This window comes from Pholcus phalangioides, unplaced genomic scaffold (genome assembly GCF_987345545.1).
Source record: "Pholcus phalangioides strain wild (caught in Gottingen) unplaced genomic scaffold, Ppha-v1.0 ptg000031l_1, whole genome shotgun sequence".
Lineage (NCBI taxonomy): Eukaryota > Metazoa > Arthropoda > Arachnida > Araneae > Pholcidae > Pholcus > Pholcus phalangioides.
In genome coordinates this window covers 1,872,403-1,981,717 of record NW_028301621.1, presented here as the reverse complement: position 1 = coordinate 1,981,717, position 109,315 = coordinate 1,872,403, and the positions used below count along the sequence as shown (strand labels likewise).

General features: G+C 36.8%; 1 protein-coding gene across 1 annotated transcript; it reads right to left on the bottom strand.

Annotated features, from left to right (window-relative positions):
• Positions 1-300: 300 nt before the first annotated feature.
• LOC149066984 (centrosomal protein of 120 kDa-like) lies at positions 301-61,840 on the bottom strand. The gene is made up of 21 exons (XM_089253042.1): positions 61,733-61,840; positions 55,309-55,385; positions 50,020-50,291; positions 45,488-45,871; positions 41,727-41,918; positions 39,986-40,105; positions 34,873-34,956; positions 34,511-34,685; positions 33,690-33,993; positions 28,445-28,594; positions 27,006-27,126; positions 26,597-26,661; positions 26,400-26,511; positions 16,483-16,614; positions 11,401-11,490; positions 11,015-11,107; positions 10,352-10,464; positions 4,492-4,540; positions 4,264-4,386; positions 910-1,154; positions 301-803 (listed from the first exon to the last, which is right to left on the bottom strand). The coding sequence occupies exons 2-21, from the start codon at positions 55,346-55,348 to the stop codon at positions 530-532; spliced, it is 3,138 nt and encodes a 1,045-aa protein (XP_089109168.1). The 5' UTR covers positions 55,349-55,385; positions 61,733-61,840; the 3' UTR covers positions 301-529.
• Positions 61,841-109,315: the final 47,475 nt, after the last annotated feature.

Below are 109,315 nucleotides of genomic sequence, written 5' to 3'. Positions count from 1 at the left end.
CGGATTATTTACAGATCATTGAGCGACACAGTTCCAGAGCACTTAACCAGCTTGTGGTACAGTTCCACACTACATCTCCAGATCACACAAACACTGCACGTCACACTTCCAGATAACTTGAGTGGCCCGCGACATGTTTTCAAACCAATAAAGTGGCCGCCATCTCCAAAAGATGCGCATGTATGAATTACCCCGAGAGTACAAAAAACGCTGTATTTTCTTACTATGGGAAGATTCATGTGAACATTTGAAAAATGAATGATTGCGAAAAATGTCAATCAAAAAAAGGAAAAAAACCTGTTACTTACAAAAAACTGATTATTTCAAGTTTATTAAAATTTACATTTTTCCTCGCATCTGAAATAACTAAAATGGCTGACTAGAATTTTTGGCAATATTCACACACACGTTACGAGAGATTCATAAAACATGGAATGTGATGAACACAAGAGCTACGTCCTTTCTTTCTTCAAAATCGGGAAGACTATCGCAGCGCTAAAAGAAGGAATGAATGCTAGAATGAACGAAATCAGGCTGAAGAAAATTTGGCATTTTGAATATGGTTGTTCAGAGCCTTGATTAATTGGTCGTTTTCTGTGTACATGCCAGTCTTAAGCAACTGCTCCTTCTGAGCGATCAGTTGCTGCGCTCTGAGACAAAGTTCCTTCGTCTCGATGATTCTCATAGGTTTTTGTGGGAAACCTTCAGTTGAGGCAGGAGTTGTTACGGAGTCTGATGCACTCTGTGAAGAAGGGCTCTCTTGCTCTGCATCATTACTGGGTTGTTTGCCACTTGATGCAAGACTAGATCATTAAAAAAAAAGGTCATTTAGTGTATAAATAAAGAAGAATCGACAGTTGAATCTTGAATTTACTCTTGAAAAAATGTTAATTTTCATAAAAAATTTACCAGTTTCCTCGATTCTTTTCTTTCGACTGAGAATCATCATTTTGATGAGGACTGCCCGTTCCCTCTGCCGCAATCAATCGCCGCTGAAGGACAGCAAGTTCTTCATCCTTTTTTGCCAATTCGAGTCTCTCCATCAAATGAATTTTCTGTTGCATTGCGGACAACTGCCGAGAGGTCTGACCCCATTGTATTTTGTATCGTTGTTTTGATGACAATGCAGTTTCCAGTTTCTGTTGAAGCTCCGACTGAAAAAGTGAAACTATTAAAACTTGAAATTTTCTGTTCACATATCATTTTATAGCTCATATGAGCTCGAAAAATACAGTATTTTAATGTGTATAAGGAACCTCCTGATTTTTTGGGTTCAAAGTTTGGAGAAAAGTTGAAAAGATATATATAATACATGTACAGAGTTAAACTTGTATGAAATGGAACGTCAAAAGACTGAAATTGAACTTTGTGTAAAACAGAATACTGTTTTATAAAGGCGCAAATCAAACCACTAATCACTGAGAACAGATTATATTGTGATTCCATTTAAGACTGGTGTCCATCTCATACAGTGTCTGTCTTAGGTTTCACAGTATAAGAAACCACTCCCTACTATTTTTGGCAAGAAAAAGGATCCCCTATACACATTAAAACATGGCATACAGGGCGATTCAGAAAAGATGAAAAAATTTTAAGAGGTGATAGTAGACACCAATACAAACAATTGTCATAGAATGAATGCATGGATTTACGTACGGTTTCTTCTTTTCCAGGTTACATTTGCATGCATGGTGTTCTTTTTCTTAGATAAATTTCAACAGGAAACATTTGCAGAGTAGCCTTTCATGTCAAGACCATGCATTCTTTGATGACAATTGTTTGTATTGGTGTGTATTATCACCTTTTAAAGTTTTTCCCATCTTTTCTGATCACCCTGTATTTGACACACATCTGTGGAAGTGAATGAGATATTTGTTTCATGGTGACAAGAAATTAGTTAAAAATACTCGCTGCAGTATGCAATAGATTTATCTCATATGAAAGATAGCAAGAATACTTGCTGCGGAATGAATGTGTAACGACACAGACCCACTGGAAATTTGGAGAGGGACTACTCCATTTAAATAAATGATAGTTATTTTATATAATTCTAACGCCAATATTTTCACCTGAAATATCAAGTCCCTTTGTCTGGGGTCAACCAGAAGTCATCGAATGTGGTACCACACAGTTTTCGGGATATGCCAGGGTCATCATTGTTTACAATGAAACAACATGTCACCACCATCTGATGGCTTCAGAATGATAGACTATGAAAATGGCACGTGTGATTAGCATTGATTGGCCGCCTTGACAGCAGCCAACCATATATAAGGTGTTTGCTGAACTGTACACTGTGGTTGTCGTTAAGAGCATGCTCCGCCACCGCCGACTTTTCTGTTTGGTTCATTCTGCAGCATCGTTCATGCTCTTTTATTTTCATGGCCACAGATCTTTTTGTGGTTCCAATATATACCTGACCACAGGTGCATGGTATTCGGTAGATCCAGGTGTTGATATAGGGTCACAGTGGTCTTTTGCTGATCGCAGCATTTCACATATTTTTCTGGTTGGTTTGAAAATGGTGTTTATATGATGTTTTTTCATGACCTTGCTGATTCTTACCATCAATCCGGGGATAAAAGGCAGCACAGTTTTTCCAATTAATTGTGACTCCTCATTTTCCGCTGATGATTCCTTGATGAGGTGTAAGGCTTTTCCGATGTCATCTTTTGTGTACCCATTAGAGCAAAAAATTGATTTTAAGTGCTCAATCTCTTAACTTAGATCTTTTCCTTCACATAGTCTTCTTGCTCGATCAAGGTTTTCAGTACGCCTCGTTTTTGGTGAGGATGATGATTGGAGAGCTTATGAACATATCTGTTGGTGTGCGTAGGCTTGCGATAGATGCTGTGGCCTAATGTTGACCTTGACGGCTGACCAGAACGTCCAAGAGAATGGGAGCTGTCCTTCTTCCTCTATTTCCATAGTGAACTTGATGTTTTCATGAATTCCATTGAGATGGTCCAAGAATCTGTGAAGATTTTCTTTGCCATGCTCCGCAAACAACGAAAGTATCATCAACGTAGCGGAGCCAATTTGTTGGTTTGAGAGGCGCTGTTGTTACGTTGCCTGCTCCTCGAATTTTTCCATAAAGAAATTGGCAACTACTGGGCTGAAGGGGTTTCCCATAGCTACTCCATCCGTCTGTTCATAGATGTCGTTCCAGGTGAAATAGGTTGTAGTAAGGCAAAGCTGGAAAAGGCCTAATATATCTTTTTGGAATATTTCATCAAGTAGTGCTAATACATCCCTCAGTGGCACTTTGGTGAACAATGATACTATGTCGAAACTCACCAGTATGTCACAGGTTGCAAGTTGATATCTCTTATTTTTTCAACAAAGTGACCAGAATCTTTCACAAATGTGCTTGTTTTTCCTATGTGTGGCTGCAAGATGGTGGTTAAAACTTTGGCTAGGTTGTAGGTGGAAGATCCAATGGAACTCACAATCGGCCACAAAGGAACCAGTTCTTAATATATTTTCGGCAAACCATAAATGCGAGGAGAAAGTGCTTCTGTTCTACAGATACCTTTTTTCTCATTCTCAGGTAAAGACAAGGATTTTACTGAACTGCGCTGTGATTGAGCATAAACCACTGATTTTGGCACTTATCCATCACTTCTATCATGGATTGTAGATGGGAAGGCAGGCAAGCATTTCATGTGTGGTGCTGGGGATAGGAATGCTATGGAAGCCAAAAGGCTGAGAGAGTTTTCCAACAAGACGCATGCGAGATTGAAAAACTTTTGAGTGATTGTTCTAGTTTTCTTATGGCTACCCCCACATTCTTGGCATGTCTTTTATCCTGCTTGCCACTGACAAAAGAGGTGCCAATAATCTGGCACATGTCTTATCAAAAAACACTCCAGTTAGTCTTGGGGGCTTATTGAAACATTCCTGTTCACAGCACCATAAGTGAAATGCATGTCCACTCCTTCTGTAATTTATAATAGAAATGACCATTAGTGGCAAAACAAACTCTTTATGTATTTGATCACAGTGCCATCTAGCAGTTCAACACTTGAATTATAAACATGCATTGTTTAGATGTGTTATATTGCTCCTTGAAGTTTAATGCACGAGTTCTGAATCACCTCGTGTAACCTGATCTGACATGATTTTTAAATTACAATAAAGGACATTTGTTATTATCGTGAACAGTTTCTGTGGTGATATGAAAGCAGACAATACCTCAACACATTACAGAGATTATTTACCACATGACACAAAATAGTTTCGATCATTGGAGCAAGATCTCACCTTTTCCATTTTCAATATGTTGACTTCAGTTTTCAATTCCACATCAGGGTTCTTGTTCTGTTGAGAACGAAGTGAGTCAATGATATTTTTTTGCTCTCGAATCTCAGATTCTTGCTCATCGATCTGGCAGAAGAAATGTGCAAAAGTTTAAATATTCATTAAAAATTGTGCATCATAAAAATCAAAATTAATGAACCAGATAAAGAAGCATCATGCAGCAAACTTCACCTTTCTCTGCAGGTTAGAATTATTTTCTTCCAATTCCAAAAGGTTCAACCTAGGAAAAAAAAAAGGAAAGCATTCCTGCATGAGGATAGGCAAATATAAACATTTCGAGCCAAATAAAGTTGGAAGAATATTTCAATTAGGAATACAGTAGAGTCTCGATAACCTGAGATGAACCTACTGAAAAAGCAGGTTCCCCTCCCCCCCGTCAGCAAAATTTTGTCAGCTCTGCTCTCCTAAAGCATATTGGTGGGATCAGAGATGTACTTGGGGATGGCATAGGGTGACTCATACCCCACCCCATCCCAGACGATCAAAAAAAAATTTTGAATGAAAAAAATATATTTTTTAAAAATTTTGAAGGAAAATACTTTTATATGTTTTTATAATCAATTTCTATTAATTTCAATGCTATTTGAAAGCTAAGAACTCCCACCCCCCTAAGCTAAGGGTCTTCAATGCTTTATACTCGAGGGCCACATAAAAAATTTGTTGCATTCCGCGGGCCACTCATTAATGGCATGAGGAGGGCCCCAAACTAAATGTACTTCAAATTATTTTTTTAATATTTAAACATTCAATTCAATTAATTTTAACAAATATTAATTTTGAATGATTTAAAATATCTATAGCTTTATTAATCTGTTACTTGAAAATGCTTTTGAAAGTTGGTAAATCAAAATTTTCTCAATCAATCTGAGTGTGTCCCACCACCACCACCCCCCCCCCCCCCCTGCCAAAGGCTGATCCTACACACGCTCGGATATGACAAATTAAAATGTGATGCATACTACATATTTTGACTCCATTATGTAGCATTTTCGTTTTTAAAAATTAAGCTTAATTGGGGTACAACCATTTATTTTTGGTATTTTTCATATTGTATGAAACAGAATGAAAATGGATGATTTTTGTTTATATATGTATACGTTGAATTAATTACGTACCAAATCAAAAAAAGGGCGTTGGTTACTTACTAGTGGATGTAATTCCTAAATTAATGTGAAACTTGACAATGTTTTTGCTTGACTAAAGCTTCAATGTTAGGTAAAATTTGTATTGTTGCTATTCTTAAAGTATTCTCCAAATGCTGATCAGTCAGACGTGTTCTAGTTTTTCATTTTTTATTCTTCATTCGACTAAACAACCGTTCACATTTGTAAGTGCTGCCAAATATAGAAGACATGAACAATGCATGTTTCTGGATACTTTTCTTCGGACACATACTTGGAATAAAAATCAATTAATGAAGAAATTTCTAAAAACTTGCATTTAACTGCAGTCACATTAAATCTGTACTGGAATATTTTCGATATTGGCTGAGAATGGTGGGGAAAACATTTTCATAGAAATTTCGTTCTTACGGGAATCGGAAAATCTACTTCTTAGGTTTGAAGCAACTCCATAGTTTAGGAAAATGTATGCAGTTTATGTTTTGCAATTGACATTCCCAAAGGACTAATTTAGTTTCGAGCGCTTTCACATTGTCATGAAGATTATGAACAAGTAGATCTTTTCCCAGTAAGCGGTAGTTTAGACCATTCAGATGACCAGTGATATTGAAAATAAATGTGAAATCTCTCACCAACTTTTTATCTTGAAACTCTCCAATAAGTTTTCCTTTGGATTTCATGAACTTCCTCCTTCAAGGAAAATGGGCGCTGAAGCATCTTTGTCCTGCTCAACCAACATACTTCTGTTTAATAAATAATGTCACCATACTCAGATGCCAAATCCTCTAAGAATTTTTAAAACTGTCTATGGTTAAGTCCTTTGGATCGAATGAAATTAACTGCTTTCACTTCAACAGATATTACATGTTCAAAGTTGTAGAAAAACGTTTTGCACAAATTTTCCTGGTGTATGATGCAGTGGAAAGTCATCATCTTTGTATTTCCGCATTTTTCAGCATCTGACTTAATCAATGTGATTACCCCTCTATTCTGACCGGTCATAGAAGGTGCACCATCTGTAGTTATGGCAGATATGTTTCTTAAGTCCAACTCGCATTTGGCTAATTTTTCTGCCAAATTTGAATACAAGTCGAAACCTTGTGTTGTATTCTTATAAGTGCAACGACACTAGTGAACTCCTCAACAATTTTGAAGTTTTTGTCAATACCACAAATGAAAATGGCTGCTTGTGCGGGTATCTGTTGCATCCGTCGATTCATCCACAGCTACTGAGTAAAACAAAAATTCCTCACATTTTGATTTGAAGGTATTGAATATATCTGCTGACAGATCCTCCACACGTCTTGCTACTGTCACATTAGACAAACTAATGTTCGAAACAGCTTGAGCCTGTGATGGGCTAAGCACATTAACTGAAGACATTCTTCAATGAATTCTCCATCAACGAAGGGCTTCCTACATTTTGCAATTTTTTCTGCTATTATATAACTAACACAAACACAATTTTCAGACGGTTCATTTCATACAAAGAATAATGACTACTGACAGTTAGCTTTGGTTTCAGTTCATTGAATTTTTCCACTCAGGGTTATTCGATGTGGCCTATCCCCTCAAACCTAATTTTGTAAAAATGAGCTAAGCAGCACATTCACAGATCACTTAAGTGACCCGTGGCACAGTTCCAGAACACTTAAGCGATCCATTGCATATTTAGAAATCTCTTGAATGGCATGTGGCACAGTTTTAGAGCACAGCCCTCAGTGTGGTTCTATGTCACTCAAGTTACCAGCGGCACATTTCCAGATTACTTAAGTGATCTGTGGTATAATTACAGATCACTTGAGTGTTGGGTGGCACAGTTCCAGAGCATTTAAGCAGCCTGGACACATTTTTAGATCACTTGGATCTGTGAAACATTTAGAGATCACGAAAGTAGCTCTGTGGGGGGACTTATCAATAGGGAGATTTTTACTTCAGGTACTCACAAACTAGCGAAAGGTTTTTCTCATTTTTGGCGCAGAGTAAGATGCCATTAAGAATATTTCATCATATTTTTATAAAGGGTGATTGATAATGTTAACATCATTCCAAACCCCCCTTCCCATCAAAAGTCCGCAAATCTGAACCCCCCCCCCCCCCGATTGATGCTGACGTAATACTTGAATGACCCCTTATCACGAGTTGTTCTTACATTCATGAACTCACCTTTCAACACTTAATCTTACCTATCTTGTTCTCAATTCAACAGCTTAGTTCATTAAGATTAGGACTGCCAAAACCAATGGCCTCTTCATAAGCAAAGCTAACAAAGGTTAGCTTTGTATAGTATGAGCAAGTTGTATAACAATACTTGTTAGCTAGTATATATGAGAACCTTTGAACTGGGTATGTATGACCAGTATGTGTCCACAATTGACACATTTAAAAATAAATACGATAAACATGTTCGGACAAAACCAGAAGCAATCCATACTTAGAACAAGACAACGATAAGTATTCTTTATGGGCATTGTATAATATTTTATCATGTATATATATATTGTTTGTAATTACATTTTTAATTGGGTTGCTGTATTTTTGAAATATATGACATCCACATTTATTGTGGGCATCTTTTTTTTTTATCAGCCACCTCGTTGGGCACTTTGCCTGTTGTGGCGTTGTTTTTGTATAATTTTTTTACATAAGACCTATCTGTGCTGGATGTTGGTACAATTTTAACCATAAGCCCATTGGCATCTATAGTAGAAGCTACAATGGAAGAGTTCCAATGTTGAAATAACCACAGTTTAATCATCATCACATGGAGAAAAAAAAAGACCAAACAATACTAGTGTGTCCTACAAAGACCACATTTGGCTAGTGTTATTTGGCCCTACAAGGGTGGGGCTGACAGTGCTTTAATCCCGGAGCCCGGTAGAGTTGCCATAATTTTTTTGTGTTCTCTTGCTAAAAATTCACTACCAAAGGGCCCATGAAAAGTCTGGCTTGGAGGCACTGTTCCAGGATGTGGGATGGGAGCCATGAGCCAAAGACCGAACATGTATGAATTAGATCTTCGCAAGATATGAGGAAATTGAAATCAAATTTGAACCATATGTAAGATGCCATTAAGAATATTTCATCATATTTTTATAAAGGGTGATTGATAATGTTAACATCATTCCAAACCCCCCTTCCCATCAAAAGTCAGCAAATCTGAACCCCCCCCCCCCATTGATGCTGACGTAATACTTGAATGACCCCTTATCACGAGTTGTTCTTACATTCATGAACTCACCTTTCAACACTTAATCTTACCTATCTTGTTCTCAATTCAACAGCTTAGTTATCCACTCATATTATTGGTCATCAGCACTAACAAAGACTTACAGGCGCAGAAGAAAGTAAAATTTACAGTTGAAAATTTTGGCAACACAACAGCAGGGAAAAACTTTTAGCCAGTTTATGATAGCTGTTCTCTTCTGGATAACAAGAGTCAACTTGTACGTTCATGCAAATATATATAAATTTAATCATGCTCAGACATAACCCACTGGTTTTATGCCTGCGTATTTGTAGCATGTTCTACAGTGTGATCCAAAAGTCACACAACCCATTATAAAAAAATTAATTTCTCCAATTTTACTGATTGTAAATTAAAAGTTTTTTCACAGACAGCAGCACAACACTATACTGTTCAAGATGGAATTCCGTTGGAATGCATTTTCATAATGGAAAGTCGTTTTATTTTTTATTTTCCATGCTCACTGATAATCTCAGTGACTCTTTGTTTGTTGTATGATTGAGATATTTTTTTGCCAGAAGCAAAGAATTTTTATGATTAAACAATATTTTTCAACTCATTTGTTTGAGGCGATCAAAAATGAATTCCTAAATGTTTCTGTGCCTAATAAGACAACAATCTTCTGATTAGTTGATCATTTTTGTCGCACCACAGTCATTTTCTGCACACAAGGGCTAATTAGACCGGGACCTACAATTTATTGCCAATTCCAAATGGCAGGCTTGTTTTTTATACTCATCGAGAGGTTGGTGCGCTAACTCCTTGCTCTTCTGATTAGTGTCCCATTTTCAAGAAACTGGAAATATTGAATACCGCAGGTGAAGTGGGTGTCTGCGAACATGGAATATGTAAACGAAAGGACAAAACGTTGAAATGTTGTACTGTTCACAGAGCCCTAACGAAATTGGAGTTTAGCACCTGTCGTGTTTGGGTTGTTCTGAAGTTGAAAGCTCCAGATCAGATCAAACATCAGAATTTAGTGCATCGAAAATCAGCACATCTATCATGAAAAGCCACTGCATTTGATCAAAATCAGTGTGTGGTGCTTAATTTCATGCCTTAGGAAAGTGTGGGTCTTTTCTTTGAGAAATGGTGGATGGAAAACTGCACAAGGATATTATCTTGTAATTTACTGCACTGTTGGATGAAATGAAAGATTTTGGTTTTTGCAACAGAATGGAGCAACCTGCCATACATCTAGATGAGACAATAGATTACTCCACACCCTTTTTGATGATCACCTTATTTAAAAAGGATTGTGACCACCAAGATCACCGCACCTGTCATCCCCTGATTTTTTTCTTGTGGAAACACCTGAAGACAAATGCACAAGAATAATTCCCATTTCACTGATTAACTTAAAAAACATTCAACTGAAGATTGAAAAGGTGAGTGCCCTGAGAAAGGTGGCCAGAAACCTGGCAAAAAGAATGCGTGCTTGCATTCACGCAAAAGGCTCACAATTCGAATATACATTGTAACATTTTGAAACACTGTTTTTGTATCTTCAAATGTTGTCTTATTCGAACTATATAGTTTTTTGATTTACTTCTTGATAACATTTTAAAAATAAAATATTTTAGAATGAATTGCGAGACATAGGTATTTGTAGACTGTATTTACATAATGAACAATTAGAAATCCCACTTGATCTACTATCTACCTATCTATACGCAAAAGGTCTTCATATTCCATTTTCATTTTCTCAATCTGGATTTTTACTTCTTTTTCTTGCTGCTCCTGGTATTTCTCGAAATTCTGCAACCGAAGATTTAACTGGAAGGATAAAAACTTAAATAATTACAGTGCCACAGCGCATAATGTGATCACATCTCATCGAGACTCAAGATTTTTGTTTTCAATGATCAGGTTCAATCAGGCATTATAACCATTTATTAACCATTACATTATAATCACATTAAACCATTATTAACATGTTCCAACTAATGATAGTAATACGTTCTTATTTTTGCCTGATATTAAAGGTATATTCACAAGATATTTCTGCATTTTTAAATATGGTACAGGAAGAGTGATTTTAAATGCACAGGTGTATTTGAAATATAAGCTATAAATAAAGATGGAATTTCATAAAGGTCTGTGCATAAATAAAAATGTGTTAGATTGTTTTTTATTTCATCAGTGTTTTTCGTAATTTTGTTCCCCCCCCCCCCCCACCAAAAAAATAATTTAGCTCTTATATGACCAGCAGTAATGATCCAAGGTTGAATGTGACTCATGCCTAAAAATACCATGCACCAAGTATATAAGAAAATTAGTTGTACAAAGGAGAATGTCAAACAGGCAATTTCAAAAATGGACAAACCTCGGTTTCTTGAGCAGCAAGCTGTTTCTCTTTGATTTCGGCATCTTGCAACATTTGTTGCAATTTGTTCTCCAACTTCTGACACTCTTGTAACTAGATAAAAGATCAGAAGTGAGCAATGCATGAGATCAACTAGATTTTTATGATTTTTTATTACAATAAACTGTAGTATTAACTTTTGAACTGATGGTTAAATTATTTTTAGCTTTTGTATTTCCAGCCAATGACCAATTTTATCGATAGTGGCAAACTGATAAAATGTATGGTATTGGCAGGAAATCCAAAGCCAAAAATATAATCCATTGTCCAAAAGTTGCACCCCAGTCCAAAATTCATCCCATTTTACGGTATACAAAGCTCAACGAGCACATTGGTATTCAACTCACCCGTCGCTGCAACAGAGATTCACGGTCGGCATCCCTTTGCTTCCACTCTGTGACCAAAGCTTTAAGATGCTGCATCTCTTTCTCTTTCAGCTGGAATTTTCAAAATTTCAAATCTTAATAACCGTATATTTATAAAGCAAAAACAAAGTGCAACAACGGCAAATCAAAAACTGGACTCAATTGTTTCCGAGGAATATTTCAAAAGTTTGCAGACAACTATTAAAAAGCAATGTCATTAAGGGGTTTTGTGTGTGTTTTTGAAGTGAAACTTCTTTAGCCAGGGAGAAAGGAACTTTGTGAGGGAAAGGAAACTTATCACAAAAAGTGAACCACTTTCTTTTTCTTCAAAATTCGTTTTGTAGAAGCTGATTGTCTAATGAAGTTTCGAGAAACAAAACAGACAGGGTGGTGGTGGGGAAGGCATCAATAGACATTCTGCACCGTCTAAGAAAATAAAGTTGGGTGGTTTCTGTACACATGTTACTTCTTCCCCCCCCCCCCCCCCGGTCACACTAGAGAGTATATTTTGCATGTGAACGCAAGTTCTGTGATATCACAGTGCCAGCTCTTAATTGGCTGCGCTGTCATAACGCAGAATACATTCAGAGTGCTTCTTTTTACTGTTTCTTTTCACTATTCACTCCTGTACTGACGTCCCGGACCCCTCTGATTTAGTGCCAACCATAATTATCAAAAAAAAAAGTTTTAGTGAAAGTTTTAGTTTTTTTAGCCACACATGGGATTTACAGCAAGTTCAATTATGATTCCGATTCCATATGATGCCAAACTCGTTAGAATTTTACAGGGTGGATGGTGTCTTGGGGTTAAGGCAGGCCCGTCATTTAGGGGCGCGTCCCCCCTCCCCGGCTTTTGAAAATACACTACAAATGGTATATATATGCATACAAATATATATATATATATGTGTGTACCTTTAGTACACTGCTCAAAACAATTAGGGGAGCACATGCTTTTAACAAAATTACGCAAAGATGTACACCGATAAGTAACATAAAATGAGTCATCCATAATTTAAAGCCTAGCAGGAAACGGAAGAAGAAAACTTCATATGCAAATCAAAGTTCATGACGTCAAAAACCAGAAAAAGGAGATAACGGCAGAAATCGGGATGTTGCAGAAACGTCTGTTTTACTGCCGTAACTGTGAAATTCGATTGCGCAGTATTTTTTTTTTTTTTGAGACAAGGTGACTTAAGGATGTCTCAACGTGATTTACCAGAATCCATGGCATGGCGTGTTATAGGCAGACTGGAATCTGGGCAAACACAACGTAGTGTCGCGGACGCTGTTGGAGTCGCCAGAAGTGTTGTTGCAAGGCTGTGGAATCGATTCCATGAAACAGGAAATGTTAGACGTCGACCAGGGCAAGGTCGGCCACGCGCCACTACAGCAACTGATGACCGGTATATACTGTTAACAGCCTGTTGAAACAGAACAGAGAATGCTACGCAGCTGCAAAGTAGGTTGCTCTTGGCAACAGGACGAAGGGTGTCCAGCCAAACAGTACGTAATCGGATTCATGAGGGAGGGCTCTATGCACGTAGGCCAATGGTCTGCATTCCGTTGACCCCACACCACTGTGCGGCCCGAAGAAGATGGGCTGCTGAACATCGAGATTGGGAGCAAGATTGGAGCCAAGTGCTGTTTACAGACGAGTCCCGATTCAGTCTGGAGTGTAACACCCGACGTGTTCTGGTATGCAGGGACAAAGGCACTCGAAATAACCCCGCATTCGTTCGTGAAAGGTCACAATACAGACGAGCTGGTTCGATGGTATGGGGTGGAATCAGCATAGGCGGACGTACGGACCTGCATATCATTCGGAATGGCACTTTGACGGCCCGAAGGTATGCAGACGAGATACTGCGACCTCATGTCATCCCTTACGCTGGAGCCATTGGAGATTCCTTTGTTTTCCAGGATGATAATGCCCGACCGCATAGAGCTCGTCTGGTGGAGAACATGCTTGAAGCTGAAACAATACAGCGTATGGAATGGCCAGCGTGCATTCCTGACCTGAATCCAATCGAGCATGTTTGGGACATGCTCGACTTGGACGACGCATTGCTGCGCGACCAAGGCCGCCTGTTACTGTCCGAGACTTGCAGATTGCACTTCTTGAGGAGTGGAACAGTATTCCCCAAAGTCTGATCGATAACCTCATCGCAACCATGGCAAACAGGTGTGCAGCCGTCTTAGCTGTTCGAGGAGACCACACGCCCTATTAAAACTCATGCATCATGTCTAAACAGTACTTTTTTTTATCGTTTACATGTAACCAAATTGTTACCCTAAATCATCTTTTCATGTTTTTTCCATATTTTCAAAGAATTAAAGTCAGTCAATGGGAACAATTGTAAGTCAATGGGAAGAATTTAGTACGAAGCTGTCCTCTGTTTTGCACGACGTCATACCCTTTGTTCGAAAAAAGCGTGTTTGTACATCACACCCTCTATGGTTCACGGATAGCGTGCGGAACCTTTATCTTGAAAAGAGAAGAGCATTCAGAGAGTATAAAAGTGGACGTGGTGACCTATCATTGTTTACTGATAAAAGAAGACTGTTGAAGAAAGCGATAAGGGATAGTAAAAAGGAAGTTGAATCTAGGTTGGCAGATAACATTGGCTCTGACCCAAAATCATTTTTTCGATACGTCAATAATGGATGTAAGGGGACAGTTGGCCCCCTCTCGATAGGAGGCTCTAAGGTAGAGAGCAATGTAGGCATGTGTAGTGCTTTCAATGACTTTTTCGCGTCGGTTTTTAATGGAGATAATGATATTCGATATACGGGTGTTGCATGGGGTAATAAAACCCTCAACGATATTCAAGTAGAAGACGTGGAGGTCCTAAATCTTCTAAGAAATGTATGTGCAAGCAAAGCTCCAGGACCAGATGATATCTATCCCAGGGTTCTCAGGGAAGGTGCTAATGAATTGTTGGGGCCAGTCGCACAGATATTCAGGAGTAGTGTTGCTGAGGGTATCGTCCCGAGAGATTGGAAACTGGCTAACGTTGTTCCGATATTTAAGAAGGGTAGTAGAGAGGTGGTGTCTAATTATCGTCCAGTGAGTTTGACGAGCTCCCTCTCGAAAATTTTGGAAATTATCATCAAAAGGCAGTTTGTGAAGTGGATAGACGAGAATAATGTATTGTCGGATAATCAGCATGGGTTCAGGAAGGGGAAGTCATGTGTAACTAACCTCCTTTGCTTCTATGATTACGTGACTAAGGCTTTGGGTAAGAGCAAAAATGTCGACGTTGTTTACCTTGATTTCCAGAAGGCATTCGATCGGGTCCAACATGGCAAACTCTTGAAACGTTTACACGAGATTGGAATAGGGGGCAACTTGCTGAATTGGATAGAATCGTGGTTAAGAGATAGGTCGCAACGAGTTATGGTGAACGGGGAATTCTCTGGTTGGACAGACGTCACAAGTGGAGTTCCTCAGGGAAGTGTCCTTGGCCCCATACTTTTTTCACTTTTTATCGACAAACTCGATCAGGGTACCGATGGAATTACTAGCAAATTCGCAGATGATGTGAAGCTAATGGGGGTAATCGGGAAGGAAAGCGATAGGGAGTTGCTCCAGACCAACTTAAACAAGATTGCAGCATGGGCAAATGAATGGGGCATGACGTTTAGCGTAGATAAGTGCATGGTCGCTCATTTTGGTTTCGAACAACCCATGGTTATCTTACGAGTTGAATGGTGTCACTATCCCGGATGCAACTAGAGTCACCGATTTGGGAATTCTCATTGACGAGCGACTTAAGTTTTCTGAACATTGTTCAGCGGTTGTCAAAAAAGCGAATAGAATGCTTGGTCTCATTTTCAAAAAGGTCTCTTCGCGTTCTCCTAAAGTCATTCTTCCGCTTTTTCGAGGTTTAGTTCGTCCTGGACTGGAGTATGCTGTAAGGTTTTGGAGACCATACCTACAGAGGGACATAGACTTGATTGAAGGGGTGCAGAGAAGAGCTACGCGTGTCCTTATTGGCACACAGGGCTTGAGTTATGAAGAGAGACTTCATTTTTTGAATATGTTTACATTGGATGAACGCAGGTGTCGAGGAGATATGATCGAAGTGTTCAAAATTTTCAATGGGATGGATAGGATGGACCATGAACTTTTAGTACACCGCCAATCAACTGCTTTTACAAGGGGACACCAGTATCGATTGGTGAGGGACAATGCAAGGTTATGGTGTCGCAGGGAATTTTTCTCTAATAGGGTTGTTAATAAATGGAATAGCTTACCCCCGGAGGTAGTAAATTGTAACACAATTGACACGTTTAAAAAGAAATACGATAAACATGTTGGGGTAAATCGAGAAGCTATCCATTCTTAGAATAAGACAACCATAAGTATTCTTTATGGGCATTGTATGATATTTTATCATGTGTATATATTGTTTATAATTTGTGTTAATTGCATTTTTAATGGGGTTGCTGTATTTTTGAAACATATGACATCCATATTTTTATGGGCATCTTTTTATCAGCCACCTCGTTGGGCATTTTGCCTGTTGTGGCGTTGTATTTGTATTTGTATTGTATTTGTAAAGCTTAATTCCAAATTTTTTACGTCTTTTTTCTGTATTGCACATTGATACGCGTGTACTATCCATTGTATGCCAATACGTGGCTGTCTCGCACGGTTTTCTTCACTTTTTTGCTTGCTCCCCTAATTGTTTTGAGCAGTGTACATGCTCTTTGCCCCCCCCCCCCCGGAAAAAGTTGAAATGACGGCCCTGGGTTAAGGGGTCAATTAGATAAAGTGGGTCAAGTTTAAGGGGGAAGGTTTAAGAAAGATAAGGGGTCAACAAGATCAATCTTATTTAAAATTTCTAAATTCAATTTAAAATAATTAAAATAAAATTTAATTGAGGTGAATGTGATCATGTTAAACCTAAAAGTTTGACTTTTATCTCGCAAGATTCTCACGTTTATTTCTTTATTTTACTTTGGAAATAGTGACAATCACACTTCTATACAATTCTGACTTTCATACTCAAAACACCATTTCTAGCGATTCAATAGGTTCTCAGAATGCAAGACTTACCTCTGCTCTAAATATTTCCCTCTGCCTTTCTTTCCAGACTTCCAACTCAAATGCAGCTTGTATGAGTTCTTCTTGAGTAAACCCATTTTGCCTCATGGATGGAACATCAAAACTCGATAAGGAATTACGAAGCTTTAAATAAATAGCAATATGAGTTATAAATACAAAACAATGATGTAACAAATTCCTCTATCACAGCGTTTCCCAAACTTATTTGTCCAACCGCCCCCTTTCCAAATTAAATATTCCTCATCGCGCCCCCCCCCCCCTGGAAGCGACGTTGAAAAAACTGGAAAGATGCCGCTGCAAATTTCGATTTCTTTTGCATCAATATGTTTAGATAGCTTTTATTTTTTCATCCTGTAACTAATAAAAAAGGTTTATCGTTGAAAACAATTATAAAATTACAGTATTTCATTACAAAAAATAAAATTTTACCGAATGTTAAATTATTAAAAGATTTTATTATTAAAGATTTTCATATATACACTAATTACAGTCAGTGATGTTCGCATCAGCTTGAAAAATGTTAATAATTTTAAGATTTAAAAGAAAAAACTACAAATAACAACACTAATGAGAAGGGTGAGCCTGATGTGCCACCATTAGTTTACTAATGCTGGGCTGTATTTTAGTGAGCAGCATTCTTAAATCCCCACGGTTGCATATTTGCAGTTGATTTCTTTTTCTTGTCAACAAATTTGTGACTGCGCTGAACACTCTCTCTACTAAGTACGACGAAGGAAATGCAATTAAAAACTTTTGTACTATTTCCCACAATGCGGGAAAAAGTTCGGGTATTTGTTTCTGCAACCAGAATAATTGATAACAATCTTTAAACTTAAATTTCAATTCCTCGTTTAATCCTATTTCTATCAATTGTTCTTGCAAATGAGAGGATTCCTCTACTACTGTATATGAAAATGGATCCAAAATCCAAGCGGGTATTTTCATTTGAAGAATGTCTTCAAATCTTTTCTTGAAATTGTCATGGAGAGTATTCAAGTGCTGGCAATATACAATTAAATCCCCCGTTTTTTTTGTGACAGAAGATAAATTTGGAAAATGGTGAAATTCTCCTCTCCCCAAATTTTGCTTGAACAGATTTAATTTTGCCACAAAGGCAGAAATGATAGATTTTGTTTTAATCAAATTGAGTTCGTCACCTTGCAGCTGCAGATTTGTCTCATTAAATTTACTGAACAAGTCTTTCAGATAAGCAAGGTCACTTTTGGCATTGATTAAGTTGGCTCGTAAAGTGTCGTCCTTATTTTGAAAGAACTCCAGAACTGAGTCAAACAGCTTGTAGAATCTGTTTAAACAGGATCCTTTCGACAGCCAATGAATTTCAGTGTGAAGCAGCAAATGATTGAATTCTTCATTGTTTTCGATGCATAGCTGCCCAAACGATCTGTTGTTCAATGCATTACTTCTGATTTTTTTGATGGCTTGAATAGCATAATGCAAAGATATATGCAAATGTTCACTCAAATTTTTGGAAACTAAATATTGGAGATGAATGACGCAGTGCACAGCGAATACGTCTGGAACCACTTCTTTCAAATATGCGAGAAAGCCTCTGTAGCGTCCTATCATCGCTGGAGCACCATCAGTAGCTATTGATAGGATATTGCTCAAAGGGATTTCTTTTTCTTTGAAAAACGTTTCCAACACTTTAAATATGGACTGTCCCTTTGTATCAGTTTGCAAGTTTTTAGCAAACAGTAATTCCTGACAAATTTTTTCTTCCTTTATGATCGCACATACACAAGAAGCAAAGCTTCATTTCCTGGTAATGTGGATTCGTCGAGTTGTAAAGAGAACTACAATGATTTTAAATAATGGCATAACGAGTCTTCGACATCTTTAGCCATTTCGTCGATTCTTCTTTGAACTGTGTTATTGCTCAAAGGAATTTTCTTGATAATATCATAAGCTGGCTTATGTAGCACTGTACATATTACCTCACTTATTGCCGGTAGAATTAGTTCTTCACCAATAGTATGTGGTTTTCCCGATTTTGCAATAAGTAAAGCAATATTGTAAGAAGCTCGCAGCCCATCGTCATCTTGTTTGGATGCCGCTGAAAAAAGTTCCTCTAGCTTCGATTGTTTCAAAAATCTTTCTTCAAGTGCTTGAAAATAAGACAAACACTTATCTTTTTTATCCGCATGAACTCTAATCAAATGATCTTGAAGTCTCGAAGGCTTCATAGCTTCATTTGATAAAACTTTTTGGCCAATCAGGCACATTGGTAATGTATTGCTTGTTGGTGACTGAATAAAACCGTAGTTCAAATATTCGACATTATATTGCCTACATTTTTTCTTAGGTTTGGTTGCATTTTCTGCAAAAAATAAAAATAAATTAAATAAAAACATTTTTTTAGAGTAGAGAGAAATGTCACACTTCGGAACTATTCTAATAATCGCGTTCCCCCTTTTCAAAACCAGAATTTTTCGCATCAGTTATTTTATTAGAATATCAATCATATCATGTCATCTGCGCAATACATTTCATCTAAAACTGTGGATGTGCATCTGAATGTTGGCGATGAATGACGCAGTGCACAACGAATATACGTCTGGGACTAATTCTTTCAAATATGCGAGAAAGCCTCTGTAGCATGGTCCCTTTTGTGGTCCTGGAATATTCTAAGGATGCAAAAATTAAAATTTAGTGAAAAATGGGCTATAACAGGTAGTGAAGAGATCACAGAGAGCTGTGAAAAAATTTCGAGGTGACGAAACAAAGCTTTTAACTTAAATATGGTATGGAAAAAGTGTGACTATATTTTCAGAATCCAGCAGAACTGCCCATAGAACCTGTGTAATTTTAATGTGTAACTTACGTAATTTCAATGCATCGTTCCTGTGAACCCATGGCCTGCATGATGAGAACTGATCTATAATTTTTGAGGGAAAAAAAATGTAAGCTGTTATTTCCAGCAGCTATAAGTATCCCCCCAAGGACATCACTTTGCCCAGGGCTCACAATGTCAGACAATTCTGCGTAGAGCCAAGACAAAAGGGACGCTCACTAGGGTCCGGAGACTGACCTAATTTATAAAAAAAAATTTGTTCAATATAAATTTATTCTAATAATTAATTCAAGATCCCTTGGATGGATTTTCGTTTCAAGCATCATTGTTTATTATACGTGCTTTTACTTTCCTGACATGACAAGAACAATTATTTTTTTTAATTGGTCATTTATTTTGGTGCAGTTTGACCTAATTGGTCCTTGCGCCACAAAAATCAAAATCCAATCCAATCCTCGATTCTGGATGAGGGTGGGGTGCATGAGAGGAGGGGGTATTGTCATTAAGTGGGTTTATTCTCTACTCAACATCAACTTGCAAATCCGATATCAAACTGTCAAATTACCAAACTAAATTCTTCAAAAAATAATCAACAAAACTTTCTGTGCAATTAAAATTTGTTAATAATATAATTCAGTAAGTGGATAAAACTATATGTGATAAAATTTAATCAGTGATTTCTTATTAACGCTCAAGGCATTCACCAATCAATTTACGCATATATAAATTAGTTTCTTATAATGAACCGTGCACCCCTGATCATTTTTGTTGCACCGTGGCCATTTTCTGCACACGGGAACTAATTAGACCGGAATCTACAGTTTATTGCCGGTTCCAAACTAGGCATTCCATTTGTTTTGTACACATATGAAGACACAGGTTTCATTTCGCCGAAAGATAAGTGCATAAACTCCGGAGGGGGAAGGACTTCCTGTAACCATCTTATCGTCGTTGTTGCTCTTGTACCTACGTGTAAGGAAAGATTCTGACAAGGATATGGAACACTCGTGACACATCTGATAATCCTTTGATACAATACCCAAGTATCTGGGCTAAGTATCATCCTAAAACCGTGTTCATTCAATGTGTTATTTTTCTTTTTTAAATGATACGTACAAACATTTTACGATGAATATTTTTAATTTTACACTCTTGACAGTACATCTTTATTGACTAAAGATGACATACATAAGAAAATATTTTGCACCTGTGAAAAGAGGAGTCAAATGTTGTACACCTACTACGAGTATAATATTGCATATGCAAGGATGACGTCACTCCCCGCTTCCATACGAAGGATTTAACAACTGGCTGTTGCGAAGATATATTTTTGGAAAGAGGGAAAATTCAACTGCCCCTGCGGGAAATCGAACCCACGTCCTTTCACTTTCCGGGTGAACGCCCTAGACCACTAGATTACAGAGGCACAGAATCTCTCAATCATGAATTTTCCCTCTTTCCAAAATATATCTTCACAACAGCCAGTTGTTAAATCCTTCGTTAATATTGCATAAGTTATGGAATTACTGATTTCAGAATTTTTACATGCGTGTTCGTCAATAAAATAATTGAGTATTATATTGTACCGTATAAATTGCAATAGTTGAATGAATTTATGTACTTAACTACTGGAGAAGAAAATAACCAGTTATTCACGACAACATCGTGTTTAGAAATGAAGATAGAATTTTCCCTTGTGCTACGCAGGGCCGTCTTAAGAGCATCATGGGCCTCCGGGCTAAGTGATTTTTCAGAGGCCTCTACCTGACTAGAAATGCCTAACTCCCAATTACCATGCTTACTTTCGAAAATTTTAACTAGATCTAATTTTCACGAGGCCTTATCTGCACTTTAACACCCCCCCCCCTCCACCCATGCCCGGGAGGGCCCATGCACCAAGACGGCACTGGTACTACCATTGCATTACTAAAATAAGCTGAAAAAGACATAAATGTGCATAAGATTTACGTAAACTGTATAGAAATATTTGTAATAAATGTGTAAAAATTTGAGTTTTTACTAAAATACTAATATTCAATTACACACCTAGTTCGTAGTTTGCTTTGTATGTGATGGTAAGATCAATACGAAAGATTAAAAGAAGTAGCATTATAAATTTTTTCAATATTTTTATAACCCCCCCCCCCCCCATTATTAAATACTTCTCACAAAAATTCCAGAAACAATTTAAACTAGATTTTAAATATCTTACATGCTTAGTTTTTTACAATATCGTATATTAGGAAACATCATTTCTACTTCCTGTTCGACCTATAGGTTGAACATACTTCCATATGAAGCATAAAGTAAAAACTGGTGTTGATGAGTTCAATTTCGATTAATACAATAAATGCTTCATTGATAACAAAATTTAGTTAATAAGCAAATTAATTCAAATTAAATTACTTATTCATTTAAATTAAATTACTTATTACTCTTTTATTTTTCCTTCAAGTTCCACTACCACACTTGGCTTAAATTAATTTTGAAAAATGTTTTTAATTGTGATTGATGCAAATTAACTCTGTTAGTCCGATTACATAGCAGCTGTTTTACTTACAGATGTCGGTCAGGGGTGGCTCTTAAGTCATTCGGCTGTACGGGACACCAAATCCGGACTATCAAAGGGTGAAAAAAAGCTTTGTCGATCAAAAAGAATTTGGGTTGGGGTGTCAAAAATAGGTTACGCACGGGTAAAGATTTTTTCTCGAGCCGCCTCTAGGGTCGACCAAATTTACTGGGACATATGTTATTTTGTGGCTTTTTCGCTTATCAGAGATCGACTCTGATGAGGCAGAAGTCTCCGCTAAGTTGTATTTTTTACTGCCAGGAATACCACACTAAAATATTATTTTACTTTTGTTTTTATGGGATTATTGTCGCGCGTGATTTCGCAAGCATGTTTACAATATTTATGCTTTCTTAAATTTTAATTGTGAGGATTGCACCAAAGTAAAATCGTGAGAAAAATATAGTCTTTGGTCAACTGAAATAGAGTTCGCGAACTACTGCTCAATCACGATCGGCGGGTTGCCGACCGCTAAGAACTATACTACTTTTAAGAAGCGTATATTAATTACACTCAACCATGGACGTACCCTTAACTGGACGTACTTAAGTGAGTTGGGGAACAAAGCAATTTTTCCTTTCTCCATAGAAATTTTTTGGTTCTCAACTTTCAAAAAATGAAGCATTTCATATCAAAGAAAAAAGTTGTATCAGCATATCTTGAGAACTCTTAAGTCTTACGTTGTTTTCACAATTAACTTTCAAATTTTTATTTGTTTTGGGAGTGAGGGAGTAAGTGCTGTTAATTGCGTACAGCCCCGCTTTCAACTTTACTGAGACCACAGTACGGCATGTTCTTCTACAAAAGAGGATTTGAGAAAGTACACTGTCTCTGCAAATTAAGTAGATTATTGCCTCCCTTCTTTTTGCAGAAGTTTGCAAGATACATTAACATATATGAAACCACCTATATCAACCAAAAAACATTAAATCAACACCATAATATTGACAATACATTATTATGTTACAGAGCTTGACAAATAACTTGCAGATGGTCACGTTTTGCCTGAGAAGTCAGTATCACAAAATTTTTCATGAGCTATTACAGAGTTGGAGTTTGAGGGCAACACAAAATTTTTAGAATTTATGTTAGCTTGTCAAGAAATATGGACGGGAGATGAGGGGGGGGGGGGGAGAGTCAATATATCCCAGAAAATTAGAGGAAATATTGTACTTGGATCAAAGAAATTAATCTGGCTCTTAATTTTTTCTGGATTTGTCAAGTCCTGGTACGTTATGTCATACATCAGACAGAATAAACCAGTTTCATACATGGTGACCAAAGATATAAATTTTATGGTGAGAAAGTTAAACGGAAATCGCAGAAAACTAGTGCGAAATTTTATATGCTCATCGAGGTATAACTTCAGACACGTTCCTCATAATTTTATTTTTATCCAGAAAATATATCCATTTCATATGCAGTGTTATGCACGAGAGTAAACTATATCTCCGCACAACAGTGTTGTTACGAGGTGTTTTACTAATACTACTATGAGCACTGTTGGTTCCTGCGTAAACAAAATAGTTATTTTAAAAAATAATGGTGTAATTCATGTTTGTAATTCTATAAAATATATATTTTTTGTAATTTTTGTTGTTTGTTTTAATTAAAAAGAAATTTAATATATTATATTAAAAAACAAAAATATAACACCAATGAATGATTTGAATTCGAAGATATTCTCAGCATTGGGTTCATAAAAAACATTAAGAATTAATTCATCAAAATGAAGTATGTTTTGAAGTTATCAATTAAGCCACTCACACACATACACACACACACACGAGACGTACATTTTTTTGTTACCAGTGCGTTATTTCAGTAAATTTGACACAAATTTGAATAACAACTAAATGCAGGCATTTCTTTAGAAAATTATGAGGTTTCGAGTGAAGCCACAGCAGAAAATGGATTTTCGCCATGTAATGTAGCAGTATAGCAATATATATATATATACAGGTCCGATATTCAAATTTGTGAAATTTTTATCCAAAACATTATCCCGGTGCCTTACTAAAGTCGTGAAAATCTGCCAGTAGAAAAAAATTAAATTATAGTAAAATTTGAAATAAATAATAATGTTTTTGTACTTATGTGTGGGTTTAGCAGACATTTTCTTCTGTGAGTGTATAGTTTTCTCCTCTTTCCGTACGTCATCAAAATCGGTTTCTATGTTTAAATCTGATGGATTACCATTCGTTGCGTCACAAACACTTTCGATACGCGGCTCTTTAACACAAAAATTCAATATTGTACCTCGCCTCTTACTCATATTTATAAGCAATTCATAGGATTCACAACATTCACTGGAAACACTACCAAGTACCGCAAGGTTTGAAATTCGAATGCAAACTAAATTGACCTTCAGTTGAGGAATCATATTTGGGCTTCTTCACACTCGTTTGTCACTAAAATTCATATACATATGTTATTTTGTTCACTTTTGAGAACAGAGCATATACCGCGCTAACTTGTACAATCGGCTCATTAGCAACTTTGGCCTTTTTATTCATACTACTGATGTCATAGCAAAAGCGGTCCCTATGCAATCTTTTTCCAGATGTAAAAGAATCTCATTGTAGTCAATCACTGAGGGATACTTTGAAATACCAGACATTTACGATACAGATGTTATCCTGAGAGCTTTAAGTACTTTACGAACTTGCTTATACGAATTTATTACAAGATGTTTCCACTATGGTGATGACTGGCAAAAGAACAGACACGGCTTAGTCTTTGTTGAAAGGGGAGTGTAATGACCAGGCCATGAGCAAAATCAGGACTGGGGGGGGGGGGGGGGGTTCAACTACAGATGGTGTTCAAACTTGTACAGAAGGCTCCATTCATCAATTACAGTTGTATTCAATATATATACTTGAAAGATGGGAAAAAGAAAACCCACTTTACTACTTCCTTTATACCACCTTCAATGCGCAACAATATTAGCTTTCTTTTCCTTTACGCACGAATACTTACAAAGGTTCCCTTGGGAATAGGGTCCGAGTTCTTGAAATCTTCTCCTCCTTCCATCGCCCCCTTATGCTCGTTCATAGCCCCCCAATCTTGTCTGAAGCCACTATCGCCCACCTGAATAGTCTCATCGCCCACTTTGGGAAACACTGCTCTATCACATGAAAAACAAAATAATTCTAGCAAAAATTGCTCAAGCAGAATAAACAATTATCTATAAATGAACTGCTTTATTGTTTGTACAACAGTGTTTATAATAGTACACCATGGGTTGAAATTTGTTTTTTTACAATTATCATTACGGTCCTTCATTCTAAAAATAGTCTAAAACTTTACTGAAAACTATTTCTGTAACACCTTTGTGGGCACTAAGCCATTGGCCTAAGTCAGGCATGCAAATAAGCACACCCAATTCAGTATTTTATATGCCAACATCGGGCATGTGGTTGGAAAAAATACATGCATGGTCGCAATTTTTACATGCCCCCTGGCATGTTGGGCAATAAGATTTGTCGAGCCCTGCATGAAATCCACTTTTGGCGCCATGATGTATATGTTACAGCCAAAGTATGGCCATTTAACAAATTTCACGCATTGGTGCTGCTTACGCTTCAGACATTGTATACAATAATACCAACTTATGTCACTGCGTTCACAGTCTCATCCTAAAAACAATTTGACATTTTGAGAAAAGCTTAAATTGAAGGCATTAAACACCAGGTTCTTAGAATTGAGATATTTTCCATGAGAGTTGTACCGAAAAGACGAATAGATAAGAAAGAAAAAGATCTTCAAATTTACCTCCTTTTTTTACCTAACTCTTCTTGAAAAGAGAAGCATTATCTGTGATAACTCTACCCCGACTTATGTCATTAGTTTTGGAATGAATTACTGATGTGAGTCAGTGTATCACATAACATGACAAGGTAATGGACAAATTTTAACTAGAATGCATCACGAGGGACCTACTATATTAAAAATTTAATTTCAAAATAAACAGGGGAAACTAAGTCAGAACCATGTTTACGTAAGAAGGCATGGGACTCTAGCAGGCGTCCAAGGTCATGGTGTGGAAAACACCCCCTTGCATCTGAAATTGACCTCACAGTGAAAATTACTATCAGTAGTGATACATGCTTTTGTGTGACACAAGCAATATATTAGTCAAAGTGAATTTCCGAAAATACTTTTAGACACCCACAGCAAAAATGGTGATTTTTGTAAAAAGGTTCATTTCAGAAGCAACAGGCATTTTTGTACACTATGATCTCAAATGTTCTCTACAGATAGAAAGTCCTAATTGATTATTCAAAGTTACTGGCGAACACATCTTCTGTCACCTTTAGGAGATGCTTCCAGCCAGGCATTTCCATGTGAATATGGTTCGTTTTGAGGTAGAACTTCCTCTGCATTCTTTACCTCCTCTTAAAGTTTTTACATGAAGTTTGAAACTTCATGTAAAAACTTTATACATAAACACACTAATATAAATACAACCTTATACGTAATTTTACATTTTATATGGAACCTGATTATATATATTCAGCAATTTACCTGAGGAATGATTGGAGTTTTGGATTTGCCAGAAGAGTTCCGTTCACACAGAGTCGTCGCTGGACCAAAATCATCTAGAGTCATAATTGCACTCAATTCTCCAAGTTCTCGCCTGTGAATAAAATAATCTAGTAAGTGGTTTCTGAAGACCTGAACTACTGTTGTAGAAATATTTTGAAAAGTGAATCAAAACTCACCCATCCACATCAATAACAGATGCTTTGCAAGATGACATTCGTCTAGTTCCATGCTTCTTGTCAGCCTGTTGAAAAAATGGTTCAGAACTCAATGTTAACTGAAACTAATCATAAGAACTAGAAGAAAACATTTTCTGAAAATCAGAAACAAAAACTATGAAACAAACTAATGTAGTCTGTACAGAAAACGTTGAGTCCTTGCATAACAAAGTTGCTTTGTTCAATTAAAAAAAATTAGCTAAGAAAATTTGAGAAATAATTTTGAACATAGAGAAAATTACTGTAAATGTAAGCATTCCAATAAAAATTTTGGAACATAATTATACAGAAGTTTGTTACTCAGAGATTTGGCTGTAAATTCAATAGTTTTGTTTTCAATCGACAGACATGTGTTTGTTTTATTGCTTACCACATATGAAGTCATCGATGCATCGAGAACTTTTGCTAGATTCAAACAACATGTTCCAATCAACTTTTCTTGCTGATATCCCAGCTTATTATGGTGAATGACCTCCAGAATGAGTGGAGACCTGAAATGACCAAAAGAGATTTTTTATCCATGCAGTATTGATGTGGCAACCTCTTGATTTTTGCTCAAGAGTTGGATTGTTGAGTGCACAAATGATGTGATGAAGTTGGTATTACCTAGTGTGCAATGAGCAGTTCAGAAACTAAAAGATATACGAGCTAATAAAAGATATTGTTTTAATGAAGAAAAATGTGGGTTTTCAACGCAAAACAAAGTTTCAGGAAATATTTATAATTCTTTATGAACCAGGTGTATTAATTTAAGTTGGAAGTTTTAATGAAATTTCCAAACTTTATGATCTGAATTGAAAACTATAAGAGGTAAATGGGGAATAGTGGAGAATTATTGAAAAGTAAAGGCTTGTTACAACTAAGCTTTTGTATTATAAAGTGCTTATCTTCATTTTAAGAGCGGATACAAATCATGTTTCGTGAAATTTTGTCCAAGTTCAAAAATGCTTCGACAAGCACTTGGGGGAAAATAAAAAATTATCAATAACGTGAAAAACAGAAAGAATAATAATTACACACTTCCTCACATGGGAAAAAATTATCAAAACAAAATGCGCAAACAATGAAGGTCGATATGATTAACAAGTTATCTGGCCAACAAATTTCCCTCTATGCTACCACAACAAAATAACACGTCATGGCTGGTCAATCGCTCAGCTTGGAATATGATATGGATTCTAGAACTATGATGTTGACAAAATGATACAAATTTTACTGTTTAAAATATTTCTGTGATTATAGCTGTTTGAAAGCGTGGAACAAGAATCAGAATTTTATGGAAATAATATTTTACAATAAATCAACACAAATGTAAAAATATAGTATGATGGTAGCAATAAAATTTCCTTTTTAATAAAAATTACTATATTTACTTGAGTCAAATGTGCCCCCTTATTTCTCTGCGACAAATTGCATGAGCAATGAAATCCTTTTTTTCTTAATATGGTATAGGTACTCTCGCTAATCCAGCACATATCAGAACGGTGTGTGTGTGCCGGATTACTGGAAGTTAATTAAAAAAAGCCAATTTAGATAATATAAACTTCTGCTCACAGACATGCACAAGGACATGTTTTCCTCTTATATGCTCGAAGGAAACCAGCCTAAAAATGCTGAATTACTGGGTGGGCCAGACTAGTGCAGAGTCAGATTATCAAAAATCTACTGCATTGATAAAAATTTTAATACATACTGGGTTTGTGTTAGATTGGAATAGATAATTTTTATCATTAGTCTTAAGTTGATGAAAATAATTGTAATTTTTTCCCCTTCCAGATCAAATGCAACAAAATATGAAAGTGTTCTTACTCGCAAAATGTTGTTTTCAATAAGCCAAACGAAGTAGCAAAATTGAAAGAACAAAATCCATTTGGAATGTTGACAATAGACCCTGGTGAGATCTCAATATTTGGCTGCGTCTGTATGGCCGAAGAAGTACCAAAAAATGGGTAAGAATACCTGCAAAAGATTCACATATATCACAGCAAAAATAAAAATATTAATTAACATACAGGTACAAAAGAATTTATACATCATAGAACAGTGGAGTGCAATATTCTGATTGCACACATATCACCAATCAAATAAAATGCTGATCAGTAAGTTGATGCGACTCAACTTATATCTCATCACCAGGATGCTTTTAATTAATCCTTGAACTACTCCCATCATAGAGCCTGCTGAATCACTTTCTGATGATTTGTGATGCAGGGAAAAACTGAAAAAAAATTTTCGGCCACACTCGAAATGCTGATGACTGAATGTGATCAGTTAGCTAATACAAGCAAGCACTTTGAAGAAAAATTTATTTTTCTAAATTGACAAAAAAAGAGCAAAGCTCTTTTCCCTCTTCTATTTGGTGGCAAAAAAAAAAAAAAATAAATAAATAAAAAAAATAAAAAGTTTTAAATACTGTAAAACCTGTTTTTAGCAGAACCTGTATTAACCAGAAACCTGTCTACAAAAGAAAAAAATTGTGGTCCCGTGATTTCAATGCCAGAATACATACTAATAACCTGAATTAAACAGAACCTGTCTAACGCAGAAACGGAAAGGAAAATTGTACCAATTAAATGGGAAAATTTCACATAAAACTGTTCGATGACCAGTAAACCAAAGGGAATCATACAAAATTTTAAAGTGGTACACCAAATTTTTTACGTAACCTATGCTTGCAAATGTGAGTTCATTTCTGTACTTGATACTGTGGTTTCAATAAACCATAAGTAGTAAAGCAGTTACTTTCTGAAATTTTAACAAAATGTTCCAAACAAGCAGGCTATTTCACGGGAGAAATCAGTGTAAGGGTTAAATTTCTAAATGATATGCAAGACTTACTACAAAATTGTATGTAAGCTGTGTACATTTCACGATTGCAATTCTGAGCAGGACCGGAATTAATTAGAGAGAGGCAAAGAGCAACTGCCCTGGTGACAAAATTCGGGGGGAGGGAGTGGAAAAGTTTAGGTGGTGACAAAAACACGTAAATGTTATTTTAGAAGAAAAACAGTGTAGGTTGGAATTTTATACAGAAGCGGTCAAAATCTAAATACAGTATTTAGTAATTATAGACGATTTATTTACTTTATCTAAATTTAAATTATTTACTTTATCTAAATTTAAATTATTTGCATTATCGTCAATTAATTTATTATTTTATTTTTATTGCACACAAGATCATTACACAATTTTACACATTACATCAATTCAACCTTTATTAAGCGGAAACCTGTGTTCAATGGGAAAAATCTTGGTCTCTCGCAATTTCGTTGAAGATGGGTTTTACTGTATAAAATATTAGTATTATATGTATTAATGTTGGATTTGTGTTAAGTATTAGTATCTAATATGGTTAATATTAGTTTTTAAAATTGTTTGTAGGTAGGGAAGGGACAAATAGTGATTTGGTCGAATACCAAATATTCAGCTAATGTCTTGGCCAAATATTGAATATTTGTCAACCGAATATCAATTTTCTTAAAAGTCATAAAGATAATAAAATAAATTGCCATTTTTAAGTGAAAATAAAATTATTGGTAATTTCAAATGATTGATTGCATTCATTATTTTAATTAATTTTATTTTAATATCAATTTTTTATTTAAATAAATATTAAAAACTGGTAACCAAAAGATTTTTGTTGCCATGATACTGACAATCAAATTTAATAATGATATATTGTATTTTAATATTAATGATACCTCAGCAACGATAATGAAGATGATTTGTTACAGAATCACTTCATTAGCTGAACGTGGTTCCCCATAGGTTTCTATGGAAAATCGTTTGATTCATTCTAGCTTCTGCCAAAAATTTAAAGATAAGTTTTTGAAAACACCAAAGGCATGCTATAATGACAAAAGCTATAATAACAAAAGACAAACTGATTGTAGGCTAAAATGAATAGCTTCAAAATTGTATAAATGATAATGTACACGAAGATGAGAGATGCTGATCTTTTTATTTTTCATCATGTAACACAACCAACACCAGCTTTAGTCTACTAAAGCTCATGTTGACACAACCCAATCAAGTTCATAAGTATCCCCATCCACTTCTGATTTGGTCAGCTCATTTCTGAGTGTGGTACATGTAGATGGAAAAGATAACCTCCCAGACTGTTCAGCTTGATGAGTCTCGCACTGAAAGAATGTGTGCTCTGAAAACACATGGCCTACCTTTTATTCCTTTCAATGTATTTTCTATTTAAATAAAGGCTGAACCTTTCATTTCATATGAAATGGTTCAAAGACTTTCAGAAAAAGAAGCGTAGGTACATATGAAAAAAATATTCTGAGGAGTTAACTGAGCTCCAGTAACAGTAATTCTGATAATTGGTGTGAAAATTCAGCTCACGACAAGAATATTTTTATGTTAGTGCATGCATACATATCATCGAAAATGTTTGTTCGTCGAAGTAGGAAAATCACAAAAAAATCTTCATCAGCGCAAAAATTCGTAAGCCAAGGCATTCGTTAGCCGAGGTATCACTGTGCTTAAAGAATCAATTTTTTTTTTTCCCAATACTTGTTAAAATATTACATCTAATTAAGAAAATGTCAACCAATATTTACTCTCAAGTATTATAATGCATCATAAAATTTATGACTTATTTTTCCTCTCTAGATGTTCTTTGCACCTCTCAGTAGCTCAAAACGTTTCTTGTCTAGGTACATTTTTCAGTTAGTGAATTTGCATAATTCATGCTCACTTCCATCTTATTGCAGTAGGATTCTATTTTCAGCTTCGTGTTTTACGTCTCCTAGGAATTCACCCTGATATAACCTCTTGCACACAATAAAATATAATCAGTAAATTGTTAATTTATGCAAAACATTCCAATTAATATAATTTTTTAAAATTAGTTTGTTGTGGTAAGATTTACACAGATATTTGGATGAATACCAAAGCATTATTCAGCCGAACCGAATATTTGGCGAAAGGGCAGAATATGTGTCCATCTCTAATTGGTACCTACTTCACCGCACACCAACTCCGGTCACATATTGCCATACGGCAATTTCCAACCAGTGGAGTCGGGTGGGAAATGAAGGCTCCATCCATCGGTGGTCACCCTAGGCTCGGTAGGTAAAGAACTTGCTTCTGATGTTCTATGCCCAGATTCGAACCCATGGACCTTGATGGTAACCTTCATGTTGGAAGACGAGCATCTTTACCATTGCGCCACTCGGGCATCTAATTGGTACCTGGTGTTATTAGTATGTTGTGCTTAGATTTGATACTGTCGTGAACGAATATTGCTTAGGTATTCGGCCGAACTGAATATTTGTCCCATCTCTATTTGTAGGGCTGGATTGATGCATGTCCAGAGAATCATGCAGGCCATGGGTTAGGTCCATGTTAGATGCTTTAGAGCTATAACACAATAAAACTTTGAACTAAGTACCAAGGATGACAAATCTCCAGAAATTTACACGCCCAACATGCCGGAATCAATATTTTATGCATCACAGCGATTGCGACAATGCGATTGAAAAAAATACATGCCCAGTTAGAATTTTTTTATGCAATAACCCCCTTTCCCAGGTGGAGGATAAATATTCTCGAAATAGAGTGTAAAATATTGAATTATTTTTTATAACGTGACCCGTAACTCCTATTCTTAAACAAATGGGTAGTTTTTGCTTCCATAAGACATTTATTAATATCAGTATTTTGCACCAGCTTCCCAACATAAAGCCTCTTGATATCACAATAAAATGATTTTTTTCTCTTATTCTCCCTAAATATTGTTGTATGGAGATGTATATACCAATTAGATTATTACATATACAGGGCGCATTTCACTTTGCTGGCGAACCCTTGATCCTGGGGGAGCATACCTCTAATTAGGTAAAAGTATCCAAGTAACATGTAGAACTCATATGCGTCATTCATGTTGCGAGCGGTTATATAGTTATTAAAATAAAAATGTTCACTTTTTATGAAAAGCTCAAGAACCCAATTAGAAAGTTTTTGATAATGCCAACAAAAAAAACCTCCATGTTTTTAAGTGCAATATTTGCTGAAATATTCAGATTTGAAAAACAGAAGGAAGTTGTAAAAAAACAGCATTAAATGTGGGTAAAACAGGTTATCCACATTTAAAGCTTGTGACGGTCAAGACCGGCCATATCCGTTAATATAGGTGGCGTGCCCAAGATTCGCTCTCGCGGCAGTCGTGTTCGAGAGTAGTTCGAACGAGGAAGTTGTTGCTGCGATGTTGTCCACGCGGTGTATGTTTTGTTGTAGGCAGGATTTTTCCCCATGATGTAAATTTCTAGTCCCTTCTTGAAAATAAATTTAGTAGTTTCAACCCTACGAAGCTACAAGCTTTTTCCCAACTTTACCCAGTTTTTCGAATTCAAATATCTCAGTGAATATCACTTAGAAATGTGGAATTTTTTTGTTGGGATCAGGAGATACAGGGCAACAACTTTCTAATTGGTTTTTTTTTTTTTTTGGTTTTTGAGCACAGGGTGTCCATATAAAAAATTAATTTTATTTTAATAATTCTAAAACCCCTTGCACCATGAATGACATATCTGAGAACTGTACGTTGTTTGGAAACTTTTCTAATTGGAAGTATGCCTCTAGGATCAATGATTCGCCAGTAAAATGCCCCATGCACCCTATGTTACATATGCATCTTGTATATATAGAAGTGTCAAAAATATAAAATGGCATCTTCATCCTGAATCAGTTAGAGAATACTGCAATGATAATAATATTGCAACTATCATTCAATGCAAAGGAACTACTGTATAAACCAATACACATTTTTTTTTTTTAATTTTGCTAGTGTTTGATGTGTCTAGTTTTCTAAATGGATCTTTATAAGCAGATTTGCAATATTTTTAGCAGCTACCAAAAAAAGCAGTACTGGTTATAATAAGACTAAATGATGTTCAATGAAGTTACAAGTTATCACAATGACTAAAAATACAAAACACACAGGTTAGGCTTAATGTCTAAAAATTAAGAAGTCTCACTAAAACTTCAGGAACTACAAATGAGAAAAAAGCGATAAGCAAAACGGAATTATGCAAAGTACCTAATAAACACATTCACGGGTTGATCTAAGCGAGAGGCACGAAAATTGCAAATGTCCAAAGTAAAACAAAAATGATGCGGTACATTGCTGTTCTTTGATACTCCACAAACATTGCCACTGCCTCCACCACCAGAGTTCCTAATCAGGGAATTCTTATTTTCACCTTTGTTCCCAGACAAGCAATCTCTCCCATGGTTTTGTGCGAAGCTCCCGACACTATTCTGCACCAACGGAGTCTCAGCCCTGCTGCTTGACACTGAGCTCTGCCTTTGAGGCATAGTCCTTGCAGGATTGTTTATGGATCCTGAAATGAAAAAAAAAATTACCATGAAAGTAAATAAGGTGGTTGCACAAATTTTATTTACACAACAAGCAAAATTTAACTTGTATTGTTTATCACTGTTTTCAAAATTCAAATGATCCGTGCGAATCAAGCCTGTTTCTGCCTCCAAAAATACTGAACTTTTTTTATGATTCATCAAAATACGAAAGTGATGCACAGGAAACTAGAATTTATTGCAATCAAATGCACTCTGGAGGGAGTTCATGTTCGAGCACCTGACTACATAATAAGCTCAATGTGAATAAGGAGTAATTGTAAAAAAAAATTCAGTAAGATTTAAAAAAAAAAAAATTTACAATAAGATTTTTTTTACTTTCCTCTCCTAATCATGTATCCACCACAGAATTGTTTCCATATTTCACGATTATGCCAATAATTCTACACTTCACAACCTGTCTTTTGGTACCTATACTGTTAATTCATGAGGTTTACATATATTCAAATTACACTGTGTATTCAAGTTTTCTTCAATACATACCATTTGATTCCTTATAACCATTGGTTCCATTTCCGTTTACCTCTTTACACAGTGTGATGTCTTTACCAATGCCATTATCCGGGAATCGAGAAAGACCAGAATCACAATCCTTTTCACCTTGATCATAACCATTGGAAGTAATTTTAGAATTTTTTGAAGGCACCCTATCATCCATCTTCATATACGAGAGAAAAGGCAAGAATAAGTCGCTTTATTTGCACTGCAATATCAATTCACATTCATTGTTTTACATGTTTATAGTTTTACTGTAAATTTTTTTTCTATATAAACAGATGCAGCATGGGAAAATCAAAATGGATAATGAATCTTTTACATTCAAAATAACAAAAAAAAAAACTCACTTTTTGCAACACAACAGTTACACCAACAAAAGGTGACAGATCTTCACTCGTTCCCAGTTTTGTAGGCTTTTCTATCGGGTGAATCTTTAAAAAGGGGGAAAAGCAGAAATAAAATATATTTTTCAGGACTGCATTTATATAGTTAAATACTGTGTGTCCAAAACTTTATATAAAAACTTGAAAAATAAAAACATGGTTATGGCAATAAAAAGGCAAATTTACATCAAAAACACATACATGCCACCATTGGCTTAAAGCTTGTCAGTAGTTATGAATGTTCAGCTTTGCCATGGGGGGGGGGAGGTACTCCTCTAGGACAACATAATCATAATCACAGTGCAATAAAAAATAAGCACTCAGAAATTTATTTATTTTTTAATTTTAATTGAAAGTTCATTAAATACAGCACCACATTGATGCTGGAACCTAGAAGGCTCAAGCCTCTCGAAGCAATTTTCCGAGGGGCCACTGAGTCCCTTAATAATTCATGAATATTCAATGCAATCCCAACCTGCATACGGACATCTAGCAACCCTATACCCCCCTCCCCGTTTTCTTCGTATCAGAGCTCCTATGACCATTCTTTCAGACACAAGTTCCAAGAGCTCAACTATGCACTATGCAAATGAAGCTGGGTCGGACCTGCCATGCTAAACCTGTTTTTAGCCCACAGTCTGGGTAACACCTTCTATAGCAGAAAGCCTCTGCGTGAAGCTTTGATGACACTGAAGTCATTCATTTCACTTGTAGCTATTGGATATATAAGGCCAATGTATGCGAAATCTTTCCTTTTTTTGCAGTATATCCAATGACTATAGGTGAAATAGACAATTTCAGTGACGTCACGAGTTTCGTGCAGAGGCTTCCTACTATAGACAGTGCTGATGTCCCCAAAGCAGAATGTTTAGCACTGTTCTGCGACGAGCCCTCAGCTGACTGGAAATGTTCTGCAGTAAAAACCCCTATACATGTAATAGTGTTTTTTTTTTTTTTTGCACTTTTTCTTAAAATTCTTCCAAATTGTTCTGCAGTAGCGCTAATTGTTCTGCGACGTACGTTGCAGATTTTTGCATATTCTGCTTTGGGGGTTGATGTGGTGTGGCTTTGACGGAAAACAGGTTTTTGCGCATTTGGGCATAGAGTAGAGTGGCGAGTTTAGACAACATCTTTACAGATTGCCTTCTGCACACAGACAAAATAAATCGGCTCACTCGAACTCCCTCATATGCGTATACGAATTCATCGTTATGGTAAAGACTGATGATAAATAATAAAAATAAGTAAACCACCACAAGGAACTCAGACCCGATTTTTTTTAAAACTGATTTCCGAAGCATTCAGAGTGTCTCCTGTAGCTTTGTAGTTTATTGCGGCCGTTCTTAGAAACTATGCACCATCCGTAACAATTGACAACTCTGAAAGCAAATGTTTTGCAACTTTGACTAACAAAATCAACCATTTTGACTAAACAAAAACCATCCATTTCTAGGTGATAATTCAAAACATCACTTGAATTACTGCTATAGTGGAACCTCAAATAACATACACCAGGGCTGCAACTAGATACTTTGTCAGCCGGAACAAACACAAATTTTGGCACCCTATGTAATGTAGAAGGAGCAGTTAAGGGTAAATTCGGCACCTCCTATGGTTTAGCGCCAGGGACAGCAGAGCTGCCTGCAACCTTCCCCCTTTCCAGTTGCAGCCTTGGCTTATACTCTGTCACCTCCTGTTAACAGAAACTATTTTTAATTATGTGGATGTGCCCCCCCCCCCACAATGTATTTTAGTATTCAATAACAGAACTTTTTTGTCACTACACAAAATTTCGTCCCATGAGTGTCTGCTATTGAGAGGTTCTACTGATTTTTATTTCATATACTCATTTGATCATTTTTGTCATATCACAGTCATTTTCTGCACAAGAGGTCTAATTATACCGGGACCTACAAGTTATTGGTGGTTCCGAATGACATTCTTTTTTTATACTGACCAAGATGTTGGTTCGCTAACCCCTGTGTGTGAGACTCCCTATGGTAGCAATCTTTTTCTGTAGCCATGTTGCGTATCTGTTGTTCCCGTGTAAAGAAAGTTTCTGACAAGGATGAACAGGGTATCGAACTCATGACACCTCTAAACATCCTTTGGTACTTAAGGCGAGTATCTTACTGACCTGGGCTACTGTGCCCCCATTTCATATATTCCCTGTGGTTTATCATAATCAACAATTTTAATCATTCTTTCCAATAGGGGACATACGACCGACTACTAAGCTGCCCATGCATTTAATAAACATTTGTCTGATGAACTTCTGACGAATTGATGAATGTCAGAATGTGCCATGTATGTGTTGAGTGCCTAACGTGAATTTTGTTTCTGAGGAATGCATATCATGTGTTTTTTAGAAGTGCTGCTGTCTTCCAAATTTGTAGGCAAACAACTAGCAACCTATTTGACATTAAGACAACCATAAATACATTATGGGCATTATATGGTATTTTATAATGTGTATATATTGTTTATAATTTTTTGATTGTGTTTTTAATTGGGTTGCTGTATTTTTGAAATATATAACATCCATATTTGTTATGGGCATCTTTTTCTCAGCCACCTCGTTGGGCATTTTGTCTGTTGTGGCGTTGTATTTGTATTTATTTTGCCTGCTTGAATTTTAAATAGGCCTGATTGCTCTGCATGGAGAGGCTTTTTTAAATGAGCCTTGGAGTTGGAAAATCAGTGTGTGACAGACTGAATAAAGAATGGATAAATTCTTATGGACTACCAAGACTGATGACTCGCAACATCTCTTTAAGAGTTGTTCCTAAACTACTATTACATTATTACAAACAGACAGAACTGGCAGGCTTCTGTTGCAGTCTAACATCACATGTCTAGTGTCTAAAGGAGGTGGGTTTATATATACTGTTATCTACTTTTTAATCAAGGTAGAATCTCTCATATAAAAAAAGAAATCCAGAAGTGAATGTCATTTTAAATGCAAATTAAGAAATATATATACATTGTATGAATGAATAGTAACATACATGCCAGCTTGAGATGGCATGTTTAAAGAATGTTGACTCATTGCACGTAGAGGCATTACATGATTAGCAAGAGTGTGAGTAAATAAAAAAATTCTGTTTAAAAAGACTTCATCTTCTTCTTCAAACCGAGGACAACTCAGGTCTATCGCCATAGGCAATTTACTACCTAGTGAGTTGTGCCGGAAGTGTAAGTGTGTGTACCTAATAGTCTGAGTGTGTATCTAGTGTTGTGTATGATTTTTCAGTGCTGCCATCTATATCTCAGAAGTGAAGTGAGTGACGTGTAGTGACTGAATATTTGTACTGTTTGTAGGATTGTTGCTCTCTGTGACGAGAGTTTAAAAAGACTACATAAATGAGAACGATGTGTCTCTGAGTTGGATCATGTTCCAGACTCTGCCACATGGAGGTATGCCAATTTAAATCAGCTTGATTAAAATCATGATTTAAATCGCTTGATTTTAAAAAAATCATTGATTTAAATCAAAAAATTTAAATTTTGTTTTTTCTTATGTTACTTCAATGATATTGAGGTAAAAGTAACCTAGTATGATATGCATGTTACTGATATATGGTGAAGTTCGTGATTAAAAGAAGTATAGAAGTGAGGCGTCGCCGCCGAAATGTGCGGAAAGAAGTCACATACCCAGAGCGGTGATTGATGTACGTGCTCGAAAAGTGCCATCATGTGATTATTCGAGTTGTCACAGCTCATTTTTCGTCCTGTATAAAATAGCTTGTGTAAATAAAGTCTATCCCTTCGTGTAAGATAAAATGCATATCTGTCTTGAATTGAAACTACACGCAACCGTCACATACTCCAATAGAAGATCTTTGGGGGTAAATATAGACTTGAACTTAATCCCAAGATACAGTGCAGAAATGAAACTGCTCCATTTTTAGATTTTGTGCATGGAAAAAAATTTGCAGAAAATATAGGGAGTTGAACTAAGCACTTGGCTCAACTGCACCAAGTATTTTCAGTGCATTGCATTATGGCACAAGGGTTTCCCTGATTAAAAAACAGAGGAATTATTTTTTGTATAAAGCCTTAAATTCTATTCCCTAATTGCTGATTCAAAATAATAATAGATGTTGTACCAACATATCATTGGGCTTTTGACTTTACTTTTTGTATTAAAATTTTCAGTTTGCTTGTTTTTTTACCAAAACAAAGTAAATCTGTGAAAGAATAAAAATATGTAAACTATTAAGCAACATTATGCAAGTCGGAAACACATCCACCAATTGTGCAAGAAACAATCATGTCAATAGAATTTGTTTTATTTAGTTGATGCTGAATGGCCCTTTGGGTGTGTATCGAGTAAATCAAGATGTCTGTACCATATGTGTGATATGGAGTTGCCACCACTCTTTCACTTTCATGTGGGGGGCCTCATGAATAAACGTGCTTTTCTCTATAAAAAAAAATATCAATCCATGAAGTTAATTTGATTTTAAGTTCAATTTTTTTGTTTTCATTTTTTCTTGCAGTTCGTTCGCAGGTTATTCATTAATGCTTAATTAAATTTAAGCAATTAAGAGAAAAAAGCAGTTAGGTGATATGAAAATATGCATTCTTAATGATTAACAAGATTTGTTTTAACTAATAAGCAGTCAGTTAATTTTAATCAAAAAAATCTGATTTAAATAAAAAAAATCATGACTTTCCTGCTCCACCACAAATTCAGGCTGGAAGAGATCTCCGAAACAGGATAAATCCAGTGGCAGTGTCAGGCCTGTCTCCAGGGCAGAGAGCCAAATAGGGGGACCCACAAAAATGTACACTTATTTTACATAATAATCCTTTCAAGGGGAGCTCCAAAGAGAAAGTCTGCCCTGGGCAGTGTTCTATCATTTATATTATGTCACTAGGATTGTATAATTCTATTATGATGTAATAGAAGTGTTTATTCATTCCTATTTATGCTGAAAATCTATACTGAGCCCCACAGAAAAATCCCTGGATAATAAAAAAATGTTATCGTAATTTTTGTCAAACTAAATTATCATGAAGAAATTGAATTTTTTTTTAAACCCTGAACTGGTGTTTTCTTAAAACAACCTACCTGCACACTACCTTCAATCAATAGCGGTTTTTCATCAATATTACATCGATTCACCGTTGCCAATGGACCCAGAGGAATCTGACCAGATGCCAGTGCAACATCACCACAACACAACAGCAGCTGAAATAAAAACAATGAAATTCCATAATCAAAGCATAAAATCGATTCTCATATACAAATTTGAAGAAATAGAAAGAGCAGCACATGGATAGTATGAATTTAATTTGTTTTATATCTCACACAATCCACAAAGAAATTCATTCATCAGCATTTCATTCCCAAAGGCAAATACAGTCTGCTCATTTTTACAAACCAATATGGATATAATAATTAGTTTGTAAATGAGAGAAACGATGAAAAAAGTAAAAGAAACAAAAAATGAGTTTTCCACATCTTATTGATGATTTTTTTTTTTTTTTTAAATCACTTATTTTTATTTGCTTCATTGCAAAATACAGAACCTTGATTATCCATGTACGGATTTACCATGCTATGAGTAAATAATGTGGTTGACATTTTCTTTTAATTAGGCCGGGATTACACTATAAGTTTGATAAAATACCTCTAATAAAACTTTAAAAATCTAACCAATAAAGCTTATAGGTTACATTTGAGAAAATGCAAACGATAAGCTTATTGGATGAATTTTTCATGTTTTATAAAAAAGGACTTCTATAAAACTTTTATAATATAATGCCGGCCTTAGATGTAAAATAGTAACAAGTGCTGAAAAAAAAAGATTCTGCAAGTACAGTGATACCTCAGCTAACAAACGCCTCAGCTTACAAATTTTTCAGGTGATGAAGATTTTGTTTGTGATTTTTCTGCCTCGGCTAATGAATATGGATTAAGCTAACAAACATTTTTATTGATATGAATGCATTCACTAACATAAAATAGCTGCGTCGTGAGCTGAATGTTTGCACTAATTTGTCACTAGGGCCTGATTAACTCATGTCCACCTTGCAATATTTTTCTAGATGTACCTACACTTCTCTTTCGGAAATTCTTTGAACCATTTCATATAAAATCAAAGATTCCACCAAAATAGGAAATGCATTAAAAAAAGGAGCCTGTGTTTTCAGAACACACGTTCTTTCAGTGCAAGTCTGGGGATATTATCTTCTCCATCTGCATGTATCAGACACGGAAATGAGCTGGCCAAATCAAAAATGGGTGGGGGGATCCTTACAAACTCGATTGGGTTGCATCAACACGTGTATATATAAAAAAACTTATCTTCAAATTTTGGGCAGAAGCTGGAATGTATCAAATAATTTTCTATAGAGACCTATGGGAAATCATGTTTCAGCTAATAAAGATTTTGGCTGACAAACGTGATTCTGGAAGGAATCATCTTTGTTAGCCGAAGTATCACTGTAGTATTAAAATACAATATATCATTAAATTTAATTGTCAGTATCATGACAAATAAAAATTGTTCAGTTACCAGTTCTTTTAATATATTTAAATAATGTATTGGATAAAAATTCGATATCAATCATTTAAAATTACCAATAATTTTATTTTCAATTAAAAACACCAGTTTTATTTATAATTGTGATGAATTTTAAGAAAATTGGTATTCGGCCAAATCACTCTATTTGTCCCATTCCTATTTTGTATTAGAGGAAAAAACAAAATTATGAGAATTAATCTTCAATTCTATATACAAGACACTACATTCAAAATTTTTCAATCGTCCAAAAGAAAAAGATTAGTAAAAAGATCCATATCTTACTTCCAAAAAGGGATTTTTCTCAAAATACGAAGACAACAGGTCACAGGAGCTCGAAATTTTCACAGAAGCTCGTTCAGCTAAAAAATCTGGATTAGATAAACTGGCAAATCGCCCAGTGGTGACATCATTTTCAAAAAGAGAATAATAGAAATAATAATCTTTAGATGTTCGAAGAGTTGCCGGTGGCGTAAGCTGCAAAGAAAAAAAAAGCATCATTAACATAATACAGTAAGCCAGGGGGTTCTCAAATTATGCACCATGGCGCTCTGCCAAACTTTGTCAGCAGCGCCACAGCGGTTCGGAAAAATGTTTTTCAGAGAGATCCTTTGTTAAATTGCTTTGGAGAGCTGTGGATAAGCGTTGATCAGGAAAAGGGGCACAGCGGGTCGAAAAAGTTTTAGAACCCCCTACAGTAAGGCAATAGTTTTTAAAGTCCCCAAAAGGTTGATAAGGGGGTCTGTGAGGGTTGTGTTTTAGAACTGTGTTTTTCTCCCACTGGTTCTATCAAAATTTCTATCAATTCATATAGCCGCTACATAGTTTTAGGTTTTAAAAAATTAAATAATGTTTCTATATTAGTTTTTACTTGCCGTCAGAGGGTAATTATTTATCCCATTTCTGCCATTCAGTGAAATTGTTCAAATACTGCAGCACTGATAGTCAGGTGTAAAAAGGTTGAAGAACACTGTTTTATAACAAAGAAAATAGAATAGCAACGGAGTGAGTGACTATGATAGAGCGAATGGAGTTCTTGGTTCCCTCTGTATTCGACCAAGGGGTCCTTGGCAGAGTCGCCAGATTGGAGGTTTTCCTACCAAATTGGGCTCATTTGAAAAAATTTTGGAGGGAAATTTTTTTTTTGGCTTTGGTGGGTGGCAGTTTTTGCCAACAGTTTTGGTAGCAAATTTCTCTCTTTTTCTTTTTTCCTTTGCTTGAGAGCAAATAAATATTTTTCTTTTCATTCACTTCAGTCCTCACCTATTGAGAAACCATAAGAAACCATGCCCCCAACCCTGGAACATTTTTGAGCTTTTTTGTTTTTTCACATTATAAATATGCAGTGAAAAATCTGGCAGCGCAATATCTTAACACTAGAACCGCGGAGTGGGTCAATTTGACCCAAATCAAACTTCGTTTTCGTTTATCTCGAAAACTTAGGCGCAGATGTTGAAAAAATTTCGTGACTTTTCATGATATCATATGAATATCAATTCACGATAATTTTATTATCCTCACATTTCGTGTTTCGCAGTTATAAGCATTTATACCTAGAACCGCGGTTTGGGTCATTTTGACCCATCGTACTATTCTATAGGAAAAAAGGGGTGTAGAATTTTCTTGGAAGTGGTTAGCCTTTCTAAAAAGTATTTCTAAATGAAGATAGTGAAGAATAAAGGTCTTTCAAGGTCAAAGCCAATTCATTGTCAGAGCAGATTTTTTTTTCAATGGAGGAATGGCACACACACACAAGTAGAGCTAAATATTTTTTTCCTTTGTAAACTTGAATACCTGGAATTCTGACGGGACTCAATAAATATTTTGGGAGTGTAAAAGTTTAACTCTAGAAAAAACGTGTAGTTGAAATTTCTGTAGGCAAACGCTGTCACAGAAAAATAATAAAATTCTGGCTTGCACCAAATACGTTTTGCATGGATGTCCAAACCTTGGGAAGTATCAGCGTCCAACGAATCTCTTTCTTTCAGAGCACATAGTGATGCAACTGATCAAGCCATTTGAGAACAAGGGCAGAAATGCCTCAACCGACACTTGTTTTCACTACACTGAAGCTGCCTGAAATGCTAAAAGCCAAAAAATACGAGCTTAGTAGAGACGGTGAGACGAAATCGAAGAGCAATATTATCTGACGCAATAAAGCTAGTGAAACAACAGTTGTATGGAACAATGATGCCACAATGACAATTTATCAAGGAAAGAACGAGATATAAGTTTTTCATTACTCAGCACGCTTCATCTGGCAGTCGATACTGGAAGTAGTTAGCCCCAAAAAGCTTCCACACACACACAGAAACTATTACCCACAATTCAAAAGTGTAACAATCGGTGTTGTAGCGATCAAATGCCCAGAAAATGTGCGGTAAAGATTGGCATCACAGACGTTTTCTAGAACATCCTGGATCTCACTATTAAAAAATTCCTGTATTTTGTATAGAGCAGTACAGAAGGCCAGAACTGTTTTTCGAAAGCAGTTCCTCTAAAATCGTACTGAAGAGCTGCGTTCATCATACGCGTTGCCCTTGCACAAAAGAAAACGTTCATGCGCTCTTGATCATGCAACTGTGCGTTAGCGATCAAAACAATTATAAGAGTAAGAAATAAAAATAAACGAGTCTGAATGTCAGGTAAAATAAAGATATGTGGAAACAAAACTGTTAATTTTGCATGGGCTGTGCAACTTCAACATGCGATTAATGTAAAGAATAATGAAAAATAAAACTGCTCATGCTCATCATAAATCCCACTTATCAGTAAGAAATCAATGTTTATATTTGACAGAATCATATTACAGACTTTTTCATTCTTAATTTGACGTGCTTATTATACATCTTTGTCATATTATGGGATAACTGAAAAATGTTTTTGGACTGAATAGAGTAAATAATGTATACTAAATCTTATTTTTACTGAATTACATCATTTTTTAGCGCACTTTGAAGCTCATTTTACATTCATAAACAAATATAATTTTCCATTATGAATATGCAATTGACAACATTGAATAAGAGTGGAAGGAAACCCCAGAAATCGAAAATAAATCCCTGTTTTCGCTATGAAACACCGTTTTTTCACAGTGTGGGTCAATTTGACCCAGTCCGCGGTTCTAGGTATACCAAAAGTGCCGCGGTTTTAGTGTTAAGACCTTGTTTTGGGTCGTGACCGATAGCTCAACAATCACTGGTTGTATAAGTGGATTTGCACCACCCATCTTGGAAGCATCAAATTTGAGTGGTGATGGTGACCCATAGATCAATAATCGCTGGCTGTAAATGGATTCATATGATCCCTATCCTGAAGTATGTGGGCGGAGGCCATGAAACAGATGTGATGCATTTGAGCAAAAAAAAATGAGATTGAAAAAAAGTGTGACACTTTACTGCTTCTAAAATTTAGTAAGACTTCCCCCAGACAACAGAGAGGGTAAAACCACTTTAAAGCATGGGCCTCATAAAAATGAAATCTGGTCAAAATTTTTAATGCAAATTGAAAGGTACAAATTTATAGTCAAATAAGAGGGAGTACCTTGGAAAAATCACTTTCCTGGGGCCTATGATGCTCTTAAGAGTGAGGATCAGGGCAATCTTAACAGGACCATGGAAGGCTTTCCTACCCATGGTCATCTTAAGAGCATCATGGGCCCCTGGGCTAACTGATTTTTCTGAGAGGCCCTACCTTGAAAATTATCAAACAGTTAAGGCCAGGCATGACACCTCCTGGTCAGCCCATGCATTAATTGGCACTGCCCCTACCTAGCCTCACATCCTGCAGCTGATTTCCCCTTTAAAAAGTCTCACCACAGAAAGCAACAAGCCTATAATGGTACAATTACTCAATCATTGCACTTTACTCATAGTTAGAAAAAGCTGATGACAGATGGCAGCACTACACATAACAAGCATTATATAGTAAGAAACTTCATGTAAGGTCCACAACATTTGCACCATATTTCAACATGTACCACTTCATTAGAAATTCTGCAGAAAAATGCATCAATATGGCATATTTAAACCCCTTTTTTCATTTACCTTATTCAGATTTGCTGCAAAGGCCAGCGTTACGGAAAAAACGAAATTCTCATTGCACAAGTCTTGTGGTCCAATTCTATAGCAAGAAGATTCGGGAAGCAGAACGGGTTTGAAAAAATTGGAAGATGAAGAGCAACTGGCTTCAGGAAGCGGCTTTTCCACATTTTTCACTATTGAATCAACTGAGCCATTCTTTTTAAGTTGCTTTATTTCATTTATGGTGTAAGTACGTGCAAAGTTTGTTGAATTCTCTCTCTGCGCATCCATAGAATTTTGAGTATTCTTTTGGGCAACACTGTCACTTTTTTCCAAGAACAGCTTTATTAATACTTCAGGTTTATCTCTTTGGTATTTACAGTTGAGTAATGGCAACCATCGGCAAACCTACAAAAAAAGGGAGAAAAAAATTAAAGTCATGCTGTTTCCTTGATTTTTCGTGTCATCATTACATGATCAAAGTTCCTTAACGACAGCATACTAAATGTCAGAAAATTTGATTTTTCATGTCACAATATCTAATGTTTCATGTTTCATGTAAAACCCGGGCCCTTCAAAATGTTCATATGACCCATTGTATAAGTAAATACGCCGCTGTGGTGGTCGAGTGGTTATAGTGACAGACTCGCGATGCGAGGATCCGGGTTCGAACCCCACAGTGGTGGTCGGCTGAAGTTGGTTTTCTGTGGTTCCCAACTTCAAGGCGCAAATGCGAGCCGATCTCCCCGTTAAAAAGTCTCGCCACAGAGAGCAACAGTCCTACAACGATAAATCATTCAATCATAACACTTCACTCATAGTTAGAAAAAAACTGGTGGCAGATGGCAACACTACACATAACAAGCATTACACAGAAACAAACTTTACGTCAGGTTGCACTACACGTACACACACATTGGTTGGGGGTTCCGCGGGTGGGGGGTGCATGCGTGGTGTAGCAGTAGTAAATAGGGCCTCCAAAAAATGGCTCGGGGATCCATTATGTTCTTAAGTCAGCCACCTTGTTGGGCAATTTGCCTGTTGTGGCGTTGTATTTGTATTTGTAAATGAAACTTCAGTTATGACATTGAGAATTTTATTAGTAGCATTTTGTTCAAAACTATAATTTTACAAGGGTAAAGTTAGACAGGTGGCTTTGAAAGTTTAAGCTGTAATTTCCAAGAGCACTGACAAATTTCAGGGACCAACGTGATAGAACACTAGATTTGACCGCCTTTTCCCCTTTTTTAGTCATTTGCTCACATTTCGGATGGGGGGGGGGCAGATCCCCAAATCTCCCCTCCCCTCTCGTAATGGCCTTGGGGAGGGGGTCTCAAAAGTAAGAGTATATATTTTCTGGAGGAGACAGGGGAAGATTACTTCTGTCTGCTACCTCCTGGTATCCATACATTACAATTCTGCAAATCAGTTGGCCAAGCAGCATGAACTTTCATCATTGAGAGCCTCGCTTTTTTTCTTTTCAATTAAAGGATAACTGAAATGTTGACTAAGACTTTCTCAGGGCAAAAGGTCATCTTTGGCAAAAGTTTTTTTTATTTTTCCTTAATTTTTCTTGCTGGGGCAGAATTAGAAGGTATCAACCACCATAGGCATAAACTTCTGTTAGGCCTCTTCCGAATATCTCAATCTTTCCTTGGAGCTCATGTGCACTGAACAGGACATGGAGGGTCGGACCCCCAAAGCAGAATGTTTAGCACTGTTCTGCAACGAGTCCTCAGCTGACTGGAAATGTTCTGCGGTAAAAATCCCCATACATGTAACAGTGTTTTTTCGCACTTTTTCTTAAAATTTGATCAAACTGTTCTGCAGTAGCGGTAATTGTTCTGTGATGTACGTTGCAGATTTTCGCACATTCTACTTTTCGGGGTCGGACCTAACTCAGGCCAAGAACATGAGCTCCAAGGAAAGATTGAGATATTCATTGTCTCTGTAGTCTAGTGTGTTCACCCGGAAAGTGAAAGAACGTGGGTTGGATTCCCTGCAGGGGCAGTTAAATTTTCTTTCTTTCCAAAATATATCTTCGCATCAGCCAGCTGTTAAAAAACCTTCGTATGGATAGCAGAGAGTGACATCGTCCTCAGACAAGAATAAAAGCATTTAATTAATGTATTAACAGAGCTACGCGAGAAATTTATAATATGGAATAAAATTTTTGGCACAGATCAGAAAATTTAAAATACAGTAGAGTCTCACTTATCCGACATAAACAGGATGAAAAACGTCAAATAAGCAAAAATGTCGGATAATAGGGAGGTGTTAAGAAAAAGCCTATTAAATATCAAACTATATTATAATTTTACACATTACAAAACCAATAATCATGTTTTACATCAAAACCATGGAAAAAATTGATTGAAAAAATGAACTGACCTGACAGTTGCAGAATATTCTGAAGTTAAATAGAGTACTTAAAAAGTTCAGTCCTGTAATGACATAACAGATGTCATTGATGCGCTATAACGCGTCAAATACCCGGAATTTCAGAAAATGACTCATAAAAATTTTGTTTACGCATCCTCCGGGACGAGTTCTTTCCTAGTTCTAAGTAGAAAAAAGAGAAACCTCCCCAACCTTTTTTTCCCTTTTCTTCTTTTTACCGTTTATCATGATTGCGCGACCTAGAAAAAGTGGTTTTACTACTTTGCACACTGTACTGCATTGATATACACACAGGTTGTTGACGAGTAAGATGAGGGATATCTAGTTGCTTCCCTGAATGAGGAGTCATGTAACTGTCAAATTTTGGAGTTTTATTCCTCTGCAGATTTTCTCCTTCCTGGTTACATATCGGAAATTATGGTACTTTTTTTATGGTGCATTTTTTTTTTTTAAATCGTAAAGGATTGAAACGCCCGCTAAAATTGTAAAACTTCCCCGAGATCGTGGAAAAAAACTAAATCTGTAAATACTTGACCTTGAATATCACCACAGTTTTGTCATCTAGCTGCAATGTGGTTATCACCGTTTCGCATCGTGAAAATCATGGGTGTGTACGCAGAATCGGCTTTTGGAGGGGCACAAGGATCTAATTCTTCACAGAAAGTTTGGGTCACTAACACTCGAAAACAATTTTAAATTCACAGATAGTGTAAAAGAAATTATTTTATTGCAATATTTTAATTCTCTACAAAAACATTTCTATTTTTTTATCTTTGAGGAGGAGGGAAAGGAAGAAGCCCGTTATAACCCACCCCAAAACTTTGCTTTTGGTGAAAATCCGAGTTTGGAACCCACAATTGTGCAATGGTAATCGGCGTGAAAATATGGGATTTTTTATTAGGTTTTCAAATTTTCCGTTGGCCGTTTCTTTGAAAAAACTTCTGGCTGCCACGGCACACAGATTTACAAATATGTACACATTAAACTTCAAATGCACGCATTAACAGTTTGGAAAATAGATAGGATAGATACAGGGCCGCAACTGGGAGGGTGGCGGGACAGGCGGGTCTAGTGTCCTGGGCTCTGGCCTACAAGGGGGGAGGCACCAAATTCATCCTTTATAAAAATTGCTTCTACATTACATGGCTGCGCCAAAATGTGTACTAGCCCTGTTTGAGAAAGTATCTAGTTGGGGCGCTACATAGATGGCACCACCTACTGAACACAAAACACGCCAAATGCTGGCACACATACACATACGCACACTGTTAAGCAGGGTTTTCCTAGGAGTAGAACTTTTGCGCCGTGTGTAGCGTGAAAACGCTGATTGGTTAAAAAACATGAATTTCAAGTTTTTAACCAATCAGCGATTTCACACTGCACGCACCATAGAAAACCTTTTCCTAGGAAAACCTGGCTTTAAGTTTCTCAAACACAAATTGGACATAGCTCCCACATTCAAGTGTGAAAATATGACACAGCTAAATGGCAACAGATCAGAGTGGTGGACCATCAGGGACAGAAAATAAAATCATTTTACCAAGAAAACAAAAGTATCTTAGGCAGAGATAGACTAGGAAGTCTTGGGGCATGATGATGATATCAATTCATATATACATATACACATTAGATCTGTCCACTCCACTTTGATGGGTCCTACTGTAACTCCGCCCATGCAAAGTATGAATAGGGAATCAGAAGTGTCTGAGAAAGAATCTAATTTGCTTTAAATTTGATCAGAAGATATTGGAAGTACTAAGATTTTTTTAACGAAATATAAAATCAATCAGAAAGGAATTTATAGATGGATTTATTAGTAAATATATAAATGCGTACATCCAACTGTTAATTAAAGTGGATCCTATTAATATAACGTTTTCAAAAAACCGTCATAAAAAACGTTGTAAATAGGAAAAGGCTTTAATCAGGAAATCTTAGAGAATTACTTATTGTTAGGACCATGAAAATAAGTTGTACTAAGTGGAAAAATAATGTTATAAATGGGGGGAAACATTATGAGCGGGATCAACTGTATATTAGCTAAATATTATGAGCTTAAATAATGAAAGCAAACTGATTTCATCCGATCCTTAAACAATTTTAAATATTGAAATTGTGATGTTAGAATGCATAACAGATAATACAAAGCATGAGACCTGAGGTTTTTCCTGGGCCAGTCTCAAGTCGAGTATTACATAACCGATGGATTCCTTCCGCAAGAGCTCCATGTCAACTGCATACCATATGAGTTTAATAGGAGTCCTCTGGAGTCTATGCATTTGCAAGCCCTTTTTGTCCACCTCCCATCCGAATTCTGTGCTGAAACTTGGAAAAGTGACATGAGGTACTGGGTCTGTGGCCATGACCTCCTTGTCAAATTTCGCCTCGACAACCAATAATTTGTCATGTCGAACAGGAAAGTTTTTACCTAAAAAAATAAAATGGCATGAGAATATAAAACTGCTACTAACTGTATGAGAGAGGAAAGTTGTAAGATAAACATGAATCTTAGCTTATAGAAAAATGCATACCATGAATCAGGGGCTGGAAAAATCTCTAAAAATTTCCATGTCCGAATCAATATTTGATATGCTAGCATTGGGTATGTGGTTGAAAAAAATACATGCCCCATAAAAAGTTTTACAAGACACAGGCATGTTGGGAAAGATCAACTGGATCTGTCTAGCCCTGCAGTGAATCCCACTGAACATATCATTGGAACTATATACATTGGTTGTAATAACATATTGATGGCTTTGTTCAAGAAGGCAAATCAGAAAATTGCATTTTTGCCATGGGAAAAGTGTAAAATGCCTCTACAGATTGCAAAACAGCAACAGCTTCCAACTCTGCTCATACACTCCCTACCAGTGTTCGCTAATACGCATCTGGATCCTCCCTTGATGGGTTACATGCCTGGTTCGAAATATCCTTAGTTAAAGTAGACAACAAGAAGGAAATAGAAACAAGTTTTTTTTTTCACATTGATCACTTTATTACATTTGATAGTTTGGTAATTTTACATTTACAATTTAATTCAATTTTTTTTTGTTTAAAAAAAACCTTACGTTAAAGTCATCAATTCAAAAAAAAAATTTGTTCTAGTAGAAGTAGGTGGGTCTCACCTATGGAAGTCCATATTCAGCAGAATATCACTTTTCCAGTCATAAACCAAGGCAGTGTTCTAGTTGTGAACATGGTGCAGATCCAGCCACGTTGGTTGAACGAACCAAGGAATTGGGTCCTGCTGTTCAAGGTAATAGCATCCAGTTTCAGGTAGATCTCCTTGTGATCATCGATGAATGGCACTCGTTAGCTGTCAGATCGATGATGTATGAGAACTGGACGCTTCAGTCAGCAACATGTCAATAGCTTCATCAGGAAACCTCTCAGGGTTTTGTTACCATGAATTCACTCTGACGTAGCAGCTCTAAACTACCACTTCAAATTCCTCTGACTTCAGATCTGAACATTCTCCGACTTAGACATCACCTTATACAGGGTGTTGCCTTGAAGTGGCAACAAACTCAGAGGGGTGATATTAGGCATAAGAGTAACAAAAATTGTCGTAGAACATGGCATTGCAAACCATGTTTAGTTGGTGAAAATCACAACATTGGACTGTGCTGCATAGGCTGTATTGTAACCAGCTGTCAAGTAAACGGTTTTTGTACTTATTTATTTTAATTATTTATTATTATTTATTTTATTTTTTGTACTCATTATTGTACTTTATTTTGTACTCCACAGGCTGTGTTGTAATCATGTTGCCAAATAATTTTTTTTCCACTTATTATGGGCCTTATTGTCCCACATAACGTCCCATCCTTCCCTTCATAAATATTTTTACAATTTTCATGACTAAACATGGTTTGTGATACCATGTTCTATCCCTTTAAGACCACAGAATTTTTGAAAACATGAATGTTTGTTATTAAAACATGAATGTTAGTCTTAAAGGGCTATGGCAATTTTTGTTCCTTTTGTTGGCTAATATCACCCCTCCTTGAAGTTAGTTGACACTTCAAGGGCATCACATCAGCGATGGAGTGAATTGTGTACACATTGGAATATTCCTGGCATTTCATGAACGTTTTCAGCTGTTACGCTAATTCAGGCTACAAGGTGACTCGACGGCCATCTCGTAAATGACGCTTTTTAACTGTTCCCAGAGAAAAAAAATCGAGATAGGACAGATTGAGATATCTGGGAGGTCAATTTACAGGCCCACCGTGGCCAATCCATCTGTTCAGAAAGGCAATGTCCAGGTAGTTCCACACAATCTTTAGGAAATGTGCTGGTGCTTTGTCATAATCGCTCAAAGATTTGCTAGTACATTTTGTAGTAAATCAGGCAGAATCTGCAGAAGGACGAATAGCAGCTGAATGGCAGGTTCTGCAAAAAAGCAACGTTTCATCCTCTTCAGAGAAAGCACCCTCTTGTGATTCCCTCTTACTTTCTGACCCAACATTATATGATGAAAGTTGAGTTATGGCGAGTTCTAACCATCAGTTTAGTTACAATACCCCATGGGTATCATGAATATGCTGACAAAACATGTTACAGTTACTGAATAAGTGACTATTATACAGAATTTTCTAATTTCTTAGGGTTTATAGACTAACTAGCTATAATAACCGGCGCTGCCCGGGTTTTCTTCAATTAGGCTTTTTGGATCATGCGATATCTCCCTCTTGCTTTGAGGGACATGCTAACCGTGTCTAAGTTAACCAATATGGCGTCTTCCTGCGCGACCCCACGCGCTTCCTGGCGGAAAACCCCACAAAATTTCCACATTTCTACAGTAAAATCGGCAATTTTAACACTGATTTCTATGGGGATCATCCTTTGCCTCACCCTCAAAGTGATGCTGATAATGATTACAGCATCTATACAGAAAGTCTTATTACTGGAAGGATTGAAAAAGTGACAAAACATTATAAAGGCATAAACTATTATACATATGGTAACAGGATTAGAGAAATGACAAACCATTGTAAAGGCATATACACGTCTGAAACGCATTGCTAGGGAACCACGGTAACCAAAGTAAACGTTCCGAAAGTGATTGTTGAGGCCCAAAAACCATTGTTGCCCTACGGTTTTTTGCCCATTTGGGACATTTGCCCTGCTCTGGCAAAATTTTAAAGTAGCCTATCGTTTAAGTCAGGTCCCATTTGGTATATATGCAAAATTTGACGACGATCGATCTAAAATTGTAGATTTGTATAGAGAACACACACACACACACACACAGACAGAAAATCAATTTTATATATAGACTAGCTGATACCTGGCGACGTTGCCCGCCCTGTAAAAAATTTACATATATATAGCTTATTAATTATTTCTTAATCAAAATATTTCTGCATTAAGTAAGAAAAGATTACTTTCATTTTTAAATATTTTAATTAAAAACTTCAGGCAATCGCTTGTGAATACACAATATTTTTGTTTGTCCATCTGGTGTGTAGATGTACAAATTTTTAGGATTACCAACACGCGAACAGGCGACGTAAAGCTGTCCGTGTGAAAAACAGAGCTCAAGTAGGTTGATACCTGCCACTACTAATAACTGGCCTTGCGCTTTGTTGATTGTCATGGCAAAAGCTAAACGAATCGAGAACTGTAATTGCTTGAAAGTGAATGGCATTTCTTCAGTGATAATTGGGTACATGGAATGAAGACGTCTTCTCCTCCAGCACATTCAGTTAGAATCGTTGCTTCAATGATGTAATTGTGCAATTTCTTCACGCAGAGTCTGTTGCCATTGAAGAGTATCGGTATCTCCAAATTTTTTAAAATCATTATAGGTGCTCCGACTTTGAGGGTGAAGTTGTGTGGTGGCACACCCGGAATATCCAAAGAGTTCAGAAATTCTGCAGGGTACAGAACTGCCTGCGCTGTGTCTGTGACAGTGTCAACTGATTTGTAAGATGTGGAGTCTCCCGGAATAATTTTTAGGATTTTTCCGTTGATCTTGTTCTCACTGTCATTTTTCGATGCCAGAATCGCTTTCTCACAAAGCGACTCATGGTTTTGGTGATTTTGTTGAATGTTTGGGAAGACTTTGTCTGCAAGTTCTTGAACTGAGTTTATATATATAAGAACTGACAAAATCCATTTGGGAACGTTACCAGTCCACTTCTTGGGTCTACGTGAATTCTTCCATTGCCAAGTTTGATCAACTGATGTGAAAATGATAGCAGTGCTGAGTCATTTTGCAGTTGAACTCACATGTTGGTGGATAATGATAATTTTTTAGCTTCATGCCAGAGATGATTTGAGGCAGGCATTGAGTTCATCAGGTTGACGTTGAACATTCTTATTCCCAGTTTTGTCATCGTAGTTGTTGTTCTCTGTTGTTAGCGACGTCATACGTCCAACTTGTGCAGCGAATATTATTCAAACGCCTTTTAAGCATTTTTTAAATTGAAACTATACCTCTACGATGGGCAGTTGATGAGATAAAGGCAGCATTGTCACTTATAGGGCACCCTGTATATAGGCTAACCGAAATACCCGGCGCTTCGCGGGTTTTCTTCAATTACTGGGAGGATTGGAAAGGTTACAAACCGTTATAAAAGAATAAACTGTTATAATGACAGAATTAAAGGTGTGACAAACCATTGTAAAGGCATATATACACGTCTGAAACGCATTGTTGGAAACCACGGTAACCAAAGTAAACATTCCGAAAGTAATTGTTGAGGCCCCAAAACTATTGTTGCCTGACAGTTTTTTGCCCATTTCGGGCATTTGCCCAGCTCTGACGAACTTTTAAAGTAGCCTACGGTTCAATCCCGGACCTGTTTGGCATATATGCAAAATCTGGCGACGATCGGTCTAAAACTGTAGATTTGTATAAAGAACATACATACATATACTTTCACATTTATATATAAGATTTCTTAGTAATTATGTAATGCACTTAGCTTAATTATATTCATTTTAAATTTGTTACACGTGTTAATTCCTTAGTATTGATGGGTTACTTTGCAACTTTTCTCTACCAGTAAGTAAACTACTTAGCAATGAACGTAACTAAACCTAGTTATACTGGTAAATTAAATTTTTTTGTCAGTGAATCTTTGGATTGAACATGGTTTTAGAAATCAATTCAATTGATTCACAGTGAATGATGGGGGAGAGAAACCTATTTATTTATTTATTTTTGAAAGGGGGCCCCACTTTCTCTCAAGGGACCCGTGTAATTAGAATAGAGCAGCATCTCTGTATTTGTGTAAACAAAAGAATAAATATTTCTGGTGAATAAATAGAAAATTGTTCCAGAAGTGTTTTTGACTTTCTTGAAGCCTCCTTGCAGTAGATATAGACATGAACAACAGTGCATACATCAATTACAGATTTCCATCATATAAAAACTGTAGATAGTTGGAAATTATAAAATCCTATCATGCAAGAACATATTACTACTAACTTACCTTCCAATATGGCAACAACGATCATAGCAGAAATACCCATTCCATAATTTTAGGAATCGCCCATCAATCAAAACAGCCTGCAAATAATAGAAGAGTTTTATTTTGAAATGCCATTTGATCAAACAAGTTTTTTAGGTAGTATACATACAATAAACAAGTTATCAAACAAGGAGGATAGATCGCGACACACTTAACAAATCTAAATTTTGGATTTTATCAGATATAGGATGTAGAGATCGGAAGAATATTCGGTTAGGTACAATTCTGTATTTAGCCGAATATCTGTGAAAATCTAAATACATCAAACTGATTTTAAAAAATTATATTAATTAACATTTTTTGCATGAATTAAAAATTTACTGATTATATTCATTATGTAGTGTATATCTCGTACATGAAAGACGTTATATGATGTTTCTAGGATACAGAACACATGCCATTGAAAATATAATCCCACTGCAATAAGGTGAAAGTGAGCATGAATTGCACACATTAATTTCACTACTAAAGAACGTACAGTGACTAATGAACACCTCCGCTTAAGAACTTTTCGGCTAACAAAGACTTCTCTCAATGTTTTTCTTCCTAACCTAACAAATATAGAATGTCAGCTAACAGACATTTCAAATTCATATAGATGCATCAGCAGTGTCGTCTTAAGGCATGGCCCGGGGGCCTCAAGCAAAGAAAGGTCTCACAAAAATGTGATCTGGTTGAAATTTGTTTGGTAGGGAATCAGGAAAATGAATTGGCAGGGGCGTCCATGATACTCTCAAGACAGCCCTGTGCATCAGCTCTCATAAAACAGCTGCATCATGAACAAAATTTTCATGCCAATGAAAATGAATGAATCCAATAAGTAACTGTCACCTGAGCCAGATTAATATGTAACAAAAATTATGTTAATAGTCATTATTTATCATTTATTATGTTACTTTTTGCCTGTAAATAGCCATTAATGCATTTTTCTGTAAATTTCACCAAATTAACAAACTTGGCAAGTCTGACAACAGCTTCGAGGATTTAGCGAAGTCACAGCACAAAGAGAAGTGTAAAGATCTCGCAAGAACCATGGAGATTGTTGTGGAAGGTTTCTTTTTCCTATATAGTAGCAATGCCACGACGAAACTATGAGTAATTTTGTTGAATTTTTACAATACAAGATCTCATGTATGTGAGAGAACTCGCTCCCTGTTTAGCGTGCTTCATCAATCGCTGCTTTTGAATACGTATAAATAACTGTTTTGTAAAATAAATCTGTGTTCTGGAAATTGGGGGATTTTCGGGTTTTGCCATCTTGAGTGCTTGTGAGAGACATTATCTGGAAAAATATCTTTCCACCTTGGAATCGCTTCTTTTTCAGAAAGATTTTGAGCCATTTCATGTATAATGAATGATTAAGTTAAGAGAAAATGTGTTCAAAAAAGTCTTAGACTTGAATTGTTTCAGTATATATGGGAATTCTTAATACCAAAGTGAACAGTCTGGACATTCTACGAACTTATCTTCTCCATGTGTATGTGTGAGAGAGAAATGAGGTGACTTTATCACACAGCACAACTCCTCAGGTACATAACACAGCACAACTCCTCACGTACATAACACAGCACAACTTGGTGTACATGAAAAATAAATACAATGCATAAAATGAAAAAATGTTCAGTTTTCCATCATCCTTCGAATTATCCTTGTTCAATTGTGAAGGCTTCTATCTCAGTCGCTTTGGTCAGTTTCTAATTTTTATAGTGTCTTAGGAAAGTTACTTTAAAATTTCACGCAATTCCTCAAATGAAACCACGTTTTGGCGAACAAATGTGATTTTGGAACAAAAATTACTCCAATCCAATTAGTATACTCCAATCTGCATTAGCCAAGGTATCACTGTATTAAGATACTTAAAAAGACAAAAAGGAGTAAAGAACCTATAAAAAGGAAAAACAAGAAAAAGAGTAGTAAATTTTATCATGCGCCACTAGTTGAGAGTATAAATAATTTTTCCAATTAAATGTAAAATTACGACAAGTGTTGCAAATATTATTTAAAATACAATATATATACAGTTGAAGCTCATTCTAACCAACCCCACATTATAACGACCACTGCCTTACAACAACCGGTATGATAAGTCCCAAATATTTTCATAAAATGACTATCACATATGTTTTACTTTCGATATAATGACCCTTTTAATATAACGTCTTTTTTGACAGAATGAAGGGGATCATTATATCTAGCGTCATTCGTGTTTATATATATATATATATATACCAGGTGTACAAGTATGAAACGCGGATTTCAGAAAACAGATGGTGCACCAATGCAGTTTGTGCTATAAAGATTTGACACTGCGCCATTTTGTTGTGTCATCAACAAGTGTCAGACGCGCACGAGTGATAATTAGGAAAAATTTGTGCATAGTGTTGTGTTCAATATGTCAAAATTTATACCGAACAAAGAGCATTCGCAGACAGCATTAATTTTTTGTTTTCATTTGAAGAAAACTGCTGCTGAATCATACCGATTACTTGGAGAAGCCTATGGTGAACATGCTCCATCGCAAGATACGTGTGAACGATGGTTTCGGCATTTCAAAAGTGGTGACTTCGATGTTGCAGACAAGGAACATGGAAAACCGCCATAAAAATAAGAAGATGTGGAACTGCAAGCATTGTTGGACAAAGATGACACGCAAACACAAAAACAACTCGAAAAGCAATTGGGCGTTAGTCAAGAAGCTGTTTCCAATCGCAATGCACCATGACAATGTTCAATGTTTCATTACATACGGCAAAAGCGGTTCGCGGTACATTGGAAGCACTCAGCTGGGAAGTTCTACCCCATGCGGCTTACTCACCAGACTTGGCTCCTTCCGATTACCACTTGTTTGCATCGATGGGTCACGCACTTGCTGAGCAGCGCTTTGGTTCGTACGAAGATGTGAAAAAATAGCTCGATGAATGGTACGCAGCAAAAGGGGAAGATTTTTACTGGCTTGGTTTTCACAAATTGCCCGAAAGATGGGAAAAATGTATAACAAGCAATGGAGCATACTTTGAATAAAGCACTTTTTATCATTCTTCCGAATTTAACATGTTTTTTTTTTTGAAAAAAATCTGCATTTCATACTTGTACATCTGGTATACACTGTTTGCTATGTACCCTGTATAAAATAAAAATTTAAAGTTTTACACGGATACCCTGTGCTCAAAAACGCAATTCGGAAGTTGTTGCCCTGTCTCTCCTAATCCCAACAAAAAAAACTCCACATTTTTAAATGCAATATTCACTGCGATATTTAAATTCGAAAAATGGGGGAACGTTGGGAAAAAACAGCTTTAAATACGGATAAACTTCCCAACTTCCTTCCATTTTTCAAATCTGAATATCTCTGCAAATCTTGCACTTAAAAATGTGGAGTTTTTTTGTTGGCGTTGAGAGAGACGGGACAACAACTTTCTAATTCAGTTTTTACGATCAGGGTGTTTGCGTAACATAAGTGCCAATTCACAGAATTGAAAAATCTGTAGTTTATCCTGTGATGACACATTCCTATCAAAGAAAGCATGTCAAACAAATAAAAGGGAAAAATCAGGGACTTTTTTAAAATTGCAATCGGTGACCATATATAAATCCTGGTTTTTTTGGGTTTTTTTTGCATTTTTCCCTGTACTGATTTTTTTAGCAATAATTACCCACTTTGCTTGCCTTAATCATCATATTTGGTGACAATTGCCAATTTTTCTCACTTGAAATCCTGATTCCCTATATTTTTCCTGAGAAAACGGGGTCAGTCTAAAGTTGCAAGGACTGGAAGAGAGTTCTTAAGGGATTTTCCATTCAAACAAAGCTCAATTTGAGGACTTTTAGGGATTTTTCTATGAAGATACGAAAAATCGGAAGAATTGGATTTCCAACCGGAAGATTTTAATAAGGCTGAAAAATTGGAAGGCTTCTGGGTAAATTGGAAGCATTGGCACCTATGGTATAAGTTGACATTTTTACTTTAATAAAATAAAATCTATACACCCCCTTTCAACAAGTGAATGATGTATCTACATTATACAAATATGACAGCCAGAACAGACAAAATGCCCAACAAGGTGGCTGAAAAAAAAAGATGCCCATAAAAAATATGACGTCGAATATGTATCTGAACTGTATCAAAAATACAGCAATGCAATAGCAGCAATAAAAAACCAATAATTATGATTAAATATAAATATACTGCCCATAAAAAATTATGGTTGTCTTTTTAATAAAGTATGGATAGCTTATCCCACTATGCCTATTATACTTCTTTTTAAACGTGCCAATTGTATTCAAATTCATGACGCGCTCCCAAGGTAAGCTATTCCATTTATTTGCTACTCTATCAGAGAAAAACTCCCTGCGACACACCACAGCCTAGAATTATTGCTTACCAATCTATACTAGTGGCCTCTTCTCAAAGCAGCTGATTGACGGTGCATTAACTCATGGTCCATTTTATCCATACCGTTGAAAATTTTAACTACTTCAATCATATCCCCACCCTGACACATGCGCTCTTCCAATGTAAACATTTTCAAAAAATCAAGTCTTTCTTCATAGTTGAAGCCCTGTGCGCCATCAAGAGCATGCACGGATCTTCTCTGCACTCTCCCTCGACCAAATCTATGTTCCTCTGTAGGTATTTTCTCCAAAACTTGATGGTATACTCTAATACAGCATGAACTAAGCCCCAGAAAAGTGAAAGGATCACTTTAAGAGAAAACGAAAAGCATGAAACTGAGCATTCTATTCGGTTTTCTGGCCATTGCTGAACAGTGTTCAGAAAACCTAAGCCGCTCATTAATAAGAATAACCAAATCGGTGATCCTAGTTGCATCTGGAATAATGCTATCCAACTCGTAAGTGAAGCATGGGTTGTTTGACACAAAATGAGCAATCATACACTTGTCAACGGTTCTATATGTTAGTTGGATATTTTTTCTGATTGGAAATATGCCCTCTGTTATAGCAAACTGAATGTTATAATGGGAGAAATTATTTCACTATAACGAAATTTCGTTATAAATGAATTCCAGGTTTTTGCATTGTTCCTACATAAACTTATCTGAGGGATTAGAAAAGTTTTTGTTATAATGATATTTTTTTATTTATAACGGTATTTGTTAAAACAGGATTCAACTGATATCAGGGCCATCTTAAGAGCATCATTCGCCCCCGGGCCAAGTGGTTTTTCTGAGATCCTACCGGGTAAATTCTAGAATATTTGAACAGGATCTCATTTTTGTGAGGCCCCTCTTCTCTTGATGCCCAGGTGGGCCCATGCGTTAAGACTGCACTGACTCAGCTATATATCACTGTTAAATTTGACTCAGTCTCGTGGCAATCTTTCAATTATCAATTTTTTAGTATTTATTAAAAGAATAAATTGCATAATTAAAATTTAATTTCAATCTAAAATTTTTAAATAGTAAATGTTTTAATTAAAAATGGTCATTTTGTTTATAATTGTGGTGAATCTTAAAAAAATTTATATTTGGCCAAAACATTAACCGAATATTCTGTATTTGTCCCATTCATAAGATGATGGCAAAACTGGCCAGCAGCTGCGATTAGTTGGTAAAATCAGTATATGCTGCTACTGCCACCAGGGACAGAGCCTGGACTACGACTGGCCTTTAAGTATATGCTGCTAAAAAATGTAATTTACAGATACACATTAGCCCACGACTTGACAAATCTTAGGCACTAAGTCACCATAGTGCCAATTTGGCACCCAAAATTTTCAATATGCAATTACTGGATCAGAGTGTAAGGATGCCACAAAATTTTCCGATTTTATTTTAAAATTAAATTTTAAAACTTTCAACTGAAATTTAATCATTCATTCATTTTTTAACAGTTGTTAAAACCTTCACAGAGAGTGTTCACTGATGGGAATGCTTATGGGTAAAAGAGGTTAGGGGTACTGCTAATGTTTTTATATATAACACTGCTCCAAGATACGTTAAAAATTGCATATGTCAACACTTATACACACATATGCAGCAGCTTAAAAAAAATTCCGTCACAACTTTACTCCAAACAATGATAAAAAAACATTTATTCCAGCTCTTGGACGTGAAAAGATGTCCAAAAAGATGTCTTCAACACTTGTTTTTCAAATTTAAAAAAAAAGTGATTTTTATTTGGTGGTATTTATAGGATGACTGAGGTATGTTTCAACCTAAGGAAACGGCATCCGTTGAATTTTAATTAAATTATAATCCCTGTAATAAATAATAATAATTTGTAAACTAATGCGTAGCGCATGAGGCGAGTTCGCAACAAACAATTCCCCTTATTCAAAATTTAAGAGAGAAAAAACGGATTTTCAAGCACTAAAAAAGCCTAAATTACACTTGCGTTCGCGAGATTTAAAAAGTTTGTGCCTTACAACAGTCCATGTCCATTTATATTCAAAGTGACATAAACAACCATGGAGCTTATATTATATCGAGTGTAACATAAGCTCTTCTTCTTCTTCAATTATACAGGGCTTTATGCCTGAGAGCCATTCCCTGTTTGAGGAAAATTTTACTAACACCATAAAATTTGATGGAAAATTGGAAAATTATACTTGCAGACAGCAAACATAAACGAGGAAAAAGTTGATATTCGAACATTATTCCATCTCCTCTTCTCGAGAAAGATAGAAAAAAAGTATGGTTACACGATCGAAATTTCAATCGTAGTCCCTTAGGGGAATTGACGGAGGTGGAGGAGGGGGGGGGGTTAGAATGACTTTACCATTGAGAAGAAATATATTCTGGTCTAAGGTTTTTACCAAAGCTGTATTAAAGATCTTGAGCCACTTTGATCGAGCTTATACACTATCTCCTATATACTGATCGGAGATGAGAACTGGACGCCTCAGTCAGCAACATGTTAATAGCTTCATCAGGAAACCTCTCTGAGTTTCGTCACCAAGAATCTGTATCTATATATAGTAATATAGGAGGTAGTGGCTTATCAGCGACATCATATACAAGGAAATCACTTGACTCGGTGAAAACACAGTTTGTGCCTAGCAATAAATTACTGGAGGAAGTATGACGTCAGCGGTCTCCGCCTTGGCAGTGCTGTGACAATGGTCCGAAACATCATTCGTCGGAATAGCACGTGACTGGGTTAAAACACACGCAATCCCCCTTTATTTTCTAATGGCATAAATTGGAGTTTTTAAACCAAATAACCGAAAGAAATAATTTCAGCATTTATATGAGATAATTCCAAAATCATTGAAAGAGATAATTTCAGTATTAATGAAAGCGGTAATTCCAGAATTAATGAGATATCATTTCAGAATCAGTGAAAGAAATAATTAATAAATCGCTCATAGATGTTGATAGACCTGAGTTGTGCTCGGTTTGAAAGAAACAGTTATGACTTGCTTTCGGCAAAAAGTACGGTGAAGTGCGCTTCTCATGGTCCATATGCAGACTATCGCACTGTATTCCTCATTCAAGTGGGTGGTAATTTGACAAATATCTGACCTCGATAACAACGTACGATTCAGCTGAGCGGTTTGCGACAGCAATCAAAACTATCGACAGGCGGAGATAGACTTGAAAGTCTGAAGGGGACACGGTCATTATTGTTGGAGGCACAATGATGATGATGTCAATTCATATATACATTAGATCAGTCGACTCCACCTTTGACGCTGGGGTCCCGTATCTCCGCCCATATGTTCGTTTCTCTCTCATCGCCGCTGTGGCTGCTGTTGGCCGCTGTGGTGATCGAGTGGTTATAGTGACGGACTCGCGATGCGAGGATCCAGGTTCGAACCCCACAGTGGTGGTCGGCTGAAGTTGGTTTTCTGTGGTTCCCAACTTCAAGGCGCAAATGCGAGCCGATCTCCCCGTTAAAAAGTCTCGCCACAGAGAGCAACAGTCCTACAACGATAAATCATTCAATCATAACACTTCACTCATAGTTAGAAAAACTGGTGGCAGATGGCAGCACTACACATAACAAGCATTACAGAGAAACAAAAAAAACTTCTTCACGTCAGGTTTCACTACACGTACACGCACATTCCCGCATGTACCGATTCGTTGGGGGGGGGGGTGCATGTGTGGTGTAGTAGGTAGGGCCTCCAAAAAATGGCTCGGGGATCAATGATGTTCTTAAGTCAGCCACCTCGTTGGGCAATTTGCCTGTTGTGGCGTTGTATTTGTATCTACTCTCACCATACACTTGCCATTGTCGCATGCTAAAAACCCAGTTCTAGATACTAATTAGTAATTGTAACGAGAAGGCAGCATTGTTATTGCTCTCCCGCCGAATGCTTTTCGGCCGAAAAATGCTCAGTGGTGTAGGAACCATTGTCATAAAGGATTAAAACGCCCGTTAAAATCATTACAAATTTTCCGAGATCGTAGGAAAAAAAAACCAACAACTTAACCTGTATAAAAACTACTTGAATATCCAGTTTCATCATCCAGCCGCTGTGGTGGTCGAGTGGTCATAGCGACGGACTCGCATCGCGGGGACCCGGGTTCGAGCCACACCGTCGCCACAGTGGTGGTCGGCTGAAGTTGGTTTTCTGTGGTTCCCAACTTCGAGGCGCAAATGCGAGTCGATCTCCCCGTTAAAAAGTCTCGCCGCAGAGAGCAACAGGCCTACAAACAGTACAAATATTCAGTCACTACACATCACTCACTTCACTTCTGAGATATAGATGGCAGCACTGAAAAATCATACGCAACACTAGATACGCACTCAGACTGTTAGGTACACACACACTTGCACTTCCATCACAACTCACTAGGTAGTAAATTGCCTATGGCGATAGACCTGAGTTGTGCTCGGTTTGAAAAAAAAAAAGTTTCATCATCCAGTCGCGATACGGTTGTCACCATTTTGCATCACGAAAATCAGGGGTGTGTACGGAGAATTGGTCTTTCAAGGAGAACAAGGATTTCTTCCACAGAAATTTTAGGTCACTACCACTCAAAAAGAATTTTAAATTAACAGACAGTAGGAATTAGGTAGTTAATTTCCTATAAGAATGTTACAAAAAAAATTCTAATTTTTTTATAAAAATATTAAAAATATTTTTAATTTTTGGGAAAGGAGTCACGGGCCCCCATTCCCTTCTTAGATTTCTTTGGCACAAAACCGGGTTTAGAATCAGTGATTGCACTGTGGTAATCAGCTGAAAATACGAGTTTCTAAGGTTTTTCAACTTTCAATTGGCTATCCATTTGAAAACAGTTGTGTTTCTACGATCACACAGACCTACAAACACAAAAAAGTATACATTACAATACCTTCTTTAGTATATATTCACTAAAGAAGGTATTTTAAAGTTACTAAAAAAGCTGAAACCCCATTCTGTAGGTCCCGATGACATTCCAAACTCCGTTCTCAAATATTGCGGGGAAGAAATCTCCGACTAATCTTCTAATCTGATTTAACGTCTCACATAAATGCCGCCATCCTCCCCACCGATTGGAAAATCAATAAAATTATTCCCATTCACAAAACCGATCCCCTCTCCGACCCCCTTAACTTCAGACCAATTTCTATTACTTCATCCTGTTGTAAGATTTTCGAACATGTTATAGCAAAGAAAATCCACGCTCATTTAGAATCCATTAACTTTTTCTTTCCCAACCAACACGGCTTCAGACAATCCCTTTCTACTACATCCAACTGTCCCTTTGCATCCATGACCTTTCCAAAGCCATTGACGGGAAGGTACAAAGTACAAACCGATATCAGCTTGGATTTCTCTAAAGCCTATGATAAAGTTCCGCACAGTAGACTCCTCCTTAAATTTTCAAATCTTGGTCTTAATGTACAATTGTTCAAATGGTTAGAAGCTTTCCTAAAAAGTCATAAACAATTCGTTCATTTTAAAGATCATGATTCATGATTCACACCTTTTTTGCCACTGTAAATTCAGGTACTCCTCAAGGAGCTCTCGCCTTTATTGTTTTTAATATATATAAACGATCTCCCCGAAACCCCCAACTGCACCACTAGATTTTTTGCTGATGACTAATCTACCGCGCAATTAATCACAAGTCTGATCAAAAAACCCTGCAATGTAATCTTGTTTCCATCTCAGATTGGTGCTCACACACACACACATGTTGGTATATGCCTATTAACCTATCTGAAACAGTTTTCATGAGAGCTACTCATAAAACTCTTCCCTGGAATTCTCATGCTCGATTGATAACGTAACCATATCCCAAGTTTCTCAATTTAAATATCTTGGAGTCATGGCAACCCACATCCTGAAGCAGGGCCCCTAGGCTGGGATCTTTTACGGGCTCCCCGACCAGACTTTCACGGGCCCCTTTATGATGAATTTATAGCGTGAAGAAACAAAAAAATGATGACAATCATCCCGTGCCCCAGGACCGGAGCCTTGTCAGCCCACCCCTTGTGGGGGCCATGCTTGGAGTCATAATCTCGGCTACTACTACTACTAAACCCAGACATGCACCTCGTCCATATTCCTTTGCGGAACCTCTAACGAATTGGTACATGCGGGAATGTGCGTGTACGTGTAGTGAAACCTGATGTGAAGTTTGTTTCTGTGTAATGCTTGTTATGTGTAGTGCTGCCACCAGTTTTCTTCCAGTGGTCTTCCACCAGTTTTTGTAACTATGAGTGAAGTGTAATGATTGAATAATTAATCGTTGTATCATAATCTCGGCTGATCTCCCAGTTTAAATAATCATATCGATTATGTCTACCAGAAATTTCTCAACAAATTTTTTTTTCTTCGCCGCAACCTTTACTCGTGACGTCCGACTTCTCTGCTACCAAACTTATATTTCTCCCGTTCTTCCTTATTCAGCCGAGGTCTGGGACCCCCCACACCTCTAGTAACATCGACGAACTTGAATCTATCCAAAATAAATCAGCCCGCTTTACTCACGACTGCTGGTCATCTTTTAGTTCAGTTTCAGATATTAAACTCGAACTTAATATCCACCCATTCGCTACTCACCGACTTACTCCCGCTTAGCCATGCTTTACAAGATTATTCATGGTCAATTAAATTTCGATACGTCCGGTATTTTGACTAAGCCTACCTATGTTCCAATAGACTTGACCACCCCAAAAAATTAAAACCTATTTTTGCCTCTACAGATTATTTTAAATTCAGTTTCTTTCCCAATACCATAGTTGAATAGAACAAGCTCCCCTCTACTATTGTAAACACAAAATTTCGAAATGGAAAATCAATCAGAAGAGAATTTATAGAATGATTTATTAGTAAAAATATATGAATATGCCGAACTTCAGTGCCGTAACTAGGATTTTTATCGCCCGGGACAAACATTATTCAGCCAACCCCACAACTTTAAAATTCGATAATTTTGAAATGGTCTTCTTTGTTCCCACGTAAAACTGCCGCTTCTTAAATTTTGCCGCCCGGGGCAGTTGTCCCCTCCCTCTAGTTACTTCCCTGCCTAACTTAATTATATTTGTTTTAGATTTATTACATTCGTTAAATTCTATGTGTTAAATTCTCATTGTTGAAGGGTTTCTTTGCAAGCTTTCTGTACTAGAGAAAAAAGTTTATTACGTCATGTATGTAATGTTGATTTCTGTTATTATTAAATTATCTAGATAACCACTGATACTTAAAACTATACTCTTATTGCGCATAACATTGAAATATATCTAGCGATCAAAATACTAAATTGTAGGACTAAAATGCCATTTAATTTGCACTATGATATGGTACACATTTACTAGCATTTATAATGCAATGGTTTTCCAATTGAGGCTGTATTCAAACGTGCAAAACAAATGCTTTGGGTATCAAGACTTGTCAGCTCTGTTTTGGTTGAAAATACTCTTTAAAGCTCTGTGAATTTATACACCCTGATCTAAGAAAATTTTAGGTGAAAATTCTAAATAAAAGTAAGTGTTTTGTTATTTAACATATCTATTAAGTTAACAAAAACTATTTGACATCATTGACAGTAAGATTTTGGTAGTTTTAACACCGAGTTAGTTTCTGGGGTCAAAAACCTAACCCTGACGCCCTATCATACATATTTTGAATAAGCAGCTCTATTCCACTTAGCAAATTGAACATAGGTAGTGTGTAGCTTAGATAAATAAACCATAAAATTATATTTTATATGTTCTAGATTCTTATGTTGAGGAATTCAAAATTGCAAATTATAATTAATATTTTGTTTTAATTATTGTAATAAATTAATGTTATAAAATAAAACATTTTTACCGTTGACTTCTCTACATGCACAGATCGAACTATTCTGAAAAGGAAGTTCAATTCAATGATCATGGTCAAAGCTGGGCATCGTGCTGGACTTTCGTCCATAGGATCCAGGTTCAAACCCCGTTGACGGCACAGTGGTGGTCGGTTGAAGTTGGTTTTCTGCGATTTTCCAGCGTCGAAGCGCGAATGCGAGCCGGTCTCCCGTATAAAAAGTCTCTCCGCAAAGAGCAGGCAGGCCTACAACACGATACTGACATAACATGAAAATTCAAGCATTTCCATCTTTACTTCAGAAAATGTAAGACATGAAGGCACCATGAACATGAAGCAACAACATAGATAGGTACGTTAGGGACACACATTCATTCAGAACACACATTCCGGCATGTGCCAATTCGTTAGAAATTCGGAAGAGGAATGTGTACGAGGTGCATGTAGTAGTAGTCATGCAAAGTTCAGCATCAGCTAATTGTAACTTCCAACTGTTTTGCATCACCTATCACCTTTTAATGGCAACAAAAGACCACGTAATCTGCTCCTGGAAAATCTCGATTTCTCTCTTTCAGATGTTATCTTCCCATTTCCTAAAATATGGTCATAAAATCAATCTAGTTCCCGAACTTTTTTTTGGTTCCCGGTGCCCTTTATGTATCCAAAAATGTTTATTACTGTGCCTCAAATCGTAATACATAAGCCTACTTTCAAGTTGAAGGCAGCTAGATGATTCGTATCACACAATTCAGTTCACACAATGATTCGTATTCCCAAATAATATATAACGTAGTGGAAAAATTACATGTGTTAATAAACTGGCACATTATTCAAATAATAGATCTATTTGGTGCGACGTATTATCGCTCTTCCATCTAGTACCATACCAAGGTGCAAAATAATGCCGTGAAAAAACTGCCGACAAAAACTACAGTGGAACATGGTGTCGCAGACCACGTTGAGAGGGTGACAATCGCGAAAAACGCATGCAGATCTCTACGCCACGTTGTAACGATAAAAAAGTACAATAATAACTACAAAAAGATTTATTTGATTAATTATTACAAGAGTTGTTTGAAGTGGCAGCCGCCGACGTCATTGCACAGTCTACAACGACGTAAAAACGATTCCCGGATGAGCTCGAAGATACCAGGTATGCTGTTGATGTCTGCCGCAGCGACGACAATCCGCGCTATGAGATCCTCCGGTGCGTCCACAGGCATCGCATAAACGAGTGGTTTGAGGTGATCCCATAGAAAAAAGTCACACGGATTGAGACCACCACCATTTTCACCCTTTCATCGTGGTTTGCGACACCATGTTCCATTGAAATTTTTGTTCCTCTTGATGCCTACTAATAACCCTCTGAGTTTATACAAATACAAATACAACGCCACAACAGGCAAATTGCCCAACGAGGTGGCTGACTTAAGAACATCATGGATCCCCGAGCCCCTTCCTACTACTGCTACACCACACATGCACCCCCCCCCCCGCGGAACCCCCCAACGAATCGGTACATGCGGGAATGTGCGTGTACGTGTAGTGCAACCTGACGTAAAGTTTGTTTCTGTGTAATGCTTGTTATGTGTAGTCCTGTCATCTGCCCCCAGTTTTACTAACTATGAGTGAAGTGTTATGGTTGAATGATTTACCGTTGTAGGACTGTTGCTCTCTGTGGCGAGACTTTTTAACGGGGGGATCGGCTCGCATTTGCGCCTTGAAGTTGGGAACCACAGAAAACCAACTTCAGCTGACCACCACAGTAGGGTTCGAACCCGGATCCTCGCATCACGAGTCCGGCACTATAACCACTCGACCACCACAGCGGCAGTTTGTCGGTCCATTAACAGAAAACCCTTTATATTTTGCGCCTCAAACGTCTTTCTTAGTTTCAAAAACCGAATTTCATGATTGTTGAATCTGGTTTACAAAGCTGTTTTAAAAAAAATCAAATTGAATTTTCAGCAAAAGCTCCTCATTTTTAGAGTCCCGTTGTGGCCACACCTTACCAAGGCCTCCTAGATAGAGATACTGTCTAGGAGCCTCATAGGAGGCTTTAACCATTACTCACCGGGTATTTTGAACAAGATTCACGAAACTTCGAAAAGATGTTCAGTTATGTATGTATGGTTTGCTACAATTTTGAAGTCCACGTACGCATACGTTGCACTCAGGGACGGTTCGAGACAAAATCTCTACCCGAGCGTGACTTATTTTTTTGCCCTGACTTCCCCCAACTAAAAAAACTTCATTTTGATGCGTTCAAAGGAACAGCGATATTTTGTCATAACAATACAATATATCATATCCAATTTTTTTTTTGCCCTTTTACCCTGGATTTGGTGGTCCTACTAGAGCGGGCAGAAATGTTTTCCTAATTTTTTTTTTCGCGTTTCCACTTCGGATATAACGCATAACCGCCTCCTAAAGTGGCCAGAAATCATGTTCTGTAATTTCTTTCACCCTTTTACGTCGGATTCGGTGCTCCGACTAGAGGGGGATAGAAATAATTCCCCCTAACTTTTTTCGCCCTTTCTACCTAAAAATTGGCGCCTCTCCTACAGTGGACACAGATAATTTTTCCTAATTTTTTTTCGCCTTTCCACTTCGGATTTGACGCCCTTCTAAAGCACACCCAGTGCAACCGAGCTGCCCCTGGTTGCACTACTAGGAAAGTCTGTCGAGTCGGAAGACGGACCAGTGATCGGGGGCGCCAAAGTGCATGGGTTTTCTCGTGTGTGTGTGAGAGAGAACGAAAGAGAGAAAGCACATTCTTGTTTCTACTTGTGTGAAAAGTAGAAACGAGGCTTAAGTGCGGATATTATTTAAAATGGTCAGCAAATCACATAGGTTTTAATTCATTCATTTTTTTAAATATTTATTCAATATTTTTTTTGAAATACTGTACTGAGTTGGCGATTCGATTCTGAGTTTTTAATACAAGTCGGGGAAAAAAGAGGCATAAAAAACCTCTGTCTCAAAATATTTCAGACATAGAAACACCTCCAATTTCTTCTGTAATACTCCCCACAACACGGGAAAACACTCTTGCTCTCGTTAGCAGAAAAATTGGGTGACCAAGGCAGATTCCTCCATTCTTTTTATTTTTTACAGCACAACAAAAGAGAAAGAAGGTTGTGTCTTCCCCACTTCAACCCCCAAAATATCTTGCAGGGGTAAACGAAAAAAAAAAAGAGCTCAAGCGTGTGTGTATTTTTATGCGACCAAAATCGCTATGTACTGTACGTATATAGGGTGCACTGCCCATCGATTCTTTTCTTTTCGAAAAAATAACCGTAATATTATTTTAAACTCAAAAACCTTCAATTTTTTTTCTATCTCGGCCATTTTTCATGCATATTTTATACAGTTTTTTTAAATACATACTTAAAGATATTTTGCTAGTGATGTATATTTAACATGTTTCGGCGCCCCTTATAATTTGGTGCCCTGTGCAATTACACCGGTCGCATTGCCCTAAAACCGTCCCTGCGTCCGATATTATCCGTACAAACTTTCACTTGTGCAGCGGTTGCTTCTACATGATTATGACGCTCGACTCCGGTTCCCACTTCATCATCACTTCATGAAGTCCTCCACAAAATTTCACAATTTTCTGACGACTGGTTTCACCTGCAGGCTACTTGAAAATAGGATCTTTTAATTATGGATGCCCTGTATGATTTCGAGTATAAGAATATAGATGTGCAAGCTACTTCTTCCAGTACCCTTGGCGCCATCCGGACCACGGGCTAAAATAAGGTTGTAAAGCACTGCAGTGTACAATATCTAAGAGCGTACGTAGAGGTGGGGGGCGTTGGATTTTATATGCATGAAACATTTGAGGGGTTTGAACTACCCTGAGTCACAAAGTTCAGGAGCCTATAGCCCCCCTATACACCAGCAGGAGTTTTCGCTGTTCTGTAAGACGGTCTCGATGCAGGGCTGTCTTAAGAGCATCATGGGCCCCCGGGCCAAGGGGTTTTTCTGAGGACCTACCTGGTAAATTCTAGAAAATTTCAATTGGATCTAATTTTTGTGAGGCCCTTCTTCTCTTGAGGCTCCCGGGTGGGCCCATGTGTTAAGACGGCACTGTCTCGATGAACGTCCCTTTAAAACAAAACATTGTTTCAGATACAACATGAGCCGTTTTAAGACATTCATGGGCTTACCCCGGAGGGCCTGTTCCCTCATGAGTTCGAGCCCTAGGCCAATACGAATTTTTGGGGCCCCTTATATATCATGTTCCTTGAGGCAGATACGAACGAATACGAGGGGGCATGGGGGCTCCAGCGTCAAAGGTAAAGCCGAGTGATTTAATGTATTTGTGTACATATGAATTGACATCATCGTCATGCCCCCAGCGACCATTGTGCCCTCCCAGACTTTCAAGTCCATCTCCCCCATGGGGTGGGAGTCTCGTGGGCCGTGCATAAAATACAGGCAATTTTGGGGCCCTGGAAATTTGTGGACTCTGGGCACGTGCCCTGTTTGCCCATGTGAGAAATAGGGCTGCTCACCCGGGTACGACCCAGTTGCTTCTTATTGCATATTGGTGGTCTCCATGATAATTTGATCTGGCTCTATGATTTTAAGATTTTAAAGTGCGACTTATAAACTTAGTAATACGTTTGCAAATTGGTATGCTGTTATTTCCAGTCTTAGTGGGCTCCAGAACATCACTTTACCATGGGCTCAAATTCATTAACGCATGGGCAAGGTCAGCGGGCCTGTATGGGGGGGGGGGGATGCTTATGATCAGGGTCGGAACACCCCGGGCGACAAAATTTAGGGGTGGCAGTTTTAGATAGAAACAAACAACGCCGTTAATGAAATCATAGAATTTTGTGGGGGTGGGAAAGTCATGGCAAAAATTCTTGTGACGGCCCTGCCTATGACGAGACGTAGTTGAAAATTTTCAACTATTGTAAATCATGTATGTAAATCAGTTAGCAGGGAGGTACGGTACTGTACTCCTAGAGACATGGTCCCCACAAAGGGGGCTGACAGGGTTCTAGCCCTGGGGCCCGGGACAGTTCTCATCATTTTTTGCTTTTTCACGCTATAAATTAACTATAGAAGGGGCCCGTGAAAAGCCTGACCGGAGGGCCCGCAAAAGGGATGTGGGGGCCATGCCTGTAGCTAGGTGTGAGGGGGAGCAGAAAAATCGTGGGTCCTGGGCCCACGACGATGTCAATACGCCCCTGGACACATACTTCAGTTTTCAGGAATTCTTTCATTGGCAAAAAATTTGAACGGCTGTTTAGATCATCCCAAACATTTATGCCGAAATTTGGATGATTATTTTTGTTATTTTTTGTATGGTTTTTTTCCCCTTTTGAATCCCGCAGATGGCAGCGCCATCGCACAACATCCGGCTGCTGGAAAGGGAAGTGAAAGAGAAGAAAAAACGTTGAGAGGAAAGAAAGAACAGCCGTCGTCCTTCAAAAGTCCCTCTTCCCCATCCCTCGCCCCCCCTCCAAAACCTTCATTTCCTTCAACCGAGACTCAAAGCTATTTTCATTTGGGGTAGTGGGGAGGAGAGAAAAGTTGGGAGAAAATATAAAAAAAATGTTCTTCAGCCCCTCTTCTGGTGGCAACACTCTCATCTGCTTGTTGACGTCACGTGCGCTGGGGGGGGGGGCAGAAAAAGGGAGTGTTTTGTAAAATGGCGACCGCACGGGAGGGAAAAAGAAGAAATACGTGAGAGGGATTTATAAAAAAAAAGAAAAGGGATTTTGGTGTGTATTTGGCTATGAGCTACTCAAAGCTTACGCTGTGTTAGTGAACGAGTCCTCGTTATCCGACGGCATCGGATAGTTGTTTCCGTTATAATTGGAATATTATCGAATTTTAGTATATTTTGGGATTTTCGCTGCTGACCATAAACAACTTCGATTGTTTTTTTGGTCTCTTTGCCCCTGTCTTCAAATAATTGACTAATGGATGTGCGCGGAGGGACGCCATATTGGAATTGATTAGAGGTGAGAAATGTTTTCCCCCCTACCCTAGAGTTTTTGTTTATGTACATGTTTGTGACAATATTTTTGAATATTTATTCGAGAAAAACTTGTGTATTTTTTGTTTCCGTTGCTCAGTGTTGTGAATTTGCTCCGCCGTCGAAATCCGTCCTCGGTGGATGCAATGCGCGGGAAATGGTCATCGTTAATGATTTCGGCACGTGCTGCTCGCTCTTCGCTACTCGGAGCCGATTGTTGTTCGTTTCGGGGAAGTCGAGTTCTGAGTAAACAATCGGTTTCACGAGAGAAGCAATTTTGTAATGAAATTACTTTGTTAGCGCCGATGATCACATACTTATTGGTAAAATTCATTGTAAAAACATTGTATAGGCTACACACGCGTGAGAGCCGTTTCAAAATGAAGATTCGCGGGCACACCAGTCTTGGGCTCACAAAAGTGATATCTGGTTGAAATTTTCGGGAATAAGCATTTAAATTTGCCAGGGTAGGGCTTCAGAAAAATCACTTGGCCCGGTACCCCATGATGCCTGGAAGTAAGACGGCCCTGCCTGCCATTGGGAACACTCAGCCACTTCCCCGGATGTATAAAGGCCCTGTGGTCCCACAAGGGCAGAGCAAACGGCTCTAGGAGCGGGAGAGTTGTGTTGGAAGTGGCGGCCGCTGACATCATTGCAGTCTCCAATGACATAAAAACCATTCCCAGACGTTCTCGAAGATACCAGGTATGCTTTTGATGTCTGCCGCAGCAACTGAGCTATGTGTCCGGTGTGTCCACAGGTAATAAACGAGTGATTTTAGGTGATCCCATGGAAAAAAGTCGCATGGATTGAGATCCAGCAAACGTGAAGGCCAAGCAACGGGTTCGGCAGATCCAATCCATCTCCTTGGGTATGTAACATCGATTTGTGTTTTCGTAAATTTCACCTTCTCGACTTGGTTTGCAACACCATGTTCCATTGCAATTTTTGTTCCTCTTGATGTCTGCTAACAACCCCCTGAGTTTGTCGGTCCATTAACAGAACACCCTGTATATCTACAGAACAGAAGAACGGCGGCGAAAAAATGTGTATTTTTGAGTTATGCATACTATGAGAATGGTGGAAAATCCCAGCCACCCGAACTCTCAACTCTTATACGCTCCCCAGTGAAATTTAATGTGAGCTCACTCCTATTGAGTAAAATAATAATGCGGGAACACTATATTAGTGTAATAGAAACGGTTTTCTCAGTCATATGCTATCCAATTTGCATCAGAGCTAATGGTAATGTACTGTATATTGCCAAACAATATGTATACAATAGAACCTCTCAATAATAGACACCCATGGAACAAAAATTTTTTTGTCCGCTGATGAGGAGTGTCTACTAATGGATAGTAAAATACTTTTTAGCCTTATTCATGTAATTTAAAAAAAATTCTTGTTGGGAGGGGGACATGTTCGCTAACAAGTAGTGTACATTATGGGAGGTTCCACTGCAGGGCCATAACAAAGATTTTAGCCACCCGGGGCAAACATTTATCTGCCCCCACAACTTTAAAATTTGATGACTTTGTAATGGTGTTCTTTGTTTCTACCTAAAACTGCCTCTCTGTGTCGCTCGCCGTGATATGTGAACATATAAAATATAGACATTGCAATCTCAATCAGAATTAAATATTCCTAGGTGTGCCGCATTTTCCGAAACTCCTATTTTATTTAGGCTTACCTCTTGTAGTTTACATTACACAAATAACTCAATATAGAATATAAACGAATAAGGCCACTCTCACAGTAAACAAGGATACAGAAAAAGGTCACTCACAATAATCAATTAAAAATCTATCTCAACTTGTAATTTTCCCAATTTGCAAGTTTAATGCATTCCCCTCAAGTTACTCATATTGTGGAACAGAGCTTGACGAAGGCCAAGCATAACGGCACCTGAAATTGTCTATGTTTGATGTAATTGGAGCTTGGAGACAACCCAAAATTTTTGTAACTTTCCACCAACATGGGGACATTTGAAATTTAATGGCATTTCTTGGTGTCAAAAAAATTGTTTAATCCATACACGAATCCTGAAAAGTAAAATGTTTATGCGAAGATGTCTGTAAACCCTAGATGAGCACTATTGATAAAAGAATGGCTGGTAATTAAAAAAAGTGAAAAGTTTATTTGATAGGCAATGCATAAGATTTGTGGTGGTGCTAATTGACAGGTATAAGTAAAATGTTAGCTACCACTGATTATGTGTTGACACTGACTTCAAAACTGCAAAGCTTTTGCGTGTGGAATAAGATTAAGATTGTTCACATGCTTTTCATTTTCTGAAGCTTTTGCCCATCACTTAAACACTTCTTGCAAGTCAAAACACTGTGAATCAAGTGTCTTGAGTTGACTGCAATCAATCGCCCCAGTTTGAAACGTTATTCTAAGATATCAGAACTTGACATATCCAGGAAAAAAATTTTGTTGGCACCAGCCAAATTTTCATTTTTCTAGTAGCCATTGCCATGGCCCTCACATCCTGCAGTAGGGCCCCTAGGCTGGGATCTTTTTTCCCTTATCATTCTTCAATGTTTTGTAAAAATCATCTCGACTATTTGTTGGTTTGACAAACATTTAAATGCTTCTGTGTAGCAAACCGGTGTATCCCACTAATGTTTTTCATGAAACTGTCATGAAAAAAGGTAAGTGAGAAAACACTTTCAATGGGAAATCCTAATAAGAATTACAGTGGAGACCATAAAAAAAAATTCTAAGTGGGTAAATGTTTTAACTGGGAATGCTATAAGCGGGATTGATTTTGTATTTGTTTCAAAGCATTGATTTCAACATTATCACTTACATTGTTGTGTGCATGGCATGAAGGGGTCTGTTTCAAGGTCTATAAAGAAGATGGTTCCATGTACATCATGTTGAAAGAATCTTCAATTAGAATATCCTGCACAATGTTTTTGGCATTCACAGTTCCCAGCAACCCCAGAAGTCAGTGGAATTAAAAATAGCCAAGGAAAATGTAAAATACAGTACACACACAGTACTTCTTTCTTCAGGAAAAATTTCTTTCCAGTTTTGGTTTGGGAAAAATTTGGGGGAATTCATCAAATGGGTTTTGGTGGGAACCCTGATTCAGTTTGTACTATGTTTTTTTCCTATAATTACCTCTTTGCTGATGTTTTTATGCTGATTGATGGGCTCTTTTTACACTCTGAATTCACACTCCCTTTTTTTTTAACTAGCAGGAATTCTTCCTCAGCAAATGTTTCCTGTTCATTTAGAGGGCTTTTGAAGGCCACTGTAGAATTTTTTTTTGCCATTCAGATCCATCACTTCCTTGGGGGAGGAGAATGGAAGAAAAGCCTCAGGGGGAAAAGAATCATTGGCCCTTATTTTAACCCTCTTGTGCAGGCTTGTTCTGGTCCAAAAAAAAAAGCTTTCTATGGGGGGAAGGTTCCCATTCATAGCTCCTTTTCAGTCTTTTCTTTTGCCCATGGTTAAGAATGAGGGGGAAATGGGGGCTGGGGTCCAAAGATCTTTTTCAGAAACCCTTTTATACATGTGAAAGGTAGTGTATCCTATCCAAGGGACCCTCTCCCCCCCCCCCCTTCTTTTTAACTATTGCTGCTTTTTTTCTAGCTTCCCTCTGCAGTTTTTTTCCTTCCCTATTGTATGTTGGACCTTGAAATGATCTTTGATAACCCCTGTTTGCTTTTCCCTCTTCAGTTTTCTTTATTTTGCTTTGCTGTGCAATGTTTCAATTTCTGTGCATCCATCCTATCTTGTTCTCTATAAAGAGCATTTTAATTTCTTTCACAGTGAATTACTGAAAGTGCGTTGCATGTTTTTTTTGGGGGGGGGGCAAGAGCGTTATTAGCAATTTGATTATGTCTAACGTGAAAAATATTTAATTCCTGTTAACGTTCTACTGTATATTTGGGGGGGGCCTACATAGGAGGCAAATTTCCTTCATTCCTGTATCATGATTGATGCTCGGCCAGAATGGTGCTGCCATCTACCAATCGTCTCGCTATAAAGAGATTCGTTCAATGCGAATGCTATCAGCTGTTAGTACTAAAGCTGATTATTCTATTGAGCTGGATAAACTTGGTAAAAAACTTGTCAAAGCTGCATTAAAAGTTAACTTTAATCCTTATCATTTTACCCGATTTTGACAACTTTTCTAAAATTACACGTGCACTTTAAATTTACACATACTCTCTTGTCTTTCCCTTCATACGCAGTCTCCGTGGCTGCAGTTTGTAAGCCCGCAGTTGGCCCGGGAGATAAAATTTAATTCTGGTCTGGTCTGGTTAACTTTAATGAGGTGAGACGATGGCGCTGATGACGTCGTCACGAAGCAGTTCACTTTTCCTGCCGAAATGATTAACAATTAATAATACTAACCTGCTCAAAAAGACATGTTGAGTTTGTAAAGCTTATAATAGTTAATTATTAATTAGCTATGAGATCCCGATTTTGACCAAATTCCCGACTCTGACGACATACATGCATTTTCACTAAACACATACAAAATACTCTCTTGTCTGTTTTCCTTCACATGGGCTCTCAAAGGGGCCCGTTTTGAGGGCAGCTAGTGTCCAAAAGGATAGGTACTGCAAGAAATTTTCCCTTCAGTTCAGTTCTAGCAACGGAGTAACTGAATAGTCATGGCCATAGGCCTATGGAGAATTCTCTCTTGGGAGGTTCAATTTTTTTTTTCTTCTGAAGGGGAGGGGGCTACGTTTTTTACTGTAAAATAACACTATAATCTCGGCTTGCGGGGAAGGGGGGTTAGAACACCAAACACCCCCACCCTGTGTACGCCAATGGTCATGGCTCTCTGGCTTTTCAGTCTGCGGATCAGATATGCCACAGATTTTCCTTAAGGAACATTTTTCGAGGTCCGGATTTCGTGCACCCTTGCTTGGGTACTGCTGAGCTTTCCAAATGGAATAAATATCTTCAGAACCAATTTTTCAGAATTTTAATTCTGGTTCCAAAGTAAATTCGATGCGCAGTAGCAGTCTTGTTTCCGTTTTTTTTTATAGGAGGGCCTCGCCGATGGAATGAGGAAAAAAAAATTATCTTCCACTTGCAAGCTTAATACACAGCTTTGTTTATTCCTGGCGGGTGAGGTTACAAAATCTGCACACACACGCCCTATTTCCACAGAAGTGAAATTTTCATCTTTTTCACTTTCATCTTGGGGAGATTCCCATGTTATTTTACATTTTTACATTTCAAATCTGTGCTCAGATGGCGAAATGTCATCAGTCTCAAAATACGTATTGAGTTCGTATTCCGGAGTCTCGTTCGTCAAAATTTTGGAAGGTGGCAAAATTTCAAGGGTGGTTGACTTTTTTGTTACCATAATCCGGGGGTTACTTTGCGCAATGCTAGAGAAAGGATCCAAAGTTATCTAGCGACTTTACTAATGAATATTTCTGAACAGTTATGATTGTCTCCGGTCGGAGACGTTATCGGTCAACTAATGCACTTTAGTTACTGATGCATCCGCCATTTCGGATATCATTGAATATGTGCTGCTCCATTTCAGCTGGAACTTTTGTCATGAAGTTAAATTTTCAGTCACAAAATGACTAAAGCATCGATAATTCAAATACGTGAGTTGACCGGATAGCATCTAAACCGTTTGAAAATATTCATAAGAATAGCGGCTGGGTAACGCTGAATCCTTTCTCCAGCATTGGTGTAAAAGTAACCCCTGATTTACCGAATCGTTGCCGCATTTCGGTTTAGTGGTGTAAAACTTGAGCGTTTTGTATTGTTCGCTCTGAACATACACATACATATACTCATTTAATTTGATTAAGAGAAATTGAATTTTCTGGATGTTATGCCGAAACTAATATATTTGGAAAGAAAATGATTTGTGATAAATCACTTTTCTTTCCAAATATTAGTTTTGACATGCCATCCAGAAAATTCGATTTCTCATTATATTTGGGGCCGAAGAAATACCATTTCTTAATTTGATTCCGTTTTGAATGTTGAATTCATTCTATGCGCCGAAAAACAAATAAAATCTTTATCCGGATCTCGATATCAATTTTTTTTTTAATGAATTTCATTCTGTTCTAAGGCCGGGATTACATTATACAAGTTTGGTAAAAGATCTTTTACAAAACAAAGAAAAAAAAATTACAACTTGCGAGCAAATATGACTGACGAGCAGAGCCGTAACAAGACTCATTGGGGTTGCAAACATAATTTTGCTGCTCGCTCTACTGTAAAATTCGATGATTTTATGACTTTTTTTTATTATTTTTCCTAAAATTTGTCGCCAGGGGGCAGTTGCCCTCCTCTATGTATGAAGAAATTGTTATATATCTGAGTTTGATTCTGGATAAGATTTTTTTCACGAGATGCAAATAACCCTACGAATTAAGCTCGTAAGTTGAAGCTACAAAATTTACCAGCGCTTTAATTTGATGTTGAAAAAGACCTCTTTGTGTGTTCTCGATGTGTGCGTGTGTCAAACAATGAAAATTTCGGTTTTTGAAGGAGGGAACAAATAGATGTTGACGCGGCACCGACTTCAAACTGTCAGGGAAGGTCGGTCGGTCTGCTGCTATTGGACATTCGCCGGTGCGTTCTGGACGCCGCCGATGCTTTCTTCCTGTGCATCAGTGACGTTCAATTATCTCTCTGGGCGTCATTTATTCCGCGGGAAGATGGCGCTAGTGATGCATTTTTCTTATTTGATCCAATGACTTTTTTATTATTTCATTTTTTTATTTTTCGATTGCGTAGAAGTTGCAATTCTTCGTTCGGGCTGTCGATGAGAACTGTCTGAGCCATCAGATGGGAATTCGGCTCGCGATGTGAAACGTCGGTTCCGTTCTGGGAATAAAATGACGGCACTCGATCTTGACTCGCCGTCGAAGCGCGCTCTCCTTCCGTAGTTCGATCGGGGTCCGACGGATGCGATCTATGGTGGGACAGCGAGCAGCTTCTTCCTCTCGATATTTATGGATGCGTGTTTATTCTCAATTTTATAACGTTTACTATTTCATTTCTCATTTTTATGAGTTGACAGTTTTTTCGAATCTTAATTATCCGCTTATATGGAATCCGAAAAAAATATGACGCTTCTGTTGAAATTAAGCGTCGGATTTTCTCCTTTTATTTTGTAGAAGACTGGGTCAGAAATTTTATTCTTGGTACATTTTTTTAAAATATGCCGCCATTTTTTTTTTCGCACAAACATGTGATGTGGGTGGGATATAAGAGCCTGAACAATGCATTTTCCCCCAAGTTGCTTGCTCTGTGAATGAAATTCGTTTCTACATTTCTCTCGTTTATGTTTTGCTGCGTTTTCCCTCCTCAGTTTTATTCTAGTTTACAGTATGTGTCTATTTAGCAATAGTTTTCTTTCCATAAGCATTTTTGACAATGAATGAATTTCCCAAAATGAGGCGGCCATCGTTTTTTTAGGCAAAATCAGTGACCAGTAACTCTTTATTGGATACTTCGAAGAAATTTGTGCAAAACTAATTCCTCAATGACACTTGAATAGTTCGTTCTATGAACATGATATTTGTCTTACAGATTTAGAGATTTGTGAAATATTTCGACATCCATTAGAATCTACTGCATTTTTGATCGGCCCAATGGTCGTGAAAGCGCTTGTAGTTATGCACGTTTGTAGTGATAACACAGTATCGAGAATATAATGCAGGGCTCCCGGTTGACACCTACTTTTGTCTTGCTTTTGCTTTTCCTACCAAATCCTATCAACAAAATTCGTGTAATGGATTTTTATTGAGAAGGGAATCATCGATATATTGCCGAATAATACAAATGTAGATTGCAATTAATGATTCTGCCAAAGCATAGATTGTATTGTTTTTAAGGTCATTTGGGTGGTGTATGTGGACCATTTGATTTATTAATTTTTCATTTGCTTAGTTTGAGGATTCAACAAGTGGAATAGCGATTGTAAAAACTTCTCTACCTGATTGAAAAAATAGTTTTGCATTTACTAGTTCGTGGTCTTGAACAGTAACTTCCATCATTAAAAATCATGGTGCACATTTTGTGTATAGGCGGAACAACAGTTAGCATAGCAAAGCGGTTGGATACATAGGCCTATTCTGGGGTTGGTGATTCTGATTGTATACATTCAATTATCTTCTGTATTTTCAGGACGTGCAGCGACAAACAAATTTTACATAGCTCCGCAAAGAACTAGAAAGCGCTTCATTTTTGTCAAAAACGACCATGTGAACAGTAAAATGTAAACAAATCCCTTTAAAACGGAATGGACAGCACAAGCCGAAAAATTTAATTCTGGTCTCGTAAAAAACTTTCCGGTTCCTTCATTTACAATGACCTTTTAATTGCCCTGTGATTTTGGAAGTTATCTCGAAGGAGCGCGTCGTTCTTAAAAAACTTGCATGTCGTCATAATTTGCTGAGCATTGTGGAAGAGGGTTGACAGACTTCCAAACGAAAAGAATGCAATATATATTGTGAGGAGAGACAGGAAAGAATTATCTGTGGTTGCTAGTACCCTGTTTTGGCCAAAAATTGTTTTGTAAATTTTGCTTTGGCTCGAGTCAATCTTATACTGAATATACAATCATCTACTGAAATAGTTCTCAGAATTTTTTGTTTAAATTATGTATTTGTTTATTTCGCTATGAGATGATGTTGTCTAAGGGGGAACCCACGCGTCCTACATTTTAAAATTTTTTGGGTTGGAGCCCTGATAATTCCATAAATTAAAAAAAAAAAAATGGGCTGAACTTCGCGATTTTATATTTGTTTCATGTATGTAGACAGATGAAACTTCCGTCTCTAGGGATTTTGACAGGGTGTCATCTAATCGCATATCGTGGGGCTAGAACGAACGGTTCAATACTGCGTACAGTAATTTTAAAAGGCTCCTCTTTGTGAAATACGGTGGAGACGTAATTTTCACGAATAAAAGTTTTTATATATCGATAAGAATAATCGACGTATTCAGAGGCGAACTTTCAACCAGAATGAACTTGCAGCCCAAAAGCAGAAGTTTTTGCATTGCTCTGCAACGAGCCCTCAGCTAACTGAAAATGTTCTGCGGAAAGAAGTCCTTTATATGCAGAAGAGTTTTTCTAAAAGTTGCAGTTTTCGACATAAGGGGCTTGCAAGTCCTTTGTGGACGAATTTTAACGTCTGTGTATAGTGCCGGTTTAAGGTTATATGAGCATGAACACGAGAATTCAGGAATATGTCTCCTTCACGTCGAAATATGAAAGGGAGATGGCAGCAACAGAGTAGAATGCAAACATGTATAACTCTGACAACATGAATACGCTAAGACAAAAATAAACTCTACGCCAAATCGCTAGAAATTCTGCAGTAGAATGTTTGAGTCGTATGTACGGTTATGTAGTGGTGCCTGTTAGGGGAACGCTGTTAGCAGCCATACATATCTGCTTATAATGAGAGAAATCGCTCGTTTAAAGCAACCTTTTATATGGGGTTTGTTTTTTCAGACTTCATTAATCGGTTATTAAAATTTTCCTGATCTGCATTGTAACTGTCGCACTGCAAGTAAAAAGTGTGTTAAGAACCCGAGATACTTCGTGGTGACCGAAATAAAGCGGATCAAGTTTGACGAGATATCTCGGAATTGCTGCTGTAAGGGTTAAGTTATAACTCGTCTTCTATTTGGTCATTGAATGATGGAGAAGAGTTACAGATTTAGTTTCTTAAATCTGTTATCATTAAAACGAAATGAATGCTTTGACGATTCCATGACTGAACGAAAAGAAAAGTGAAATAGATGAAACATTTCTTGAATGGATTATTTTTATTTCGACGTATCGGTTATTTTCAACAGAATTGAATGCATAAAATTACGCAGAATTAACTTTTTCAGTTTCCACATTTCTTTTTTTGAACGATTGAATTGTAACGTTAAGTGCAATATATTTTATGAAGAAAAGTGTTTTTTGTGTTTCTCATTTTTCAAAAGTACAGTATTTCGGTCGAAACTGCTTTTTGTAACACACATTGAGGAACCCATGAAGCAGGGTCATAACTAGGATTAGCGGGGCGGCAGAGGTGATTTTTGTTGCTCTCTCTCCACTGTAAAATTCCGTGATTTTATTCTACGTATTTACTTTTCCTAAAATTTTTCGGCAGTTGCCTATTTTTGCCCTCCCCCCCAATTTCCGGCCAGTGAGGGATTATTCATAGTCAGCTAACTCATTGTAAAGACAACTTTGGGTTTCGTTCTCTTCTATTTGCGAGATTCTATTGCATTGCCGGTGGTGACCAATGATTCATTACAGAGGAGAAAGAAAAACCCCCTTCTCTCTCGTAAGAACCCGAAGCTAGCTGGTTTATTGTATGTACTGGGCATTTGAATGATTTTTAACGCTTAGCCACGAATTTATAAACTCTACGCCAATTTACTGGCACAGGTGCTCGAAGAGGAGCGTGTGATGTAACGTACGGTATGCTGTAATTATCGCGTATTCTTATTTTCTTCAGAACTCAATGAAACTGAACTGAAATCTCTATTCTGTAAGTGCAGTGTGAATTTTACCTTGTTTCTCACGTACCTTCTTTGGCGTTAGTGAAGCTATCGCCGTGGTCTCAAGAATAAAAATTGGTAAAGAATTCGTTTTTGAACAAGTTTCTGCAAGAAAAAAAAAACCCATTTTTAAAAAAAATATTAAATTACCCCCTCGCAACCATTTCACATGTAAGATGACAAATTTCGCTTTTGAATTTCTAGTAACGTCAGTCAATTCTATTTTTATTTATTTGCAACCCACGATTTATCAACTTTTATACAATTCCAGGTAAAAAAAAACTTGCTGCTGCTGTTCTTGCGCGAATCGATCGTTGGCGCTGTTCCAGGTTTTTATTATCCAGGATTTTTTTCTTCAAAATTTTTGCTTTTTCGTTGTTTGTTGACTGGCCGGCTTTTTTTTCCTTTCATTGTCCTGGTGCTTTTTATTTTTAGCTTTATGTATTTATTTTATTTTTGTTTTCCATTACGAAGTTATTTTCGGGTAGTTTGCTGTCAAGTAGCGCTTTTTTTTCATTCGAAGGAGATAAAAAGAGGGTGTGGGGGTTTGAAACAGTGTCTTTTTGTACTTGTTTGTATTTGTTTTTTCCTTCCAGTTTAATTGTTGCAAATCGGAAATTAATTGAAACTTGGAATATTTCGATCGTTCGAAAAATTGACGGAATAAATTGCGAGCCATATGTACAAGTAAAGTATACATAAGATTCCTGCTATCACACACGTATCTCCACTTTTTTTTTTTGAACAGATTTTGACTTTTCGTGAAGTGAAAATTGGACAAAACCGTGTCTTCAGCAATTCACATCAAATTTATCGAGTATAGAACTTTTTTATTTATTGGTCATTTTATACGTATGTTTTTGTCACTGCATCATTTCTGTTTTCTAAAATTTACTTGAAATTTTTTTTTTAAAAGTATTATGTAGTTTATTATGAAAGTACTATATAAACCCTTATATAGGAGCATTCTACACAAACATATCGTTTTGTTTCCTTTACTTTCCTCTTATCGCATTTTTCGTGGTACCATTTGTATTTCAGTCGAATCCCGTTATAACGAACGCCAAGAGACGGGAGGAATCACTTCGTTATATCGAAATTTCGTTATAAAGGAATTCCACGTTACCTAGCATTGTTCCTATGTAAACTTATTTGGGGGATTGAAAAGTGTTCGTTAAAACGAGATTTTCGCTATAACGGGATTCGACTATATCAAACATGTATCTTCTTCCTTCCGTTTTTCCGATTTGCTTTTTTTCGGAACTGGTTCCTTTACAGCTTTGCCTGATGTTTTTTTGCCAGTGTCTTGCCAGAAGTTGACGAACTTTCAAGTGATAGTGCTTTTCCCTTTTCCAGAGACAAGAGAGGGTATCTGTTGAAAAAAAGAGGGGGGCATTTCCTTTTACCTGAACTTTTTTTCTTTCAGAAAATGGGTGGCGTAAATTATTTCTAATGGCAATTCCATCCTTTGTAATAAGTCCATAATAAGTTGTGTCCATTTGTATTGGAAACGGCCCTTGTTTGGGCGATATTGGGAACAACCTAACTCAAACATGGCGGCCTCCTCTCGGAATCTAATTGCAAACCAAGAAACAAACGGCACCAAAATGTAGCCTGTTACTGTCGCCTGTTACTATCACTGCCTCAAATGATATAACGCTTTCACTTGAACTTTATTGACTATACTAAAAGTAATGAAATGAGTTTATTTATTCAATCGTACACGAAAATAAGAAAAAATTCCTAGAGAAAAGAAAAAACAGGTGCGTGTCTAGTTTCTACAAACAACTGAAGGGGAAAGCTTCGTAGTTCCGGTAGTGGCTACCAGCATTAATCAAGAAGAAACCGTGGTTGGCGATAATTGCCCCCCCCCCCCCCCCACTACCTTATATCAGACTTTCCAACTTTATTTGGGAATTATGAATAACCGGTAATAGTGATAGTTTCATTAAATTTCACTACATTTATCGAGAGGATTGATGATTATGCTTTACCACCGGTTTATCATTTTTACATCCAGCAGCGTATGGGAATCAATTGCGACCGAAGACAAACGACATATAAACGAGACTGCGGTATATCGTACCTCCCCGATAACGGACAAAAGTGCAGATTCCAAGGGTGTCCGTCATCGAGAGGTTTTACTGTCTATTTCTGCGGATGCCATTTTGCTCTTTACTGCTAGAGCACAAATATTGCGCTTTGATCAGGCAGACAAGCATGGGGTTTGCCCAGATCGTTTTTTTTACAAAGCCACATATTCCACGGTTTAAAACATTTGTGACTGCACATCGAGTACGTCCAATTTTATTTGGTATATACGTTTTACAAACGCCTGTGCCATGCAATAGCCAAATTTTACGAATTTCACTTTCTTGCAGCTCTGTATCCCGTGGCATTTTTTTTACTAATGAGGTAGTTGTAAAAAGGCAGTATTTGTATTGGTTTTTTATGCAGTGACGTGAAAAAATGCTTTGCATAAATTAACGCAGTGCTTGCTACACTACTAAAAAATGGTAAGTAAATGGTAAAATGGTAAGAAATGAAAATGCCGTATATTTCTGTCCTAATTTCTTACTGTAATTCACAAAAATATTTCTCGGACCCACAATTATGACCGATACATGTAATTTTCATTTTTGCGGAAATATTCTTTCCTTTTTTTTGGTGAATATTTGTGGCGTTTTATAATTGTCTCTCGCTGCATATGCAGCAGAAGTTTAATATAATGAGTAAGGCACGAGTGATTTGGAAATGATTATTGAAGATCAATATAAGATATGCAAAAAATATTCTGCTTAGGGCGTTAAAAATCCAACACAATTGCTTACTTTATCATTGCTGCAATATTTTTTCTCCGCACGTGGTATTTGGCTTCAAATATGCAAGAGTTAACAATTGTCTTTGCTTGGGTTGTCAATTAATAGGAGACATAGCCTACATTTGAGCCATTCTGATGGTGATTGTAGAAACTTCACGAATAGTTCGCAAGTAAAAACCGAATGCGTGGAGTTGCTTGCATCAGTGCTGGCGAAGCTGTAAGCATCAGTGCTGGAACGAGCTCTAAATACGAAATGCCTTTACATGAGAAATATAAAAACTAACTTTTTGCTTGACAAGTAACAACGCTGTGGAATAAAGGGTTAAAGTCGTTGTGTGTGTGTGTGTGCCGAATTACTGAACACATCGTGCTGAAAAAGAAATTCCGATCTGCGGAAAAATGTTAACAAGTCCATACAGTCATGGTGGTGTAATATTTTTGAATTCTAATTGTTCGATTGCTCGGCTAAATCGTTTTAACCCTACAATGGTACCTAAAAAGATCTGCTTGTGATACCTATACAAAAATACGGCTCTTAGACGTATAGGGTACTATTCTAGGGATACGATTAAATATAATATAAATCAGTATGCCGGAAGGGTACCATTCCACCGAAGGGAAATTTTACCGGAGCCCCTTTCGTTTGGCAGAATAGGCCGGATTCACCTTGTATACTGTAGGTAGAGCCCGGAAATTTAGGCATTAAAAACGGTCATTATAGGTGAGAAAAAAGGCACCAAAAAGGCGTAGACTAGGCACTGAAAAAAGACAATTAATGGTAAAACTAAAAACTACGATATTACGGGTCCGAAAAACTGGTCAAAAAAATTGATTGCATTCATTAAATTTACTGCTTTAATAATATATAATAACTGCATTATATATAGCTAAGTTGTCTATTACTATGTGTGCCCAAAAAGTTTGTGGTCCTTTGGAGTTGGGTCGGAGCTCGATTCGATTTGAGTACTTGATTTGTAATTTTTTGACATGCAAAATAGTGCTAGCTGAAATTAACAAATAATTACAAAAACTATTGCTATAACGTTTTCGTAATGACATTTTTCTCAATTTTCAAATATTGAGCTTTGTACAAGATTCATTGAAAGAGTGGTTATGTGGGATGAAGATTACGCAAGGAAGAAAATTCATCACTGCCCCCACTGGGACTCGAACCCCGGTCTCTCGCTTGCCGGACGAGTGCTCTACCATCTAAGCTATGGAAGCAGATAGAATATTTCAACCTTGGAGCGTATATATATATATATATATATATATATGTTGAAAGGCACTGTACATGGACGGCGCCAACAATCAACTAATAGCTCGTGAACGACATAGGCTAACCAGATGGCCACATGCATATAGAAATGTCCGCGAAGCGAGAGACCTGGGTTCGAGTCCCCGTGGGGGCAGTGATGAATTTTCTTCCTTGTGTAATCTTGTATTGAAGAGTGGAGAGGACATTTCTATATGCATTGAGCTTTGTATTCGATCGGTTCGCATCGATTTTTTTTTGTGGGGCAATGTATTTTATTTTATCGTAATCATTTATTTGTATTAATTTTATTTAATCGTGTATTGTTTTTTTTCATATTTATTATATAAAATTCATGTATATAATTTCGGAGAACAAATAAAATCACTAAGGGATCATACGGTCCATATTGGTAATCACAGATTAAATAAAAGATCTCTCGAATTCTGGAAATAATTATTGGCACATATAAAATAACTTGCCATATCTGTTTTAATAATAATAACGTGATCCTCACGTATTCCCAAGGAATCAGCATGATCCGTCCAGGGAATTTGTTAGTGTTAGTAAACATCCATGCCCGATCCGGGATTCGAACCCAGACCTGCACAGTGAGAAGTTTGTAGTGCATTTAATTGTATTGTAGAAAAACAATCAAAATGTGGGCTCCCTATCAGCTCCTATTCTGCCCTGTTGCAGTCATGACGTCAACTGACGTGCTATTGGTCCAGTCATCGGCTAATTATTCATCTAAAATGAATAATGCAATACGTGAGCGAGACTTATGGGAATTAAGTGGAAAAACAAACTTTCTAATTTATTCTCAGGTCTTATAAACTGAAGAGCCAAAAAAACTGGTACAGGCATGCGAATGCAAATAAAGAAATATGGAACCAATCAGAGTACGGCGCTGCGGTCGGCGACGCCTATATAACACAAGTGTCTGGCATAGTTGTTAGATCGGTTACTGCTGCTACAATGGCAGGTTATCGAGATTTAAGTGAGTTTGAACGTGGTGTTATAGTCGGCGCATGAGAGATGGAACATAGCATCTCCGAGGTAGCGATGAAATTTGGATTTTCACGTACGACCATTTCACGAGTGTACCGTGAATTATCGGGAATCCGGTAAAAAATTAAATCTACGACATCGCTGCGGCCGGAAAAAGATCATGCAAGAACGGGACTGACGTGCAACCCTTCCGCAAATTGCTGCAGATTTCAATGCTGGGCCGTGCATTGTCAACAAGTGTCAGCGTGCGAACCATTCAACGAAACATCATCGATATGGGCTTTCGGAGCCGAAGGGCCACTCGTGTACCCTTGATGACTGCACAACACAAAGCTTTACGCCTCGCCTGGGCCTGACAACACCGACATTGGACTGGAAACACGTTGCCTGGTCTGACGAGTCTCGGTTCCAATTGCTTCGAGCTGATGGACGTGTACGGGTATGGAGACAACTTCATGAATCCATGGACCCTACATGTCAACAGGGGACTGTTCAAGCTGATGGAGGCTCTGTGATGGTATGGGGCGTGTGCATTTGGCGTGATATGGGACCCCTGATACGTCTAGATACGACTCTGGCAGGTGACAGGTACGTAAGCATCCTGTCTGATCACCTGCACCCATTCATGTCCATTGTGCATTCCGACGGACTTGGACAATTTCAGCAGGACAATGCGACACCCCACACGTCCAGAATTGCTACAAAGTGGCTCCAGGAACACTCTTCTGACTTTAGACACTTCTGCTGGTCACCTAAATCCCCAGACATGAACATTATTGAACATATCTGGGATGCCTTGCAACGTGCTGTTCAGAAGAGATCTCCACCCCCTCTTACTCCTACGGATTTATGGACAGCCCTGCAAGATTCATGGTGTCAATTACCTCCAGCACTACTTCAGACATTAGTCGAGTCCATGCCACGTCGTGTTGCGGCACTTCTGCGGGCTCGCGGGAGCCCCTACACGATATTAGGCAGGTGAACCAGTTTTTTTGGCTCTTCAGTGTAAATGGGTTCTTTTGTCTACAACTGTTACAATCTTGATGCGAATTCAACAGTATGTTGAATCGACACGGCTGTATCCGAAAGTTATGTAGCAGAGATGAAAAGTTTTTCGTCACTTGTATGCCTTGCACCAATTTTCCTGTCTCTTAAGCACTTACACCTATTTGTGTTTAAATGGGGCAAGGGGGTGGGGCTTGATAAGAATTAATACTTTGCTTTGAAGATTTTAAAAGAGAAATTCTTTCTAAGTTCTCAATGTTAAAAATGTACAGAAGTTCTACCTCAAAAATTCACGAATAAACATAGAAAAATATCGAACTTTACGGCAGGGAAAATTCAAAAAGACATTTTTTACAAAGAAGTTTGGAAATTGGCGAAAAAAGGTATCTGTGGCATTTTGCCTAAACTTCAGGCCTCAAGTTATAGGTATATTTTCTTTGTCTTTTCAATCTATTGTTACTACTGTAAGTAATAATGGATATTTTTATTGTAACACTGAAAAATTTCAGAGCTTTCGATGTCGCGGAACCCCAAATAAGTTCTCGTGGAACACCATTTGGGGACATATGGTTTAGGACAGGCGTCTTCAACCTTTCGTGCAGGTCAGTGAGGTATATGCTCAATATCTCTTATAAAACATCGGCGAAGTCCGCCGTACGTCAAAGACCCCTGGTTTAGGACATGGTAGTTTTGGACAGTACGATAAAAGAACCGTAGCATTTATCGTGGTTTTGGCAATTGTGTCCAAAACCTTTGCCAATCATGATTGGCGAACTTCTCTTTTGCGACTGAAATACTCATTGAGGTAGTCGTTTGTATTCACTCATTAAGCATTAGCTTTTCTGAAGTCTTTTTTTTTTTCTCGTTTTCATTATGTGTAGGAAATTTTTGATATAAATACAGATGGGATGAATATATATTCGACCGAATATCTGAAAATCTGTACATAAAAAATATTTTAATTGGAATTTTCCCTATAAATTAAAAATTTACTGATTAATGTGTACACCACACAATAAAATATAAAGAGGATATGCCAAGGTGAATATGCCCCATATTCTTTTTTAGATTATATTGAAAACCAGACATTGAAATATCTATACCTTCATAAAAAAATCTTGTTGGTCTGCATTGAGAATAACAAGGAGTAAGAATACATAGAGAACTAATACTAGAGAGGAATGTGTTATTGGAATTGGCATTCGCGATGGAGGGAAACATTTCTTAAGTTCTGTAAAAACTTCTTTCAGATCAACGCTTGCTTTGCGAGATTAATTTCTGGTTAGTATTAACGAGAAAAAGGTTCTGTTCGATAGAACATGATTAGATTTGCATTTCTGTACCTGATTCTGTAAAAATTTCTCAACTAGAGAGGGGGGGGGGGGAAGGTAAAAGAGTCGCACACATGTCATTTCTTATGAAATTATTAAACAGATTTTTTCCCCTTCCAAGGATTTATTTCTGTATTGAAATCGTAGTGATATCCTGTCGGGGGTTAGAAAAATGTTCACCATTTAGTTAGAGACGTTTTAGTCCTATTTATTTATGTATTATATGGGCCCATAACAATTGAAAATGTGGAATTTCAAACGCTAATTTGTTTTTGACATTCATACACACTCGAAAAGTGTTGGCCTCATTTTTAAACGTCACTGCTCGTTTCATGGCATTTAATGGAAAAACAAAAGTTTTTAAACGAATAAATTAATAGTTTTATCAATTTTGTACGTGATGTACAATGGACCCTCGATCGTTTTGGGTAATGAAGACGCAGATAATCGAAAACTAGTTTAACAGTTAGCAATTAAACAATAAGTTGTAACACAACAGTAACCACAATGTATTTTGAAAGATTGTGGATGCACATTTCGTGTTGGTTTAAAATGAATTTTCAGTGTATAACTTGTCATGTTATTCATGTCAATTGCAATTTAACCCTCTGTGGTCCCGTGTATGTTTGAACATACATAGTAAATAAATGGTTAAAAAATATATACTCATTTCTTTTCTCAATTTTTTTTGGTATTTTAGAAACTTCATCTTTTAGTGTCATTTCTGTACAAAATATAGTTGTATAAAAACAAAACTGTTTTTACTAGAGAAAGTTGATTCTCTGTCGATGTCATTTTTTGAGAGCTGCTAACATTTTACGTGTTCAGAGATTTATAAAATCTCATCAAATTGAAGAAACTAGAAATCAAATTCAAGTGAAACTATGCTAGGATTTTCTGTTTATAGAGATAATATAGAGTAGTATATTTCTACTATTTTAGTGAATTATAAAAAAATCCACTCTACTCAAACTGCTGTATTTGCTTATTGTTTCAATTAAAAATATGTTTACAGCATCAATTTACATCCGTTTTTAAAAATATATAATTTTAATACGTTTTTTACGGGGTTGACCATAGAAGTTTAAATTAAGGGGAGTGAAAATATACAAAAAAACAAAGAACCCTCTAATCTAAAATCAAATGTGATCGTGCCGATTTTTATCCGTTTTTGAGTGAATCGTCGCTTTTGAAGTCGGTTATGTGGTGGACAGTTTTCTAATTTACGGTTCAACGGCTTAACGGGAATGAGAATGCAACTATAGGTAAGACTTGTTTTTTAAGAAAGTTTTATTTTAGTGCCTTATGTTTTGAGTGCACTCGTCGAAATCAGTAGACTTAATATTTTTCGAAATTTTCTAATGGGAATAGATCTAGAACAACTCGAAACTGTCGTTGCAACAGAATCTGCTGAATAAATTTTTCGAATTTGAAAATGAATTCAATTCATAGATTATTGTAAATATTTTGGAAACGTAAGCCATTGCAAAAAAAAGCAGTTTTTTTTTTGTGAATAAGGGAACAAATAACAAACCAAATCTCGTGCGACCCCTTCGCCCATGGCTTTTGGTCAATTTTCCATTATCACTTTAATTCGTTCCATATCCCCACTACAGCAATACTCGTATGAAAATGAATTGGCACGGTGCCATGCAGTTTTGTATTTTAAGACATGATCATAACAAGATGCAAAATGATTTTGTTCCCCCTCCCCCACCAGAATTTTCTGTAATCAGCCACCACTAATATAATCAATTTCCATATAATACTAGAACCATTATATTTATGTAGGCTACAGCATATACTATAGAACTTGCTTTCCTCATGAACCCAAAAAAACCCCAAAACCCGGGCGGGCTTTTGCCAACCCTGGCTCCTAGGCACGTAATGATTGGGGTGCTGTCCGGCTAGAGCATGGGTTCCCAAACTTTTTTATCCATCGGACAATAGTTCCATCAAATCCACACAAATCCATCTGGACAGTTCAAAGTGCCCTAGCTTTGGTGTTACAAATGATATTTTTTCCTCACTCAAGCTCGAAAGACCAGCCTTTTCTCACAAGTTGATGCATTTTAGCGAATATTTTTTGTTCGTTGTTTCGATTACGCGAAACATAAAATATTGATTTAACATGAAATTAATTAAAAGCGGCGAATTTTCTCCATTTGTACCTCTACTAATGCCGAAGGGATCCAGTACCTTCCGCGAGCAACAGGCGCGATGAGCCTTTGAGCAACAGTAGTACAGTCGAATCCCGTTATAACGAACTCCAAGAGACCGGAGAAATCACTTCGTTATAAAGGAATTCAAGATTTTTGCAATGTTCCTATGTAAACTTATCTGGGGGAATTAAAAATTTATTCGCTAAAACGAGATTTTCGCTATAACGGGATTTGACTGTAGTACCAGGCCGCGACTCTTAAATTGAGAAACACTGACTAAACCACCGCCACTTTTTGGTGGTTCTCCAGCTCTCTTTGTGTTACCCAACTGTTTAGATAAACGGAGATAACTAAAGTAGGCTCTTTGTTTTATGAAATTTAGGTTTATCCTCTTATTTGAGATTACTCTAAGATTTATTCTATACAATGCCAAACGAAATATATTTATAAACGATCGAAAGAAAATGTTTTTTTCATATTATCTTAACTGTTAATTTAAATGGCTTTTTGAGGGATGGTTACTGAAAATTCTGTGGAAAACATTCGTTGTGCCCCCCCCCCCTCCCAGAGTATTGATTTTGCAATAAGTAAGTGATTCTTCAATATGCAAATGAAGATATCGAATTGAAATGCACGTGAAGCATTCATTTTGTACCCTGATGATTTATCGCGGTAGAAATAGCTTATGATGCATAAAATTAAACGTGGCAGGCGTCTATGAATTCAAAGCATTGTTATGCAGTCGAATCCCAATACCGTTACAACGAAAACTTTTTCTAATCTTTAAATAAGTTATATATAAGTATGTATTAAGTACAATAATACATAGGAACAAAACGATATTGCGGAATGAACTTGCTTAATTGTTGTGCAAGTAGGGTTGTTTCTCTGTCTTGTAAGACCATTGTAGAAATTTTAACCAATACGGTGTTTGAAAAGAAATAAAATCTGTAGTAGACCAGTGGCTACGCGTTAGGAATGTTTCACGTTTGTTCTGTTTCAAAATGATTGGTCTCGAAAGGGAACAGTTTTCGATTAAAGAAAAACTTGATCACTTCTGAAGTTGATGCTGGAGTAAGGGGCCGTTCAAGTATTACGTAAGCAAATTTTTAGCCATTTTTGACCCCCTTCCGCCCCTGTCAGCGAAATTTCGTCATCAGCTCTGCCCCTCTGAATCCAACTCATATTTTCATAAAGGGTGGTTGATGGCGTAAGCATTATCCAACCCCCCGCACCTTGTCAGCAAATCGGGAACCCCCCCCCCCTTTCCCCAATCGATGATGATGTAATACTTGAACGGCCCCTAAATAAAAACGTGGCATTAAAATACGGCGCATTTCCATTTACTCTTTCAACTTTTTTGAAAAATCTGACTAAGTTCGAATTTCAAATTCAAACGGCCGTTACAGGATCTTATAGAAAAAAGGACTAGACTTTTTCAAATCTTCAAGCCTTTACAGAACATTTGTTCAAGACATTTTCCAGAAACTATGGTTTCAGGGCATTCATTCCCGAAATGTGCCAGTTACCAACCCACTCATATGAGTAAATACTTTAGAATTTGCATGTGGTGTTGGATGCGAAATATTTCAAGCATTTGTTTCAAAAATTGCACGCTTTGCAATTAGAGAAATTTGTTGTTTTTTAGGCTTCCCCAGCACTTGTACAAAAAATTGAAATACGGACTCAAATATATTAAGTAAAACTTATCTAAAACAAAATTCAATGCGTAATTGATCTAAGTTGCTTTGAGTTATATTTGAAATATAACTTTATTCTTTTATTATATAGAACGTAAATAAGCAATTCTTTTCTTGGAATAAAATTCCGCTATAACGAAATTTTTTTAACGAATGTTAAAATTAGTAAAATCGGAAATTCCTTTATAACGAAGTGATTTTTTTCAGTAACTAGGAGTTCGTCATTATGGGATTCGACTGTATATAATTGTAGCATACCGCATCAAAATTGCGCTGGTGTTATGAAGGGCTGTTGATTACGAGGAATGATAATTATAAAATTTACCGAAATAAAGTTTATTTTCTTCATTGAGAAAATGCAGTTCGTTTCATACGATTTCTTCCCAGAAACAAGACTTGAACGAGACTCGTACGAAGTCGCGAGTGATGTGCATCGCCGGGTGCCTACCGCAGTGCGATTCCGCTGTAAGTGCGAGTCTGGAATTCAGTTCTTTTATCGAATCTGTTTTAAGGGAAGGTCTCTGTGAAATAGACGAAAGCATAGGATATCGGTCATTCCCCCCTCCTCCCCAGAAAAAAAGTTCATTACACATTTTTTGAGAAATTTCAAAAGTAATATGATCTCAAATTATAACCAATGAATTGAAATTTTGTTCCACAAATGTTATTTTAGTCACTTTTATTTTGTGGTAATATATTTTTTTTATGATTGAAAGAAATTTTTGTCTTTCCTGGTCAAAAAAGACCAGAGGACGGCGGACTTCGCCGATGTCTTTTATAAGATATGTTGAGCATATACCTCACTGCGTGAAAGGTTGACGCCTTAAACCATAGGTCCCCAAATGGTGTTCCACGAGAGCTTATTTGGGGTTCCGCGACATCGAAAGTTCTGAAATTTTTCAGTTACAGTAAAATTACAAATTTTTTTTGATTGTTACAAAATTGAATATTGCTGTGAAATGCTATAAAAAAGTACTGTTCTCTTTTCACACACATGTTGAAAAAAATTGTTTTATAAAATTTAATTTTTTTCTTCTCCAGTCATTTCAATGTTTTTTTTGCCAATTATTTTTGAAACATTGGGCTTTCAAAAGTTGATTTCTCACATATATTCAGCTACTACTTTAAATCGAAAATTTTATTCTAAGCAAACTTAGCTTGATATTTATTCATATCTCGATTTATGTTTTGTTTTTCAATTTTTTTCTCCTGTATCCAAACATATTTCACTTAAAGAGTGATTTGAGTGACAAAACAGAATTTGGTTTGGTGAAGTCAGTTCGAATATTCTAACATAAATAGAAACTTTTTTATTTTAATAAAAAATTTAGGATTAATGTGTTTTCAAGATTTGACTATGGAAGACATCCATGCAATTAATGAAGAGATTTGAAAATTCACTCTCGCTCGTATGTGTTAGTGATTTATTTGCTCTGAATAACTTCCTAGCTTATAATTCATAATTAATGTTTGTAAAACACAAAAATTCAACTATTCTATTCTCTTCAGTGTTATTTTTTGGGTGATTATAACTTTTTTTGTACCAACTGAATCAAATTTCACTACTATATGAATGTCTGATTTGGTTTCTGTCAATCCTTTGCCATTATTTCCTTCTAAGTCATTATTAGTTCACTATTTTCTTCAAGGTCAGTATCTTTTGTGGAGGGAATAAGACTAGATGATTCTGTAACTTCAGTTTTGAATTGTTTCATGAACAACTTTTTTTTGTACCATCCACAAATATTCATACTTTTGTTTAAGAAACCCCCCCCCCCCCTCTAGAAACATGAATGTGCAATGCCCTTTGGGGAAAAAAAAAAAACGTGTGGAAAATGATGCCTGAATGTTTACCCGTGTTCAGGGATGCAAGAGCTGCGCCAAAACCATTCTCTTGCTACATGGTGCGCTAAGGTCGAATATTCATTCGACCAATTAAATTTTATTTGTCTTGAAAACGTGGCAATTTTTGTATAAATTAAAACTAGGCAAAGTTTCTAATTTTTGTGATAATAAAACTTTAAGCTATATAAAGTTGATATGCCCAAGATTATCAATCACTGATAGCATCCACGAAAGGAAACACGTTTTATGAACAGTATGTGTAGATGTGATTTCTCTATTCTGCATGGAAAGACAGACATGGAATTATATTCTGCTTGGGGGCAATGCAGATCCTGCCTTGGGGGGGGGGGAAGGAATGGAACTTTTTCCTAATTTATTTTTTAAAAAAAATTCGATTTTCTTTTGATCGAGTCTGAGTGCCTGGTGTGTGTGTGTGTGTGGGGGGGGGGGTTACCCCCTCGGGAGAATCTACGGATTTCTGGATTACAAAAGTTTGCACGTCTGGGTGCGGCTCTTTAAGAAAAACTTTTGATCCATTCCTTGACTCTGTGGGTAGGTTTTCTAAATCTGTTGTTTTTTTTTTTGTCTCAGCTTAGAAAGCCATAACTTATTCTTATTTTGACCATAATTATTTATCCATATAATAATTTCTTGAGTTGTAGTCAGGTGTTTGCCCATTTTTGAAGACACGAAGTCCTTTCTTTTCCCAAGTGAGGTGTTTGCCCAGGGACCTTAAAATTAAACAATATAGTCACTGACTAACTGAACATCTTCGATCCAGGTTACGGATCATCTGACTTTGGCCCTGACAATGTCAGGGTTTAAGCTGGATAAAAAATTCCTTTCGCAAAAAAGCGAAAATGGAGGGAAAAGCTTTAGCGAAATTCTACAATGCTAATGTAATGATTGGTGGTTGGATGTCTACTCGTTTCGTACCTACTGTATGCATTTTTGCGAGAGTGGCTACTACTTCTTTCACATTCTACGATTTTCTTTCGCATTTTGCGAAAAATGCGACCGTAGCTTAAGCCCTGCCTGACAGATGCGAACTTTTCGGCTAACGCGGGCCAATATGACGAAACCTTGATGAAATTGACTTGAAAAATGTTATAAGCTGATGTTATGAAACTTTATGATTACTAAAATTAAGCTAATGTTTATTATTAAGAAATAATTTCTGCGTAGTTACTGGACAGCAATCAGTAGTACATAATTATGTAATTTAATTTGTCCAGATGGTGCTGTACACATAAAGATATACGGCTTCATGTCTACTTGGTGCCTTTTGTCTCAAAACAAAATGTGACATGTCTTTTATGAAGTGAATATTTCTGGAATTTATTGAAATAGAACTTGGTGACCTATACCTATGTGTAATAATGAAAGTACGGAAATAGCGTTTATCTCAATTTTGAAAAAATGAACATGGTGCCTTTCTTTACCCTCGGCAGACAGAATTAAAAACAGGAAAACGTTTCAGATTTCTTTAAATGTCTTTTTAGTTTCAAACTCAAGGTGCTTCACCAAAACAAACAGATTTGACCGAAATACTCATAAAAGATCATAACTCCAAATTTAAGCAGCAATGCACTATTTAGAAAATAGTTTAAAGAAATTGAAGCACTTATTTCAGAAACCTCATAACCGACAAAAATTCGAAATTGAATTAATACTGGTAGTGTAAATTGATAGACGCTTCGTTTTGTGCTGAAACCCGCTGAAAAAACATTTTTTATACCCCCCCTTTTGCTTCCCTGAAATATTCGTTTAGTGCAGAAACCCCATAAGCGACATCACTTATGGGATTTCTACGCTAAAAACTTGTATCAGTTAGCACCACTGACGTTATTTCGCGAGTTTTACGAGACCTAAATGGGGTTAGAGAGGTCGTTTCGGATTATTCTATTCTGTGTTTTGAAAGTTTTCTTTGACGGATCTAGTGATTATTTTCCGTTCTGTTTTCCAAGTTTGAAAAAGTGTCTAGTGAATCGCAATCAGACGTGGAAACTCTGAAGAAAAGGCGTCGTTAATCCAGGCACTTACAGACCCCAAAGCAGAATGTGCCAAAATCTACGACGTACGTCGCAGAACAATTTGGAAGAAATTTGAGAAAAAGTGCAAAAAAAAAAACCACATGTATGGGGGGTTTTTACCGCAGAACATTTCCAGTCAGCTGAAGGCTCGTCGCAGAACAGTGCTAAACATTCTGCTTTGGTGCATACAGACGTAATATAATATACAAATCACGAGTTTAGGGCAAAGAATGTTCCACTTACAAAGGTAAGACAATCACTCGGAGAAAAACTTCCTGTGTGTGTGTGTGTGACAGAATTAATTGCAAATGTTCTGCCAAGTGTTTCCAACTTGGCACCCAAGAAGTTCTGAGTACCATGGGCAAAGTTAAAGCCAAGACGTTCATTAATGGCTTGACCACATCAACATTTATTTGTAGAAAGACCACTTGCCTTCTAGAACCCCCAAATATGAAAGCCTACCCGGCTGGAAAAATCGCTATCAACAAGAAAAAAATAAATAAATTGATAATCTGCAAAAGCTTACCGAATATACCACAGACTGTGCTTAATTTCTACCACATGATTTTGAGTTAGCCGACATCTGAAATCAAAATAAAAGAAGATTCCGACTACGCAGAATAGGGAATGATATGACACATGATTATTTTATTTCTACGAAAATCTGTAATTCTCCAAAATAAAATTGAATGTTATTTAAAAGTCAGCTTTCTCTTGATTTTTACCCCTAACTGAACTCATTAATATCATAAAAATGGTAAAAGTGATACAAGCTTATTTTGTTGCAGAAACTTCGTAACTGCAGAGGCTAGAACTTTTTTTTTGCCTTTCTCCCCTGAAATTTAATAAATACACGTTTCCATTTTATGTATAGAACCGTCCTTAACATTCAGGAATTTTTTCGTAAAAAAATATCTGCTTTTAGTCAAGTTAAAATGTTTTCCTTGATTATCTCAAAATTAGAAATTCTTCACTTCTGGGGTTTCTGAAATAAATGCTTCAATTAACACAATGATGTTTTGAATCTAAAATTAAGCGAAATTTGACAGGTGCACAGAGAAAGCAAAAAAGAATAAAATGCAAATCTCGATTGGTCTTGGCAAACGTTCTCATTTTCTTCGAAGTACATACAAGAAATGAACCTGTAACAGAATTTTCTGAGAGAATGAGAGAAGAAAAAGAAGGAAAATAACTCATTCATTAAGGAAACAGCAAATACCTCAAACTTAAATTTGAAAAAGTTTTTTGCAGAAATTCTCAAATGTGCGGCATTAATTTTTTCTCATCCATTTATATATGGCATGAGGAAACAGCGAAGAAAAAAATTAAGATTACCGCAAAACATCTTCGTTAACATTACACTGGTTTTGACCATTTAAATTGAGCTATATTAATGATAAATACATAATTATGATCATAATAGTATTAACATACTGTCGTAGTTGTGATCATAAGATTTTACACCCAGACTTCGACCAGAAATATTTTTCCATCCGTAATGAACTTTTTATTATAAATTTCTGTGTTTAAAGTTTTATGCTTATTCAATTTCCTGTTTTTACTTTTTTAAATGCGAATTCTCTATTTTATCTGATAATGAATTTTATTTGATGATTATTATATTTAGACTTCGCATACATGCAGGGTTGGTCTGATTTTGCCCAACTCGAAAAGACCCAGCGGGTTTTACACCTAACCCAGCAAAAACTGCACTTTCAAACGGTATGCTTTCTAATGATGTTATTGCTATGTCAAACTCTATCTTTGGGGCTTGCAGGGCTCCAGCCCCGGACAAATCTTATTTTTGATTTGAGTGATCACTTTCACTAATTTCTTTGCTCTTTCACATCCTAGTTTGTTTCTCAGTTTTGACCATACTAGTCCAAAAGTAGAAAAAATACGCTCAATTGATGTGGATGTAATTGAATGCAGGCAGGTCTTCCAAAAATTTGTAAAAGTCTACATTTAAAATCTTATTTTTTTCTGCATTGCAACGCATGATTTTCCACCATTTTCTTGCTTCAACTGACTCTTATCACGTTTTGTGAAAACATTGTTCCTGGATAGAAATCTGTTTCTATTTGAAACATCTGTAGTACAATAACAAATTCTGTATTCAGTTTTGCGATCCATTGTTCAGCAGAAGCTTCTTGTTCCTTAGTTAATCTTTTCCCTCTCAAAGCAGGATCAGCCACAGTTGCAAAGAAACGAAATGGAGTGAGTGCCTTTTTTCAAAGCGATGTGCAACACACTCCTTTTTTTTTCTTCAATAAATTCTTTACTTTCCAATACATCTAGTCATATTTCTACTGCCTGTCCAAGAGTACAGCTATCTCTTTGTAAATTACCTGGGGCTTTACCAATACTCGATAACTGCACTTGCAAGTTGACACATTCTCTATATAATCCTTTGTTATCTAAAAACATCAGAATATTTCGATTTCTTCTGTATGTTCAATGGATGTTTCTATGTATTTTTGGTAATTATTGATGAACTAGCTATAATACCCGGCGCTGCTCGGGTTTTCTTTAATGAGGCTTTTTGCGATCAGGTGATATCTCCCTCTCTTTCTTCGAGGGATATACAAACCGTGTCCAAGTTAAACAATATGGTGACTTCCTGCCGGACTCATGAAAGAAACAAATTTAGATTAAAAAAACACAGAAATAAATAGTTTTTTTTCTTTTTCAAGGGGCGCTGGGTATTTCGACCCCCCCCCCCCGAACTTCAAGTTATCGATCTGCATGTTTCTGCTTAAAGCTGTGGAATTACTTCAATGTATTTTACAGACCCATAATTAATTTTAAAACGTCCTAAACTATATGAATTTATGCAGTTGCATATTAAAAGACAATACAGACACATTAATTTTCATGCTTGATATAAATAAACTATTGAAATCAATGTTATTGCATAGATATCCAACTCAAAAGTAGGTCCTTCTAATTACTGCATATTTAATTTTCTGGGCTTCGTATATCTCTAAGCCAACTCAATATTTCAAAAATCGAGAATCCAATTCAATTTTTAAAATTATTGATGTGGCAGGAAACCCCCACTCAATTCCCGCATTTCTACACTAAACACGGCAATTTTAACACTGATTTCTATGAGGACCACTCTTTTCCTGACCCTCAAAGCGATGCTGAGATGATTATGACGTCATTCAAAAACCTCATTACTGGGAGTATTGAAAATGTGGCAAACCATTATAAAGGCATAAATATTATACATATACTGACAGCGTTAAAGAAGTGACAAACCATTGTAAAGGCATATGCGTATCTGAAACGCATTGCTAGGGAACCACAGTAACCAAAGTAAACGTTCGGAAAGTGATTGTTGAGGCCCAAAAACCATTGTTGCCCGACAGTTTTTTTGTCCATTTGCCCTGCTCTGACGAAGTTTTAAAGTAGCCTATTTCAAGTCGGGTCCCATTTGGTATATATGCAAAATTTGATGACGATCGATCTAAAATTGTAGATTTGTATAGAGAACACACACACAGAAAATCAATTTTATAGATGAAAGGCAAGCTTCTTCAGAATTCCACCTTGTTTCATTAGGTAATTGTGGCTTTTGTCCATCTTTTTCCATAAGCCACCCAAGTGGTCTATGGTGGTGTCTAAAATATTTTTGTCTTCTACATATTTTACCACATTTTTAGGAAGATTTTAACAAGATTCATAAAATGGGCTGAACAGCCAAAAGCAAAGACATGAAGGCTTCGGACAATTATGTCACGAAATTTTTTCATTTTGTTCTCATTATCGCAACAAACAGCAAAAACACTTATTATACTCTTGCTTGATAGTATCCATAGCCTTTTCAGCTATTTCCGCACAGAATTCTGCTGTTTTTTTGTGTGAGCCACATTCAACAGCATCTATTAAGTGCTCTTGCCAGTGTGGATACTCACTGCTATGATGGAGTCGGCATTTGCACTTGACCAACCATCCAACATCAGAGTGATAGTTGAATTTTTCAATTCCTCTGCCATTAGCATATTTACAGTTTTATGTGTCTCATCTAATAATGATCCAGCTAATTTCTTCCTATTAGGAGGGATATAACCCGAATGAAAAGCATTAACCATTTCTCTAAATGCATCACTATCGGCTATGTTAAAAGGTATATTATTAGCATAAAAAAATTTGGATACTTTTCGATCAAGAAAATTATCACTCTGGCGGTCACTTGTTTTAACAATAAATGTCCTATTGACTTTTGGTGTTTGAGTTTTGATGTTCCAGCATCCACAATAGTATTTGAACTTCGCATAATATAGAAACATCATTTTCAAGGGGTTGCTTTCTTTTCAATGAAGTATATGTCTCTTCACTGCATGAAGATTCATTATCATCAGTGTTTGATGAACACGAAAACAAGGAATGAGCTTCCGATTTCTTGCATTTACTAACATGAGCACGGATTCTTTCCACTTTTGCACTAACTATGCAAAAACTTACAAGTCACTTGACATTTGTTATCAGTTTTATTCACCATAGTCCATTCAATGGACTGTTTTCTTCCGGAACCTTCAGTCCTTGGCATCGCTGACTAATTTTACCCCAGAAATTTACACTTCTCTCAAAGTAAAATTTTAGAATTACTACAGTTTTTACATACAACTCGTCAAGCTAAGCAGCAGAAAGAAATGGTGAAATGCTGTATCCAGGAGGTAAAACGTCCATTATCCAGTCCAGTCCAACTGAGGTATTGGTGAAACTGGTCAAATTAGTTTGAATGAGGAAAGGAAGATAATGCTGAAGAAAAGTGGAAAGAATTTTCATTGGTGCAATTTGTAAATATATGTCATTGTAAACCCTATCCGATAAGAGATCAGATGGCTTGCAGGTTTCAACTTAACAGGTGCGATAAATTTTTTCTAGAATGTTTTTCGTTCCCTCCTCAAAAGAAAGTCTTGCAATCGGTGTGTTGCAAATAAATACAAAAAACTGAAATTATCTGAATACAACTTGTTTAGTATTCAGGTAAAGCAAAGGTATCTGAAAAAAAAAAACTCTTAACCTACACTATTTTTTCATAGAATAAGATTGATCGGTTTCAGAATTTAGTTGCTTACAAATAATTTGTTAGGATTTTTGTTTTTTTAATCATGGTTCTAATAAACTGCTATACTCCTTATCATTTGGGAAGTTTCTCCACTAGAGGTGTTTGAACTCTGGTATTATTAATATACATAATTGTCATAAATTACCAGTCTATTATATTTATTTACAGCATAATAACTTTCTTTCCATAAGCTATGCTTCAATATCAAAACCCTGAAAAAACCCGAGTTTTTGCCAACCCTGATGTTATGCGAGATCAATTGGCATCATGACTACAATGTGATATTTCCCAGAAGATTTAAAATATGAAATAAAAATATCTATACTTTCACGGAGTTGATGTAAATGTTGACGTTTGGTGAGAGCGCTTCAGAATTACCGACATCTGGAAATGTGACGAGCAAGGCTTAGCACATCTCTTGGCTTAAAATCAATTGTGGTAGCAATAATTGCAATTAACCCTTTCTTAATTGATTGCAATTATTCAAATCAGTCCAACTCGCAATAATTGTAAATCTTGAAATCGCAGGGTCTTAGTTAAAACATCTTTCCTCTTATTTTTAAATCAGTCGCGCTAGGTGACTGGATTTCTTGCATCAATAAATGCGATTATATTTTCTATTTTTGTGAATTCACAAACAAAAACAAAAGTGTCCTCTCCCCCGAATCTAATAACTTTTTTTACCATCACATGTTCATAACTTGATAGCTTCTATAAGCCCCTCCCTGCGCACGCCTCTGGTCAAAAATATAAAAATTAAACGAGAACTTTCGAAATTTACTCAAAGAAAAAACTAAAATCGTGATCTAAACGAGCAGAAAATGTTTTGTTAGTAATATTTTAATTACGTAACTTATAGTTTTGCAGCTAGATGAGTATGTTTTCCAACTAAATGGCCGAAAGGGGTCTAGTTGGAAAATAAGTAGGCAAGACTGCAAATAAAGCAATATGGTGGATTTTCCTTTCTGGATTTTGAATACCAGTCTGCCTGCCCCGTCAGTAAGCCATATACGAAGTACGTTTTGTGTTTTTTCCTCATTTCCATCTTGAAGTTAATGTCTGTTTTGAGCAAAATTTCATGAAATTTGAATTTGAAGTTCAGATTTTCGTATTTTGAACTCGTATCTAGTATGTCTTTAACGGACCCCTATACTGGATATTTGCCTCATCAAACAGTCGATGTGAAACTTCTATGCCAGACAAAATGGATCTAATGAATAAATCTACTTTGGATTCGAGCAAAGTTGTTTGGGAATTTTAGTCTTGGAGTAATATAATTACGTAAATATACTTGCGAATTAAAAGAGGTTTTCAGTGGTTTTTCACTTTTGTTCAAGATATTTAAGATATTTTTCTTTGTATTAAGGTGGAAGAACCTCCGTTAATCTCTCACCACGATTCATTTTCTGGAACATTGTATCCGAGAAAGCCATACACGTTGTTCGCCATTTTTGTCGTGTATGACACGAATATTAATGCGTTGACATTCTACCTTTTAGAAGTATCGCTCCATCGTCGAAAAGATTGTTTTAAAAGAGACTCGCTTTCCTTCCTCATCGTATTGCTACAATCTTCTGCAATGTCAGGGCAATGAATTGATTCCGTACGCACCTGTACATTTTTCGAAAGTGTCGCGGAATTAGCTTTTATTGGATATTACTCATCAAAAGTCAACAGTGTTTCTCAACCGCCGTTCTGCGGCCCGGCCGCGAATGATTCGCGGTTTTCATTTTTCGTTAGTCGTGTTTGACCGACCTTCTACTTCCATAAATTAATGTGACCCAGCTTTCAAAGGTTGAGAACCACTGCTTTACAAGTGCAAATACTTGATGAAAATTTACTTGGTTCACACTTTTACACAAGCTGTATACAATAATTATGTAACTTTCTTTTTCAGTAGCGTAGGATTTTCTCAAGGGTACGGGTTGGTTTTTACTGCAAAAATGCATCATAATCTCGACCTGTCAACTCCAAAACACCCTTGCGTACGCTTGCTTTTTTCTTCGACAGTTATAACATGTTAATTCTAGTGAAAGAAGCAACTTCCCACAAGCATCCTACAATCATTTTCACATGGTTAAAAAGACTGATTAAAGAAGCCCGTTTTTGGATAACACGTCAATACTGTTCAAGCACATGCGGATTAAATTCATAAAGAAATCAAACGAATACCTTTGTTTTTGCTTAGTTTCGCTATGATGTATCTCTCCATAGTGTGCTTGAAAGAAAGAACACAACGTTCGGTATTGTTTTGGTAGTAAACCAAAAATAGTTTATTTGGTTTATTTCAAAGTAGGTACTGTGATTTTCTGATACATACGCAAATTTTGCTATTTTTGCTGTGATATTTCAATTCGTTCTGTTATAATTTACATTGGTCCCGGTACCAAGGCTGTTGGTAGAATCTTTGTCGTTTTAAGTTGAAAAACAAACACATTATTAACTGGTAGCATTTTAAATCAAACCGATGATATTCTATTAAAAAACGCATGCGATCCAAAGATACCCTAAAAAGAAAAGTTTCATTTACAAATTTTAGTAGATTTAGCTACTTTCAACTAAATATTCTACTTCTCCTAGACATACTAACTGAAACATGATAAATTAAAAAATAATTGCTTCACGTTGGCTCTAAAAAACAGTGCCATTATTGAGCTTCAAATAACCGAATTAACTCTGAGAAATTAACATGTCAATGTAATAAAACTAAAGCAAATAGTATGTAGGCTTAATTAAGTTTAGCACAATGTATAGTCCCTCTGATCGTTTTCCATTTCAAAAAATCTATATGAGAAAATAATATCTTCTGATTCATTGAAAGCAAGTCCTTGCATAGCGACCACCACAAAATTTTATGCATTGCATTCATGCTTTGTAAAATAGCATAATAATCACAGTGGTGGTAGTAGTATATAATGACAAAATAATTTGAATGAAACTAAAAATTATATAATGTATTTTGTCTGTTTTTAAAATGAATATTCAATGTATGTCCATGTTATTTTGTGGGAAACAATCACAATTTATATCTATATATTTGATGTACAGTAGTTATATTCAATCACGCAGAACTTAAACACTGAGGTATGAGTTACACTACACTGCATTTTTCCGATTAATTTTACCCTCTCAAATATTAACAAAGCAGAATGTGTCGAAATCAATCTGGAATAATTTTAAGAAAATTGATTCCCATTAAACACTCTTATAGGAATTTTTAGCGCAGAACATTCACATTTCCAGTCGGTAGATGGGCTCCTTGCAGAACAATGACAATGAAAATTTATATATAAGATAACTAGTAGGATGTTTATAACTTGCAGATATATGCCAATTGTTAATGAAAATGGAAACGTCGCAGATGAAGATGTTATTGTTGAAAATGATCTAGTGACAACAGTTCCAACTGATGTATTTGGAATGCTAGATATATTTTGCAACAATGAGGATGAGGTGTTAGAAACTCCCGAAACGTGTTCTTTAAAAGGTCTAGGGCAGAAAAAGTGCAAGACTCGCGTGAACGTTTCAAGAAAATTGAGCAATCCGGAGGGGGGGGGGGGCACACCACCATTGCATGGGATAAAAAAAATCTTCCTAGAATCCGATCAAAACCTCAGTCAGCTCTGGATTTCATTGGAAAAGATTTGCCATACGATCATTATAGCACGTTGGGAAATTCAGAGTTGCGAGAAGCTGATCTTATTTCGCATTTGGAATTCCGAAGAGAAGTGACAATGAATTTTCTACGAACGAAGGAGGGGTTAATTATTCATCCAGGTCCACGTTGTCAACTGAAAAAAGATGCCAGGTTATCTGATAACCATTTTATTGTGTCTTCGACGCAAGAACGGGGGTGCGGTATGCCGAAAAACAATAAATGCTACCAATGTGATGAACGGGTCCATCAAAGATGTTTTCCTTTTATCACGGATCTGCACACACATTATGATAAAAAAATCGGTGTGTGTTGCGAATTCGAATTTGTAGTATAGAAAATTTCATGCGATAGCTGTACTCCAGAAATGAAAAATCGTTAGAATATAGGCGATATCAGTTTTCGCTCTCACTTCTCCCGAATCGTGAAAAACAAAGAAGAAAAATTTTTCCTCAAATTTCAAAGTTGATCTATGTATTGGCATACAATAAAGGATCTCGAATTCCAAATTTGAAAACAATAAGTGACTTTGTTCATAGTTCGGCCTTTAAACGGTTAATTCGTATTTTTTAACGATTACGATTTTTACGATTTATTTTACAAAGCGTGAACACGATGCATAAAAAATTTGTTTTGTGTGTATGCTTTTGATACGGGGGTATCCGTAACTCATGACATCCTAAAATCATCGCCAAACTATTTGGAAATTCCTGTGTTTGAAGTTTATTGGCTATAATTAGCTGGATTTCTCAGTTTTTGTCTCAATGAATTACAGGTCTCTGCAAAATTCTAATTTCTGACTGAAATAATTCGACTTACGGAACTTAATGAGTTAAGCGTGAGTGGCTTTGGTTAGTAACCAAATAATCATGAACATCACTCCAGGGGTGTACGCAGGATCGATTTTTGGAGTTGGGGAGGGGCAACGAATTTCTTCCAGAGAAAAGTTTTCAGTTTGTCCTTTTTTAAAAGCTTTTAAATTAACAGAAATACATTAAAATAGCATTTAAAGGTGTTTCCTTTTGATATTTCTAATTTTTTTTATCGTCTTTGGAGGAGGAGGGCACGGGCCTCTGCTTCGCTCAACCTAAGTTATCAATGCAATAATTTAATGTTTGGCTCTTCACCTTCCCATGGGTTATCTAATTGTTACTTTTGTATGGGATAATAGAGTTCCTCTACATTCGTTTGGATTCTGATAAACGAATCGATTTCGTACACGTGTGTGTGTATAAATACTCTACCTTGACTATTCCTATCCAGCTCCATTTGTGTATACCGTATGTGAGGAAAATCTTTTTCCTCAAAAGCTCCCCATTCACTTGTGAATGTTTTTTTTTTTTTTCCTTTCTCTT

Coding starts and splice junctions, on each gene's coding strand:
- LOC149066984 (XM_089253042.1), bottom strand. CDS start 55,348: ATGGGTATTTCTGCTATGATCGTTGTTGCCATATTGGAAG. Junction 33,994..34,510: donor TGGTTATAAGGAATCAAATG/GTATGTATTGAA, acceptor TTTTCATTTCAG/GATCCATAAACAATCCTGCA. Junction 11,108..11,400: donor AATCTCTGTTGCAGCGACGG/GTGAGTTGAATA, acceptor TCTTTTATCTAG/TTACAAGAGTGTCAGAAGTT.